The sequence below is a fragment of the Eleutherodactylus coqui genome, chromosome 13, assembly GCF_035609145.1.
Source record: "Eleutherodactylus coqui strain aEleCoq1 chromosome 13, aEleCoq1.hap1, whole genome shotgun sequence".
In the NCBI taxonomy this organism is placed as follows: domain Eukaryota; kingdom Metazoa; phylum Chordata; class Amphibia; order Anura; family Eleutherodactylidae; genus Eleutherodactylus; species Eleutherodactylus coqui.
The window spans coordinates 35,535,026-35,668,426 of NC_089849.1; the positions used below are offsets into that span (position 1 = coordinate 35,535,026).

A 133,401-nucleotide genomic window follows, 5' to 3' on the forward strand; every position below is an offset into this window, starting at 1 on the left:
AGACATTATGATTTAAGGCTGTACAGCTACGATGTTGGAAGACGTCCGTCGGAGTTCTCTTACTGTATATTGCCAGCCTCTCTGCTGTCGGAGCCTATCCAACGTGTCACCTCATGCAGTACTGGCTTTAGCCAGCAGATAGCGCCGATGTATAATGGCAGAAAAAGAGTAAGCCCCCTAGGAAAACCAGAATACAAATTGGATTGGAAAGGGTTAAGGATTTTCTTGGTGATGCCAGTAATAATCGGTCCTTCACTGTGCAATTAGGCATCTTCCAGCCTCCGGTGTGTTGAATCAAAAATTTCCAATTGTTTCAACTTTTTTTCACCCATTTACGGCTACAAGATTTTGTTGCTCATTTCCTTCATAACTCTGACGTTTGCGACTCGTGGAGTCAAACGCTTGTTTGGGGGTTGCGTTGTGGCGTCACCCATGCAGTCCAATCCGTCGAGAGGTGTGATGGTTCAATAGACATAATGGGAGAATTCTGAAACTTTCTAAGGCTCCGTTTACATCATAGCAGATTGTGGTGCATCAAAATGCATGTCAAAATTCACACTATTTGCTGTTGATTTGGATGCAGATCGCAGCACATCTCCCCCTTTCCATTGAAGGGGTGAAGTCTGGCGCGTATTTTGACAGAGACTTTTTGGCATTGATTATGGTGCAGATATTCTGCTGTTGATTGTTCAAAATCGCTCGTGTGAATAAAGACACTGAATCTGTTAACACATGCAGGTTCTGTCCTTATCGCTATTGGAGGGAACTCACATGTGAAACTCGCCCGTGAGAATACAACCTTGGATCTCCTGTATACGGCAGAGCCGGATTCCGCATGCCCGCAGTGGCGTCCGCGCGTACCTGCTCTGTAGCTGGAGAATCTTCACTGCGGATGGACCTGGCCGCTCGCCGTTGTACATGCGCAGTACAGATTTTATTTTTCAGGGTTTTTATTTTCATCTTTGTTCCTGCAGATTCCCTCGTGTGGAGGCTGACCATGGATTCCACAGCAAATATCTGCCCGTGAGCAGGAGCCCTTAAGGCCCATTTGCACCAGCCGATGATCGCTCAAACGACAGTTTGGGTGACAACTTTGAGCGATCATTTTGCATAAACTATTAAGTAGCTACTCAGCTATTTAATAGCTTATTAGTGTGCAAATGAAGCCTTTGCTGAAAGCAGTTAATAGCCGGAGGCTATTATCTGCACTTAGATCCTTTGTTCTCCACGGGGAAACAATGTTATCAGCACTCCCCGTGGAGAACTGCTGATAAGAGTGAATGATGATTTTTAGGTTGGACTGAACTTACGGATCAGCTAGCAGTGCAGGAGAAGCGCACGATGGGCGCACATTTAGACACAGTGATCATCGCTAAAACGATCGTCGATTAGCGATTTTTTTTAGCGACCATCGGCTGGTGTAAATGGGCCTTTAGACAGTTTTCATAAATCTGCTGCATAACCTTTGCCCAGCTCGGTTTTCATGGGGAAGCAGACAAGAGTTACTGGTTACTGAGGAATGTTTGGGTTTCCTGGTGAGAGAATCTCCCTTTCAACGGACTATAATTTGGGGCCGAAGAATAATAAAAACACTTCATGCTGCTGCGTTATGATATTTTTAACGATTAAAGTCAGTAGAGCGAAAAATGCGCAATAAAATGTCAAGGAGAGTTTATGATGCGGAAACCTGCAGCTGTGATCAGATGGCGCAGATTCCTGCGTGGGCCGAACATCTCGTGTCATGTCTTATGCCGGATCATTAAAGGCCATTTGATAAGATCCCTCCTGGCGCTCTATATCAGACAATGAAGTGTCCAACCGTGAGCCGTTCCTGGACTTTGTGATGCCGCAGATGCATAAGTGCGATATCGGCCCGTACTGCGTTTGCCAATGTGCGTTAAAGGGCTTATTGACAAGATCCATGATTTTGGCACGCAATGCATGGCTGCTTGACACACGGTGAATGGAGTCAGTGAAAGTACATGGACTTTCATTGATCCGTTTACTTTAGCGTGTAAACACGTGCGAGAAAAAGATGGCAGCATGCTCTATTTCTCACTGTACCGCGAGTCCTATTTTGTATGGGTAACATATGCAAACGCCATCCATACGTAACACATTGCATATGGGTGACAATACATACACAACCCCGCTATGAGACAGTGGGGACTTTGTAAAAAAAGACAAATATGACACGGCGCATGACTGTGCGTGAGATACGTGGTCATACACGGTGCACTCGCTGCCGTACATGACGTTAGCCGTCTCACACAGGCTGGTAAACGCTGCATGATCCCCGCAGCATTTTACCCATACGGTCATGTGACTGCGCCATCACATGCCGATGCTTTTCATTCAAAAACATCACTTCTGTGAAATCGCGATACTCAGGCGTGTTCCGTGCTTCGCTAGAGGATTGCAAGCGTTTCCCATTGGAGATTCCATTGTGAAACATCACATCGCACGGCAGCGAGGGGAAAAATAAAATAAAAATCGCTCATCAAAAGAATGGAGTTTATATTTGTGCACGTTTTGTGCGCTTCGAAAACGCACAAAACTTTGCATGAGATTCTCATTTGTATGCGTGCAGCCTGAGTGCGATGCAGCTATGTCTGTTTGTGCACTACTGCACCCTGTGATTGGCTTGTAGAGTGCGGCAAACGTAAATCGGGGCGCTTTCAGCAACGCCTGTGTGAGGGAGGGCTTAGCGATGTTTTCACTCATGCAATGTTGAGTGAGAAAAAAAAATCGCGGCACGCTCTCTTTTTGCGTTTTGTGGTTTGATTTATCTCTCATGTTTTCCTATGGAGCCTACTTTTTATCGCATCGCAGCGCAACAAACTTGCGATGCGAATTTAACATTAGCAAGTCCTATCGACATTCGCATTTTAAAAAACGCACAATTTTAACTCGAGCGGTAGCAATGCGAGATTTAAAAAAAAAACACTTGCTCACGCTCAAAAATCACAGGAACAAAGGTGCGATTTTGCTGTGATTTTCACACGGCAAAATCGCGAGCACCCGCGTGAAACTAGGTTCATTTTTTATCGGCTGTGAGGTAACAAGTCAGAGCCGCCCATGTGAGGGCATACTCGAACAGGATGAATTTGTCGCAGAATGTCTGCAGCGGATGCGCTACTAAAGTCTGCATCAAAACCCACAGCGTTTGGTGCGAAAAATGCGTGGTAAATGGGCCCATGTGAACGAGCCCTTACAGCGAGTTATTGGCGGAGTTCGCTCTCTAGTGGCAAGAATAAAGGTTTTATTACAACTTTGATATCTAACACTGTCTGGCTGCGGTTCCACATGTGGTGCGTGCCGACACCAGGCTCACGCACGAGATATAAAAAGCTGTGTGCGTAGAGCGTCCAGTAAGTAGAAGAATCTGCGCAGCGCCTCCAGCAAACAAGGAGGCACTGGGGTACTGAACAAGTCCCTCTGGCACAGCACGAAGACACGTTCTAGTACCCGGGCCAGGCCTCCTGCAGTACCAGGCAGTCTACCCGTGAGAATTCCCCTCTGATTATGAGAATGGAGCCAAGATTGTGCTTCTACAGCGACCCAGTGTGCGCTGCATCATGTGCCCAGCCGCTGCTGCATCATCCATCCTTGATTACCGGAGGCTGCGAGTTTGAGTACCTCTTCGCGGAAAAAACGGACTATTGTTTTCTGCACCAAACATGCCCTTGTGCGTCATACACCGACACCCAACAACTGCCGCAGCAGATGTCGTGAAGGGGTAAAGAGAATGAGAGGGACCTGCAATACCAGGCACAGCCCATGGACAAGAGAGGCGCTGCATGCAGCTTGCATTTTTTTTACAACCGCTTTCAAACCCCTTTGACAGCCCCACCACTTCCATACATATACATCACTATGTAATAATATTTATTTATATAGCGCCCTTTTATTCTGCAGCGCTTTCAAGGCACATGGGAAAGACCAACAATACGAAAATTTACAGAAATTACAAGAGTTACATGTGGTGTTCAATTATTTGGAAAACAAAGGGGGTGGGGTGATAACAGAAGGGAAACGGGGTTGAGTATGGGGGGGAACACAGCAATGCGACGATAACATGTGATATACAGTTTTTAGGACACAAGCGGGGTGGGGTAGCACAGGAGGTGTGGGGCAGGAAGTGTACATGATGGGCAAAAGTGGAAAGCCATAGGGAGGGGCAGGGGGCATATTGTAGGGATGGGGGACTAGATCAAGAGGTTTGGTATGCGTCTTTGAAGCGTCTAAGGCGCATCTGAAGTTCCGCATGTCGGGGATTGTCTGGATGTTTTGGGGTAGAGCGTTCCAGAGGATCGGTGCTTCTCTAGAGAAGCCCTGGACGAGAGCAAGTGAGGTTTGTATTAGAGGGGTGCTTAGTCTGAGGGTGCTAGCAGAGTGGAGCGCAGGCTGGGTGATGTATGGACAAAAGGGAAGCGATGTACGATGGCGTGGCTCCATGGTCAGCATTGTGGGTGAGGAATTTGAATTGAGTTCTGTAGTGCAGTGTTCCCCAACTCCAGTCCTCAGGGACCGCCAACAGGTCATGTTTTCAGGATTTCCTCAGTGTTGTACAGGTGATGTAATTATTGTCAGTGCCTCAGACATTGCCACAGGTGTTCTTACCATAGGATATCCTGACAACATGACCTGTTGGTGGTCCCTGAGGACTGGAGTTGGGGACCCCTGCTGTAGTAGATGGGCAGCCAATGCAGTGACTGGCATAGTGCAGAGGCATCTGAGAGGCGCTGAATAGAAAGAGGAGTCTAGCTGTCGCATTTAGTATAAATTGGAGAGGGGAGAGTCTGGTGCAGGGAAGGCATATGAACAACGAGTTGCAGTAGTCAAGTTGGGAATGCATGAGGGTGACAAGTGTCTTTAGCATGTCCGTGGTTGGAAACTGATGGATTTTAGATATTCCTCAGGTGGAGGTAGCATGTTCAGGCCAGAGAATGGCTATGGGGGTAAGTCCTGTTTCATACGGGCTACAAAAATCGCTCGATTTTGTAGTGATGTGACGTCGCTACAAACGCATGAATGTGAAGCCTATGCTTTCCTATGGGTTCTCTCAGGCTACAAAACATCTCTCGTGAAAGAACCCATTGGAAACCATTGGCTTCTCATACATGCATTTTGTAGCCCACGTAAAAGAGACTTAAATGAGAGGTCCGAATCCAGTGTGATCCCAAGACAGCAGGCATGCTGTCTGGGGGTTATGGTGGCGCCAGATACTGATATGGAGGTGTTAGGGGAATGTCAACTGGCTGAGGGCGGAAAGATGAGGTGGTCAGTTTCTGAGAGGTTACGTTTGAGAAAAAGGGAGGACATAGTGTTCGAGACAGCACAAACAGTCGATAATGTTTTGGAGATCTCACGGGAAGAGGTGTATAACTGGATGCTGTTAGTGTAGAGATGGTGTTGGAAGCCAAATCTGTGGATGGTTTTTCCAATTGGGGCTGTGTGGATAGAGAAAAGGAGGGGGCCGAGGACCGAGCCCTGAGGGACCCCAACAGCGAGGGGGAGTGGAAAGGAGAAAGATCCAGTGAAGAAGATGCCAAAAGAGCAGTCAGAGAGGTAGGAGGAGGAGGACCAGGAGAGAGCAGTGTCCTTTAGGCCAATGGAGTGAAGCATACTGGGAAAGGAGACCATGGTCGACAGTGTCCAATGCAGCAGAGAGGTCAAGGAGGATTAGTAGGGAGTAGCCGCCCCTCGATTTAGCTGTCCTCAGTCCATTTAAAACTTTTGTGAGGGCTGTTGCGGTTGAATGTAGGGGCAGACTGAAGAGGGGCGAGGAAAGCGTTTGAAGTGTGTGGATAACAGCCCAACATAAAAGCAGTATCAGCAATTTATGCTAAAACGAACCTCAGATGACTTCCCCAATTCCAACCCACCCTCCATCCTCATTAGGCCTTTTAAGTTAACTTTTCAACACCCAACAAACTATCACTAGTTTAATGCAGGTTACCCCAAAAGAAGGCACCTTTTATTGCTCAATGAAGTCTTCACATATCAGTGTGTATGAATAGTATTCCCGTGATCATCAGTGTCTGGGTGAAGACGACGAGTCAGGGACCCCGAAATCTAGTGCTCACGTGGACTGATATATGGGCATACAGGAAACGTCCTGTCCCATTGACAAACAGTGCTACAGCACCCCCTGCGGGCAAATGACATCACTGCCACTAGTATGTAACTTTGCCAGCACAAGTCGGAAAGACAGAAGGACACGTATGTCTTACATAATGGGCAAACATGGCATGTATAAGCGATGCAGCATATCAAGCTGTACATTTATCATGGAAGTCAATCAGCTATTAACCTGTCACCTCTGTACAACTTACAGCTCCGGGGGGCAGCAGGTAATTACATCCGCCAGGAAGTGATGAATGCGAATATGGGGAATTTATTTACTGACAGTTTTGTGTCAAGCTGCCAACACAGCAACAAGTCTCTGAAGGTCTAATATGTCAGGAATTGACTTCTCTTACATCTATCATTAACCCTGATTATTCCTGCCTGTAGATGCATGAACCTCGCAATATACAGGGGGATTCAAAAGTCAGGACCACCCAGAATATCACCTCAATGAAAAGTAGGAAACTTTGTAGAACACTTAGATTGGTGGTGCCTGTTGGCCATCTTGGATTCAGCCCAAGAAATTTCAATGAAAAGAGGGGCAGGGGATTCATGATTTAAGGGTAGAATGTCACCAGATATTGATAGGTATTGTCATTTTTCAGTACCTGCAACCATTTTTAACCTCTTAAGGACATGGCCCCTTTTTTTTTTCCTTCCCAGTTTTGTTTTTCCTCCCCCCCTCCTTTTAAATAAATCGTAATCATTTAATTTATTCATTAACAGATGTATGAGGGCTTGTTTTTTGTGAAATGAGTTCAATGGTACCATTTAATGTACTGAAAAACTTAAAATAAAATTCTAAGTAGAGTAAAATGAAAAAAAACAAAAACTAAATTCCGCCATCTTTTTTCTACGGTGCACCAAACGCAACCAAAGATGTATCCGCCTACAAATACGTGATGCAACCACAATTGAATTGCAGATTTCTCGCTTCTATAGAGATCAATGGAGCCCATCCACGCGGAATCAATCGTAAAATGGAGCACGCAGCAATTTCATTTCTGCACAAAAAATCTGCAAAACAAATCCGCATGGAGGTGCAGATACTCCGTGATTTCCTATGGGCGGCTTGAACTGTGGATCTCCTGCGTGGATGCCAACCGCGGATTCCACCAATCAAATCCGCCCGTGGACACGAGGGCTTACTGTGGACTCTTCGTGAAAACAGCTAGCATAGCTGTCGACACCTAGTGATCAGAAGAAACGCTTGGAGGACCAGCTCTCGGTTTGTCCTGGACACGTCCAGTTTCCCTGAACTTCTGAATCAGTTTCCTGACAGTCTGCGCGCTCGCTGACATCTTCCTGGGTGTTCTTGATTGAACACCTCGGCCACCTCAAGTGAACTTTTTACCAACCATCAGGATAATCTCAATTGTCCTGGATTAATAATGTCATCTGGTACCTGAAAACGTCATGCGATAATAGTTTTCCATCCCGCATAATTCAACGTAACTTTATTAAAGGGGTTGTCCAGTTACTGAATAACCCCTTTACAACAGGAATCCCAAGGCACTGAGCCTCTATAAGTGAATAGGGTCCAGCGGGGATCGAGCGCTGCGAGGAGGGAAGCTGTCTGCAACATAGAAGGGCTTCCCTTCACAGTGCCTGGCATATGAGCTGGGAGAGCAATACTGGAGCTGGTGGGATACAGGGCTAATAAAATACATTTAATTCAGACACATTAATAAACTGTAATATGGGAACAGAACAAGTTGCATGTGAAGATATTCTAGAGATAATCAGGGCAGACACACCTAGATTGAGACGTAGTTCTCAGCCCAGTCCTCCTCTAGCTGAAGAAGGGGTTTGTAAGAAAACTGTACAGAATAGGATTATAAAACCTACTACAAAAATACTTAGAATCGCCTATCCTGTACATTTATGCTGGGGAGTAGCTGACTGTAGTGTTCTTCAGTGGTATTACCGACAGGAAATACAGAAATACTCAAATATCTTCTTTATGATCACTAGTTTCTCTCACTTATCTCCAGTTCTGGCAAGCTTTGAAAGAGTTTTCATACTTCTTACATGTGAAACTGTGATGCAAATGTGAGCAGAGCCCAATGGAACCCACTGACTGACAGGGTGGCTCAGTGGTTAGTACTGTTTGTCTTATAGTACTGGGGTCCTGGATTCAAATCTGACCAAGGGCAACATCTGCAGGATAGAAAAAAAATCAAGTGATGTAAAGAACTGTGTGAAATGTGCGGTATAAAAGGTGATTATTAGGAAAATACAAACTCCATGCAGATGTTGTCTTCGTCCAGGACCCCAGCTGCACAGCAAAAGTATTAACTAGAGATGAGCGAGCATACTCGCTAAGGGCAATTGCTCGAGCGAGCATTGCCCTTACCGAGTACCTGCCCGCTCGAGAGACAAGGTTCGGGTGCCGGCGCAGGGGAGCGGTGAGTTGCGGCGATGAGCAGGGGTGAGCGGGAAGAGAGGGAGAGAGAGATCTCCCCTCCGTTCCTCCCCGCAAATCCCTGCCCGCCGCCGGCACCTGAACCTTTTCCCTCGAGCGGGCAGGTACTCGCTAAGGGCAATGCTCGCTCGAGCAATTGCCCGTAGCGAGTATGCTCGCTCGTCACTAGTATTAACCACTGGACCACCCCCACTGATGTTGCACACTAATTTTAGGGATATTAGTGAAGTTTTGGTTTGATCTAATTCAGACTAAATTGAAATTCAACAAACTGGACGAACTTTTCAAAAGTTCACTCAAGGCTAGTACCGACCAAAAGTGGTCCAAGGAGGGACAGCTGAGGAAGCACTGATGTCTAAGGCTCATTAATGCACGTGGAGAGTGAAAACTAGTCCGGCTGGATAGCGGCTGTAACACAAACTGCTCAAAAAGTTTCTCCTGGCTATGATTCAAAGGTGTCAGATCACACAGGAGATCACAGTGTGTAGTCAGAGACTGGTTAGACAACCCCTGTCCACAGCTGAAAGCTCACAAGCATCAAAAATGGACCATGGAGCAATGGAAGGAGGAGACCTGGTCTGATGAATCACGGTTGTGTGTGCAAATCATTTACCTGGGGGATGGGCTAGCGCCAGGATGCACTGTGGGAGGATTCCCCGGAGGCGGCACTGTGATGCTCTGGGCAATGTTCGACTGGGAACTTTAGGTCCTGGCATTCATGTGGTTGTGACATGTACCACCTATCAAAAGATTGTACAGACGAAATACTCCCCTCCACGGCAGCAACCTCTACATATAGGCATACCCACAGTCTTGGGAATTAGCCACTCCAGAAACATTAGAAGAGCTTAAAACTTTTAGAACTTCGGTTTGAGCCAAAGTAACCAAGAACTGAAGAGCCAATTTCCAGGTTGTCATAAATTAAGGGTTTAATATCACAAGTAGGGAGACTTCATTTACCGATTCACAGCAGCAGCAACAACAGAATCACATCATAGGAATCTGACAGCAAACTGAGGAATCACAGATGTAAACACATAATGGGACAGTGAGTCGTCGGCAACGATGGTCAGGACCTTCGTACCTGAAAAGTAAAAGTGTACACACGACCTCCACAAGGTGGCGATAGAGCTCCTATAACAAATGCATCATGTACTGCACACAACTCCTCAGCGGTGTCGCCGGCGAATAGTCGTACAGAATACATGCTTGCTGACTATCTCTAGAGAGTGCGGACACGGTCAACCATTTTAACAACCTTCTATAAAAGTGGAGAGGGCCTTTTAAAACTTCACGTATAAAGGGGAACGGCCACCAGCTCCATAGTACAGCTCCTTTAGGTGTTTAAAAACTTTTTTATTTCTCCCAATAGATTACCTCTGTGCTGACTTGTAGCAGGTTGCCATTCACATCTCTTATTAGCAACTTTACCTGCGCACCTGTGACAACCCTTCCTGTCTCTATGCTCAATTCAGTGTCATCTTAGACTTATGGAGTCCATATTACAAGCAGAGGCCAATTTGCTCCGCTTTTTTGTATTTGTTGCAAGAAAATTAAACCGATTAGCCAGCATTAAAAAAGTACATATCTTATTGAATTAATAGCGCTAATAGACAGCATTTACTAAAGGGTTCTCCAATTTGAAACAGCCCCATTTTGTCGCTCTGGAAACGGCTCATGTGACCCTTCTGCTACGATTTACTCCCGAGATCCATAATGTTTTGTATTCAGGTCATGTGTGCCGTTTCAGTTCTTGCTCCGCCCAGAATACGGAACGCCATTGATCATGTGACAAATTCTTCCCTGCTCTGCATGGTCACCAAAGGCAAAAGGGGAATGGAGGACGGGACAAGAAGCAGAACAGGGACATCCTGGAGCGCACTAGGCTATGCACTCCAGGGATTGCTCTGATACAAAGAAGGACGCTGACATGGGGCTGCAATTTGTGCAGCCCCATTTCTTCTATAAAAAGATGCCAACAAGCAGGGACAGCCTTTGCGTTTGTGTGTAATTATACCCAATTAACAGTGCGGGGCGGAGAGAAGTCTTTGTCACATGATCAATGGCGTCCTGCATTCTGGGTGGAGTGAGAGGGCTAGAAAATGAAACATCACTGATGTCGGCCGTGGAACCAAGGTCACATGACTAGTTTTCAGAGCAACAAAACAGGACGCATTCAAAAAGGAAAACACATTCTTAAAGGGAGCGTTCAGAATTTTCTATATGCATTAAACATATATGTTTTTAGGTAGTTAGAAGTATAAAAATGTATAATGTATACATAACTTTTATAATCTACGTTTCACAAGTTCTTCTCAGCACGCTGTAGCGTAGTTGACTACATTGTTGTGTCCCGCAAATAAACGTGCACGTTCATTTATGCTTTTTTTCTTTCTTTCTATGTATGTTCTCCTATAGTCTGACCTATTGTACATTGCAGAATACATTTCTCTCTCAAGAATACGTATCCGATTTAATAACAGATAGGCTACTTTCACGCTAGTCTTCCGTCTAGCTGTTTCACTGAGAGCAGCAAAAAAGTAAAAAAGCGGAAATGAACAACGGAAGCCAATGGATCGCTTTCCACTAGCTTCCGTTTTCCATTAAAGGGGGTTTTCCAGTGAAATACTATTGATGACCTATCATCAGGATAGGTCATTAATAGTTGATCGGCCGGAGTCCACCACTCGGAACCCAGGCCAATCAGCTGTGCCGTCAGCGTCGTAATAACACAGAGTGGAAGCCTCCGCATCGATCTCCGTGTAGTGGCCGGCGCCTGTAACTGCAGGCACGGCTCTCAATGGAGCAGTCACAAGTACCGGCCACTACACAGAGATCGGTGCGGAGGCTTTCTGAAGAGCTGCTCCTATGACACTTAGGCAGAGAAAGATCAACAAACTCCAAGAGTCTCCTCTTCTTCAGAAAAGTGTATACTTTTTGTAAAAATCTATATAAACGTATCGGTTTAACGGTTCCTTTAAAAAAAAAAAAAAAAAAGAAAACATAATAGTGTAAATGAGGTCTAGGTTTGCATTTGGCTTTTTATCATTTTAACAGCATCAAAAACTATATGTTTAATGCATGTAAAAAAAAAAAAAAAAGTGTGACCGCCCCCTAAAAGCCTTATGTTAGTGTTAGGCCTTCAACAAGATTTTTTTTTACAGCTGGATAGCCCCTTTATAAGTAAAGCGCTGCTGGGTTCAGTAAATCTAGGGATCTGTAATAACACTGATCTGAGAGAACACAGGGAGAGATGTCAGGAGGGTACAAGTAGAGACCGCCTCGCTGGAAACTTGTGACTTCAGCCTCTGGAATAAGATATTACAAATCTTGTTTAAGACATGGAGTAGATCTTTTAGGGTTCCCCTTAAAAAAAAGCCTCTGTCACCTACTTTTATCCTTAACAGCTGACTCTGAATGCATTGGGGGGTTCTGCAATGTAATCCGCCCATTATAAAATTAGGACAGGGGGACTACTTAGCAGCGTCATGTGGCTTCCAAAGGCTACTTGTGGCTTCCAAAGCTGACACTCAGAGGAGGTAAGCATAATACATATATCCCCGGATTCCACAAGTCACCTATTTTAGCCCATAAGCTTAGCCGAAAGGGATGAAAGTAGGTGACGGACTCCCTTTAAAAGCGCTGTTACGATACCACATCGCACATTTCAATGGGGTCTTGTATATCTGGTATTAACCAAAGCAGATAAGGATAGGAGAAGCTGATACATAACTATCTGGAAACTCCGATGGAAATTGCAGATCGTAATATCGACCCCCGCAGACTTGTAGATTGATGATGTTGCCGCAAGATTTGAGTATAGTAATAATCATTGTGAAAGCATATACAGAAAATTTAGAACTTGTTCACTGTGGTGATTAAGGGGTTAATTGTTTGAGTCCATGCAATTTACTTAATTTTTTTTGAACCATCATTGATCCGAGGGTCCATGTCTGAGGAGAGGGAAGTTTCTGTCAACAGTGTGGCACCCTCCAAGGATGAGCTATGAGGACTTATCTCTGGACTAAGTGCTACAAAAGTTCCCAAAAAGGGTTGTGTCCGTTAGCTTCGGAAACCCTAAGATTTATAGCATACGAAAAAAAAATACATTTATTCCTACTGAGCAAAATAATGAGGTAGAGGACGGTGAGGAGAACGCGATGTGCACATGTTCTGTATTTTCAAGCTACATTTCCAGACATGGAGTGACTTGGGTGACCCCTAGTGGTCAAGGCTGTTACTTCTCCACTTCTGGAAGGCCGTTAACGGGATATTTGGGCTCCTGTGCAACACACCGACTATGGACCATCTAGGACTACTCTGACCCTAGGAAGCGTGAAGAACAGGCAAGGGTTCAACATCAATTCACCACGGCAGGAGAGGACGACGGGGAGGCAGAGGAGGAGTACACTCTGGATGGGCAATTTTAGTCATCGAATTTGCCCTCTCTGATGGTCTCAAATGAGAATGGCATGAACTTAAACCCTGTTCCGACATAGAACTTGTTCTGAAATTCCACCCTGAAAGAGAGAAAGAAAGAGAACCAAAGTCAATAATGTTACTTAATGTTAGGCATTGATTTTGCTGCAATGAGACAAATAGTGGTTAGTTACCTTGCAACCAAGGACAATGTTACATGTGCCCTACTTCACCCTATCTAACTTTTTGGAACAAGAAAAAAAAATGATGCGAGACAATCGGCTATAAAAAAATTAAATGAAGTATGTTACTTTGTCAGACGATGTAATAGAAGACTTTTTCCCCCAAACTGGTCACCTTCCACTACTTATGTCAGACTATGAGAGGGAAGGGAGAATCCCCCCCCCCCCCCGTACACATGGAGTTAGGGCCCTTCACACCGGTGTATTTTCTATGTTCACTGTGTATTTTTTATATTTGTGCTTTTTTTATTTTTATGCAGATCAATGTTGTGCATAAGAGGAAAAAAAAACTGGGGACAGTAAGGCAGGATTTAGGCACTCACCCCGAGGTCTCGAGACATGAACACGGCGGTCCTCAGTGCCCAAACTAAACCTGGATTCTTGGCTGAAGACAACCTGGTTCCACTCTGTGGTGTCCAGTTTTGTCATTCATGACACCACTGCAAACGGAGGCGACGGTGGATGTCATAATAGGTACTGTGAGACCAAAGGTCCTTCAGCCAAGTACCTGGAAATTGTTCTGACAGACACAGGGGTGTAACGATGGCACCCTCTGTCTCTAGATGGTGGACAACAAAACAATTGGAGCTGCTCATGCTTATAAGATGATCGCCTCTACTGGTGGTCTGTCGGGGGTCCTGAGCCCGGTCACCTCGTGTGGCCTCACACATCCACTGGCCCCAACACCTCCTAACAGTCTGGTCAGATGCTCCTCTCTACTGGTGGTCTGTCGGGGGTCCTGAGCCCGGTCACCTTGTATTCCCTTACACATCCACTGGTCCCAACACCTCCTAACAGTCTGGTCAGACGCTCCTCTCTACTGGTGGTCTGTAGACAGCGTCCTGAGCCCGGTCACCTTGTGTGCCCTCACACATCCACTGGACCCAACACCTCCTAACAGTCTGGTCAGACGCTCCTCTCTATTGGTGGTCTGTCAGGGGTCCTGAGCCCGGTCACCTCGTGTGCCCTCACACATCCACTGGTCACAACACCTCCTAACAGTCTGGTCAGAACAGCCGGGTGGGGGACAATTCATTTATATGACTATTTAACTTCTTGAATCCCATAAATGCGCCCCTCTCAGACTCTGGTAACGGGTGAAATCTCTTCTCTGCGTCGTAGAGACGTCTAGTGGCCAACAAGCTCTACACGAGGAGAAGAGGAGGTTATTACACACAAGGAGCCTCTGAGAGCCTTTAGTAGGCCAAGGGGGCGGGGAGGGGAACCACTTTTAGGCTGGGGTCACACAGGGCGGATTTGCCGCGGATTGCCGTTGCATATCCGCACTGCAGCAAAACCGCTGCGTTTGCAGTGCAATGCAGCACAAATGAGATTTGCCAAAAAGCTGTTCTCACAGGATGGATTTTTTCCGCACAGCCGCAGTGCGGAAATGCAACTGCATCGCGGTTTTAAAAGATGCAGCATGTTCATTCTTTGGTCTTTTCCGCAGCACTTTTTTGTCCATAGACCTCTATGGACGCAGCCAAAACCGCACCAAATACGCGACAAAAGTAAAAAACCGCTTGCGAAAATCCGCGGCAAAATCCGCAAGCCCAAATTAACCTTTGAAGCGGTTTTGCCACAGAAGCAGTTCTTCTGCGTCAAAACCGCAATGGAAAAACCGCAGCAAAACTGCAACAAATCCGCCCTGTGTGACCCTAGCCTTAGGGTCTCAGGTGACAAGACAGTTCCTCTAATCACCACAGCTCTAATCATTTGCATATCCGCCTGAGATGGAACTGCATGCCAAGTTTTGCAGCAAAATGACAACTTTGTTGCAAAAGTCAGAGATCTGCAGAGAGCACAGGAAAGTAAGAAGAAATAATAATTCCCCCTTAGCTGCTGCAGATCCTCTTTGAACCCTAGTTAACTGGTTAACAAGCATCATTCCATGAGAGTGACTGTCAGAAAATTCTCCTGTCTAAGATGACGTTACAGTTTTATAACCCAATATTAAAAGTGACGTCCGTTATTCCTTTACTCCACACTAGGGGGCACATTATCCCTTGTATACAGCTATCAACTGCATCCCGCTGTTAACATCTTCTGGCATGCTTATCGATTTAAATGGGCAGCGCCTTGAAGAAAATCATATATTCAATATAGAAAACCATAAACTTAACTCACCTGGTGCTAAGCAGGTCTCCTACAAGGCAGAAGCCTGCTTGCACCAATGATCCTGGTAGGCTTATCAAGGTTTCTTTAGAGGTCCCCCATAATCCATATAATATGTAGAGCCGCCGTCCGAAGGAGCCCCAAATTGATATACAAAGCGGGGAAAAGAAAGTTCCAAAATAAACTAAGAGCTAAAGTTGTGCGACGCGTTTCGGCGTATAAAACCCCTTTCTACATAATACAACTATATATAGTGAGACATACATACCATGTGTCCGTATAGGGAGAGGCCGCCATCCTAACGCTGGGTGCACCAGGAGCAGCTGTGACACATCGCGTTGAGACGTCGCAATGGAACGCGATATGCATTCCAAAAGCTGGCAATCATTGCGCTCTGGGTAGTATGCCACATCACTAGCATCACAGCTGCGCCTGGTGTGCCCGGCATTAGAATGGCGGCCTCTCCCTATACGGACAAATGGTATGGATGTCTCACTATATATAGTTATATTATGTAGACAGGGGTTTTATGCTTGATAAGGGCGTTTTATAAGCCGAAACGCGTTGCTCAACTTTCGCTTTTTATCCTGACATTGGGACAGAAGCATTAAAGGGGTTGTCCCGCGCCGAAACGGGTTTTTTTTTTTTCAATAGCCCCCCCGTTTGGCGCGAGACAAACCCGTTGCAGGGGTTTAAAAAATAAAAACGGATAGTACTTACCCGAATCCCCGCGCTCCGGTGACTTCTTACTTACCTTGCGAAGATGGCCGCCGGGATCTTCACCCACGGTGGACCGCAGGTCTTCTCCCATGGTGCACCGTGGGCTCTGTGCGTTCCATTGCCGATTCCAGCCTCCTGATTGGCTGGAATCGGCACACGTGACGGGGCGGAGCTACGAGGAGCAGCTCTCCGGCACGAGCGGCCCCATTCAGAAGGGAGAAGACCGGACTGCGCAAGCGCGTCTAATCGGGCGTTTAGACGCTGAAATTGGACGGCACCATGGAGACGAGGACGCTAGCAACGGAACAGGTAAGTGAATAACTTCTGTATGGCTCATAATTAATGCACAATGTACATTACAAAGTGCATTAATATGGCCATACAGAAGTGCTGAACCCCACTTGCTTTCGCGGGACAACCCCTTTAAGTGCTTTTATCTGGACTTTTTTTTGACAAATACCATTGGATTGGACTTGGTCTTCCTTTCTTTATCTACATGAGGTAGAACCACATGAGCGCAGGAAGCTTTTAGTCTATTTTGGAACTGGTATGCTTATGAGACTTTTCACAAAGTGGTGGCAATTTGCATACAGTATTAGAAACATTTTTTGGACCAAGTAAGTACTAAAATCCCCCTTGTAGCCGTCATTAGTACATCCCGCGTTCTAGATGATTACCATATCAATCTATGAGGATTTACGGATATTGCTCTGATCCGATACGGCTTGGGTCAGGAAGGGCATTGCTTCTCCTTGGAGTGCATTCACACAGGCAAGCGCAATATCGGTCTGAGAAACTCGGACGGATATCACATTGTAAAACTGATTCTGGATGAGAGTACAATGCGTTGTTGCATAAAAATATATGCATCCCCTCGCATCTGTGAAGAAGGTCTGACATTGACTTGCAGGAGTGCTGATTTCCAATAGGTGGCGCTATGGAGGCATTGTTCCATCGTCCTATTTGCGGAAATGCCTTGAAACGCGTGATTTGATTAAAATTTAGATAGAATACCCCACCCGCCCAACAAATGTGATTCTTCTGGGCAGATGGCATGGATTCAACTGGTTTTAGTGGCATCCACCGCTGAGGTTATGAACATAGGGACCTGTTGAATAACCTCGTGTCCACTTGGGAAAGCAGATTGATAATGTAGGTTTATTAAATAGTTCGGATGTGGTCACACGAGGTAGATGCGCTGCGTATTTTCAGCCATGAATTTGCATGCAGAAAATCAAGGAGGATGAGATTTCAAGATGTTCACACGCTGTGGAAGAGACCGGCGGGATACACTGACCTGTGGTGCGCTTCTTAAAGCCACAGCATGTTGATATCGCGCTTTGATATCCTCAGGATAGGTCATCAATACTTGATTGGCAAAGGTCCACCGTTAAGAATTCCCGGCGGATTGTCAGTCTGGGCAGTGCTGGAAGCAGATAGCATTGTCTGTATTGCAGTGGTCCACATTGATACCGCAGGCACAGCTACCATCGAATTCACTGGGAGTTGTGCCTGCAGTACCAAACCGGGCCACTGCTTTGTTGACAGCACTGTCTGCCTCCACAGCTGTTCGTAATGACAGTGGGCCTAGTCAGAGCTGTAACTTGAAGCTTCTGGGTCTGAATGCAAAGTCTGTAACAGGGCCCCTAATAATGCTTTATTCAAAGTACCGGGCTTCTTATATGGAGAAGAGAAGCCTTACGGGCCCCCTAAGGCTCCTGGGCCTGGGTGCAACCGCATCCCCTATAGCTACACCCCTGACCGCCCAGTAATCTGTGGGATCTGCCACTTGAGATCCCTGCAGATCAACTATTGATGACCGATCCTGAGGAAAGCTCATCAATAGTATCACTAGACATCACTTATTTCATACAGCATATTCGGCCTCCGTTGTAGGCGAGGGCTTTACAGATCCCACAAATTTCATCTCCAAACTCAAAGCTCTGCCTGAGGACATTTCTGCTACTAGTTTCTCCAGCATCCGAGGCAGGAATGCTGGAGATCTGCCATGGCTTCCACAAGCTCTATCCAAATAAGGGAAAAAAATCCATTTGTCTTCAGCTAGGATGAGCAGAAGAGAGTCCCGTATATGGGACATGCTGTAACTGCAGGCTGGATGCAGACACATGATCAGCGGCCCGACTTTTCTTTTTTGCATTTCTCTTGAATCCAGATAAATAATATTTAGTCCGTGGGAAACTTCCAAATATGTAACGTTAACAATACCCACAGGAGTCCATCCATGAAGTGTTTCAGAAGTGCATACTGCGCTAGAGATGGGTATGCATGGTGATAACTTGGTTCTAATGCAATACAGTGTGCATTAAACAATTAGTAGGGCTGCACGGCTACTTCTGGTCTTGCAGCGTTTCCCCGAAAATAAGACACTGTCCTATATTAATTTTTGCTCCAAAAGAGGCAGGGTGTCTTATTTTTGGGGGGAGTCATACACACCTGGCCCGTGGCACCTGAGACCTTGGTGCTGGTCTCTGGCAGGCTTTCGTGTCCTCTGCGCTGACATATCACTCTTTCTGGTGACGGGCTTTGAATACCCCCCCTCCACAAGTACTGTGATTGGACCACAAGTGCCGCTGGCTCAGCCAATCAGAGCCAGCACTGGATGAACCAATCACAGCCATTCAGTGATGTCACTCACTGAATGGCTGTGAATGATCGAGCGCCGACTCTGATTGGCTGGCGCTTGTGATCCAATCACAGCACTCGCTTGCTGGAGGCGGGACATTCAAAGCCCCGTCACCAGAAAGAGAGCGATATATCAGTGCAGAGGCCACAGTAGCCTGCCGCAGTGCCGGAGAGCAGGGCGAGGGACTCAGACGCCACAGGCCAAGTGAGTATTGATGGGTTTTTTTTCGGGTAGTTTATTAAGGGCTTATTTTCAGGGGAAGGCTTACATTTCAAACCTCCCCCAAAAATCAGGGTAGAGCTTATTATCCGAGAAATACGGTACAACCTCAATGTAACCTTATGCAAGCAGACATTGTGCAACAATTGCAAGTTGGCAGCAATGTTTTCTTCCATGGAGTAACAATGACAGTAAACACTATCACTAATATTCTGAAATAAGCCACTGATGGGAGGGTACGGAAAGACACAGGTAACACATTGAGGCAACTCGAAGGCGTCCCTCACACATGAATGCGGCAAAGGGCTGCAATTTAAATCACAGTGCTTTGCCACGTTTTACTTTAGTTTTCAGCCGCAGCATCGCTTTTAGCACTCATCATCATTGATGAAGTGCGTTAAACGCCCAAAAATAGAACAGACTGGAAAGCGCCACGATTGAGCGGCTGTCTGAGAGGCTCCATTGAAAACAGAGTTTGGCATTGTGCTGAAAGCGTATCGCTAAACGCTGAAAAAAAACATCTGAGGGAGGCCTAAGACATCTCAAGAGACGAGTACAGGTATTAAAATGGGGCGTTCTGGGCATTTACTATTGGCAATCTGTGCTCAGGATAGGTCATTAAATAGTTGATTGGTGGAGGCCTGCCGCTCGGGATCTCTGCCGATCAGCTGATCCTCCAGTCCAAAGCCAGTGTAGAGGGGTCAGATGTCCACATCAGTTGTCAGGTTCAGCAGTGTAATAGACAGCTTCACTCCTATTAAGATCAAATGGAGCAATGCCTTCCATTACACTTTCGGCTTTGACCACAATGAAGAACAGGAAGTGTAATGGAAGGCAAGGCTCTCATTGATTTCAAAGCCATCTATTACACTTCTGGCCCTGACCACCCATGCAGACATCCGGCCTCGCTGCATGGATAGCCGTCCGGAGAATCAGCTAAATAGGTGGGTATCCCGAGCAGCGGCCCCTCGCTGATCAACTATTGATGACTTATCCTGAGAACAGGTCATAAAAAGTAAATGACTGGAAGACCCCTTTAAATAAAAGGCACTTCAGATGTAATATGGTTGCCTTTGCAAAAGCACCACCCACTTTGCTCCCTGTATCTCTCTATATGCAATGTCAAACCAGGTGGGAGAATGCAATTATGTTGTCCTACTGTAAATGATCAATTTGATAAAATCTGCAGTGAGAGTTGCATGCTGGCTGTATGGGGATAGTTGCATGGAAATCCCCCCCCCCCCCCGCCAACATGTAGTACCTGCCTAGCATTGGTACGATGGTTCTATCATATCATGTATACTGTTAAGTCTTCTGTTGCTGAACATACCACCACATGATTTGGTATAGTAGTACCATCTGTCTGCTAAGGTGTCCATCCATGGAGCAAGCGACTCCTAAAAAATGTGGCAGCAACTTCTAACCGTAAGTTATATGCAGAGTGTGATGATTATACAAGGCAGCGGTGCAGGCGTGTTCTTTCCATGTGGGAGAGGTATGACAGGTATGTCTTGCATGCACAGAAGTGACAAGAGTCAGGTTTCCTTGAGATTCCAAGCCCAAATTAGAGCCGCTCTAGAACGGAGCACTCATGCCATCATGGAGCACTCGATGTGAACCCCTTCTATGTGAGCAGCCTAACAGTTCATGTCTCTATGCTGTAGATACATGGCTCTCACTGAATCACTACCATGAGGGGAAGGTGGTAGCACTTCCTAGACCGGTGGCCTCCAACTTGTGGATCACTAGCTATTAAAAACTCCTACGCCCAGCATGTCCTGACAATCCAAGGCCGACAGATCATGCTGGGAGTTGTAGTTTTAAAATAGTTGGAGAGCCAAAAGTTTTAGACAATGATCCTGTCACACCACAATCATCAAAATGAGAAAAGTTATCAGGATTTCACAACTATTCAAATGTTCATTAATAGACTTTTACCATGTATAGATCAATTAAAAAAATAAAAATTAAAAATTAAAAAAAAAATTAAAAAAAACACACACACAAAAAAAAAACTTACACACACAACCTGCAAAATGATTTACCTTTACAATTACGATAAATAGAAACCAGTGAAGCATATATACACTGAATGGCCACTTTATTACAGACAGCAGCCCTTTCACAATTCTAGCTTTCATATATTAGACCGGTGACCCTGCAGTGCAGCAAAAAATCATGTGAGTAAATTTTAAATTGGATCAATTTCACTGTTAATCCACTTTAGATAGTAGTCGCTCAGATGCCTGGGTTTTACCAACAAAGCCTGGTCATCAGTATTAGACTAGCCGGGGCCAAGATTTCATACAGTGCCAACGTCGTAGGGTTCTCTCATGCTGCGGTGTGGAGAGTATACAGAGAATGGTGTGATCGAGGAAAAACATCCAGTGAAAGAGGATCTTGTGGACATAAACAATTTGTCTGCAGAAGGGGTCTAAGGAGAATGTCAAGAATCATTCTGACATCCTGGTGCCAGGTTAAGCAAGCTGCAGCCAAATACAACACAAGGGCTCTACCATATCCGAAAGCAAAACTCACTGTTCCTTAACAGAAGATCTAGTGGGCAAAAGAAACCCAAAAATTGTATCAATGAGCAATGGAAAAACATGATCTAAACATCTGATTAGATAAATCCAGGTTTCTGTTGCACTATACGGATGGGAAGGTCAAAATTTAGTGCAAGCAGCATGAATCGATGAACCCTTCCTGTCAAGTGTTAATAATTCAGGCTGGTGGAGGTGGAGTAATGATGTGGGGAATGATTTCTTGGCACATACTGGGTCTTCTCATACCTGCATATGGACATCATGATGAATTGCTGCGGTTTGGAAGGCCAACGTGCTACTAGATGTGTATCTCTAATAAAAGTGGCCATTGTGTGTAGGTTCTTTGCAGAAATGAACAGGGATTGGGTTTTACTACTCACCAGTGCAGACGGAGGGCATGCAAGAAAGCAGACAAACCCTCCATGATGAGCAGGATGGCAATGGTGAGGGTTGCAAATGCTGCAAACACCAAGACCAGAAGAATGCCACCCCCAAGATTCTTCACATTCAGACCCACATGCATCACCATCGTCCACAGGACCTCAGAAAGCTCTGCAGGATAATTAGAACCAAGATTATTTTCTTATACTTTACACAAACGAAGTAAAAAACATCTTTAAGAATCTGTTGACATTGTGTTAAAGGCGGATACCATCAACAGGCCCCATTATAAGTGAACGGTGTCCATCACATCTACAATCTCACTTTTCTGCTCTTATTAAGGAACAGAACAAAAATTCAAAAGCAAATATGAACAGAGCCTTATTATGGTTTCCATATTCAGTAGTTATGCTCATTTCTATCCATCATTACAAGAATACATGAATGAGGCTGGATACCTCCTCACCTATTGTACACTATCCTACCGAAAGAAGATAGACTCCTTAGCAAGAATCAAAAGTAGTATTTATTTCCATATGCTAAATACTTAAGTGTTATGGCAAAAATATATGGCCGTTTAGGGAAAGCTGAGTGTACTGTGACCTCCTCTGGCCCTAATGACATTGGATACTCTCCATGGCATACTTTCTACTAACAGCTGATATGCTTCAGCTGGTATTTCCCTCCATTCATCCTGCAAGCATCTGACGAGTTCTTTGAAAGAAGCGGGACGCTGTTCATATTTCCTGACCCGATCTTCCAGTTTGTTCCAAAGATGTTCAGTAGGGTTTAGGTCGGGACTCTGTAGGTTTGTCCAATCGTGGAACATCCATAGTCTCAAGCCAACGCAAAGCAGCGTTGGATTTGTGACAAGGTGTGTTGACTTGTTAGAAGTATTGTTGACCATTCCCAGTGTATTACTACATTGCCGGCAGCACGTTGTCGTCTAGAATGCCAAGGTACACCTCTGTTCGTGTTCATGGTTCTTGCCACTACAACCAACCAAGACCATGCGATGTAAAACATTCCCAGACTTAACTGTTGTCACAGCACACTCAGCAAAAGGCATTCTCCAGGCTCCTCCACAGCCAGGTACGTCCATCTGATTTGAAGATGGAGTAGCACAATTCGTCACTCCATAGAACTTTCTTCCATTGCTCAACTGCCTAATGATGACACTCCTTGCACTATTGTAGATGGGGTGATGCATTGTACTTCATTATAGACGGCTTGTGTACAACGGCATAACCCGTATATCCAACAATATGCAGCACCCGTCACAAACTATGGCTGACACCTCAATGGGCCAGCATCTAATGTAGCGTGGTCTATGACACGTCACATGCCAATAAGACACAATCCATTCTACTGATGGTAAAAAGGTAAAGTTCCCTGGTGCAAGCACTGAGTCATGACTGACTCCTCGCGTGACATCACATCATGACATTCCCTTGGCAGTCTGTTTTTGCAGGGTGGTTTGCCATTGCCTTCCCGAGTCCTCTTTTTACCCCCCAACAAGCTGGGTTTTCATTTTACAGACCTTGGAAGGATGGAGGGCCGAGTCACCCTTGAGCCAGGTACCTGAACCAAGCGGGGATTGAATCTGCAACCTTCAGGTCGTGAGCGAGAGCTTAGGACAGCATTTCTGCTGCCTTAACACTCTGCACCACACGAGGCTTTCCATTCTACCGATAGGGGTGTCCAAATACTTTTGGTACAAAAGTGTATTAATATACACTCATAGGTGATTCAATGAGCCTTTATCGTCTTTTGAAACGTAAAAGGCGCACACCAGGCAAAAGTAATACACGCGGTTATGTCTAGTGCAGAGCCCAAGGGGTTTAAAAAACCACCAAAGAGAATTCTTTATTCATGCATTGGCCCATAGAGTCCATTCTAGTCATAATTACTCATATCATCTAAAGCTAACCTACGGATTAATGTTAACTAGATACTTACGGGCATGTGCCAGACTCAAGGCCCAGAGTCGGAGATATGAGGCTGTATTAGAAATGCACCCCAAACAGTATTCGATGGTATGAATGGCCTGGTGGACCACAACATCTCCAAAATTAAACTGCAAACATAAGAACAGAGGACAGCTGGTTACAAGGCAGGTATCAGTTGATCATGGTTCTGATGTGGAGATGTGGTGGAGGATGCTTCAGCAGATGCGTGTTCGCCAGTGATCAAACTCATCATAGCCATACAACCCAATACCGTGTCTGACCAAGAATAGGTGGTAACATCATACAATCGCTAAAAGCTGGCCTATACGTTGTTACAGTGCCTGATGAAAGAACTCACCCGTGGGAACACATTAGTAATGGTGGGTCCCTCCTGGCTATTGTACAAAGCCAGCTTTGTACTTACAGATTCGAGTGTGACAAAAGGAACTTCCCTTTCCTCCTCATCTACCTCCGTAGAACAAATCACTATAAAGTCTTGATAGTAGAAATGGGTAGTAAGCTGAGGAATGGAGGGGTGACATCAGAGACAGGTGGGAATATGGGATTGCAATCCAGAACCAGGAAGTATGAGGTCAATGAAGAGGTAAGTGTGTTGTCTATTGGTACAGCCTGTAGCCTATATATACATTCTGGTGCATTAAATTTTAAAGGGAAGCTGTAAACACTTGACAGAACAGTTCTATATTACATGTAAGAAGTCATTCTCAATCTAGATAAGAGTTTTAGCTATTCTGAAAGATAAAAAAAGTCTGACGCCAAATGCTATGATAGAACCATATCCACCAAATACAAGGCTTACACTTACGATAGTTGTTGGTCGAACACATGCTTGAGCAATAAGCTCTTCCTTCTGATACTCCCATACACATGCACGCTCATCTCCTCTGAATGTGCATGTGTTCTCAATGGGGAGAGGGAAGCAAATTAGTGCCAGATACCTCCATCTAGCAGTGGTTTATCTCCCCTGAGAACAAAAGGATTGGACATGCTAAAGTCCAACAGCTTGATCCTTTTTTGTCCCCACACATCTGCTGTTGGGGAAGCGTCTGTAGGCCCCCATGCATAACAGATCTGTTGATCATGATCACCCGGTCCTGTCAAAAATCGGTGGATTTGGCTAGAGTATGGAGAGCTTAAGAGGATTTTCTAGGACATAAAAAAAAAAATAAAGTTATAAAAAGGGCTTACAATGAAGGAAAAAACCTTAATACTCATCTATCCCAGTGGCTCCCCGTCCAGCACTACAGCCCTGGTACACAGATCCCAAAACAAGCAGCGGGTGGTGACATGCCGTTCATAGTGCACCCGACCACTCAGCCAGTCACAAGCTTCAGCGGCGATTCTTCTATGGCTGCTGAAGCGTGTAACTGGCTAAGTGGTCATATGCACAATGAACGGCACGTGCCCACCCGCCGCTTCTTCAGGGGTCCGTGCAGCGAGGCCGTAGTGCTGGGAGCCACCGGGATAGGAGAGTTTAGTTGTTGTTTTTTTTTCATTTAAACCCTTATAAATTTTTTTTACATATCCCGAAAAAAACCTTTTTAGATGTCACATTGTATGATACAATTAGGCATACATACTCATCAGTAGTGTTTTTGGGAACCCTCTCTTAGGTCAGTGAAGCATGGGAATATTCCAGCCGTAATAAGGATGAGTGTGTCGGCCTGTCTGGGGTCTTCTGACCGGAACCCCAAGCATCATAGATTCCTAGTTGGGGTTCAGGTCAGGAGACCCCAGTCAGGCAGAGATGCTCATCCATATTACAGCTGCTTAAATGAGGTTGAAAATGGCTCATGTGTCACCAGCCTAATTGCAACTACAAGTCAGCGGTCAATTACAATTTCAAACCTGACATTTAGCCCCTTATAGAACAATTAAGTTAAAAGCCCCACCGAGAACAAGTAAAAGGTTGGTGCTATGTAGAATTTCGAAAAGAAAAGCAAAAAGGTCTTATTAGCATAGTTAAACCACTAAGGCTTGTTTAACACAACTGTAATATGGACATATTTTAAAACCATATTAGAAATACATCAGCTAGACTCTCCTGCCCATAGATCTATGGTGAAACTGTGTGTGTGTGGGGGGGGGGGGGTCAATGAGTTACAGCCTTATTACTGACTCTAAAATGTGTTCATATTACTACTTGTTGAACTGGCCTAATACGCATGAAATAACCGCTGGGTCCAATTCCAGGTCCATCATCAGTATAGTACCCCAGTCTTTCCTTTTCATTCACTCCCTCACCACAAAACCAATTATTTTTTCATCCATACGACGATAATATACTGAAAGGGAGGTAGTGTAAGTATCGGCACACTTGTTTAGGGGTGATGATACTATATAGCACTGCTGCAGGATGTACCAACATGGCACAATACCTATATCTTGGGCAGTGAGAAACGCTACCTCAACACTGCCAATGAACAAGAGCCAAGACTCACAATGGTTACCATCTCAGGATAGGGGATTACAACATTACACAGACTACTCTATAAGACAAGTCAAAGGAGAGACCAGCAAAGTTCTGTCTTCTTCAAAAATGCTACTTTGGTGTTAAAGTAACCCTGCGGTTTAGGGACAAAATTCTGTCTCAGGACTAGAGGTAGAGGGGTTATATTACCTGCAGTTAAACTTCTATGTTGCCCCTCCGATCCACGGGTTTTAACCGTCCAACATGGCCACCACAACTTTCTAACTAGAAAAGTTACATAGTACACTGCTCTGACTGGCCAGCACTGTTCACATGAGCAGCCCTGGCCAATCAGAGAGCATGTCAAGTGCATTGGTAGTCTAATACTACCAATGCACTATGGGGACTAGGTAGTCTAAAGATTGCATCGGCCATTTTGAACAGCTGAAAACGGGATGAAGAAACTGCAGTCAGAGGGCTGGCAGAGAACAACTGACTAATATAATTCCCTTCCTCTCCAGTCTCAGGACAGAATTTTATCCTGAAACTGAAGCGTTGCTTTAACTCATTGTATCCGGAGAAAGAGGGGACCATATATTTATCCAAACTAAGGCTGCTCACAACAAGTCTCTGTAATAAAACTATCATACATTACAGATTTGCCAGAGCAATAAGTCATTTTTCAATCTACCCCAAGTTGAGTCATACAAAAACTATAACCAAAAGGGTACAAAATTATATCCGAGACATCACTAGATATTAATACAAAGATTCACCACATGTCAATCCACACACATTAGGCCTACGTCACTGGTAGACTCCACGCAATGCATTGCAGCAAAAATAAGCGAGTAACTCAAATAGACTAACTACACACACTTAAAACCAACGTATTCTACATAGCACAAGTACAAATCGCTTAGCTATATATGTATATGATTACCTATACATATATAAAAGGCAGATCATATTATACTCTCTCATATATTATACTCGACACAGTCGTGTTAAAAGTGCAGTTTCTTGAGATTCTTTGCTCGGTCTTCATTTACGCAGTATTTTTGGATGATCTTAATCAAAAGCTATGTGGTCCTGTAGTAATACAATAAACCACAATACTAGAAGTGCCAATATAATAGAATACAAAAAAAAATGCATATAATACATAAAAACATAAAAATCTTTAAAAATACAAAATTTGGGAAGAAAACTGCACTTTTAAGTCCATCAGAAAAGCAAAGCAGCTGAGCAGCAGGATGGGATATGAAGATGACATGTTAGCAGCTGATGGATGATTCCTGGAGCCCCTGGCAAAGCCCACCAAGCATATAAAAGAAAAATCACAATTAAAACATCAGCCCTGTAAAATGGATAAATTAATATGACGATGAAATGGAATGAAAATTCCAGGACTTCCTTGGCTGATTGAGGGCATGCAGAACGGACGGCAGTCTTACCACTTCCTCCACGGCAGGCTTGGAATAATATAAATCCAGATTTAATACAGGATTGAAAGAGAGAAATACAGGTTAACCATTAAATATCACTTTAAAACTTCAGTCCCGCTAAAAAAAAATAAAAAAGTCCTAAAAATGAAGTTAAAGGCAAAAGTAACAGTAATCATAGGAATATAGGGATGACACATGCAGAAGGTTAATTTGGTTAACAGTGGTTAAGGAGTCATAGACGATGTCTCATGTCATTGTTCAGACGGGTTATATAATGGAAAATAATCAGTGTTTGAAAAGGCTAATTGTAATAAATGTAACTCCACACAGTCCAGGCAGCCTGTAGTCCAATAGCAAGCCATATAAAAAAAGATTGCAAAATTGTTAATTTCATGGGAGAGCGCATGCATTTTCCTCCGAAAGTTGGAACTTATTGTAACAGCTTGCGCCAATACTTCTGAAGTCAGATATTGTAGTGAATTCAATCCATCCTGCTCTGGACCCCCTGCTATAACCCAGAACGGAGAGCTGCTCAAAAAGAGCAGCTCTCAACTCTGATGCATCCCATTCCTCTATTTGCCAGACAGCCATTCCTTTGAATGGTCAGCATGTAATGCTACATCTCCCTTACAGCAGCCGCTGCAGTGGACATGTACTGCCAGACACGACTTCGCCAAGTGATTTCCACGGACAGTGGACATTGTATGTCCTATCCTCATTTGTGACGCGGACCAGAATAGGGCTTTTTATTTTTTTTTGGCACACAGACTATCACAAAAGATGTGAATAGCCTCAAACTATAATGGGTCTGTGTGCTGCCCGTGTAATACACAGACAGCACATGGACGAGAAATACGCCTGAATTGAATTGGCGCAATTTCAGATACTTAAATAGGCCGATTTCACTACAAGTGTATGAACTTTACATCAGTTTTTGCAGTTTCTAAAGCACCAGTGTTATTCTAGTGCGAGTAGATTTTGCATGTTTGTCAGTTTCAAACTCAGACAGAACTCTGTGTGAACAAGCCCTTATATTTATGGCCAGCTTAAAGGGAACAGGTCATCGGGTTGTTCATAATGCAATAGAACGTAATGTTGAAGTAGTGATGATGCAATACAATAGCACTAAACAATGTAGTTGAACTTTATAATCTTCATTTGAAGTGTTCCCACCCGGGATGCAAATGAGGGGGGGGGGGGGTCTGATTTTTGGAGAAAAGTCAGTGGCAGGAATGCCTTCCCAATTGATGGACAGACATGCAAATTTTCTTCAGTCTCCATAAATCTTGCGCAGGCGCAGTGACAAGGATGGCTGCGCCTGCATACTATCGTTCTCCTGGGCCTGCGCTGACTTCCTGAGCTTAATCATTGTGAATCCCCCCAAAAACGTTTTCAATTTGGATGTGGACTACTTTGTCAGAAACCAGACTCAAATGTCTACGCCACGCAGCATATGCCAGGTCATATTAAGCCTACATTGAAGAGATATCCAGAGGAACAAAAAGTCTCAAATGCAAATTTTTTATTTAGTCGTGCTTTCAAAAATTTTGCAAGAATCGGATATACATTTTAACCCTTTGCAATCCAATTTTGGATTCAGAGTTTTCTAGGGGGCTTTCTCTTTCTGCCATTATACAATGACATCATCTGCTAGCTAGAGCCAGTACTGCGGTATGGGACATGCTGGAGAGGCCCCCCCAACAACAAAGCGGCCAGTAATATACAGTAAGAATACCCTGCCGGACGTCTTCCGACATCGGAGCTGTACAGCCTTCAATTAGAATGGCTGAAGACATCAGACAGTGGATTAGAAAGGGTTAATGTCACAATTTCATTGTTCCAATTATCCCATTGTAGGGAGGTGTGTCTGTCAGCAAACACACGCCCATGCAGAGCGGTCGCATTTTATTTTTTACTTTTTTTTTTTAGAAGGTGGGGATGCTGGAAAACTTGTAGCCATTCCCATTCTGACTCAAACCAATTTTCCGCTCCCCTAATCCATGCCCCTTTCATACACTTTTTTTTCCATTAACCAAGACAATTCCGACGCCTCTTCTGAAGTGATGACGTTAAATGATGACGCATTTTTGAAAACCATTAGGCAGATTTTCAAAAAAGGAGAAGGGAAAACGGCCGTACGTTTCCTCAGTCTATGCACATTAGTTGGTGAGAAAGCAGCACGGTATACAAGGGACTGACATTTCAAAGCAATGTTCCGAGGATGACACACATATGCAAGAATTAACCCTTCAGTGCCAGCTCCGCTTGCAACGCTTAACTCATTCAAGCATAGCAAGTCTCCACTAGCAGCAAAGGAGAAAAATAACAATATAAAACAAGTTACCTCTTCGCCTTCCTCCGAGTGCATGGACAGCTGATCGTGCTGAATAATTTCGGCATCTTCTTCCGTCGGACCGTTACCAACGCGGATACCTCCGAAGTTATGCGTACCCTGGATTAGTGGGTGCGGGGAGGGGCATTTATAAATCAGGGTCAGGGCTCTCAGCCAATCAGCATGCTCTATTTCCTCCTTGCAAAAATCCCAACCCCATTTGTATCGTAAGAAAGCCATTTGCACCCATCTACTTGGATTAGTTTAGCCAGCTTCTAGACAGTTCCCCAAACGACTAGTTATTGTAGGCATTTACATTAAAAAGATGTGAATAGTCTGATCCCAGATTAGTAGCAGTTTTTGAAAGAGAAACCCTGATTTATAATTTAATAGCGTTAATGCTACCCGTCATTTATGCGATAAGAGGGGGTCTGCCGCACACGCCATGGTAAAGCGGTGTCTGCGTCTCTTATCCCGTAATATGGCGGTGGCATTAACCTTATTAACTTATAAAACACACCAGGAAAAACTAACCCACCCTCTAGGAAAGAGAACATGCTGGAATGTATCTAGACAGTACAAATAGTAAATAGAACAGGGGAGTTTAAAACAGAGGTTACATACAATTATCGCTAATACCTGGATTGTTGACAACGAACATAACTTTTGGGAGGTCGGGTTTAAAGCCTGATCCCGCCCCCCTTTACAAGTCTAATAAACACCTCTCTCTCTCTCTCAATGCACATTACCACCGCTGTTCTAGTCTATGCCCTAGTGCAAGCCTTTACATTTGCGGGCTATTTACACCTTTGCACTTTTTTTTTTCTTTTAAATCAATGTGTTTTTTGAAATTAAGACTTTTTGTAATTGGCTTTCATTAAAAAGTTCTGATTGTTTGATTTCTATGCTTGTATTTTTTTCCAGGGCGCTGCAGACTGGAGGACTCAAATCTTAGAAACTTCTGCCAGTCAACTGACAGCTCCTCCACTAGCCTGCCCCCCTATTAGATAGTAACATAGTATGTAAGGCTGAAAAAAGACATATGCCCATCCAGTTCAGCCTATTCCCCCCAATTTTGATCCAGAGGAAGGGAAAAAACAAAAACACAATGAGGTAGAAGCCAGTTTACCCATTTAGGGGAAAAAATCCTCCCTGACTCCAATTTGGCAAATTAGAAAAATCCCTGGAACAACAACCATTTTGAAGTTACTAATGATTATAACATATAATATTGTATAGATTAAGAAACGCATCCAGGTCTCTCTTGAACTCTTTAATCCATTTTGCCATCACCACATCCTCAGGCAGAGAGTTCCATAGTCTCACTGCTCTTACAGTAAAGAACCCCCTTCTATGTCGGTGTAGAAACCTTCTTTTCTCTAGATGCAGGTGATGATGCATTCACTGCCTTTCCAACGAGCGATTACAGAGGGCTGTAGGATAGTGCCAAGGGATAGTGGAGATCAGAAGAACAGTGAGCAGAGAAAGCTACTATTACAGAGGGCTGTAATTCATTTTCATTCCATGTGAATTATCTGCTCTCATCAGCAGTGATGCTCAGAGAGAAGATGAGAAATGGCTGTGTAGTATTGAGTGGGTGTGATTATGCTACACAGCCTCAGAAAGATGAGAGGGGAGGGCTGATCAGTTATGGGAATGCCCCCCAGCCAGATACTTGAATCAAAGAGAAGCTATAAACCAAGTATAATGCTTTTTAAATGCTTGAAAAGAAAAACGCAATGCAAAAGGCAGATAAGTGCATTGGGTTTTTTTTGCAGGGACTTAAAAAAAAAAAAAATCAATAGAAATATATTTTACTATGCCCCAAGGTTTCCACAGTCTGTATGCCAAGGCTGGCAACTATTTTCCAAAACTTCGGGCTTCAAGGGTCCTGCCTTGTTCTTTCCTAGGCCCCTATTTGAATTGTTATCTGTGACCACTACTATTGACTGTGTAAAAAGTTGAAATTTCATGGTTCCCGAGATATAAAGTTATGCAATTGGATTGAAAAGCTTTTGGTTTGCCAGTGCATCAATGGATAAAACTAGACGTTACAACGGGACTCTGGTTTCTTGCCACTCCAGTAAAAAAAGCAGTTCTATATTTTTATAAAAGCAAAGGAGAAGACAAACCAGGCAGAGCATCCTTAAGTGCGAAAGCTCGAAGTAAGGGGTGCTACATAGATGTGCTGCATTTAAATTGTCAGTGCAGAACAGGTGCTGCCTGCCTAGTACGCTAGTCGACCAAGGGTCATATGTCTAAGCGAGCGAAGGCTCTGATGCAACCTCTTAGCAGGCGATTTCAAAGAGAATGTAGCTGATGGGGTTGATAAAAATTCTAAAAAAAATTAAAATCTGTACTGCGCATGTGCGACGGCGAGCCCCTGGGTCCATCCGCAGTACAGATTCAACGGCAGCAGAGCAGGTACGTGCGGACCCACTGCTGGCAGAGTCAGATTCTGCATGTGGAATCTGGCTCTGCAGTGTCCAAGGGGCCTTATGATGGAAAAGTGGGAGTAATTTCAGTTTTATCCTGCTATTTAGAAGCAGCTACAGAAATGATTATCAGGCACACTTCCGCACCATAATGGGTTTTCTACATGATGGACGGTGCACTTTAAGTCAACAAACTCAGTATTATAAAACACTATTCAAACATAGTATATAAAATGTAACTCCCATTTTAAACTCAAAAGTGATAAGAAATAAAGGTAGAGATATATACGTGCACACACATCACCGATACTTAAAATCAAAGAGGAGGAAATACAATTTACCCTATTTCAGCCTGACTGATGGAAATATTTCCTTTGCCCGTCAGGCTTCGGTGATAGATCATAGATCAGCTTTAGCGTCAGGTGTGATGGTGCATGTATACATTTTGGAAAGACAGGAGTTCTTACCACTCGCACAGTCTCTCTATTGTTGCATATAAGCAGACCCCATGAGACGGAGCAGTGGTAAGGTATCACACAGCAAACAGAGGATTTATTTGGGCCTGGTACTCACCAAGTGCTTCCTCCTGAGGTACTGCTGGCGAAGCATTAAAGGTTTAAGAACCAGCATCCAAGGCACACAGAGGATAGCACATACAACCAGGAAACACTGCAGTCCTATCTGGAAGATAAGATTACAACAAGAAGTAAAAATCTGTATTGAGATAACAGGGCGGCAGCAATTAACCCTTTGCAATCCTATTTTGGATTTAGGGTTTCCTAGGGGGCTTACTCTTTCTGCCATTATACAATGGCGCCATCTGCTGGCTAGAGCCAGTACTGCGGTATGGGACATGCTGAAGAGGCCCCCAACAGAGCGACCAGTAATACCCTGCCGGACGTCTTCCGACATCGGAGCTGTACAGCCTTCAATCAGAATGTCTTTAGACGTCAGATAGTGGATTGGAAAGGGTTGAAGCTCTTTGATCAGATAACTAATCCCAGCAATGCGTCAACTGGAGAGTGACAAGTTTGTGCACACATCTGAAATTTCATGCTGCTACACATGGCCCTCTTCATCAGTCCTTGCTTTTAAACGGGTTTCCATGACTTACATTGATGACATATTTGTTGTCACCGCGCGCCTTTAGTTCTTGTTAGGCATCAATGGCCCAAACGGATGCCTCAGATGAGCAGCAGAAGGTAGCCTGTTAGCTTCTGTAATTGGTGGAGGTCCCGTGAAAAAACTATACATACTCATGGCCTCATGTGGCACAGAGTATTAATGAAGCAGAAATGCAGTGCTAAGCGCTCACTCACAACCTGACGGTTGCAGGTTCAATTCCCGCATGGTTCTGGAAGCCGGCTCAAGGTTGACTTAGCCTTCCATCCTTCCCAGGTCGGTAAAATGAATACCCAGCCTTACCTTAAAGCACTGTAAAATTAGTTGTCGCTATACAAACAAGTCTCTTCCCCCATTCCATCAATATGCCTTATATGTAGGGATAGGAAAAATACCCTAAGGGTATCTTCCCAAGAGCAGATTTGTTATGGATTTTCCATGCAGACTGTTGACACAGAAAATCCATACGATTTATAATAGTGAAAAGATTTTCTAAAGGTTTCACATACTGCAGAAGAAAATCCACCCAACATTTGTGCAGAAATTGACCAGTGAAGTGGATTTTGGATTAAAATACAAGTTATACTAAGGCCTCATGTCCACTAGCAAAATTGAATTGCGGATTTCCGCATTCAAATTTTGCCCATAGTGATCCATTGGCCATCCGCAGGCAATTAAATTGAAATTTGCACCCGCGGATGGCATTTTAATGGAATTGCGTTTTCTCCCGCACGTGTGAGAAAACACAGCATACTCCATTTTCTGTGGGTCTCCCATGTGGACGGCTCCCGCAGGCTTCCATAGAAGCCTATGGAAGCTGTCTGGTCCCGCGGTAGACCCGCAGCTGAATTTCTGCTCTCCGGGGCCGGAGAGCGGGAGAGCAGGAGTTCAAAAAGAAAAAAAAAAAGTGCACAGCACATGCGCGCGGCACGCTGCTGGCGTGCCGAGTGCATCCGCCGGGCAGAGAGAAAAAAGATCCGGCCACGACGGACGGGAACCCGCAGCGTCTGGACAGGTGAGAAAAATCTATTTTCAGACCTCATGTCCCCGGGAAAGGAGGGTCCCGCTGCAGGATTCTGCATGGACAATCCGCGCGGGCTTGAATTTCCTAGTGGACATGAGGCCTAAATCTTCTGGGCATCACTGGGACGCACTGCCGGGCATCGTTTGCCTGACAGCTTGTCCCATCTAAATAGGGCATTAGACTAACAATGTATACGAATGCACAGCATGCATAAGTTAGAGAAGCAATTTGGCCATCTTTGTTTGTGCAGGCCTGGAGGGTCATTTTAAAGGCCCATTTACACGGAACGATGATCGCTCAAAATTCGCTCAAACGATAGTTTGAGTAACAGTTTTGAGCAATCATCTTTGCATAACGCTAATTAGCTAATTAGCTACTTAAGAGTTAATGCAGGCGTAGCAGGATACTGCTGCAATAGCTCACAGAACAAAGCAGCTGTTTTGTATGTGTAAACAGCTGCATTGTTCTCGAAGCTTTCAGCTGGTGTCCCGCTGAGAACTGCCAGTGGGATACCAGCTAAAAGAATACTATCAGCGCCGCCCACTAAGAAAATTAGCGTACGGCGCTGATAAGAGTCATGGGTGATTTCTAGCTTGCTAGAAATCACTGATGTACGAATAGTGCATGAACAGTGCACGATGGTTGCCCGTTTAGAATCAACGATTATCGCTTAAATGATAGCTTTTGGGCGATAATCGCTGTGTCTAAATGGGTCTTTAGTGTGCCCACTAATCATTATCCAAACTGATCAGGATGCTGCCAAGTCAAACATTCATAGGTGATGAAGTGTAAAGAAGTACATCTCTCCTAGCTTCTCAAAACTGAGCCCTACTTAAATAATGAGAGGGTTTTGGGGAGATTAGAAAAAAAAATGGTCTGCCTTTTTCCCAGAAATAACACTATTTTTGTAAGAGACTTACGATCTAAGAGGTGTCCTATTTGCTTAATATTTTGTATATTTCTTCAAATGGAAACAATATTTACAACCCCAAATATCCACTTCAATGCTCCTACCTGCCCGCCATAAAGCATAGGGAAACTTGGATCGCTGTAGTTGAAGAGGAACATGTTAATGAAGTGAATGAGGAGGCTTGGCGCACTCTTCGAGGTGGCGGCATCATAGGCACACCACTTGTAAAGTATAAGAATAACCAAGTAACCGAACAGGGATGTCATGAAGATCATCTCTGGTATAAACCCAAGGTAAATGTTCAAAGGCTTCTTGAAATATCTAGAAAAAGAAATGAAAATACAATAAGGTCTTGCTTCTGGCCCAAAATAGTTGTTTAATAATAAGGAAAGTTATGCGTATTTGTAGATCCGGTTGATTTGAGACATATTTAGCTGATATGAGACATATAAAAAAAAGAGAGAGTGTACAGTACATGAATCTGTTCGCAGTGATTATCTGCTCTGGCTAATACAGAGGAACCTGAGCGCAGTATGATGAGACCGCCCCTTTAATATATGTACTTACATGTGGTTTAATAAACTGAGCGTGACTCCAAAAAGCATATGTATGATGCCAAGTACAACTGACATTTTCATCTTGAAGGAGTTCAGGAAGGTCAACTTGTTAGTTGCTATGCTCCAAATCTGTTAAGAGGAAATAACAGTTACCAGCAACCAGTAGATAAATTATTATACACGCTTTGTAAAAACAAAACCAAGCAGCTAGAAGAAGTTGTCAATTTGCAGCAAAACTGGGCAAGCAGTTACATCTCAGACAGATATGTAAATTATTAGAGTTGTGGTGTGATTAGATGAACGGTCTTGTCATTTGAGGTCCTAAAAGATTTCACCCTTGGCCTACAAAAAGGCTCTCGGAGGCTCCTTGTGTGTAGTGACCTCTTCTTCAGCTTGTGTAGAGCTTGTTGACCACTAGACGCCTCTATGGCACAATCGAGGAGATTTCACCCAGTTTGAGAGGGGCGCATTATTGTAATGTGAGAAGCTGGATGGTCTTAAATCGATAAATCGCGTTGTCTTCAGCGAGGAGTCCAGGTTTAGTTTGGGCACTGACTGACGGTGTTCTTGTTGTGCGCCCCAATCCTGCCTCTGCTGTAAAGCGTTTAACTGCCCTCACTGCTAGTGTGATGGTCTGGCGGCCATCGCATACAACAGTCAGTCACCTCTAGTAGTGGTATGAGGGAAAATGACAGCTCAGCGATATGTTCAGGACATCCTGCAGTCACATGTGTTCCTCTCATAGTGGCTTCCAAGAGGCAGCAGGATAATGCTCGGCCGCACACACAAGGGCGTCACATTCATGTGTTGTTTGCACGGCAAGATTGCATTGTTACAGGAATTGGAAATAGAGAATAGTACTTAGCAAAAGTATATATCTTACATTCTTCCTTATCTTCTGTTACACTGTTCAAAGGTCAGTGTGCAAAAGTGTCCAGTAAAGACAATGTCTTAGGCCGGCTGTCCACAGGCGATGCGGTATCCCGCGGCGAAGCTCCGCCACAGAAGTCAGCGAATAAACTGTCGTGGACAGGGGGCCTAAATATTTAACTGCTATCTATGTAAAAGCACATGACTGGCTGAAATGTACACATATTGACAATAGTCTACTCTCCTTTAAAAATACTATATAAAGAAAGATGTTTTGTAATAAAGGTAGATTGCTTTTAGACACGGTCATGTCTGTGTCCATTGCATTCTCACGGCGGCCACCATAACCACCTATAATTTGGAGCCTCACAGCATATTGACGGAACGATTGAATTTCCCTAACACCACAAAGAATAGAGCAGAGGAGAAAGAGATACAGCAAGAAATGACTCTAGCCACAAAGAACTGCGTAGTAAGTGCGCAGAGTCCTCTTGAATGGAGAAAAAAGTGCTGTTGTGAAGAAGAAAAGAAGAGTGCTGGTTGTGGGGGATTCACTATTGCGAGGAACAGAGGCCGCTGTCTGCAGACCTGACACCTCACGAGAGGTGTGCTGTCTTCCAAATGCACAAATCAAAGAGGTGTCTGATAGGTTGTAAAGACTCTTCAGTCCTACAAAACACAACCCATTCTTACTAATACATGAAGGGACAAATGACACTGCAAAAAAAGGACCTTGCAACTATCTGCAGAGACTTTGAAGACCTTGGAAAGAAGGTGAAGGAACTAGGAGCACAGGTGGTCTTCTCATCCATCCTCCCAGTGGATGGCCTTGGAATAAGATGGAACAGGATTCTAGAGGTGAACAACTGGCTATGTCGATGGTGCCGTCAGCAAAGATTTAGATTTCTAGGCTATGGAGTGAATTACCTATATGATGGACTGCTTGCTAGAGACGAGTTGCACCTTACAAAAACAGGTAAGCATATTTTTGGTGGGCACCTTGCTTCACTCATTAGGAGAGCTTTAAACTAGAACAATATGGGAAGGGAAGTGAAAGGCCAGGTAAAAATATATAGCTAATTAATACATTTGAGAACCTTGCTATTAGAAGTGGAAAGAAAGAACATAGACAAAAAATTCAGAAGGAAAGTAGAAGAGCAAGAGACACCAATCACAAACTAAAATGTTTCTATACAAATGCACAGAGTATGGGAAACAAACAAGGGGAATTGGAGCTCCTAACACTAAAAGAGAAATATGAGGTCATAGGCATCACGGAAACTTGGTGGAATGATACACATGATTGGAATACAAGGCTTGAAAGATACAACTTATTTATAAGAAACAGACCTAATAAAAGGGGAGGAGGTATTGTGTTGTATGTTAGGAAAACATTCAGCTCCACAGATTCAAGCGTCCGAGCATGGAAGTTCTGTAGAAACTGTTTGGGTAAGAATACAAGCAGAGAACAACAGAAAGGACACCATTGTAGGCATTTACTATAGGCCACATGGACAAGAAGAAGATATTGATGAACTCTTTCTACATCAAATGGCCAAGCTCTCAAAAAAGCATGACATAGTGATTATGGGAGGTTTTAACTATCCAGACATATGTTGGGAATCTCTCGGGTAAAAGTAATGGATTCAACAAATTCTTATCCGCTTTTGCTGACAACTTTATCTTCCAAAATGGTTGAAGAGTAAACAAGGGGATCTGCTATCTTGGATCCAATTCTTACCAACCCGGGAGGGAATAGTTGAGGAAGTAAGGGTGGCTGGCACCTTAAGAGGCAGTGATCATGCTATCCTTGAATTTTGGATAAAAGGGGAGGAAGACCTGAGAAAACTCAGACTTCAAGGTTTGATTTTAGAAAGGCAGATTTTAATGAACTCAGAAAGAGGATAGGAAAAATCCAATGACTGGATGTTCTTAAGGACAGAAATGTCCAAGAAGGTTGGGAAATATTGCAAAATGAGATTCTCAAAGCACAATCGTTAACAATCCCTAAAAGAAGAAAGAATTGGAAGCATTTAAAGATACCTGGATGGATGAACACAGAACTTCCACACATGTTAAAAAGGAAGAAAAATATGTTTATCAAATGGAAAGAGGGGGGATATCTAAAGAAGAATATAATGCGGTCTGCAGAAACTGTAGGCAAGTGTCAGAAAAGCTAAAGCTAATAATGAATTGAGGCTTGCAACAGAGGCCAAAAGCAATAGAAAAGGATTTTGGGGGTATGTCAAAAGCAAAAGAAAAGTCAAAGAGGCTATTGGATGCTTACAAGATGAAAATGGGGAATTTGTTAAGAATGATGTTGAGAAGGCCGAACTTTTAAATTCCTATTTTGTATGTGTTTTCTCTTAGAAAGTAGATGGAACACCAACTGATCTTCCCTGTGCTATTGGGGGAATAAAACAACACAGGCTATCTATAAGCAGGGAGATGGTGAGGGAACACTTAGCTAACTTAAATGAATTCAAGTCTCAAGGTCCAGATGAATTACATCCTAGGATACTAAAGGAAGTAGCGAAGGTCATTGCTGAACCCCTTGCCATAATCTTTGAAAATTCCTGGAGAACAGGAGAAGTCCCAGAAGATTGGAAAAGGGCAAATTTGTCCCCATCTTTAAAAAAGGGAAGGTGGTGGATCCAGGAAACTACAGGCCTGTGAGCCTGTTTTCTATACTGGGAAAGATCTTTGAATAAATCATTAAAACAGCATGTATGCAAGTACTTGGATAAAATTGGAGTAATTAAACAAAGCCAGCATGGGTTTGTAACAAACAACTCATGCCAGACGAATATAATTTCCTTCTATGACAGAATCACTGACTGGGTTGATCATGGAAATGCGGTGGATATAGTATATCTTGACTTTAGTAAAGCATTTGACAAAGTATCTCATACTTTACGTATACATACTCGTACTTAATGAAAAAATTGACCAAATATGGGATTGACAAGGCAACTGTTAGGGGGATTCACAACTGGCTGAGTGATCATACTCAAAGAGTGGTCATAAATGGCTGCACATCCAAGTGGAAGAATGTATCTACTGGGGTACCACAAGGCTCTGTCCTAGGCCCAGTGTTGTTCAACCTTTTTATAAATGATCTGGAGGAGGGAATTGATGGGAAACTGATCAAATTTGCCGACGACACAAAGCTAGGAGGGATAGCCAACACTAAGGAAGAGAGTATTCAAAAAGATCTAGAAAAGCTTGAACAGTGGGCAGCGACTAACAGAATGGTATTTAACAAGGAGAAATGCAAAGTCCTACATTTGGGCAAGAAAAATGAAAAAAGCACAAACAGACTGGGAGGAGTTGGGCTAAGCAGCAGCACATGTGAAAAAGACTTGGGTATAGTAATAGATCACAGACTGAACAGGAGTTAATGTGATTCAGCAGCCAAAAAGACAAAACACAATTCTGGGGTGTATTAACAGAAGCATAGAGTCTAGATCACGTGAGGTCATTATCCCCCTCTACTTTTCCTTAGTCAGACCTCATCTGGAATACCGTGTCTAGTTCTGGGCACCCGACTTTAAAAAAAAGAAATCGACAAACTGGAGCAATTTCAGAAAAGAGTTACCAGGATGGTGAGCGGCCTGCAAATCATATCGTATAAGGAACGGTTAAAGGATCTGGGAATGTTTAGCTTGCAAAAAAGAAGGCTGAGAGGAGACTTAACAGCGGTCTACAAATATCTGAAGGGCTGTCACAGTGCAGAGGGGTCAGCCCTATTCTCATTTGCACAAGGAAAGACTAGAAGTAATGGGATGAAACTGAAAGGGAGGACAGACAGATTAGAAAAAAAAACAACTTTCTGACAGTGAGGGTGATCAATGAGTGGAACAGGTTACCACGGGAGGTGGCGAGATCTCCTTCAATGAAAGACTTCAAACAAAGGCTGGACAATTATCTGTCTGGGATGGTTTAGTGAATCCTCCACTGAGCAATGCTGTTGGACCAGATGACCCTGGAGGTCCCTTCCAACTCTACCATTCTATGATTTAATGTATCACATTTTGCATCCAAGCTAGAGGCAACCTAACAAGGTACTAGAGCCTCCATATGCCTGCCTGTATCATATCTTGTATCCAAGCTAGAGACGGTACAACAGGGTACTAGAGCCTGCATGCCCGCATCACATCTTGTATCCAAGAGGAGGATACAACAGGGTACTAGAGCCTCCCTTCAAGTGTTCAGTTTTCTGCAATATACTATCTCTTTGCTCCGATATTGTAATCGCTTACTTATATAAACGTTACAATCACACATGGAAAGTTCAATTCGATTCTGACATGTCTTTGATGCTTGATCCTTTTTTTTTTTTTACAATGAGTGTACATATCATTAGGTCATGTGAAGCTGCATCCAACAAAAGAAGCAAACACTTATTCAAGGGTTAATCACATCTTTTGTACAGCCAAAAAAAATAAAAAAATTGTTGTCGTAGTCGGCAGCACATCTTCCCATACGAACAGGAGATGTACTGCCCACAATAACGTAATTGTAAATCAATCATCCCCTGCACATTTTGAGTCAGCCTGTGGCAAGGTCAGGTAATCAAGTACCGATCTTGCTGACCCGATCCATCTTGAACCATGTAAAAAAAGAGCCTTAAATCATTTACCGGATCAATTCCAAACGGATATGGTCCATTGAATACGCCATTGATAGCTGGATCCAGCTGCAGTACATGCTCTGTTTTAAGAAGTTCTTCTCTATAAAACAAAAAAGAAAAACATTAAGAACCACTACAGGGTCACCAATTGACTATATCAAACATTTTGGGGGAATTGTTTTGATTTTCCAGGTACCATTGGAAATGGGATATTTTGGATGTTGTAGGGGGCATCTAGATTTTTCCAACCCCTGCCTGTCTTCCCCCATTTTCCCTGACATTAGGAATTAATATGGAGATTAGAGTTTAGGTTCCAGGCAGAGTCGTCCTTGTCAGGACGGGAACCCTGCATATTTCATCAGTAGGTTAGCATCTAGGAGACAGAATAGGTCATAAATTATTTTGAATGATTGAAATAAAAGGAAGGTTTTATACTACATATAGCACAATACTTCTGCGAATTCTCTATACAATATTTTGTGCAAGACTGAAAGGTTCTAGCTGGAGACCAATATTTCTAGCAGTTCTGTGATATAAAAGTGAATGTGACCAAATAAACATGTAAACTTGCCATCTACTATGTGATACTCACGTCCAATTGGCCTTTGTGCTGATAAACATTGGCCTAACGCTCCAGGAAGAGCCAAAGAGGTTGAGAGCTTTAGAAAAGCAATCATTGTAGATTAGGCCAGTGTAGACAGAGAAGACCCCCATCAGAAGAATGATGTATCGACCACTAAACACCATGTTGAAGAGCTGTGAAGAAATAAGATAGTTACGAAAATCTACAATATGTACCATAAATTGCTTTTTACAATGTCCCTTAAGTATTGAGAAAGGTGTCTTCCAAGAAAGGAACCCATTTTCCTGACAACAAAATCAAAGCATGAAAGGATAAAAGTAATTGGACCTCGGAGCATGAATCAAAAGTAGAATTTATTTACATATAATACTTAGTTGGACTCCTTTGGCCCTAAGGACATTAGATATTCTCCATTACATACTTTCCACTAACATCTGATACACTTCAACTGGTATTTCCCCTCCATTCATCCTGCAAATGTCTGATGAATTCTTTCAAAGAAGATGCAATGGCCAGTCTACAATGGTCCAAGGAGCATAGTCGTTGGACAGTTCAGCAATGCAAGAATGATCTGTCAAGTGATGATTCTCGCTAATCCACCTTCAAATCAGATGGACATTCTCTGACAATCAGTGCAGTCCATATCTTCAATGGTTTTGTTATTTCAGTAAAGGGTCCCCTTTCCTCTGGGACACCAGTATTGATATTAATACTTCCATCAAGAAAATGCACCTTATCCTCAAGCCAACGTAAAACATTGTTGAATTTGTGACATGGAGGTTTCAGGATTGTACTGGCCTGCATAGCGTCTCAATCTTTGGGATGAACTGAAACGTCGGGTCAGGAAATACGAACAGCATTCCCCTTCTTTCAGAAGATGCACCAGCAGCTTTTCTTGTATGATAATGTCCCAATGGGGACATTTTTTCACTTTACCCTTCTCTATATACCCTGAAAATTCGCCCAGTGGTTTCTTCACTAGCCAAGAGTTAGCAGCAGCCGTATATTCTAAATATACTGAAAACATACTTTTCTAGAGTTGCACATGACATTTACACCACAGTCATGTAAACACAATACTTAGTATGGTACCGACTCCACCACCCTATGGAGAGGCAGGTCTTTTTTTCTAATTTTACAGAGCCCACATTGCACTGACAGACTACTGCGAAGCCTTGAATAATTAAATACCTGGAGCGTTTCCAATATGTTTGAGCAACGATAATGCCAAATTACAATATGGTTTTGTCCTTACCAGTCATTGCCTAAAGTTCTGTAAGAACAACTTTCTTTAGGGGTCATATCCTACGAGTACGAAAACTAAATTTATGGGCTCAAGGACAGGGGCTGCCAAGTCCAGGCATGTGCCTCTTATACTCCCTTGCTTCCCCGTTCTCTCACAGTCCGCCTGGTACGTACATTGCTCTGGTCTCTGCATTCAGTAGGTGTGCACACACAGAGGAGTCCAATGCACGGACCAAGTAGCGGCTTCCCATGTGGACAACAAAGGGACAGGGAAATTAGGAGTATAAAAAGCAGATTTCTAGACTCAGCGCCCCTCCTTCCTGTCCTACGAGCCCATAAACTTGGTTTATGATGCTCATAGGACCTGACTGGTTCCTTTTTAAGCCTTCACACTAATCTCAATGAGTGGAACAGGTTGCCATGGGAGGTGGCGAGATCTCCTTCAATGGAAGTCTTCAAACAAAGGCTGGACAAATATCTGTCTGGGATGATTTAGTGAATCCTGCCCTGAGCAGGGGGGTTGGACCCGATGACCCTGGAGGTCCCTTCCAACTCTACCATTCTAGGATTAATCTATGCAATAACACAGTGTTCCCCAACTCCAGTCCTCAGGGACCACCAACAGGTCATGTTTTCAGGATTTCCTCAGTGTTGCACAGGTGATGTAATTATTGTCAGTGCCTCAGACATTGCCACAGGTGTTCTTACCATAGGATATTCTGAAAACATGACCTGTTGGTGGTCCCTGAGGACTGGAATTGGGGACCCCTGCAATAACAGACTGCATACCTCATTTTCAGTTTTTTGTGACAGAATCCGGCTTTCTCTTACGACCATCCAAACTGCAAACAGTGTCATCAGGATTCCATGGCCAAAGTCACCGAACATTACAGCAAACAGGAAAGGGAAGGTGATAATCGTATATGGAGCTGTAAAGAAAAAAAAAAGGATGAAAATGTAATGGGAATGGTTTAGTAGGGTGGAACCTTGGAACTTGTTCCCTTTAATACAGCAGCTTCTAAAAAAGGTGGTTGGGATTACCTGGATTTATTTCCCGGTAACTGCCAATACCATAGGCATCAACAAGGTTTTGGAAACCATACGTGAACTTGTTGGTCTTGTTGTAAGTTGGAGGGGTCTGGTTAGTTTGCATCCTGTTTAGGATGGAAGGGACAGTAGATCCGCTATGTTCCTGAAAGACACATGAACTTACAAACATAAATATACATAAGAGGCTAAGATTAGAGTCAATTTCATGAAATCATAATGCATTGTCTGTCTAGCTAGGTGAACATTAAGAATAGAGAATGTTGATGCAAACCAGTGACAAAGTCTTCAACAAACAGCACTCACCGTGCCTCTCCTGAGAGCAAACTGGATGGAATCCAAATCAGCCACCGGGCACCAGACCTCTGCAATCAGACACTTCTGGGTGACATCAATGTTGCACAGGTTTAGTGTATGGTAAATGGCCTTCATTTTTCTGACCTTAATAAACCAGACTCGGATTGTTTTAGCAGCAGCTTGCAGGACCCGCTGGCGATGGTCTTCTGTTTGGTTAAGAACCTGAAATTGAAAAGGGGTATTCACATCTCAGACTTTCATGGCATAACCACAGGATATGCCATAAAGTCAGATAGGCATGGGTCTCCCACCTTTGGGTCCTGTACCTATCTTCTGTTCTGCCACCCTGAATGTGGTGGCCAGTGGTAGCAACAAGGATGGAAACAGTATGTTATTAACTCCCAGAGAAGTCAATGAGCATTACACAGAGTAGCATGACAAGCTATACTTTTTCCCCAATTTGAAAACTACAGAAACAGCAAAGCTTTCTGTACTACGCCGTTTGCCTAACTCCCATCGGAGTTAAAGGGGTTGTCTCGCGAAAGCAAGTGGGGTTAAGCCTCCTGATTGGCTGGAATCGGCACACGTGACGAGGCGGAGCTACGCGATGACGCGTAGAAGGGGCGGAGCCAGAACGCCGCTCGTGCCAGATCGAGCCGAAGGCAGAAGACCCTTCTGCGCAAGCGCGTCTAATCGGGCGATTAGACGCTGAAGTTAGACGGAGCCATGGAGACGGGGACGCTAGCAACGGAGCAGGTAAGTGAATAACTTCTGTATGGCTCATATTTAATGCACGATGTATATTACAAAGTGCATTAATATGGCCATACAGAAGTGCTTAACCCCACTTGCTTTCGCGAGACAATCCCTTTAAGGAAACAGCATGGCTCGGCTGTTTCCTTCAGCCTAGCCACCGCTTATGCAGCAGCATTCCCATCTGAGCCATGTTTAGCCAAGATGGGAACACCCCTTTAAAAAAAAACTGACCATGATGGGGTTTATATTTTATGGAAATTTATGTAATGCCCATCCAGAGCTAATCAAAACTAAGTGAACCCTGTGTGTGCAATGTACTGTATACAATTCCATTATCCACCAGTGAGGTCAAAAAGCTAACGGAGCAGTCAAGGACATAGAGTTGTTTTACTGAATGGAAAGAAGTGGTTTACTTAATTTTACCAACCAATATTTATTCCTTATATTGGAGATATCTACAGGGGGTGGACAAAAATATGGAAACAGCGTACGAAATGCTTGCCTTAAAAATGGTATTTGCAGGCCTTACTGAAATAGGATTTGTAATTCCATGTAACTTAAGTGGAGGTAATAGGACACAGATGCTGCCAGGCAGACGTCAACATCTGCCCAAGCAACAAGGTGCCATTGGTCAGGGGTTTGAGTCACTCAGCTGCTCTTCCCAGCCGGCTCCCCCAAACCTCCCAGAGCAGGGCAAGAGATGAAGTCAACACAAATTTGGTGGGAAAGCTCCCGGCCAAGCAGAGGTCAAAAGGGCAGCTCAGTGCTAATGATTAAAATCCTATGCATTTTGTACAGCGTTTCTACATTTTTGTCCACCCCCTGTATTTCAACAGACAACCCGTTTAAAAATTTTACCATCTGCAAATCATCTATCCTCGTGTTTACTCCTGCAGCCATCTCTTTGCGCTCTTGTGGCGTTTCAGGACACGGGTAAAGAGAAGCTCGAAATCTGTAATGCAAAAGAAAAATTACTTATTTATTTGTAAGATTCTATCTATCTATCCATCTACACACCAACAGTAAAGCAAACCAAACAGAGAGAACATAGCCAAGGTTTTTGGTATGACATCCCCCTTCTTGGTATGGAGCTGGCCTGGTGATCGCCATGGGTCATGCTCCTGAAATCCCTAGCTTTAGTCACTAGAGGAAACGGCAGGCAGTCTGTTGAATGGTCATCCATGTAATAAGCCGATGCGCTGAGATGAATATTCAACAGCTCTCCCTGCTTTGGATCACTGTGAGTCAGGGTTATGACAAGTAGCGTTAGAAACTACTGCAGGGATTTAGAGTAATACATAAGTTCATACAATCAGAGCACCTTTCATTACATCATGCAGCCCACTGTAGTAGTCACCAAGTGATCTTACTGACAGCTTACCTTGGGGCTCGTACCCGCTGGCAATAGATTTTTCTGCGATGGGAGAGTGAGTGAAAACGCATGCTAATGAAACCAATGATTTTCAATGGTTTCTTTCTCATTTGCGATGTTTTCAAAAAGCCTTGCACGGCTAAGAAAAATCTGTGATATCGCCTATTGTTTTTAATGGGGCCAGCAGCAGCTCCAATGGGAATGCCCGGTCACAGTTGTGGCAGAGGTCCGCGATGGTATCCCATTGCTTTCAATGGGACCGGCGCTGCTGCAGCCCCACTGAAAGCAATGGAATGAAGACCACCACCCCGGTGATGATTTTTGGGGAAGGGCTTGAAATATAAGTGCTCAGCTGTCATTCAATGACTGCTGGGTGCTGCCTCTGATTGGTTACAGAGCTCAGCCAATCAGAGGCATCACTTTCTGGGGGCAGGAATTGTTCAATCTAGAAGACAGAAGACGACTACAGCGACCGGAGAGAAGAGCCGGACGGTTCTTCTAGGTGAGTTATTTTATTTATTTATTTTACAGCTAGGGACGATTTTCAGGGAAGGGCTTATATTTCAAACCCGGTCCTTGCAGGGATGAAGGAATCCCCTGCCATAGTTGTGGCATATCCCAAAGTGTGGGCAGTGGAGGACACGCAGGTGCACCTCTTCACTTTAATACAACTGCAAGACAGAATTAGAGTGCTCAGCTATCTCCATTCACTGCTTCAGTCACTAGAGGGACTCACAAGCAAATCCCCAGTAATCATACATGTATTCACCTATCTTGCAGATCCTATTCCTTAACCCCTTGGTAACCACCGATACACCTTTTGATGGCCTGCATCAGCGGTCAATGTATGAAGAGAGATCAGGCGGGCGCCGGCTGTTTCTTACAGACAAAACCCGCTCGCAACAGCTCCGATAAGCTACGCGGCTCATTGGAGCCGCTAAACCCTTAAAATGCTGTCAATTTTGCAAGCAGCATTTAAACCATACAGCACCCTCACGATGAGATCGCGGGTTGTCATGCGGATGTCATGGCAGCTGGGGGCCTTCTAAAAGGCCCCATAGCTGTCATGGCCGAATGCCTATCAAGCCTTGCCTGTGGGGTGGCTTGATAGACTGCCTGTCCGATCACAGTATGATGTAATGCTATGGCATGAATTTGTCTATCTAGCGGTATCAGTTTATTCTTTTTTTTTTTTTTAATTCATTCAACAATTGTCTCCTACCCCTCACAAATCTTCTTCACTCTGTTCTTCAACTGGTCTCCTTGGAAGAATATGATGAATACAGACTTGTGGACACTGTCACCCTGTAAAGAGTAAACCCATGAATTAAGGTGAAGAAAACTTAGGACATCTGTCACCCGATTCTAGAACTATTTCTACCTTATGATGTGGGGCATAGTGGTGCAACCAACTGCACCTTTATTTTGTTGACCAGGTTCTCCATTGCAGAAATATCTTACTTTCAGCGCTTATCTCGTGCATTATGCAAATTACTGGAAAACCATCTGATGGCAGTTCACTGCACAGAGGATGCTGCATGCGCAGCAGCGTCCTTTAATCCATTCCCATCATACATGATGTTATAAGCATGCACCGTCCTCCGTGTGGTGCAGAAGATCTAGAACACAGAGCGTCTCCGGTTGCCTGAACTAGAGACGTCAATCAAGATGATTGGTATTTATTGAAAGAAGGGGAAAGCGATCCCAGAGGAGTAGAAGTAAGCTGTCTTCACATCTGCACTAGAACCTCCAGTTGGACGTTCCGTCGCAGGTCCGGCACAAGATACCGGAAGAAATAGCGCTGCACGCTACAGTTTTCCTTCCGGTAAAATGCCAGGCAGCTGAGCAGAATATAAAACGTACCCCATTATCGCCAATAGGGTCCATTCTTTTCAGTTTGGTTCCGTCATAAGATGGACCCGTTCAGCCAGGAGATTCCCCTTTCTGCTCCCCAAAAGGAGCAGGAAAGCAGAACCCTGGACACAGATGTGAAGGCAACCTAGCCCACCCATTGGACGGTTTACTAGTAGGGCTAGTGAGAGATGTGCGCATTCCGTCTGCATCAATATGTCGCTAATACGCACAAGTATCCCAGCCGGACTGCGGATATCCTGAGCTAAATTCTATGTTGCAGATCTGAACAACATAATAAAAAAGGTAGTTATTTGCACCACGTCTTATGGTAGAAGTAGTTTATTCTTAGAATCGGATGACAGACTTCTATTAACACAAGTTACAGCGAATACAAATCATGGCGTTGTCGCATGAAAACGGTTACTAGCGTTGCTACCATCTTTGGAAAATAGTTCATAAATGTCTCAAAAAGGTATATATATGACTGCAAGACAAAAAAAAGCTAAAACTTAATAAGTGCCAAACACTGTCCACAAGAGAAAAGTGAAGCTCCTCACACAAGTGTAGCACCATTATGCGTAAACCCCGAGGAATTTCTGCAACGGCATTGCATGTAGCAAATCATCAGCGTTTATAGCAACACCATAGTGGATGAGATTTAAAGGGGTTGTCTCGCGCCGAAATGTTTTTTTTTTTCCATAGGCCCCCCGTTCGGCGCAGGACAACCCCAAGGGAGGTGTTAAAAAAAAAAAAAAAAAAAACATATTACTTACCCGAATCCCCGCTCTGCGACGTCTTCCTTCTTCCTTCACCAAGATGGCCACCGGGATCTTCACCCACGATGCACCGCGGGTCCTTTCCCATGGTGCACCGTGGGCTCTGTGCGGTCCATTGCCGATTCCAGCCTCCTGATTGGCTGGAATCGGCACACATGACGGGGTGGAGCTACGATGACCAGCTCTCCGGCACGAGCGGCCCCATTCATTAGGGAGAAGACCGCACAGCGCAAGCGCGTCTAAAAAAGCAAGACGACATCAGAATTAGATGGCACCATGGAGACGAGGACGCTAGCAACGGAGCAGGTAAGTGAATAACTTCTGTATGGCTCATATTTAATGCACGATGTATATTACAAAGTGCATTAATATGGCCATACAGAAGTGTATAACCCCACTTGCTGGCGCGAGACAACCCCTTCAACCCTTTCCAATCCACTGTCTGACGTCTAAAGACATTCCGATTTAAGGCTGTACAGCTCCAATGTCAGAAGACGTCCGGCAGGGTATTCTTACTGTAGTACACTGTCTGCTCTGTTGATGGAGAGGCCCCCCAGACATGTCCCACACCGCAGTACTGGATCTAGCCAGCAGATGGCGCCATTGTATGATGGCAGAAAGAGAGAGCCCCCTAGGAAACCCTGAATGCAAAATTGGATTGCAAAGGGTTAATGCATTTCATTTACATGCTGTGGGGAAAAAAATACATCTGTCAGAAGTGTAAATTGTGTAGATAAAAATGCGGCTGAGGGGCGACCTAACAACTACGTGAAAATATATCAGGGGACAATACAGAGATCTCCCATCATCTATTTATACCCAGGACTGTAACAAGGGGGGGGCCCTCTACGTCTAAAAAAAATAAAGAAAAAAGGTCTTTACACCGACATAGGACGGGGTTCTTTACTGTAAGAGCAGTGAGACTATGGAACTCTCTGCCTGAGGACATGGTTATGGCAAATTCTATAAAGGGGTTCAAGAGGGGCCTGGACGCCTTTCTTAAGCGATGAAATATTATATGTTATAATCATTAAACAACGTCAGAAGGGTCGGTGATCCGGGGATTACTTTGATTGCCAGATTGGAGTCGGGAAGGAATTTTTTAATACTAAAATGAAAAAAAATTGTTTTCTGCCTTATTGGGGGTTAATGTAAATTTTACATAAATGTGGTTAGGATTTCATAGGAAATCTATAATGAGCCCAGCAAGGACTCTACTAGGGGGTTCTGCAAAATTTCAGTCCTGCATTCTGTTAGGTAGTCTCACACTGCCCATACCGACCTACATAAAGACCATTAGATTATATCAGCATACATGAGAATATACTAGCTAAGCAAGGTACCTTGGCATATTGCCACTGACCATCTTATTTTCAGTGGGAGGAAGTCCAATGCGCTTTGATCTGGCACTGCCCATCAAATGTTCTCTGCAGATAAGCAGTGTAATTACAATGACTCATGCAGAGAACATTTGTCTTCCTTGGCAGTCCAAGAGGTTCACCGCTTTAACACTGACTGCACTACGGTCGAAAGTACAACAGACGTGCAAGATTAAAGCTGGGGATACACATTGTATGGAAGTCAACCGGTTTTGGCCAATAATGTCATGTGAACGGGGGCCTCCCAACTGTCCACTGATGGCAGACATTGGATTAAAAGGAGGATTGAGCATGCTGCATCTCAACATTCCTGATCTCTCCCCTGAGAAATACGCCACCGTCCGTACCGGTCCTGTACTTTGGCTTTTGGTCTTTCTCATCCCCGCCCATTGCCCAATGATTGGCAGATTCCTTCTCCTTTTATGCCATCACAAACAGAAGTGAGCTGTCAGTCATTGTGCAATGGACAGGGCTGACGAAGACTAACAGCAGAAGCACAGGATCAGTCTGAACAGAGAAGAACGCCCATCGGACAGTCATGGGTTCATTTGTATATTGCATGTGCGGTAGAAGAATGAAGATTTCTCTAAGATGTTAGTGCTAGAATCACACATAAAGGCATCTTACCACTGCCTATTTTAGTGCCCATCTCATGGTGCCAATAGCACAATTCTACTGACAGACTTTCATTAACACAGTTCTGCAAGCTTATTATAAGATTTCTCCTGCTTCTTGATTCTAGTAGTCATTTAGTTCCAATATGCAATTTCCTTCCAGACTCGTTCAGCTGAACAAAGGATTGGGCAGATTGAAATCCAACTGCCTGATCCTTCTTTCCCCTCAACCTCTGCCCACCTTCAGGAGAAAGTCAACATTCCCGCCTACACACATTAGACAGCAGGCCGGTCTGCTGATATCAGCAGATTCGGCTTACATCCACATCGAATGTGTATAGCCACCTTTCCCAACATGAAGTAAACATTTTAAAGCCTAAAGCCCCTCCGAAAATTAGAAAATCCAGATAACACACCCAATTCCATTCCAGCATGTGACATACAGACCCTGGAAGCTACGATATGGTGGACTATTCGACAGGAATGTAAGACTAGAGAATTGGTGGTCTCTGGAGATGTTCTTTCCTTGACCTTGCATCTCTTTGGCCTCGAGTGTGTAGATTTTTCCAAGTTTTACTGTTATCAGTCCTCTCACCAGTAGAGGGGGTACAAACCAAGTACAATGTTTATGTACTGGGCAATATGTAGCAAACATGCAAAACAATTACTTTCCAATCAGAGCTAATAACGAGTTGTCTGGACTGGTCACACGAGTGTAGGGAACACTCCAGCACAGCTGTCTTAATGCAGATAGACTAGAGACCTTCCTGTGTTTGTATACTGGATACAGAGATATGGATAAGGAAGTCAATCTGTTAATCAGTAGGGACTGAGCTCATGCTGAAGGCACTTCCTTGGCAGTACAATGCACAGTATGAAATGAACACAGAAAGGCTGCCAAGTCATAAATGTACCCTACACCAAGGCCCAGGATGGTATAATGAGTAGTCCGAGAAGACGGGGGTGAAGCAAGCTTCAAGAGGCAAGCAGGTTAAATTTGTTGGGAAAGAAAAACTTAGATGCACGCACACGTGTATACATATAATATATTTACCCATATCTACACACACTTGTCTTTTCTCTTCCCAAGGTGGTTCAAGGGTAATTCTTAACAGGTGTAGCTAACCCAATGATAGTCTTTGCCGAAAGACTCAGGATAGGTCATTAATAGTTGATCGGTCGGGGTCCCGAGCGGTGGACCCCAGCAGATCAACTGAGCGGGCTCATGTTGACAGCAACGCAATAACACAAAGGTCGGCGCGGAAGCCTTCGTCCCAAACTCTGTGTAGTGACCGGAGCTTGTTACTGCAGGCACGGCTCTCATTGATTTCAATGGAAGCCATGCCTGCAGTTGCAAGCACCAGCCACTACATGGAGGTCGTCATGGAAGCTTTCGCTCTGACCTCTGTATTTGGAGCGGAAGTCTCCGCACCAACCTTCCATGTAGAGGCCGACGCTTGTAACTGCAGGCACGGCTCTCATAGAAATCAATGAGAGTCCTGCCTGCAGTTACAAGCGCCAGCCACTACACAGAGGTCAGTGTGGAGGCTTCCCCTCCAACCTCTGTTATTGCGGCGCTGACAGCATGCGCCCACACAGCTGATCCGGCGGGGTCCCGAGGAGCGGCAGACTCCGGCCGATCAACAATTGATGACCTATCCTGACGATAGGTCATTGATAGTATTTTACTGGAAAACCCCTTTAACTACTGGCCAAGGAAGCATATTTCTTACCGTCACTGGATCTTCCAAGGGGTTTTCAATTTCTGCCTGTCGCAGGAACACATTGCCACGGCAAACCCGCCACAACATCCTTTCAAAGGTGGGAATCCTCTCACGGTTGATCACACCAGCCACAAAGCTGAAAACATACCAGGTTGTATAATAGATCAGGATAGGTCATTAATAGTTGATTGGCAGGGATCCGGTGCTCGTGATCCCTACCGATCAAGCTGTCTGCTGGACCAGCTGTCACAGCAGACAGTGCTGGAAGCAGATGGGCACAGATCTCATTGAATTTAGTGGAAGCAGTGGCAAACCAGGTAGTTGCAATACGGACATCGCTAACTGCTTCCAGTGCTGTGGCCCAACAGACAGCGGATTAGTGGGGATCCTATGCCAGACTCCCACCGATCAACTAATGATGACCTAGTCTCAGTGTCTTGGACAACCCCTGTTGGAAGTTAAGTGTTTTTACATACATATAATGCATTTAGAGAGAAATGGAGGTATCATGCCATTTGTATTTTAGGAGAAGAGGAAAAGAAAAAAAAATTATGAAGTCTAAGTATTCCGGTTAGGCTTGGTACATCATACGTCGTAAAGGATATGTATGGGAAAACTCCTTTCAGTTGCCCACATCCATGTATGAAATTATTACACTAGATACAAAGGTGGTGTAGTTGTCGGACATACCCGAGTCTCAGTGGCGCTCCTCTTCCCATCTCGCTTGGGTCCAGCAGCGAAGAGGATTCTTCCAGTAGATCAGGATCCGCCATCTGCTGATGATGATGGAATTGAGCCTGAATTCACAAACCAATTAATAACTAATCAAACCAGTTAGTGGCATGCAGGGGGGCCATGTGGGGCAGGCATGATGCCAGGTGGAGGGGGGATACACAGAGGTCAAGTGCTCAAGTCTATGTATCAAGGCGGTGGCTCCATTTCACTGATGGAGATGTACAAGTCTAACATATAATGGAAAGAGTTTGTGCTTGTAGCACCTACTAGAATACGCAGAGAAGGTTCATCATTTTCCCTACAAAACATTTTGGAAAATTATTTTCAGAGTTGAACCCTAAAATGAATGAAAACAGCAATCGGCATTAATACATAGACCTTGGAAGGAAAACGTCTTAGAAACATCCAGCAGTTAGGGGACTGCAGAATAGGGCTAAGTGTATGAGCGAAGGATTTGGGGTAAAGGGAGAACTATACCCATGAATGTAAGATACATTTAGTCAGCTTGACCTAAAACCAGTCAGACACTGCTGGCTTTATTCCTTCCTTTACTGAAAGGCTTCGTATTCTACAGTTCTAGTTACCTTTAGATCGCGGTAAGAAAGAAACGAGGGCCGAAGAGAGCAAAAGCACTCTAAAAAATAAAAATCGAACCCCTAGAAGTTGTTGTCATTTTGCTGCAAAACTCGGCATGCCATTCCATCTCAGGCAGATATGCAAATGATTAAAGTTGAGGTGTGATTAGATGAGCGGTCTTGGCACCTGATGCCCTAAAGCTGGTTTCACCCTTGGCCTACAAAAACTGTCAGAAGCTACTTATGTGTAGTCGGCCACTTTTATCACTTGTGTAGAACTTGTTGACCACTAGACGTCTCTACGATGCAATCCAAGAGATTTCGGCCAGTTAAGAGAGTCTGAGAGGGGCGGATTATTGCAATGTGAGAATTGATGGTGGTATTGATGAATTACCGCCACCTGGGGCATTCTGGCCAAAATGCTAGGAGGTCTCGGGACCAGTGGATATGTGAGGGCACACACACAAGCATGGCGACCGGGCTCAGGACGCCCTCGACAGACCACCAGTAGTGAAGATCGTTTGACAAGCAAGAGCAGCTCCAACTGATTCCTTGTCCACTATCCAGAGACTGGTGGCACAATCGTTACAGACCGCTGTGTCGGTCACAACCATTTCCAGGCTGAAGGACATTTGATCTCATGGCACCCATTACTTGACACCCACCGTCATGTTGTGAATGATGAAACTAGACTACTGTGGAGTGGAACCGGGTTGTCTACAGCGACAAAACTAGGTTTAGTTTGGGCATTGAGAAACGTCTGTGTTCATGTCCGGAGACCTCGGGGTGAGAGTCTGAATCCTGCCTTTGCTGTGGAGCGGCACACTACCCCCTGCTGGTGTGATGGTCTGGGGGCATCGCAATGACAGTTGAGCAACAAGTTCAGGACATCCTGCAGCCACATGTGTTCCTCTCATGGCAGGGCTTAGTCCCAAGAGAGGAGCATTCTTATAGGTAGGTACTCATCTTTCTCAGGTTAAGATTAAACCACCTGGTATTAGCATTATGACCCATCTGAAAGCATGGTCACCTGGACGTTGGTAGATGGGCCAATATGATTTGACGAAATCATAAACCAAGAACCTTGCATTCATTAATGTGGTTAGAGTATTTATTATAGGTATGTATACTTCTGATAATGAATGTATTTTGCATGCTGTTGCCACTCTTTGGTTTCTGCTTCTATTGCATGTTGCAGCCATGGTTTAACCTGTACCTATAGATTTCTATTGGAAAGTGCTGAACTATTTTACATCTTGTAGCCAAGCTAGAGGCGGTATAACAGGGTACTAGAACCTCCATGCCCTCCCGCATCACATCTTGTAGCCAAGCTAGAGGTGGTATAACAGGGTACTAGAGCCTCCATGCCCTCCCGCATCACATCTTGTAGCCAAGCTAGAGGTGGTATAACAGGGTACTAGAACCTCCATGCCCGCCCGTATTACATCTTGTAGCCAAGCTAGAGGTGGTATAACAGGGTACTAGAACCTCCATGCCCGCCCGTATTACATCTTGTATCCAAGCTAGAGGTGGTACAACAGGGTACTAGAGCCTCCATGCCCTCCCGCACCACACTTGTATCCAAGCTAGAGGCGGTATAAGAGTACTAAAATCTCCGTGCCTGCTCATATCACATCTTGTATCCAAGCTAGAGGTAGTACAACAGGGTACTAGAGCCTCCATGCCTGCCCATATTACATCTTGTATCCAAGCTAGAGGTGGTACAACAGGGTACTAGATCCTCCATGCCCGCCTGTATCACATCTTTATCCAAGCTAGAGGTGGTACAACAGGGTACTAGAGCCTCCATGCCTGCCTGTATCACATGTTGTATCCAAGCTAGAGGCGGTACAACCGGGTACTAGAACCTCCATGCCTGCCTGTACCACATCTTATATCCAAGCTAGAGGCCGTACAACAGGTTACTAGAGCCTCCCTACAAGGGGTCAGTTTTCCGCACTAAATTATCCTTTTGCTCTGATATTGTAATTACTTATATCAACGTTACAAACAAACGTATTAAGTTTCATTTATTTCCAACAACTCCTTCTAGGTGCTTGATTTACTTATTATTTTACGAAGTGTCATTTTCCAGCCCGTCTGACATATTGTGTTGAGATGCTGATGTATACAGAGGTGACAATTAGAATAGGACATATGTAAGAGAGAGAAACAGACAGACGGGAGACATTAGTGACTTCAGCAGACCGCACCTTGCACCATAGCTGAACTGGAAAGAAGCAGCAAAGCCTTTGTTCACATTTGCATTGGAGGATCCCGTGCAGATTTGGCACAAAGGCAAAGACAAAAAAACTGCAGCATACTACACTAAAAGGAAAGAAGAGGGTCCACTGGGCGCTCTCTGTGCCCTTCATGTGCTGGATCCAGCGCTTCCGTTACTCTTATTGTTTGACTCCTCTGACGGAGCAAAAGAAATGCTAAAGCAGGTATGATTCCAGCCTTAGCAGGAGAATAAACTGAAGTCCATTACCCAAAGGGGCCATTTAGAGTTGATACATCTTAGATCAGCTTACATTCTGGGTATAGCTTCCTATCAAAGACACCGGGGGCCTCATTTATCGAAGCTGTCCAACCGATAATCTGGGCTTGTTGTCCCCAGTAACCAATCACAGCGCATCTTTCAATTCAATTCTGTAACCACTCCAGAAAGATGAGAGTTGCAAAGTGACAGTTTGCTGTGCACAACAAGCCAGTTCTTACCCGTCTTGATAAATGAGGCGCAGTGCTCCCCTAAATCCTTTATGCAGTAAAAACCTATTTTGCAGCAGCAATTGGCCTTTTTTTTTTTTCAAAAGCAACAACATCAACACGACACTGCGGAGAGTACTTTATAGGGGGCCGAAACAAATGGGACACGGATAGATCATAAACCAGACCGAATAAAAGAAAGCAAGAACCAATATGGGGGAAAGACATCGAATAACAGGATGGAGCGGACAAAAATGAACACAAACAACACTAAAGCAAAAAGTATTAAGGGATCCAGGATGTCATTGGCTATAGTGGTGTCTAGTAACATAAGAGGACAGTATGTCTCCAGCTTCATATATCCAGCCTAGTGCAAGTATAGCATCACGCTGCAAGCAAGATGAGGGAGAGAGAGAACATGAAAACCTTCAAGCTCAGAATTTGGTTTCCGCTAAGTCTATAGGTAATATACGTCCACGCTTGCTTAGGCCAACCCTCCCAATAATGTATAGGGATAAGGTAAATACCTGCCGCACTTGACGTTAAGACTAAAAAGCCAAAATTATGAATCTGCATGAAATGGAGTTATAAAAGTTGGAACAATGTGCCTGGAAACCTTAATATTAAATGCTTGCTAGACAAAAGGGTGGGGCTGTATGAAGAGTAAAGCGACATCGATGGAAGGAAAATTGGGCATTTTAGAGCTGTATCCCGACTCTGGCCATCTGATGATGGAAACTGGCATAATAGGTCACTACTTAAGATGGCAAAGGATTTTCTACTTTCCTTTTGTTTTTTTTCTAAAGGCCGTGTGCCTATACGGAACTCTTCAGATTGCATTTATAGCCTTCATTAGAGATGAGCGAGCGTACTCGTCCGAGCTTGATACTCGTTCGAGTATTAGGGTGTTCGAGATGCTCGTTACTCGAGACGAGCACCACGCGATGTTCGGGTTACGTTCACTTTCATCTCTGAGACGTTAGCGCGCTTTTCTGGCCAATAGAAAGACAGGGAAGGCATTACAACTTCCCCCTGCGACGTTCAAGCCCTATACCACCCCCTGCAGTGAGTGGCTGGCGAGATCAGGTGTCACCCGAGTATATAAATCGGCCCCTCCCGCGGCTCGCCACAGATGCATTCTGACATAGTTCAGGGAAAGTGCTGTTGATGCCGGAGCTGCTATAGGGAGACCGTTAGGAGTGATTTTAGGCTTCAAGAACCCCAACGGTCCTTCTTAGGCCATAGAAATCGCAGATCGCACCTATCTGCGATCTGCGATTCCTGTTCTCTTCTCTATATGCGCTCAACGGGGCCGGCGGTAGCAGCGCCGACCTCATTGAGAACATATAGAAGACAAATCATTCTTCTCTTAAATATATAAGCCCTTCCCTGCAATTCATCCAGAAATGTGTTGAAATAAAAATAAATTTTTATATATATATATATATATATATATATATATACACACACACACACACACACACACACACACATACATATACACACACACACACGTACATACACATACATACATACACACACATATACTTACCTTGTCCCGGCAGACGGAGTTCAGCCGCGGCGGCCGGCAGTGGGTGTGAAGGGGGTGTGAGTCAGACTCAGCGCTGAGCCAATCAGGGGGCAGGTCTGACTCACACCCCCTTCACACCCACTGTAGGCCGGCCGCGCTGAACTCCGTCTGCCGGGACAAGGTGAGTATATACCGGCGTATAAGGCGACGGGGCGTATAAGACGACCCCCCAACTGTCACCTTATACGCCGGGAACACAGCGGAGCAAAAAATAAAAATCATTACTCACTTCCCCCGGCGTTCTGCGGCGTTGCTGCAGGCTGTCGCTCCCTCCTGGTCCCTGGCAGAGCATTGCTTTCTGGACGCAGGGCTTGAAATCCCCGCCTCCAGAAAGCTACTGTGATTAGCTAACACACGCCGTCAGCCAATCACAGCCATTCAATGACATCATTGTCATTGGCTGTGATTGGCTGAAGGCACGTGTGTTTTCTGGAGGCGGGGATTTCAAGCCCTGCGTCCAGAAAGCAATGCTCTGCCGGGGGCCAGGAGGGAGCGACATCCTGCAGCAGCGCTGCAGAACGCCGGGGGAAGTGAGTAATGATTTTTATTTTTTGCTCCGCTGTATTCCCGGCGTATAAGGTGACAGTTGGGGGGTCGTCTTATACGCCCCGTCGCCTTATACGCTGGTATATACGGTATTTTTTTTTAATTTTTACACATTTCTGGATGAATTGCAGGGAAGGGCTTCTATATTTAAGCCCTTCCCAACAATTCATCCCGCGCACGCCGGCAGCCCATTGCTTTCAGTGGAACCTGCTGTATTGCCGGCTCCATTGAATTCAATGGGCTAACATCGTTCTTCTCTGCCACAGCTGTTACAGCTATGGCAGAGGAGAACGATCTTTATGCTGACAGTGCGGGGGGGGCCCACTCTTGCCGCTATTGTGGCTTAATAGTGGGACCTGGGAACTTGAGATGCAGCCCAACATGTAGCCCCTCGCCTGCCCTATCCGTTGCTGTGTCGTTCCCCATCACTTTCTTGAATTGCCCCGATTTTCACAAATGAAAACCTTAGCGAGCATCGGCGAAATACAAAAATGCTCGGGTCGCCCATTGACTTCAATGGGGTTCGTTACTCGAAACGAACCTTCGAGCATCACGATAATTTCGTCCCGAGTAACGAGCACCCGAGCATTTTGGTGCTCGCTCATCTCTAGCCTTCATCTCAAGTACATACAGGGGAAAGCTCCACATGTATAGGTTAAATGGCAGCTGTACCCAACAGTAGCACCCATCACCCAGAGACTGGGATCAGCTTTCCATGACGTATCAGTTAAAAGGATGACATTCTATCCTATGGGTGACGGACGCCACTGTTTATCACCTACAGGCTATAATGGCATCAGGTTAATGGATACATCAAGAAAAACTCATGACGTATCTAACCCTTCAAGCAGAGGCATAACTCAAAGCTCCTGGGCCCCAATGCAAAATCTGTAGCAGGGCCCTAAATTATAATGCTTTATTCATAGTACTGGGCTCCCTATATGGAAAGGAAAGGCTTTATGAGCCCGGGTGCAACCGCATCCCTTGCATCCCCTATAGTTACGCCCCTGCCTTCAAGGATGCAGCCTAGTTTTGTACTCAAGCGCACAATGATTTTTAGGGAGATTTTTATCTCCACTCTTAAACACCCATAACCTTCTTTTTCCATCGCTGCAGTCGTTTTTTGAGGTCTTTTCGTTTCATGGTGAAGTGTGGTTTTTATTTGTACCATTTCGGGGTACCCATAATGTACGATTTAACATAATTTTTGATTTTTTGGGGGGGAGAAGGGTGTGGGGAAAAAAAAAAAAAAACACATTAAAAGCTGTTTTTATGGCATTCACTGTGTGGGTCAGTACAGCTATATAAAAAGTACATATTTTTTTAACTTTTGCACAATAAAGACCTTTTTTGGAAAATAATTTGTTTTTAGGATTGTTGCATTTAAAGAAACAAATTAAGTAAGAGTGCACAAGTAATTTTTTTGTATGTGGATCTAACTTTTTTTTTTTTTTTAAGTGTCGCCAAAAAAGTAAGAACCTGCAATCCTATGATTGCTCAAATAATACACTGCAGTATCTCACAGAAAACTAGGGGCTGAGCTCGGACATCAGTTTCGCTGTCAAAAACATGCCTCGAGTCTGCAAAAAAGAGGTCCAAGTCTAAGACGGTAGCAGCGTGTTGTGTTACTGGGGATTAGGTATAATGGAAGGGGGGGGGTGCTATTAAGAATTTCTGGTTTTCAGGGGAGAAAATCCAGAGTAGAAGAGAGCTCCATTTTAATTACTAATGGTGATACAGCCTAGGAAATACAAGAGTAGCTACATTTAAGCAAAAAAAAATTAAAACAACAAGAATACGATGTATTATATGAGAAGGCTGCATCCTTTAAGCTTCTAGCTATACTATGAGCACAGCCAGTCATATCCAGGAACTAGAGGAAAAGTATAGTCTCCAGCAAATGCAGGATCCCATCTGTATGCATGAAAAAGCCTTGTAGTCTTTCCTATTTTAGGAGACACATTTATATAAAAAGTTGTGCATTAAGTAATGAGCCATTAGGATGCAGCCTCCCTATTAACTTAAGCAGTTTAGACAGTGCACAGAAAACAGAAATGGTGGAAAGGAGGGTGATGCCAGGAAACCACCTGCATGCCAATAACTACCACTATTTTGATTGGTAAAGCCCGAGCACCAACCATAATAGCCATCTGCCCGTTGCCAATCTTACCATTGTATACTAGCATTTACCTGTGACACATGAATAAAGCATTACCCTAGCATTAAGCAGCATTCAGGTGAGCTAATACAAGGCAAAAAAAGGATGGGAGGGGGAAATCGGTGGGTGTTCATTCTGCACTTACCTCCCATGTACACCCACCATGTTTAAACCTCCCCATAACTCAACTAAGTATAGAAACTGCTGCTCAGAAATTGGTTACTCCCTGTTATGTCAAAGCAAAAAAGGGTTAAATCCCTGCACTGAATTTAAGAGCTCCTTGTATTAAAAATGTCAGACAGCGATGACGAGCAAATCCAATGTGAAAGCTATAAAGTGAATATTAGTAGGAAGACAAAATGAGCAGGAGCCGGGTGCACAGAAGGAAAGCGGGAGCAGGCAGAAGAGAGGTGGAGGCAACTGGTAGACATTACTAAGATCCGCCAGACTGCTCTTCCAAGCTGAGTAAAGCTCTTAAACGCTTAGCGCACATCAGAAGTGCCAGTAGGCCACATGGATCTGGCATACGCCAAGAGAGCGTGTTTTTGGCATATGCTGGCCATTATGTATTGCCAAGCATATAGAAGTCAATGGCCGATATCTGCCACAGAGGCATACGTCATTAATACAATCAACGTATATCTCCAACGGTGTAACAAGATGTGAACAGATCCAAGCAGATGGCAGAAGAGGGGTAAACAGCCTGAAGAGGATCTGCTATGTGTTCTATCAAAGGAAAGGGGCTGCATACATATAACCACATCTGCACCGATTCCATCAGCAATTTTTGTATTATGCCCCCCTTTGCCCTTATTATATTCAGAGCACAATAGTAGTCCACTATCAAGTAAGTGGTCTCCATTACCCAGTGTCAATCCAAAGTCACGTCAGCCACCAACATTGGGTGGTGTAGTCTGCCCATTTGCCTGGTACAGAGGCACTGAAAGGGACAGGAGCCATTGTTGTCAAAGGGGGAAGGAGAGGGCAAAAACAAAAATAAAAACCAGCAGTGAATTCAACAAGGATGTGGCTATAGACCGTAAACTGTAGACCATTGCCCTTGTTGGGACGGGTCCTCTTTAAGAACACAGCAAGTAAAAGGATAAAGTGTAAGCAAGCGACAGGAAAGCAAAAACAGTGTATAATCAACACAAAGGGGAAAAAAAACTAAATTCAAAGTGGGAGAAAAACTATAGGAAAATGATAATCAGTGGGGTGAATATGAAAGGAAGGGGTCTGCAAGAAAGGAATGATACAACAGAAGACAAGGACATGAGGAGTTGCATCAGGTACTGCAAGACAAGGGGTCAGGTGATGAAAGGGAGCCGAATCAGCAAACTAATTGTGCAAGCAGAGTAAACGGATTGCAGAACAGGGGTGACTTCTACTAGAAAGACAGTAGCAAGAAAAAAGAAGAGCATATATTCCAGCAGAGTTTACAGAGAGCACATAACATAATAAAGGCAACATTGTATCCAACACCCTATACTTCACCTTCTCTCAATACAATCACACGCAACAGTATATAACTTTATAACAATCAGTATATAGAAAATGATGAGCGTTTCAGATCTTTTGTATGGAAGACGATTGGTAAAAAGCTTAGACTTTGTTCCCATCTGCATTGGCGGCTCCGTTCGGGGTCTCTGGAACCAATCGGTCCAAAAATCCCAGACAAAGTAGCGCAGCATGCTGTACCATTAAATCTGGGAGCATGCTGGAGCGCAGAACAGAAGCTGGGCGGACTCCTTTATAGTCAGTGGGGGCCGTCTGGTGCTTTTTGGTTCCGTTATAGGATGATGTGTTCACTATAGATTCTGAATGCAGATGTGCTCATAGCTTTAGGTGGATTGGTTTTAAAAAGAAGCAAATCCACCTCTACTATAAATAAAACCGCCATTATCAGTGTAATAACTACACTGCCAATTCAGCGGTACAAAGGTTAATTACTCAGTATTATCCAGGAAGGGGAAAACTCAATTCGCGACTGTAGGGCACAAGCCTATCCTTGTGTTATTAACCAAAAGTCTGAAATCAGAAGACAAAGAAACGCTGACCTCGTCAAAAAATTGTTGGGTTTTGCGCAGGATAAATTTTAATTCTGTCAGCTCCAGAAAGTTCCTCTTCAGAGCTTCCTGGTTGGTGTTGATCTCTTTCAATTCATTCTCAATCTTCTCAAAATTGGCCTGTTAGTAAGAGACATTATAGAAATGGTAAAAGCAAGAAGGCAACTTACACCGAGAACAAGTCGTAAGAACAGAGCTGCTGAAAAATGAAAGGCTGATTTACATGCAACAATTAGCGCTCAAGATTTGTTCCAACGATGGCCTTTGAGTGATAATCGTTGCATGTACATCCTACCATCGTTTGCTTTTCTGCCAAAAGATGGATTTCATGTGAGCATGAAATCCATCGTTCGTGACAGCAGGGACCGCATGCGGAGTTCTCCACTGATAACATTGTTTTCAGCTGCAGTCCCGCGGCCGAACAAAGGGGCTGTATGCAGATCACAGACCACCTGCTGTTATCTGCATACAGTGAAGGGGACCTCATTTACATGCAAATGAAGTTGATAGGCTACTAATTGGCATAATGGACATCAAACTATCTTTTAACCGAATTTTGAGCGATCATGTTTGCGTGTAAATGGGGCTTAAAATCGCCCACCACACCTCAACCAAAATGTTTGAGAGCCGTAGAGCACTGCTGTAGAACAGCCCTCTAAATAGGCCAGTAGATAGCCACTGTCAGTCTCCCAACCCCATATTCTAACTGTGGGCATGCAAAAAACAAAACAAAAAGTTATTTACCTGTTTTTTTCAGTACTGGGGAGCTTGAATCGCAGCTCATAAATAATAGATAGTTAACTATGGTTTTTAACATTTAGTTCTGGAATATCAGTGCGTCTGTCTATGGCTAGTCCTATAGAGCCATTACTGACCCATTAAATGCTTAAAGGGGTTGTGCCACGTTTTGCATTAGTCCCCTATATATGAGATAGGGATAAGTGCCCAACTGACCACTAGGACTCCTGCTCCATTCATATGAGGTGGGCTTAGAATTCCTGTTCTCACAATAGATAGAAGTAGATCACACGTGCCGTCAATCCATTCATCTCTATTGGACTGCTGTAGACTGCAGAGCACTGATTTATCCATCTCCAGCAGTCCCGTAGAGAGGACTAGACCAGCAGTGCGCATGTTGGACTGCTGCTCCATTCATACTTGGGGACACGGTATACCAACAGTCCAACTGATCAGACAGTTTTTCCCCATATTCTAGTAGGGTATAAGTGTAAAATTGGCAGAACTCCTTTAAACATATTCAAATGTTGGCTATTATCACCAGTACTATCCCGTAATGGGAATTCCCAATGCTGGACATATTTTGCTGCTTGCCTCAACAGATCCTACCTATGTGGCAGCTTTAAAAAAGGAGCAAGCTTTCAAGAAGGATGGATGGATAAAAAGGACCAATAAATGAAGAGTAATAGAGATGAGCGAGTATACTCGCTAAAGGCAATTGCTCGAGCGAGCATTGCCTTTATCGAGTATCGCCCCGCTCGAGACGGAAGGTTCGGGTGTTGGCAGCGGGCAGGGAGCTGCGGGGAAGAGCGGGGCGGAACAGAGGGGAGATCTCTCTCTCCCTCCTGCTGACAGCCGCTACTCACCGCTCCCCCGCGCCGGCACCCGAACCTTCCGTCTCGAGCGGGGAGATACTTGCTAAAGGCAATGCTCGCTCGAGCAATTGCCTTTAGTGAGTATACTCGCTCGTCTCTAAAGAGTAACCATCAGTCTCACCTCCAGATCAATCATGTCCCTAGGAAAGGGGACTTCCGGATTCTCTCCTGTGTCCAGAATTGGGATACTTGCTTTTTTAATTTCCTTCTCCACGAATCCTATAAGTAAAAAAAACACCACATTTGCCTTTAAAAATACAAGATTTTATAAAAAATAATAAGCTAGTCATACAACCAACTTAAGAAGACAAGAGTAAGAAACTTCTACAAAGCTTTTTTTGCTTTAAATTTGGTGGATTTCATTGGTGCCATCAGACGTCCGCACATTGCATCTGGCCAGTCTTGATACCTTCTTGATATTGTGGTTAGAACAGCCAACAAGTGTAACGGTTTCCAAAAGAGTGACACCACACCTCTGGGCACCAACAATCTGCCTGCGGACAAATTCACTCTGGTCTCCGCATTTACCCATGACAGCCAAATCTGCTGCGCAGAGAAGAGGTCAGCCCATTATCTGAGAGCAGATCGTGCAACGCCCATCATGTGGTACCACATAATGGTCCTTTTACACAGAACGAGATACCGGGTAAGGGATGCCCGACAGTTGTCCCAGTAATGCTACACAGGAGCGAGTATCGTTGGCATCGCTCACAGCGGGCCACGGAGCCTTCTCTCCCCACCCGCCTCCATTCAAAGTAGACAGTCGTTGATAAGTGAACTACTGCTTTTTACACTGAACACCACGTTGTTTAGTTCTCTGCATGCAGAAGGTGAATGACTGAATGATTGCATTTACACGGGACAATTGTCGTTCAGATTCCTGTGGAATCTCAACGATTCTGAATAATCGTCCAGTGTAAAAGGCCCATTACTGATCACAAGATGCCATGCACCAGCTGTTCTTAAAGCAGTGATCATTCAGTATATAAGTCAGGTATAAGTCCCTTCCCTACAGATAGAAGGCTCTGGGAGAGGCTGCTACTATGCAGTGCTGCATCTAATGAAGCAGAGACCTACTTAGAGGGGGTTGTCCTATGATAAATATCGCTCATCGCTAAATCCAGCTGCTAATTAAGAACATTTTTTTGTATTTACGCTTATTTAAAAAGTGTTTGTACCCTCAAATATTCTAGGTCTAATGTTAGAATAGCGCCACCTGCTGTCTCTATTCTGTGTCTATCTCAGGAATTGTTCTCAGGTGGTCACACATGCTCAGTGTTCCTCCCTTCTCTGATCCTCTAGATATCTTGAGGGGATCCCTGGTGTGATGAAGTATCTGATATTAGAAGAGAGCTGAGCAAGTGATGAGGGTGAGACTGCATTATTGCAATTGCTCAGCATCTCCTGACAAGCAGAAAACACGCTGGAGCTTCATAAGCAGCAAACCTTCTAGACCAGAGATCTCTCCCCATACCTTGTGATAAGAGAGAGAAGCAAGACTGAGCAGGTGTGATCACCTTGGAGTATTAATTGAGATGGACAAAGAAAGGCTGCTTCTATTAAAGAGCAAGTGGCGTTACAAAGCCCGTCACAGGAAGAAATCCATGGCAAGGCTAGAGGCCTTCACAATGCTCCAGGCTAGAGTGGCAACCAACAGGCACCACACAAGCTCATCGCAGGGACCATTTGGGGGACAGATGGAGCCCTTGCCCTTCAAGCCATTTAAAGAACGTGGTCAGAGGTAATTGCTGTATCTGCATTGTTAATGTCCAGGATCGGTTTCACCTCTAATCCCAGCCTCTGCAGCTGAATGTCAGTGGTCTTTGACAGCCATCACATGCCACATATATAGCAGGCTACCCTCCCGAGCCTGCACATCAGGCGTACATGTATGGCAGATGACTTTATGGGGTTGAATTAGATCGCCATGAAGTGGGCTTTTAGAGTTTGATCAAAGTGTGTAGCATACATTTTCCTTAGCTACAACAGATCTATAGATACAACGTAGATGTGCAATCAATGTCTCTTTTTATGCAATTCTGACATGAAGTATAAACTTACGCAGTTTACGGTCCATTTCCTCACACCTTCTGACCTCATTGACAAACTTCCTCTGGAAAACGTTGACATCAGGATTTAACTGGGGGAGAAAAAAAATAAGAACAAAAAAAAATAATAATCAGTGATTGATGCACATAGTAAGCTGGATACCAGTAACTCATTTCATCTATACAGTATATTTAATGTATACACTATATACAACAAATCAGGTGTAAGGACTCACGTCTACGGGCACACATTGATTCTGCATGGGGAATCCCACATGGAATCTGCCCATCCCCGAGGCCGGCGCCCTGCGTACCTGTCTCTTCAGGTCATTTTTGTTTTGTTTTTTAACTCCTGCTCTCAATGTAAGCCGTCCATGTGGGAACTGCAGTAAAATGTAAAATGCTGCAATTTTTCATCCGTGAGTGGAAACTGCAGTTGGTTTCCTCTCGTGTGCATGAAAAATCTTTTTTCCATAGCATGCTATGGAGGGTTATTGCTGCGGAATGCCTAACACTGAGGATGAGCCTATACATAGCATACAAAGTCCCATAACTTGTATTTTTCCATGGAAAAAGGTCTGTGAGGGCTTGCTTTTTTTCTGTGTGACAAACTGTAGTTTTATTGGTACCAATTTGGGGTACATACAGCTTTTTAAGATGCAAAAATGAACAAAATAAGCATTTTTGCCATGCAGGATAAATAGTGCACTCAATTTATTGTACAGGTCGTTACAGATACAATGATACCAAACACATGGGTATTTTAAAAATGTAATTTTTTAAAAATACAAAAACAGGGGAAAGTGCACATAAAAGGGTTTGTTTTTTTAAACACTTAATTTTCTTCGCTATGATCACTAAGATAATGCATTGCAGTACTTCTGTACTACAGTGCATTATCGTGCACAGTAGTGATCACAGACCATGGCAGTCCCGGTCACCGGTGTTTGGTATTTGGTTGCAGTATATATTGATCACAGCATGCAAGGGGTTAAGAGCGGGGTTAGATGTTCTCCGTTGCAGCAGGTCGTCGGCTATCAGTCACAGCTGACTTCTGCTGCAGGATGGTGTGGGCTGACTTTTGAGCCACCTTCCACAGGACGTACATGTTGCGTTGAGTACCCACCCGCCAGGATAAACTAGTGTCCTGTTGCGATAAAGACTTAACAGTCCATTTGAAAACCACAATGATTGCAGTGAAACTAAATGTTGGTTCAGTTTTTGGCTGCACTGCGTCTACTAAGTGTGGACTCATCCCTCAACCACTGGATTATGTAATCTGCAGCATCTGCTCATTTCCTTTCTACATGCAACACATGCTAATTTTATGATCCATGAGAAATGTATGTTAAATTCCAGAATATACACATTAGTATTTCAAGATGGGTTATCTCTTAGTCCACCCACATGCATATATTCCGACAAGTTGTCCTGATGATACCCAGCAAAGTAACAGGAAACAGCTTCCCCTTGTGATTTCCTGATATTGTCTATTCTGAAGAACTAGGCTGTGATTCAGCAGACCAAACCTCCTTCCTTAGAAGTGCCAGAGCCTGATCTCACTACTTTCTATGCAGAGACATCCACATGAGCCTGGCAGCATGACTTATACGTCACACCTTCTCCAGTCTTATCCAACTAAAGCTTATTTATGTGTCATAAGAAAAGTTCTGCAACTTTTTAATGTACTTTGCATCAATATCTCACCAGCTCCGCCCCACCCCCCCTTCACATCTATGCTTGCAGTCAGTGAATGGAAAGGTTATATTACAACTGGATAATGAGCAATTCTTGAGGAAGAATAACACAAAAATTGAACATGCAGCGATTTTTCAAACTTGAACTATCTGTTCAAGAGAAAAATTACTTGCGTGAAATAACCAATTCAAATGAATGGAGAAAACTCCCAAGGGAATCGGAGAGAACTGCCACGGGGGGGAAAAAAAAACATGCCCATATGAATTCAGCCTGAGGGCACCTTTACCCTGGGGAGCGATATCGCAGTGAGAAAATTGTGGCAAAATTGCAACTTTTTTCATGAGATGATTGAGCGGCAGCGATGCTTTTTCTCGCGAAAGACAATAAGAGTTTCTAATGTTAAAAACGCATCGGGTACTGGTGCATCTTGTCTCCACCAGAGTAATGGATGCAGACCTGGTTTGGCAGTTGTGAGTACGATGAAACGCCCAGTGGCTGATTGGCTGCCGCAGACGTACCCTCCTGAGCTCGGCTTCCTGCTTCATCCTCCCTGCCCCCAGGAACACATGCCGCTGCTGGCCGCTGACCTTCTCAAGTAACCCTCCCGGCCCCCACCAGTAAATGCTGCTTAAACTGGCACCGCCCTTAAGGCAGTGGACGTTACTGCTGATGCTGGCCGCCCACCTCCTCCAGCATCCCCCCAATCCTCCCGCCCCTCACCCAACACATGACACTGTAACCGCCGTAGGCACTAAGGGCAGCTGTCACTACTGCTGCTGGGTGGCCAGCTCCAACTTACTAGAATCTCAGGCCGCTACTACTGCTGCTGCTGGCTGCAGAGCAGCTGCCAGTCCTCGCCACAGCCACCCAGCACAGCGCAAGACGGGGTGGTGACTCACACATCCGTCCCCCGCAGCGTCTGTCTTCTGCGCTGTGTGCCGGGCTGTCAGCAGTCATTGCTGCCGCTGCTGTCTTGGTGATGGGGACGGAACAGCACTAACCAATTGGCAGCTAGAGGTGTGACCAGGGTGTACCCTCCAGCTAAAAGTGCTAAAGTCAGTCAAGCGTAATTATGGTGTAGTAATAAAGTAGGAGATATAAGACGCAGTAATGTAATACACACTAAAAGGTTCGGCCATCATAACATGCAGAAATCAACGTTTCACAAACTTACATCGCGGAACTGGACTTTTCCCAGTTCTCCCAGTTCACTGACACAGCAGTAAGCAGCTTCAGACTGGAGAAAGAGCTGCGCCAATGTCATCTCCTCACTGCGGAAGAGCTCCCCCATCCTTGCGAATCTGCTGGATGCTTATCCTAATAAAACTAAAAACAGAAAAACAAGAAAGGTTAGAAGCCGATAACCAGAACCTCTAATAGGATACTCAGAGAGACCTTCATCTTCATTAGAAAACGGAGATCAAGTGACGCAAAACTAATAAAACTCGTACCGAGACCTCCGGAATAAAAGCACACAGTCTTCAGTATAAGATACTTTCGTCTAATTCTGGAAGTCTGTTAAAAGGGTTGTCTTCATGAGCAGAAGCGGACACGGAGACAAAGTTCAGGTCGCTGGGTAAAGCGGATTAACTATTTATCTTATTTTGCGCTGCCCTTCGCCTGGAGTGAAACTGCGACAAATTGAGACTTCTTAGAAGAAATCACAATTCATAAGTCTAGAATCTACTCAAACCTCGTCTCTTTTTCTTATGGCTTTTGGAAAGTGGAGTAAGAAACACAAGAACAGCAAAAACCTATATGTGTTTTTGTGCAAAGTTACACTGGCAACTTTTTCATAGCAAGCGATCCCATCGCCCTGGGGAAATACCACCGTCGGGTTTACAGCGTTCACCATTCAGTTAAAATAAAGTGATAACGCTCTTATCTAGATCAGCATGATCACTGTGATACAAAGTTGGTGAATTTTTGTTTTTTCATTTTTACTACTTTTGCACAATAAAAAGAAATATATATATATATTTTTTTTTTTAATGGACACAATTGACCCTCATCGCATTCAAATACCCAAAAAACATTTTTCTGGTAACGGAGCTATGCAAGGGCTTGTTTGGGTTTTTTTGGGCAGGAAGATCTGTAGGTTTTATTGGTACCATTTTGAGGTACATGTGATATTTGGATTGCTTTTGAGTTTTTTTATTTATTTTTTTGGAGGCGAACAAAAGAAAAAAAGGCAAATCTGGCATCACTTCTTTATTCACATGCAAGATAAATAAATAATGGGTCATTACGAGCAAAGCACTACCTATTGGTTGTTTTTAGTTGTTTTTTTTTTGGGGGGGGGGGGGTGTTCTATCCAATTTAAAAATGGGAATTTTTATACAGAAAAAATGTGCATTTTTTAAACAGGATTTTTTTTTCTTTAAAATTAAACTTTTTTGAATTTTTTTGACACTTTTTAGTCCCTGAAGATGCAATTGCATTGCATCACTTATATAGTATATTCTACAATGGCACCTTATTAGACTCTGTGGAAGGCAGGATCTAATAGGCTGAGTTAAAGCCCATTTACACGCAACGATTATCGCTCAAAGTAGGAATTTGCGCGATAATCGTTATATGTAAATGCAAAGCCAAACTTTGCATATGTAATACGCAGCGCAAATGCGTTCATGTGAATAAGCCCTTGGTCTAAGTAGAGAGCAGCATGTCTTGCTCAGGAAGATCTGGCATTACACCAACAGCTCATTCATTGAACCCTTTTAGTGGCACGCCCAGAAAATCTCTGGGGCTTGCTGCATTGAGCATGCAGTTAAACCCCAGAAGATTTCGGAGGAGAGCTCTAGTGCTGAAATGTGCAGAGCAGCGAGCTGTCATCTGAAATCTTCCAGGGTTTTAATTGCATTGTTGACTCATTTAAAAAAAACCTGCCCTTCGAGGAGTTAATGGGGTATTCCAGAGACTGGACTTTTTTCCAAGTTTTCACCCATCCACTGCATAGATGGAAACTGATCGATTGGGGAGGGTCCAAATGTTGGAACACTCACCGATCCCAAGAAAGAAGGTCCAGTTTCTTCATTCCTCCTCGCTGCAACCACCCGCAGTGAGGAGGAGGCTGAATTGAAAAGGCAGTTGCACATGAGCAGGGCGGCACCATTCATTTTCAATGGGACTACCAGAGATAAACCGGTACAAAGCACTCAGCTACTTTCGTCAACCCCGTTGAAGTGAATAGAATGGCGGCCGCGGGTGTTCAGTCCTCCGTTCAATCCGACATCCCTGGGGTGGAAGAAGCCAAATGGAAGTGAGGAGGAATGAGGAAACAGGACCTCTATTCTCACGATTGGTGGGGGGCCCAACCACTGGGACCCCCACCAATCTATCAGTGGATGGGTGAAAAACATGGCCAGTCTCTGGAATAGCCCTTTAATTTGAACTGTTTAACGGTACAAAATGGACAAACTTTTCACCTTCCTTTTATCAGCAGGAATCTACAAGATGTGACCCCCGTTTTGAAGAAAGAAGGTCCCAAACATATTAGATATCTAAAAGACGATATAAATAAACTCTGTCCTTGTGGGTTGCAGCCAATACACTGGCCATCTGGGATCAAAAGAGAAAAGTAACCTCGCAATGTAAATGAAGACATCTGCTCATACGAGTAATGACATATTACACTTTCCTGGCATTAAATGAAATATCACATTGTACCCATGTAGGACCCCGACGGACTAGGAGACCATCACATGGGACTTTAGCATCCCCCGCCAAGGCTTATTACTTAAAATAAACAGTTTAATAAATTTACATAATTATTAAAAAATGGTATAAACGTAACTCAATATCATTCTGCATCATCCGTCCCTCCACAAACACTACCCGGGTATTAACAGTGCATGGGGCCAGTCGTTACAAGGTCAATGGAAATCATGATATCCTGGTTATAAAGACTCATTAACCACATATGTTACTTGATAACCTGTTTTTACACAACTGGCTTAGTGGTTTACAATCATTTCTTTCTAATGGAAATCAGATTGCCATGCATTAATTTTCAGCCTGGCTTATTGTGTGTCCATCTAAAAAAAGCGTGTAAATGGGCCTTTACACTACAGCTGTGCAACAATTATCGCTCAAAATGCGTTAAAACTACTGCAAATGAGCGATAATTGTTTGAGTGTAAACGTGGCCAATCCATCATAAACTTTTGTCTGAAGGATGATTTTAAAGGTAACCTAAAAATCCATCTTTCAGCAGCAGAGAGATAAAGTATGTCTCAACAGACCGCATGCTGTGTTCTCCGTGAGAGCAGGGAGATTACATTGTATTCTGCCAGCAGCCCTGACGAGAACAATGAAGCTGTGTGCAGAGCCCAGCCCACATGCTGGGCTCTTCAAACAGCTCCAGGAGGACCTTTTACGTGCAAATGAAGATGATAAAGTGTTAATGGACATTAGTGTCCATTAACACTTTATGCAAAGTAATTGCTAAAATTTTCAATCTTTCAGTCATTTGAAAGATTATCTTGCGTGTAAATGGGCCTTAAAGGGGTTGCGTCATTTAAAAAAAAAAAAAAATTCTATATTCACCTATTTCTTCCCCATCAGTCTACTTATCACATCTTTTCCTGGCTGAGCTTCTGCAGTGCCCCGGGGTCACTCCACCACACGCTTGCCGGCTTGTTATGAAAGCTGCATTCCTCGCATTCTCTTCCGGCTGGGTTAGTGAAGGTCACATCCCTGTGCTGTAGCGTTCACTGCCTAGGAAGGAATTCTGATCTACTGCAGAGAGAGCTCTCATGAGCAGTCTCTGCAGTAGATCAGCAGTCCCCCTGCTGGCCTGTGACTTAACGTACATTGGCTGGCAGGAAGAGGACTACCTATGAAATGTACATAACCTCACAGGAAGGAGAGGAATCAGCCAGGAGAAAATAGGTGAGGTGACGATCTGGTAGACTGACAGGGTAGGAATAGGCAAGTATAGAGTTTTTTTTTTCTCTAATGACAGAACCCCTTTAAGGCCATATTCACACAGCCATATGCCTAGGATTCTTGGGTGCAACATGCATCAGACAGCAAACAAATACCCACCCAAGTACTTGTCCTAGCTGCTCAGACCCCGCCCAATGCGTGTACTAATCTGACCCGTGAAATGGACAAAGTAGGACATAAGACTTCTTTCACAGACTATCAGTCCATGTGGGAGATTGAACTTCTAGAAAGGCTATAATGGGTCCCTGTGCTGTCTGTGAAGTCCATGAACAGGACACTGACCCATCTTAAGCCCATCTGATCAGCACGTTGAGCACTACATCGGCATGTAGCCACTGCAGTTTTTAAATGGATTGTTAAGTACTTGCATCATTTTGCCAGATAACATCTGTTCACCCTCAAAATTGTGCAGCCAATTGCAATGGTCGCACGGCTTTGCAGGCAAACCAGCTCTTTTACTGATAAATCATGTAACCACTTAATCAATTTAAAAGGAATGCATCACGTAGATTTAATTTTTACTAATCAAAACCAGCTGGATTAGAAATGTAGAATATTAGACTTTTTTTTTTAAATTTCTGATTGTAGGTTTTATTTTTACTTGATTGTCTGTACATAACTATGGGGGTGGCCATCTGGCATGAGCCACAGTTGGCAGCATCTAGAGATGTGCTCTACAGCAGCCTCATGGGCCATAGACAGTGGACAGCAGTCGACCCACTGACTTCTATGATTGTTGTGAGCATGCTCTGTGCAGAGGTCATTATGCACAAGTAGAAGGAGGTGAGCTGTGACCATCATCTGTTTGCAAATGGTGGATTTAACATTCTTTATATATAGGTGTCACCTCTCATTGTAACCCTGTCTGTGATAATAAAAACGACTGCTGAAAAGTTCTCTCTAGAAAACAAGTCAGACCATTAAGCTTAGTGGTCAGTATGAATACTGCAGGATATTTTTTTTTATATGTCATAACATTGAAAATTAAATCTAAATAAAACTAGAAATTCTTTTTTCCCACCCCTATGGTTAGTATGTGTCTTCCTAAATCTTGTGTCCTCTACCAGACGCCTGTGAGTTTGAGGGTTCTGTGTAGACTCTTGGCTGTCCCTAGTATTGCACTCTTCTGGGTAATGTGCTCGGATGTTGCACCTGGGACTTGTTGGAGCCGTTCCCCTAGCTCAGGAGTTACAGCCCCAAGTGCTCCTCCCACTACTTGACTACTTTGGCCTTCACTTCCCGCATCCTCTAGTTCTTTTTTGAGGCTCTGGCACTTCTCGAGCTTCTCATACTTCTTCCTGATGTTGCTGTCACTTGGTACCACTATATCTCACCACCGCCGTCTTCTGGTCCTCATCGATTACCACCATGTCTAGTTGGTTGGCCAGTCAGTACCTGTCTGTCTGTCTCTGGAAGTCCCACAGGATTGTAGCCCGGTTACTCTCCACAACTTTCTGTGGAGTCTCCCATCAGGATTTGAGAGGATTTAGCTCATACACTGTGCAGATGTTCCTGTACACAATGGCCACTACTGGCTTGTGCCGTTCAGAGTAGGCCGTTCTATGCACCTTGGATCCTGTCTTGTGTGGTAGATCCCTGCTTCTATGGATCTGGTACTTAGCATCTGTTCTTCCCACCACTAGTAGGATTCCCCAATGTCAACTATTTCAGCTGTTGATGGTACATCCCATGCAGACGCTTATCTTGCCATGGTCCCTCTTCCAGTTCTTCCTTCCATGTCTGCTGCTGTAGCCTCAGCCATTCTCCAGCAGTTCATCTTTGGTAGTCATCTTGTTGATGTACTCCTGGATTCTCCAAATTTCATTTAGGATGGTAGCTTTGACTCCCCCATTAGACCCTATTGACACACACACACACACACACACACACACACACACACACACTAATAAAAATATATATCTTCAAAAATTCTTTAAAATGTGTGTTTAACATAAAAACTTGACTTTCACATGTGCACCATGAGCACCATGTGCACCCAGAGCTCCCTAGATTTTCCGTTGTTCAGAACCGTTGAATCCAGTTGGCGCCAGAAGGATCCCATTAACGATAATAGGGTTCATTAGGCTCCCAGCATGCCGAGCAAAATTTACCTCCAACAAAAAATAGTGCACCATACTGGATTTGCACTGGAGCTCCAAAAGGAACATCTGGCGCAGATGTGCAAGAAGCCGTATACAGAAGGCCACCGTGACCCAAACACAAAAGTATCTGCCAAATAAAAGACTAAGGACTGCATTTTCGGAACGCATTACACTCGCGATGCACGGCTGCGTGACACGCTGAATTGAGTCAATAAAAGCAAATGGACTTTCATTGATCCATTCACATTAGCGTGTAAAGACTGCATGAGAAAAAGATGGCAGCATGCTCCATTTCACTGTGTATCACGTAGCGTGAGCCCTATACCTTTGTATGGGAAGCATATGCAACGCTGTCCATACACAAATTACGCATAGGCAGCGATTCATACAAACCCCGCTAAGAGACTGAGCGGGGAATTAAAAAAAAAAAAAAAACTTAAAAAATTACCAAGCAAACGTCACATTGAGCATGACGGCATTCGCAAGATACTCATGCACAGTACACTCGCTGCCATAGGCGGTCTCTGACGATTCTCTGCATCTGCCATCACACAGATGTCCCGCAGCTATTTACATATACGGCTGTGTGAATGAGACCTAAGTGTTACCAAAACATATAGATTTACAGTAAGGATTTCAAAAGACAGGAGAGCTACAAACTACAGCCGATCCATGGAGAGGAATGTGATGATGGCGAATCGCTCTACTTGGGTCAGGCTGACACAAGCGTAATATGATCATGTATTACACGCGATATATGCGCACATAATATGCAGTGAATGGATCCAATGAAAGTACACTGATTTTCCTTGATCCATTCACATTTGCGTATATACATTGTGCCTAGTACGCGTGTAAAAAAAGAACACAGCATGTTCTATCTTACCGAGTATTATGCGCGATAGAGCCCCGTTTTCTATAGGTGCGTAATAAACGCTGTACATACGCAATTACATGTATAGTCACTAAATGACAGAGTGGAAAATTAAAAAGAAAGAAAAAAAGAAAACAAGTAAGATTGCACATACGAAATACGCTGTCATGCGCAGTCCAAGATTGCAGCTGTATGGCAGCAAAACGCTGCGTTATACACATACGCTCGTAGCCCCGCCCTTACCGCCAATTCTGCCAGTATTAGGACATTCCAAAGAATGTACCCCCAAACTTCTGTAGTGATTGGGTGTTGGCCTTTTTACAAGGGTGTAGAATCTCCCGATTCTTATTTGCCGGAACGAGCTGGCGACGAGCCCGGCCAGCCTGCTTATAGACTGTAGGATTCTCGTTGAGAATTGTGCAAATCTTGTGCACTAATTGTTCAGTGTTTCCCGATAATAAGACCCTGACATATATTAATTTTTGCCCCAAAAGAGGCACTAGGTCTTATTTTGAGGGGAAGCCTTATTATATTTACCTAGCAGGCGCCGCATAGGTCCCTCCCGCTGCTCTACGTAGCTCCACCGCTCTTGCTTACAGTCCTCAGCCACCGACAGAAGATCGCTTGCTGGTAAGGGACTTTGTAAACCCTGCCTCCAGCAAGCGATAGCTCCGATTAGTTCTTCAAGCGCTGTAGCTCAGCCAATCAGAGCCATCACATTAGTTCATCGAGCGCTGCATTGCTTGGTTCTCAATCAGAGCCAGCACTTGATGGAGGCGGGCTTTTCAATCCCCGTTACTAGCAAGTGATCTTCTGTTGGGGGCTGAGGATTGCAAACAAGTGCGCCGTAGCTCCGGAGATCAGCGGTTGGGACCTGGATGGCACCTACTAGATTTTTTTTTGTTATGTAGGGTTTATTTTCGAGGTAAGGCTTATATTTCAACCCCCCAGCCCGAACATCAAGGTAGGGATTATTTTAGGGGTAGGCCTTATTTTCGGGGAAGCACTGTATGTGATATACTGAACGATCAGTGTTTAACCTACACGAGAAGTGATCGAGATGGCTCTGATTTTTAAGCCTGCTGAAACTGAACGACGAATGAGAAGCGCACACTGCTCGTGCATTGGTCACTCGTGTTTAAAGGATAATGATCCGTGTAAGCGCAGGACTCGGGGCTGCACGACCTTCAGTAAGAGCTGTGTAAATACTACATGTAACAAGGGCGGTTTTGAATACAATAGGAAAGTTTATATTTCATGTCAGTTCAGAACAATGTGACTACCGAAAATGGACAGAGCAAGTCAGATGGCTCCCGGGCGGAGGGAGACTTCACATGGGGAGCAGCTGATTTATGAGACATTAACTGATTAATTGCCTCTGAAGATTAAAGTTCAACCGTCTTTATTACAGCAAATTATCCTACAGATCTGCAAGTGGCTTTTATGACTTCAACGAAGGCAGCCATACACATAAGACTCGGGCGGCATTACTAGTGATCAATCAGCCATACAAATAATCCCACCGGCACCATGCCAGATTTGGGGCTCACACACACCAGCGGATCAGCATAGCCTATAATGGGTGCATTTTTTTGTCCGCGTAATATGCAGTGAATAGAACCTCTTGGTATGCGACCGAGTAAAAAAACTGCTGTCAGGCAGAAAAACGTGAGGCTACAACGCATTTCCACCCGTGAATACGCTGTGTATTCATAGAGCAAAAAATGCATACACCTGCGTGAATGAACCAATAACCCCTTTAGTGGCACGCCCGGAAAATCTCCTAAAAATCATTGTTCAAATGTGCTGAAGACTACCTAAACCTGCCACTGAAGGGGTTAAATTGCCAGCGAAGGACAAAAAGTATAAAAACACCGCAGTGGACTTACACAAAGTAGCTACTATTGGCCGATATGTATGCGCTACTAAGAAAATACTGTATAACCTACAGCGCTGTACAGTCCTCACTCAAGATTGGTCCCTGCCCCATCGAGGATTAACCCATCAGCAGGAGTATTTTTTGGAGTGTCGACAGAAACGATAGAACCTGGAAGAAACCCGGGCAGTACAAACTCCATGCTGGTGTTGTCCTTGTTCAGATTTGTACCCAGGACCCCTAAAGGCAATGGTGCTCACAGCAAACACTTATTTTCAGGCAATCCCATTTTTTGGTAGACTATCTGCTGTTGGCCATTGCTCTCATCCCCCCCCCCCCCATCATAACTAATGGTTGTCCAAAAATTGGCCACTTCAGACAATTCAGCTGGAGTAAGGTCAACTTTGAACAAATGTAACAGAGTGGTTTTACATGGTGGAACTACCATCACCTTCCTAAGATAGATGGGTTCCTACATAATTCTTGCCAATACAGCTGTAGCCAAGTCCCTATGGCCCCAAATTACCATAGGCACTTCATGTACTACCACTGTGTGATGTGCATGCAATTGCGTTGAAAATCACAAGCGATCCTCTGACGCACGTGAAACACGCGCCTGAAGATCGCAATTTTGCAGGAGTGATGCGAGGTGTTTTGGAATGAAAAACGGCTTGCATTGGTGTAAAAAAAACAAAACAACATGTTGGCAAGCGAATACCGGGCCAAGTTCTTCGGACCGATATCGCACTCGCATGTATAAATGTAATCTTACAAAAAAATACCCACACAACAGAAAGCAGTCACATGCCATAATGACTTTAACATGTTAATATGGAGACCACATGGTTTAAAAAAAGAGAGCCAGGGCTTTTACGGTCTTTTTTTTTCAAAAAAAAATAAAAAGTCACAAAGCAGGCATAAAAAACAAACAAAAACACACTGGTCAATATGAATACAGCCTAAACTTTCTCAAGCTTGAGGAAGGGCACACGGTGGGTGAAACGTTGCCTTCAATAGTATCTACAATATATATAACTTCATGGAGAAAATAAATAAGTCAGCATTTTACTTTTACTAGCAGACTGGTGCAGTGGATTATATTGCTAGTTATTCACTGGCGATAATGGAGCCAAGGGCTATATACTGTATACACAGCTATGCTATATTTACTTATGCTGAGGACCGATTTAAGTTTTTTTTTTCCTTCCAGTAGTCATGCGACAAGTACGAAGTTGCTCATGGCTAGAACTACTGTCATTCACAGCTGCGTAGGTTATAAGAGGATGTGAGATTGCATAGTTGGGTCTGACCATATAGCTCATTCATATAGTGAAAAAAAAGTGCTATTCGCTACCAAGGATGTATTTTAGCATCTGAACATCAGATGCAGAGACCAGTTCTACAGCGGCTCCACTACATGTAAATCACAGGGTCTATGAAGATCCAGATTCAGTTCAGTGGAACTAGCAGGGAAGTCTGGTTGTTTCGACTGTATTATGACCATATCTCCCAAATGTGTCAACTGGCGTGGTATTGTCACACTAAACAGATAAAGTAGGTGGAGCTTATACTAACTTGCACAAAGTTGGTGTCCCGTTGACATTTCCATGAAAAATTAGTAGTGTCACATTCGGGGATATAAATGTTGGGAGGTACAAGTGTGGACTGGCCTTAGACATTGGCTTACAGAATAGCCACGACAACACTATTTTCCAGGCAGTTGTGCCAAAAGTTCCTTTATTTTCTCCGATTCTACATAAGCCGAATGAGTTTTCCAATGAATAAGTTCCAGATATAAAAGTTGCGTTGTACGATTTATTTTCCGTAATTGCACACTGGTTGTTAGTGAGAACCTATGGAGACTCGCGGGATGTAATTTTCTTATTTAATAAGCACATAATAAGAATCAGATACGGTTCATGAAGTCGAAGACTTTTAAAGGGCCCATTATAGACATTGCCTCACAGAGAAAACAGCAGGAAGATCTTGTTGCGGCATTACATTTTCGGGGTATGTTCTGATAAATAAGTTAGAGAGAATCTGAACTAAGTTATGGCGTTGTTAGGGGACTTGGCAGGGAGGTGCGTCTTGTATTTCTCTTATACTCTTCTGCGTTCTAGCACAATCCACACAGCGTACGAAAAGACGACTCTTCAGATTGCCGTGCATGCGCTCTCCCATAGACTTGTAAGGAGGAACATGGAAAAGTCAAGATTTTCTTGCACCGCACGGACTTCACCGGACAGCAGCAGAAGACTTAAAAAAATACAAGACTGCTCCCTGTCACGTCCCCTAAAGGCATTATAGCCTAAGTTTAAGGTGCTGTGGGACGTGACAGGTTTCAAACGGATGCAATTTTGGGTCAGTGATGTGATCTAGATGTGATAAAACGCAAAAACCACAGACTGTGAAGCTGGCTTTGAAGGCATCATCAAGCCCTCAGAAATTGACTTATGTCATTTTTTTGTGTCTACATAGAGACATCTTCACTAGAGTTGAGCGAACATACTGTGCTGAGCTTGATGCTCATTCGAGTATTAGCGTACTCGATGGTGCTTGTTACCCGAACGAGCATCAAGCCATGGTCGACCGGCAAATTTTTTGGCTGGCTGGCTGGCGGGAGAGAGAGCAAGAGCGAGAGCCTAGGGAAAAAGAAAAAAAAGCTCGGCACCCAGCGTCCAACATACAAAAATGCTCGAGTCTCCCATTGTAGTCAATGGGGTTCGTTACTTGAGTAGAGCTCTCAAAAAGCTCGACTCGAATAACGCGGACCTGAGCATTTGAGTGCTCGCTCATCTCTAATCTTCACGCCTTAATCTTTAAGACGTGTTGAACGTCATATCATCAAATGAATGAGTTTACTAAAAGGTCCCATCATAAGGCTACCTTACAGCTGGTTGGTCTTTGTGTCATAAAGCAGCAAAAACTCAACAGGATGCCACAAACCATGGGTCGAATTTGGAGATAGCCAGCAGAACAAAACGTGCATCATTATGGTGGGACTGGGGTACTGAGAGGAACGTCGCAACTCATGGATTACCGCATTCAGAGTCGAGCACTTGCATCTCCACAATGCTCCACCAGCGACATTCTGTAGAATGTATGGCCGGATTTGAATGCTTCAATATCAACAGTGACAGTGTTGCATAGATTTTCTAAGGCAGGCTTGTGGCCAAGTCATCTGCTATGAAGACTGCCACTCAGACTGTGTCAGGAAGGCTTGCATTGACGCCGTTCTAGAGCTACATGGCGTAGTGCGTTGTCCAGTGATGAAATGAGATTCTGTTCCAGCAATGAAGATCACTAAGTGATGGTCTGAAGGCGATGTGGCAATTGCGTTGATCCTTAAGCCATTGTGAAGTGCACCACAGCTTGTCAATGTGGCATCATGGTTTGGGGTGCCATGAGCATCAACAACCCATGACCTACAGTACCCATGACCTCTAGGAGCCCATTGATGGCAGGCCATTACGTTGATGAGATGCTGCTGCCCATCGCAGTCCAATAGCTTCAGCGTATACCCAATGTCACTTTACAAGGTGTCCAAGTAATCTTTGGCCAGTAGCATCCACCGATCGCTCTCCTATTGAAAATCTGTGAGACACGATTGGACGTCAAGTAAATGTTCTCCTACAGCCTGGTAATAAAGATGAACTGTGGACTATGGTCAATATCACATGGTCAGCACCACCCCAGGACATTATTCAAGCACTCATTGAATCAATGCCATGGCACGTTAATTACTAGATCACCGAACATGGGCATTTTCTCTGCAACATAGCTTACAAAGATACTCTACCATAACATTCATGATGAAGGCCTATGCAACCAGTTATCAGATAGGCGGATTAGTCCTCTAGTAGGTATAATTTACCTGCCTCATGACTTCCCCAAAAGAACAAACACTATCTGAAATATGTCATTAAGTCAGGAAACAATAAGAGCATTCTAGATACACCACTTCCTTTGTTAGTGGTCAACACTCATTGTGATGTGGCTTTTGTTAAAAGTCTTCAATAGCAACCATAAGAACATAACCCATGGTATTTATTAAAGATGGTTTCCAGACCCCTATAGGCATCGAACATTCGAAGAAAAGTTTATAATTTAGTTAGGGGCTGTTTAGACCTGCCGATTTCTCGTTTCAATGAGTGAGCGATGGCAGAGTTTGCCCGTTTGCTCTCAGGCAGCCTGTTTATACAGGCAGATACAGCGCAGGCTCCATCAAACGAGAAATCGCTCAGCCGTTCACAATCATTGTATAAGTAAACGAGAATGACTGAATGATCAGTAATTAAAACGAACGATTAGTGAACAAGCAAACGATCGTTCAATAGTTGGCTGTGTTTACACTGAACGATTATCGCCTTTAAGCCCCATTTACACCAACGATTATCGCTCAAAATTCGTTCAAACGATTGCTTTTGAGTGATGATCGTTGCGTGTAAATTCTTCCATCCTTCACTCTTCGGCTGAACGATGATTTTTTAAGTGAGCATAAAATCCATCCTTTAGCCAGAGAGAGACAGCAGGGACGGGCACACTGTGTTCTCCACTGGAGCAGCTGATTGCATGGTATTCAGCTGAGAGCCCGCAGCAGCCTGTGCGAAGGCAAGGCAGCTGAGTGCAAAGTCCAGACCACATGCTGGGATTTGCAAACAGCTGCTGGATGCTCATTTACATGCAAATGAAGCTGATAAAGTGCTAATTGGCATTAGTGCAAAATGATCACTAGAACTGTCAATCTTTCAATCGTTTAAAAGATTGTCTTTGCGTGTAAATGAGCCTTTACTTTTGTTGCTAAAGTCATCCCGCTGGTTACCAGATACCCGTCACATCTTGTTGACATGGTTGTTCCAATATTGTGATGAGATAGCCCAAATTTGGCTATTGTGGCCATGTGACATTTGCGACCTGTGTGCACGAAGACACAACAGCACTGAAATAAGCCACCAGGGCACATGCATTAAGGCATGATTGTTTTATACATAGGGATAGACAGTACTATTGTACCTTGTCACCACCGGAAGCTATTGGCTGAATTCTCTCCTCTGTGCTCCCTCAGTTACCACTCGGCCACGGGGCTTTCCCCTGCTGTAGCAGCGAGATCAGTCCGGCAACCACACTGTCCCCCATCCTGCTGTAGCAGTGAGATGCGGCTGCTGAGGGCTATTCCGCTCCTCATCCGCCTCTCAGCAGCGGCGCCAGTGACAGCTGCTGAAGGGAGAGGAGGCAAGGGGGAGCGGAGTAGCCATCAGCGGCCGCATCCCCTGAAAGTGCGGACAGCATTGGAACGGCCTCATCCACTGTACCCGGTGGAGTGGAGAGTCAAGTGGGGACAGCATAGGCAATGAGACTGTATTGATTTTTGCCTGCCCTGGAGGTTTAGGGTTTGTTTTCGTGTTAGGCTTACAGTATTAGCTCTACATGCTTCCATGGTAACACACCTGTAACATGGAAGCATGTAGAGCTAATAATTTAAGCCTAACCGTAAAACTAACCCTAAGCCTGGGGTCACACGGGGTGGATTTGCCACGAGAATTTCCCTGCAGCAAATCCACCTGCGGCTGCTAATCCCGGGGTTAGCCAGCCGCGTGGATGAGATTTCTCAAAAATCTCGTCCACACGGGGCGGCTAATCCCGGGGCGGCAAATCCAGATTCCCGGGACACAACATGTCCATTCTTTTTTTTTTTTATTTCTGCTGTGGCCGAGCTCTCCTCTATGGGAAAACTGGCCACACAAGAAAAGCATGCGGCGAAGCCGCTCCAAAACCCACAATGAAGTGCTGCGGGTTTTGAAGCTGCACTTTCCCGAGGGAAATCTCACAGTTTTTCGCTGTGGCAAAAACCACGAGATTTCCGCCGAGAATACAACCTGTGTGACCCCAGCCTAAGCCAGCAGCCCAGCCAAAAATCACTACAGATGCTGCTAAGACCTTCAACAATTCAGCCATTCAGGAGCTAGCGGCATGACAGGGGCGTTCCTCCATGCAAGCCCTGTCAAACCCCTAGTTTCCGGTGGTGACAAGGTATCACAGTACCGGGGTAGATGTCCTATGACTGGCGTTTCATACAATAGTCTTAGTGCAATGCCCACCACCGTAAGATGCAACAAATTAATAGGTGCATACATCTTTGGGCATTCCATGCACCAAAAAGCCAAACTTATACCAGCTATGAGCTGGTGTACATTATGTATTATGAGACCTGTTGCTGATCTTTCACCATTGGTATCATTCTGCCAGCAGTCCAGCCATTTCTCTTGTACATGATCACCATGATCATGGTGCGTATTGACTAATTGTATGTGCCATGCTGCTGTATTATGGAGCATACAGATTGCTACGTGCCTCAAGTTATATATAGAGGTTAGTTTTTTTTAAATTAAAAAATGCAAGTTTTGAGAAAAGAAAATGACATTCCAAAACATGCTGTATCATGGAGGCCTATCCTAGAAGTGTTGCTGCCACATGGCTTAAAGGGGCTGTCCAGGACTTTTACTATTGATGACCCAGCCTCAGAATAGGTCATCAATAGTTGATCGTGGGAGAAATCAATGGGTCCTGTGCCAGTAGTACCAACCCTGGGTACAGCAATGCTGAGAGCACCATCTGCTTCTAATGCTATCGGCACTGGCAATGGACTCTGAAGCCCAAGAGGCACACCCCTACGGATTGACTATTGCTGATCTATCCTGAAGGTCCCAGACAATCCCTTTATTATTAGTATGTATTGTCTCCATGCACCATTTCCACAGCTAAGAAACAGACAGCAAATAGCAGGTTTGCATTGCTCAAATTGAGAGAAAAGTCCAAAAAGATACAAAAAGTTAGCGTGCACCCTTGAAGACCGAATATCAGATCAAGAGGTCTTCCTGTTTGAGGTCTTATCAAGAAATCAATAACGGTTTGAAGCACACGAGCGATGAGATGGACAGCCGCATCCTACAGTAGTGAATCATTATATGGAGGGTACATACGGCTTGTAAGGTTATTTAACTCAAACTGGAGAATTTTGTTAATCATTCTTGATATTAAATGTGTTTTCGCAAGGAGACTAACACGGACTGTAACCACATACAAAAGGTCTGACTGCAGGAGAAGTCTACTTTGACCTAAACGCAGAAGGGCCGGTTGACACTACGGCAGAAGTGACCTGTCCTACAAGGACTGAATGATTGACAAAGCTGAAGAAGGGAACAATAGAAACAGAACTGTGCGCTCTACCACTGCTGTCAACTAATACAGCAAAGAAATTATTCATGAGCCTCGAAGCTGAAGAACTGCAGGCTGATGCTTCACAATGGGCACCCGATATGGCCAACTTACATAAACCTCACCCTACTCATAGCCATAGAAGCCTATACTCTACCATGCTGCACTCTCTCATAATGGGTTACTATTACTACAGAGTCTATCATTAGCTGACAGAGCCTTTATGTTCTCCAATAAGACAGATGGAGCCAAATGCTGTCCATGACAACCTACTAGGGGTGGACAAAAATATGGAAACACCATCCGAAATGTATGCCCTAAATTTGGTCTCTCCATGTCTCATTGAAAAAGAATTTATAATCCCATGTAACTTAGTGGAGGTAATAGGATACAAATGCTGCCAGGTAGAACTGAACATCTGCCCGAGAAACAAGCTTCCATTGGTCAGGGGTTTAAGCCACTCAGATGCTGTTACCAGATGGTTTCCAAAACCACCTAGAGCAGGGCAAGAGGTGAAGTAAACACAAATGTGGTGGGAAAGCTCTCAGCTAAGCAGGGGTCAAAAGGGCAGCTCAGCGCTAATGATTAAAATCCCATGCTTTTCGTACGGCGTTTCCATTTTTTTGTCCACCCCATACATTTAAAGCTATTCATCAGTAGGTGTGCAAGAAAAAGAAACACATGTGAGTGATGCCAAAGATGTTTGGCTTAATCTTCTATGAGACAATTCGAACAACCCATTTTGATAGTTGGGACTCCCCAGGAAAAGTAGCTGCCATTTCTCTGATCTACATACTCTCAGTAGATCAATAGGCCATTGATGCAATCCAACGACACATGATGTGCTCCAACGCAAGGAGAGAAAAAAAACTGTGTAGGAGCTCTTCAACCAAGGAACCGTGTGTAAGGGCTCCTGCCCACGGACAGATATTTGCTGCAGAATCCGTGGCAGGCGCCCGCATTGCGGATCTGCAGCAAATGGCGCCCATAGCATGCTATGGGAAATCGATTCTTCCTGCACACTTGTTGATACCAATTGCGGTTTCTGCAAGCAGAGGAGAAGAAAAAAATTACAGCATGCTCCATTTTTTTGCGGATTCTGCGTGGACAGCTTCCATTGAGGTCAATGGAAGCTGTCCGATATCGCGTCCCTTCCGCAATCACATTGCGGAAAGGTCGCAGATTCCACATCATTGCTAAGGCAATGATGCGGGGAAAGCAGACGGTTAGAGGGGAAAAAAAACTTCTGTACTGCGCATGTCCGACGGCCGTGCGAACCATCTGCAGTGCAGAAGAAAAAGAAACTAAACAGGTACGTGCAGACGCCGCTGCTGGCAGAGCCAGTTTCCGCCTGTGGAATCCGGTTCATGCCTACAGCCGGATCGGATTCCGCCTGTGAAATATCGCAGCGGAATCAGACTCGGCGCCCCCCAGAGACCCTAAACTCACCTGTCTGGATCCGCCGCGAGTGTCGCAGTGGAGCACATAATGCGTCGGCGCTGGGTGGAGACGTGCATTCCCGCAATACCTCTGCTGTGCTCACAGAGGAAGTATCGTGGGATGGATGGCTTCCATTGACTGCAATAGAAGCCGTCCGGGCGTTTTTCCGCACAGAATAGAACATGCTGCGATTCTCCCCCGCGAGTGAAAGAGTAAAAACAAAAAGTTGATTTCCGCTCGTGGGCAGGGGAGAATCATTTAACATAGCACAACTATGGACGGACATTGCTGCAGAATTCGCGGTGGGTGTCTGGCCGCAATTTCCGCAGCAATAACCCATCCATGGGCATTAGCCCTTTGGGTGATGATTTAAAAAAAAACAAAAAAAAAAAAAAAACACAGGTCTATCTGGTTCAGCCTATTATTCTGCAACGTTGATCCAGAAAAATGCAAAAAACCTTGCTCGGTAGAAGCCAATTTTCCTTTATGTTAGGGTAATATGGATGAGCACGTGCAATTGGGGCTCCGTTTATTTCAATGGTGCTGATGGAAATACCGAAGGGGGGCAGTAAGCCCGCAGTAAGGAAAGGGGACAGAGGACTCCTATTCTCATGATCAGGTGAGACCCCAGCAATCAGCAAGTTATCTGCAACCACCCCCTTAAAACATCCAAATGCACTATAACCGATGATTTATACATTCGCCATCTTTGGTGGTAAATTGCTATCTTTGCGGCTGTTAACTGACCGCGGTGCTGAGTTCGTTCCCGTTTTTTGCATCGGTATATGAAGTTATCTTGCATTCTTCATCAGTCTGCCGGGAGGAACTCATAATGGAAATGATAGGTTTCCCCAAAAATCGGACTTTACTGAAGTGTAACCTTTGCTTTTATACACGTTAATGTATTAAACCGCTGCATTACATTGTAATCAACAATACACAGCTTTTCCACATCTGGAGAGCTGCTTTCGGTCTACAAATAGCCCTCCACTGTGGGGGGGGGGGGGGGGGGGCCTGATGACGTCCACAATCCCTAATGGGACATTGGGAAAGAGGGGAGCTTCAGCCCCTGTAAAGTGGCGTCACGTCCCGATCCCACCAATAACACCCACCCGATCAGAATAAATATCGCTGCAACCAAATTTTAGAAAATCATTAGAAAATTTGTAATTTGGGTGAAATGCAGAAAAAAAAAGGGCATAAAATGCAGAATATGAAGCTGCCCGAGCCACGGTGAGCAGGTTAGAATATACTGTGTCAATGGAGACAGATACATAATGACACTAGGCAACCATTACATTGTAGCTCATAGCAAGGAAGGCGTGACCGTGCTGTAGACACAACCATACACTACACCCCATATATACAGCAGCTTCCATATAACATCACTCAGCCTAGATCTCCCCTTACAGCCACTATTTTCTTCCATTTACTCCCATTTACTCCATAATGCCCGTACCTTGTAGATGAGCGCTCAGCATCAGTTGCTCCTTCCTCCTCCTCAGTCTGGAGCACAACCCCGTGACGTCACTGCTCGTCACCGCCAGGAGCGCTCAGGGAATGAGCCGGATCCATACAGTCTCCTCTGGTTAACAAGATGATAGAAGAACACATATGTATGCAAGAGCTTTATTTAACACAGGTCCAAGCGCCCATAGTTATGACTTTATTGGTTTGTGGTCAGGAAGACTGTGCTGCCCACAAAAAACATGGCCGCTGAGGGCATCTGCTGCCTGTCACGTGACACGTTATCCTGGAGGATTGGGTGGGGGAAGGGAATATGCCGCAGTGAGGAAGGCGGGGTCACATGACTCACACTGTGCTCGTGACGTAGCCTCGCCTGCCGTCATGTAGACGGGCGCTGTGTGTTGTGAGGAGAAATATGTGTCATGGTGTACGACAGGGAGGAAAGAGAGAAATAAAATAAGGATAGGGACAGTATTAGGATCATTTACATGAGGGTCCATGTCTTATCCCAAAAGCAGGCCCAGCGAGTCGGTATAGCGTATTCCGCACACGTATTTTGCGCGCGGAATGCGCCGTACCAGTCTAACATAGGCGGCCATGTTACCACATGCGCAAGAAAATAACAGCATGTTGTATCTGGGTGCTTATTACACGCCAAGATAGTACATGGCAATGGGCGGCCATCTTTGTCGTTGTGTACTGACTGCCTGCGGCACGCATATATCTTGCAGCTGGCGCACTGCGAGGTACGGCGGCCTCCGGCGGCCCTCACACAGTTTTTTTGGGCCTTTTTAGAGGCTTGTGAATGAATAACACCCATGAATTTCATGGGTTTTTAATAAGCCTTTTCAAGTATTTTTTTTATATTCACGTAGTTTCTTTTTTTTTCTTCAATTGACTTTATTTATATAGACGTCTATGGAAAAGCACTTAAAAAAAGGCCGTGCTTAGGCCGGACTAACAAGACTATACGCGAATTTGCACGCATGAGCGCAGAGATGGCTAAAAAAGGCAAAAAAAATGCCAATTGAAAAGAGTTCTCTTTTTACTGCGCAATTACGAAGCGCTTCACGTATCTCCTACATGATTTTGCCCGCACTGACTCTATGGGGGTTTTTTGGTGCGCAAATGCACAAGAAAATAGAGCCCGCTGTGCTTATGGAGTTTTTTTGTGCGCAACCGAAATACGGATCGATCTTCATGTATTAAATGAGTCATGGCTAAAAGTAATCTATTCACAAGTACCCTGTCAATCCATGGGGGCCATACTGTGCGGATTGCGTTCACAAATACATGCGCAAATACAGCCACTTGCGTCCGAGCTTAGAAAATGCTGCTTTTGAAAAAAATGCAATGGACCCAAAAAAAATGCGGCCAAAGTGAGAAAAAATGGCACAAAAAGATAACGTTTTCACTGCGCTACATAATCCCACCGCTGACATCAGGACGTGGCGCTTCTTTCCCACAGAATGGCAGATAATGCTGGGAAATACTCCGCATTTTTATTAAAAACACTAAAAGGGAGATCAGATTTTTCCGACATCTAGAAAAAGCCAGCTTGCGCAAAACTTTTACGACTTTTTGAAACGCATGCTACTCTGCACCACTTTCCTGAAAAGGAGGCATGGCCGGAGGGGGTATAGCGGCCTCGAGAAATTGCCGATTATAGCAGAATTTTCTCCAGCTCTTAGCTGCCGTAGATTTCTGCGTGGGTTCGCGGAGGAACCCAGATGCGCCAAATATACGGAAGAGCGCGCGCCTCTTTATATATTGGGTGTATTGTGTACCGCTGAGGATAATATTAACACGGGCGGATGAAGCATCACTCTTCATAAATCTTCCCTCAGGCCTGGGTCACACGGGTGTATGTTTTTTTGGGCCACGTATCTGCACAATTGCCGTTGCGTTTATGTGTGTGCGCATCTGCGTGTTTTGCTGTAATTATTGCGCGCAATTTGCGTGCACAAAAGAGAACGCAACCGTGATATTAGTGATTGCAAAGGGCAGTAAGTCTAATTACTTCAACGTGTTCTTTCCCTGCAGAAATACGCAGGAAAATAAAGCATGGTGCGTATTGTTCTGTGTGACCAAAATGCGTGGGAAAGTACGCTTATGTGAAAGAAGCCGACGGCCTCCATTTACTGCGGACTGTAATACGCTACGCAAATATGTTTGTGTGAATCCGGCATTAGTGTGAAACCACCCAATGCAGGTTCTTAAAGGGGTTGTAAAGACATTGGAGTCGTGTGGATGACTACAATGGCCATCCGTGCACCATAATTGTGTCACAAATTACTACAAAAATGGACTACATGGCGTATGCCACATCGATCATGTTTAGAGATGAGCGAGCACCCAAATGCTCGGGACCTCGTTATTAGACTCGAGCATTTTTGTATGGAGTCTCTCGCTCTTTCCAAAAAAATTGACATTGGCGTGCGCAGTGTCGCGGCAGGGAGGGGCCAAAACTGACACGTCACAGCGGAGAGGGGCAAAAAACTGGGGCAGGGTCGAACACAGCATGATGCTCGCTTAAGTAGCGAGCACCATCGAGTATGCTAATACTCGAACGATCATCAAGCTCAGAAGAGTACATTCGCTCAGAGTACGGTCTAGAAAATGAGGTGTAGCCAGGGGGGATTGTGCAATGAGCCGCATGTATTAAACGGCGCAACATTTTTTAAAGCAAAAAGCAGAATATATAGCATTATCTAAACGCTGTAAAAAGCGGTGTGTGAGAAGAGGCCTAGGGAGGTCATTTTTGCAATCCTGGCACCTGCAGTGTGTGACGGGCATTGTCGTGCAACACGAGGACACCTTTGGGGAGCTTTCCTCAAAGTTTTTCCTTAATATTTTGCCTCAGCTTTGTCAATAACGAACAGTAATGTGTTGCATTCATGGTTGAACCCTTTGGGAGGCAGTCCATGAGCAGATCTCACTTCTTAGAACCCTATAATGGTAGAGTTGGAAGGGACCTCCAGGGTCATCGGGTCCAACTCCCTGCTCAGTGCAGGATTCACTAAATCATCCCAGACAGATGTCTGTCCAGCCTCTGTTTGAACACTTCCATTGAAGGAGAACTCACCACCCCCTGTGCTAACCTGTTCCAGTCATTGATCACCCTCCCTGTCTAATATCTAATCTGTGTCTCCTCCCTTTCAATTTCATCCCATTGCTTCTAGTCTTTCCTTGTGCAAATGAGAATAGGGCTGATCCCTCTGCACTGTGACAGATATTTGTAGACAGCTATTAAGTCTCTTCTCAGCCTTCTGCTTCTGCACTGACCTTTGCACACGGACGTCTTTTGCCTGGGGAAACCACTGTGCCTCCATTCCTTAGACTGTTCCTTTGTAGATCCATGTCTCATCACCAGTTACCAGTTTGTCCCGGAAATATGACTCATTTCTTGCTAAATTCTCCAAGACAGCCACCAATGTCTCCACACGTCTCCTCTTCTGTTCAGTTTTCAAAAGTTTTGGGATCCACTTGGCTGTAAGCTTTCTCGTTCCCAAGACGTTGTGGATAATGGTACCAACTCTCTCCCGTGATATCCCCAGATATGTAACAATACTTTTGGCTGATATTTGGCGGTCCTCCATGATCAGGTCATAGATGGCTTTCAAATTTGCAGGCAAGGAGACAGAGACCGGCCTCCCATTCGGTATCTCACTTTCTACACCGAAAGGGCCAGTTTGAAAATTTACAACCTAACGTTTCACTGTTGCATATGAAGGGCCACTGTCACCCAAAAATGTGACATTTCATCATGGATCTGCTTTGCAGCTGTCCCTTGGAGAAACAGGAACTTAATTATAGTCCTATGCTCTTCCACACTGAATGTCTTTGGAGATGCTGCCTTGTTCACTTAAGTTAAAATCATAGGTAGGTAATTTTTGCATCATTGAATATAGACAAGTACAATTTACAGCTTCCTGGCTCAATTTTTTTCTGGGTAAGGCTCAATACTTATCAGCACCACCTCCTATATATATATATATATATATATATACAGTATTTGAATGCCAGCCATGAGGTGGCATAAGTAGGAGAAACGAGACTAACATGTCCTGCAAGTTAATTGTTATGCAGTGTAAAATATAATATAGTCAATGACATCATCACATATGACTCACTAAAGGACCTGTGATGACGGTTGTGTCAGGACCAGCGGCTCACGGGTCCTCCGTGCCCTCGCCACCGGTCCAGCAGCAGGTGGCTTAGAATTCTGTGCAGCCCCCTCCCGTTCTTGGTACTGTGTCTGAACCACGGGCAACACCTCCAGACTTCTTTTCCACGGAGAGGTCAGTTTTTTGCATTCAGGGAAGGCTGCAAGCTCTATTTTGACCTACAACCCCACAACTCTGGCACGGAATACCAGAAAGTGGGTTTCGTGGTAACTTTTCTGAGGGGAGAACCCCAAAATTGGGCCTTCTCCTTACTCTCCCACCCGAAAGTCACTTGACACCTTTTTTGCTGCCTTGGGTCAACTATATGACGAACCTGACCATGCTGCCTTCGCAGTTTCTAAACTCCTGGCCTTACGCCAGGGTCGGAGGGTAGCTGAGGACTATTGTACTCAATTTCACCAAGACTGCACAGAGTCTGGGTGGAACGACGCTGCCTTGAAGGAACTGTTTTTGGCCAGCCTATCGGGGGGCCTCAAGGACCTCTTGGTGGCGCACCCGGAACCTAAGACCTTGGAGCAAGCCATGTCCCTGGCCATCTGGTCCGACCGACGCTTGAGGGCCAGACGCTCGACTCGGACCAGTCCTGTCCGTACATCCACATCTTCGGTAGTTCCGACCTTAACACCTCCCACAGCAAAACCCATGGAGGAACCTCTGTGTCTACTGTGGGGAGCCGGGTCATCGCATTATGACCTGCGAGAAGAAGCCGCGTCAGGGAAACTTCTGCTCCCAGGCAGTTGACGGGAGGACTGTCTAGGAGCTAAGGTACTCCCTAAGAGGTCTAAAATGTTGTTGCCCTGCACCTTAGAATTTCACTCTTTCTACTGTGCCGGGCAAGTGCTTCTTGATTCTGGAGCTGCTGTTAATTTTGTTAACTTCGATTTTGTGACTAAACTGCCTGGGTTATTTCTTTGTCTAGATTCTGGTCTCTGGTGTCAACTCTACTCCCTTGCAGGCTGGTTTTGTAAGCCTGGTTACCCCAGAGTTACGGTTCACTATAGGGGCCCTACATTCTAAGTCCTGTACTTTTCTGGTGATGAACAACCTATCTGTGGACGTTGGGTTAGGGCTACCCTGACTAAGGGAACACAACCCCGTAATTAATTGGGACACGTTGGAACTGGTCAAGTGGAGTTCTCGCTGTGCCAACCATGTGCGGCCGTTGGAGGTGAATATCTCCACCTGCGAGGGGATTGAGCTACCTGACTACCTCTCTGAGTTTTCGGACGTCTTGCCTTAACAGCTATCTGAAGCCTTGCCTCCCTATAGAGAATGGGGTCGTAAGATAGATCACATTCTGGGGGCCAAACTTCCTAAAGGCCGCATCTACAATGTTATGGTTCCGGAGAGGGAGTCTATGAAGGATTATATCCAGAATAGTTTGGCCAGGGGGCACATCTGGCCCTCCGAGTCTCTAGTAGGTGCTGGGGTTTTCTTTGTGGAGAAGAAGGACGGGGGTCTTAGGGAGCTAAACAAGATCACTGTCAGAAATCAATACGCCCTTCCGCTCACCCCCGACCTCCTCAACCAGGTCATTGATGCCCAGTGGTTCTCTAAACTCGACCTAAGGGGAGTTTACAACCTCATTCGTATTTGGGAGGGGGATGAGTAAAAGACGGTATTCAATACGCCTCTCGGTCACTTTGAGTACCTTGTCATGCCTTTTGGGTTGTGTAACGCCCCTGCTATTTTTCAAGGGTTAATGAACTCCGTTTTTCAGGACATCATGGTTGTGTTCGTCGTAGTGTACCTAGACAATATTCAGATTTTTTTCCCCTGACTGTGAGACACACCAGGTACATGTTCAAACCGTCCTAACTCGACTCAGGGCTAACCAGTTATTTGCTAAGATTAAATAGTGTGTTTTTGGGGTGCAGAAAATATCATTTTTAGGGTATGTCATCACTCCATGGGATATCCAGATGGATCCGGGGAAGGTAAAAGCTATCACAGAGTGGGCCCAACCAGTCGCTCTAAAGGCCCTACAGTGCTTCTTGGGGTTCGCTTATTATTATCGCAAGTTCATTAAGAATTTAATGATCTCACCAGTAAAGGGGCGGTTGTGAGTGCCTGCTCCCCTGATGCTCTGGTGGCCTTCGCTACCCTGTAGGCTGCCTTTTCTTACGCGCCCGTTCTTGTCCAACCAGACCTGTCTTGCCCGTTTGTGGTGGAGGTGGATGCCTCCAAGCTTGAAGTAGGGGCGGTACTTTCTCAGGGACCGTCTACACTAACGTATTTTAGACCGTGCACTTACTTTTCTAGAAAATTTTCCTCTGCAGAACGGAATTACGATGTAGGCAATCATGAGTTACTGGCTATTAAATGGGCATTTGAGGAGCGGTGGCATTTTTTGGAGGGAGCATACGCCATCAGATCATGGTGCTCGCAGACCATAAGAACCTTATATATTTAGATTCAGCTAAGAGGTTGAATGGTCGACAAGCCCGTTGGGCTCTATTCTTTTCTCGTTTTAACTTTCTAGTTACATACCGTCCTATGCAGGCGGGCACGGGCGGAAATTCTGCTGGAAATCCTGCCACAGAATTTCTGCCCATGTTCAGGGGGCCTAACATAGTATGTTATTCATATATTCCAGTATTTTCTGGAAGCCAATATCCTTCCACAGCCACTCTGCAATGTGAGCTCCCAGCATACCGCAAGCCACATCTCAGCATTGCCCTAATTTCTCTAAACCATCAGGAGATCTGGCTTTCAGTACCATCTCTATGCTGACAGCACCCCGTTATACACCTCTTCTAGTGACATCACAGCACCAGTCTTCCAGAACGCCACTGACTGTCTGTCCGCTGTCTCTAAGACTATGTCCTCTCTCTACCTAAAACTAAACCTTTCAAAAACTGACCTACTGGTGTTTCTGCCCTCCACTAACCGACCTCATCCTGACATCTCCATCTCAGTGTGTGGCACCACCATAGCTTCTAGACAGCTGTCTTGGGGTTATAGTCAACTCCAATCTTTCCTTTACCCCCTACATTCAATCTCTTGCCCGAACATGTCACCTGCACCTCAAGAACATTGCAGAAATCTGCCACTTTCTCACCATGGACGGGCTAAAAATGCTTATTGTTGCCCTCACCCACTCTCAACTCGATTACTCCAACTCGCTGCTGATCGGCCTCCCCGGCTCCCGACTCAACTCTCTCCAGTCCATCCTGAATGTTTCAGCCAGGCTCATCTTCCTGTCCAGCCGCTACTCAGATGCCTCTGCCCTGTGCCAGTCACTGCACTGGCTACCTGTCAAATACAGAATTCAATTTAAACTCATCACCGTCATCCACAAAGCTCTCCATAGCACATTGCTTCCCTCATCTCAATCCACCACCCCGCCCGCGCCCTGTGCTCTGCTAACAAAATCAGATTAAACGCCCCTTTTAACCCAAACCTCTCATTCCCGCCTCCAAGACTTCTCCAGAGCAGCACCAGTCCTCTGGAACACGCTACCCAAAACTATCCGGACAATCTCTGACACACCAAATTTCAGGTGTGCTCTAAAAACGTACCTCTTCAGGGAGGCATACCATATCTCCTAAACCAAACCCCTCTTTACTCCACCTGATAACATGCTCACTGTCATACCAACTGCAATCCCTGCTAGCCATAGTCAGCCGGTCCCTGAAGTCATACCGATTGAGCCACCAAACAGCTTATGTCTGACCATTGTCTATGTGTATAGCATCCCTCACTCCCCACCTCGCCATACCGTGCACATCTCCAGCCCTTTACCTTCTGTATCACCCCATTATCTGTAGTATGTAAGCTCGTTGGAGCAGGACCCTCACCCCTACTGTATCCATCAATTGATTACTACATGTAAATGTGGTTTTGTTTCTGTTCCCGCTCTCTTGTAATCACTGCGGAATATGTTGGCGCTATATAAATAAAGATTATTATTACCTGGCAAGGGCTACTTATGTACCTCAACTGAAAAAATAAAGGAAAAATAAACTTTTTGCTTGATTAGAGGAGTGATTGTCATGAGTCCAATTTTGTATCTGACCTTTAAAAGATTCGATACATTTCAAACAGTAAGAAGAAAAACTATGTAGCTGTCAAGTCAAACCACAACTCTGGTGGCAGTCACTGAAACTAGAAAAATGACTGGTGAGAGGAACATACAGGACTTTCCATTCAAACCTCAAACCATCAGTATACAATTATGACAAATTATAAAACACTAGGCGAAAGAAAAACTCAGGCCACATTTATCAAAATTGTCTAATAAGTAAAATTGTCTTTGTTGCCCATAGCAAGTAATCACAGCTCAGCTTTAATTTTCGCATACATCGTTATAAAGTGCAAATTATCCCACAATTGAAGCCAGACAATATGCCATGCAGACAGGAATTTGCTACCACGATGCTTGATCATAGCAACACCAACAGTCACTTTCTTGGAAACCTCTTGTTCTCAGACGAGGCCACATTTCATCTGTCAGGGTACGTCAAATCGACAGAACATGGGAACCTTAAATCCTCGTGTCTACAGAGAACATGTCTGAGATAGCTTGAATGTTTGGTGTGGTGTAATGAAGGGCAGGAATATTGGTCCCTATTCTGGCTCCATATACCTTGACATGTTGGTACAGTTCCTGTAACCCCAAGTAGCGTGTCTATAACCTAACATCACCTTCCAGCAATATGGGGCTCCCTCACTTTAAATGGATATACAGAGTTCCTCAATACCAGCTTTCCAGATCGCTGAATTGGAGAAATTTGGTGGTTGCGCCATTCATCAGATCTTACTCCGCTGGATTTCTTCTTTTGGCGTTACATTGAAGGACTGTGTTAGAGATGAGCGAGCATACTCGCTAAGGGCAATTACTCGATCGAGCATTGCCCTTAGCAAGTACCTGCCCGCTCGGAAGAAAAGGTTCGGCTGCCGGCGGCGGTCAGGAAGCGGCAGGGGAGAGCGGGGAGGAACGGAGGGGAGATCTCTCTCTCCCTCTCTCCCCCCACTCCCCCCTACTCACTGCCGCAACTCACCTGTCACCAGCGTTGGCAGCCGAACCTTTTCTTCCAAGCGGGGAGATACGCGCTAAGGACAATGCTCGATCGAGTAATTGTCCTTAGCGAGTATGCTCTCTCATCTCTAGACTGTGTATTCACGACAACAGTGAATAATCTTGCAGTTCTGTGAGCCTGCATCCATGATAACATGGTAAAAGTGGACTATTTGTAGCGAATGTGTCAAGAAACTGAGTACAGACTGGAAATTGTTCATGCTGTCAATGGGGCACATGTAGAGGATTATTGGTTTGTGCCAAAAAAAGTTTAAGTTGTTCTTACATTTCCTGTAGATTCATTTTCCTACCATTCATACTTACTGCTCTGCGAACTGATAAGAGGTGAAAATGGAACATCCTGTATTTTCAGACATATTAAAGTTACTGTAAGCGGAAATGTAGACAAATAATTTTTCACCATTTAGTTCTATCCATCACAAAACAAAAAGCAATCTATCTCCTTATGTTTATTTTTATTTTTTTAACTTTGTTTTATTCAAAGATGTTGCAATGTTAGTACAAGATACATAATTGTATGCAGATTTTACAGCGTTCATTCTGTCTTTGTACACAAAAGAGCAATACAAAATATGGCATTATAAAGACAGTACAAAATTTCTTCAGATTTTTTTCTCCTTTTTTTTCTTTGCTTCTTCTTATAAACAGAAATGACTCAGAATTTGTTACTTTATATTTTCAATAAACAAACTTATTGGCCTCCATGTGTGTTTTTTTTCTAGCTCCTTATTTATTATAGAATTGGTCATTTTTTTCTTCTTCGTTTCTTGTGTCTCTTTAGTCTCCCCTACTGGCAGACTGTATGTAGTGCATGTGGCAGTCGTACAGTCTGCGCCTGAAAAAGACAATGTCAAGCAGCAATTACATAGAAAAATAACACGTGTGCTGTTTCCGTGTTTTCTTATTCTCTTCCACAGCAGCTGTTGTGTTCATGAACATTCTGTAAATAATGCTAATTTAATCAATTAGTTAAAGGGGCATTCTGGGTTTTTGCTATGACCTGTCTTCAGGATAGGTCAAGAATAGTTGATCAGCGGGGGTTCCAATGCTTGTGACTTCCACAGATTAGCTGATCCTCCGGCCCGCTGGACATCTGCATTGGTGGTCAAAGCCGGAGGTGTAATGGGAAGCTTCACTCCCATTTAAATAAATGGGAGCTATACTTTCTATAGCATTTCTGGCTCTGATCCCAATGTGGACAGAGCTGTCAACACCTGGCTTGTCCCTGAGGATAGTTCATCAGTACTGCAATGGGTCAAATGCATGCAATACCCCTTTAAAGTTGCAGTAAAGGGATATTAACACATGAACTCTTGAAGCTATTATTGCTTGTTTAGTTTAGTCTTTAAGCCCCTGAGTGGAATGTGACACTTCTCTTCTACATACTGTATGGGTCCACAAGTGTCACTCCTAAGGCCTCATGTCCACGGGGAAAATCAGGCCCCCTACGGATTCTCCATGGAGAATCCGTAGCGGGTCTCTCCTGCCCCGCGGACATGAGCGCTGAAAATAAGAATAAACTTACCCGCAGAGGACCAGGCAGGTCTTCTCTTCTTCACGGCCGGATCTTCTTTTTTGCCGGCGGATGTACTCAGCACGCCGGCAGCGTGCCGCGCGCATGCGCAGGGCACATCCGCCGGGCCGAAGAAAGAAGATCCGGCCGTGAAGAAGAGAAGACCTGCCCGGTCCGCTGCGGGTAAGTTATTCTTATTTTAGGTCTCCCGCGGATCCGGACGGCTTCCATAGGCTTCAATAGAAGCCTGCGTCGACCTGCACGAAAATGGAGCATGTCACGTTTTTTTTCATGCTCCATTTTTTAAAATTCACTTTTATTGACCATCCGCAGGTATTTATCTACCCGCGGGTGGTCAATGCATCCCTATGGGATGCGGATCCGCATGCGGGTGATCCGCTGCGGATTTAAAATCATATTTTGCCCGTGGACATGAGGCCTAACAGTTGATGTGCAGTTCTTTTGTCTTTTATAATCATTCAAAACATGTATCAACATGGTTGAAATCTAGAACTCATTATATTTTTACCCAGCGCTGTGTCCCTTGTGACATGCAGCAGAGGACACATCAGATGTTGGCTTCCTGGTGCCCATAGGGTACACAGGCTGGCAGCGCTTTTAAATGACCAGCGGGCACACCCAGCTTTTTCATTGTCCAATACAGAGAAAATCCTGTCTAATTAAAGCACCCTCCCCCACTACAGTGTGCCTGAGCAATTAGTTCTGCTGGGTATGCAAAAGTCTTCACTAGTTCTAGCTTGACCCGTGCTGGCATTACTCAGCTTTACCATCTTCTTCATTGCTGACCTCAGCTTGCTTCTGGACCATGCGATATCTGTCTGCTGCCTGGCCTGACCCTTGGCCAGCAAAATTATATATCATTACACAATAATTCTGCTGTCCTGATCTTGGCGCTGTTACACAGCCATGTCTCTGCTCTTTCAGTACCATGCTATCGTTACTCTGACCAGTTTATATTAGCTGCCACAACACTACTTTTTGGGTAACAGTGCAGTGAAGACTAGATCCCAACTGATGGGGTTAAAGGGTAAATACAGGGAACCCCAGGTGCTTCCCTCAAGAATTGTCCCAAACCAAAATGGTTTGTAGCATGGCAGGTCTACATTTGCTGTTCCGACAAAAATTAATTCCCCACCTCCACAATTAGGGTCCTAAGATGAAAGGTTATGAACACCTTTGGGTGGGGATGTTTCCACTTAAATGCATATATTTAGGCTGAAAATTATTTTTGCAATAGAATTCAATTAAAGATTCTGCACCGTTTATCGTCTGCAGTTTCTACATATCTCTGTATATAGAAACTGCAACCTAAGGCTTTATTCATACGAGCGTATATCGGCCACACTTTCATGCCCAGCCGATATACGCTGCCAATCTCATGCACTGGTTTACAATGCATAAGTTCAGATGGTCGAATTTTCACACGTAAAAGCGCCCGGCCAGCCAAGATGGCAGATACGGTGCGCATTTCGGCTGGGTGCTTTTACGTCGGCCAGGAAAGATAGTTCAGGAACTATCTTCCTGGCTGGAATATGGTGATGGCTCCCATAGATTCCTATGGGAGCCTATGGTAACTGCCAGAGAAGGTTAGGCGGGAGGGCGTTTAGCAGCATGTTCTTCTCTCCGTCCCTTGCCAGCTGTTTGCAATTGGAGAGGGCAGGAGCCAGTTGTTAAGCTCCCACCCCGTCTTGCCCTTCACATTGCTGGCAGCTGAGAGGGGGTGGGAGCTTAGCCAACTAGCTCCTGCCCCCTTCCCTTGCCAACAGCCAGCGAGGGGGAGGAAAGGGGAAGGCAGTTTAGCGGAGCTAAACTGTCTCCACCCCCCTGATGGCAATCCGCGCTCGGCGTACATGCGCCGGACCTAGGCCATCTGAACGGTCACACAAACGGCAGATTTGTGCGCCAGTGCACACGATTTTCTTTCGCGCTGTGGCCCTGACACTGCTGACCAAAAATAGCTACGCTCATTTGAATGAGCCCTAAGTTTCCATAGGAGATCCGTCAGTGAGGCTGACTGACTGCTTGGTTTTCATTCGGGCAGAAAATATTAACCAGGAGGTGAATGAGTACAGCAGAGCAATCAACGGGTGTGTATGCGCTCCCATCAGGTGACATGTTATATAACAGAAGATGCTGAAGAGGTTGAAATACAGTTGTAGGCTTCATTCACGCGACCATCTGAGGCATTGGTTTCCAATGCATTTGTTCACACGGACCAATATACGGCGCGTAAATATCTTTTACCCGACATACGGCGGCGGCTCCCATAAACTCCTATGCAAGCTCGAAAAAAAGGACATTTTAGCAGCGTCCAAAACTGCGAAAAGTTTACAGGTGCCCCTATGTAGGCATTGGAAGGCATCCCGAGGACTTTTGCAAAGTGAGGGTTTTCCAGGGTGCGACGTATTTTTCACTAAAACATCACTCCCGATCATGTGAATGGGCGAGAAAACATCCGGTCATGCAATATTACAGCACAGCCGAGAGAACACAATAACGCATACGCTCATGTGAAAGAGCCCTTATGGGAATAGATTGAAGGCAACTTGTAATTTTATTGATTGCCACTCTAGGCTACTGAGTCGGGGTAGTGTGGCAGGGGGCTCACTCAGGGGCGTAACTATAGGGGATGCAGGGGATGCAGTTGCACCCGGGCCCAGGAGCCTTAGGGGGCCCATAAGGCCTCTCTTCTCCATATAGGGAGCCCAGTACTATGAATAAAGCATTATAGTTGGGGGTCCTTTTACAGGTTTTGCATTGGGGCCCGGGAGCTTCAAATTACGCCTCTGGGCTCACTTAATGACTGACAGCTAGCGCTATGTTTCCAGTGGAGAGAAAGTGACAGATCAGCTTCAACAAACACTTATGTAGTCTGTAATCGGTAATTAAACAGTATGACTCCTGCCGAGAAGGGTTACCAGCCCTGCTCTATTTTCAACACATTTACATAATAAGAGCAATTGTGTTATAACAACATATTAGGAAGTTGCTGTTTATGCAGTTCCTTCTTATGTTAAGTACCTCCTGACCAGAGATAGCCTACAAAGCCTTTCCCTTTTTTGAACACTAAGCATCAAGAGGCATAAATTCCAGCTATCCTGTGAAGAATGTGATTTGACTTTCCATTCACATCTCAGTCCCTGCAGCCAAGATTTCACAGTTCTTCTATTTAAAAGTCAAGTTCACTGTGTTTTATAGTGAACATCTTTAGCTTGTTTATTAAAGTTTTCATTAAAAATAAATGAAATCTGACCAATCATACATACCTGGTATGGCGAAACAACCTTTTCTGGCTACAATACCAGCAGTACTTCAAGGATTTGGGTGGACTGTTTTGTTTTTTTTCAATAAAAGTTCATATCCTAGACATGTACTAAACACAGATTCACAAAGTAATCCAGAAAAGGGAATAAAGGTGCTTGTGGGTATATTCTCACTGGATTCTATGGACCCAAGGGGGGTTAGTCATCTGGTACGTTACAATTTGGGACTCTGAGATCTGTTAACTCTTTCCAATTCACTGTCTGCCCTCTGAAGACATTATGATTTAAAGCTGTAGAGCTGCGATGTTGGAAGACGTCCGTCGGGGTTCTCTTACTGTATATTGCCAGCCTCTTTGCTGTCGGAGCCTATCCGTGTCACTTCATGCAGTACTGGCTTTAGCCAGCAGATAGCGCCATTGTATAATGGCAGAAGAAGGGTAAGCCCCCCCTCCCCTAGGAAAACCAAGATACAGATTGGATAGGAAAGGGTTAATATATTGTTTGGGATTGGACTTGCATGAAACCCTTCCAGATCTGGCAGATGTAGTTTCTGAGCGGTGCCAGACAGATCCCATTGTCTGTAATGGGGTCCATACAGCTTCAGACATGCCGACCTAAACCTTCCTGGGTAAAGTAGTGCATCATACTGCACTATATTGTCCAGGATTTAGTTCTGAATCTATGTCTCCAGTACAGATGTAACTGAAGCCTATGGTGGAGTATGGCGGTTACTGTCATAAATATGCCAGAGATTATTGTTAGAGATGAGCGAGCGTACATAGAAAAGCACTACTCGCTCGAGTAATTTACTTTATCCGAGTATCGCTGTGCTCGTCCCTGAAGATTCGGGTGCCGGCACGGAGCGGGGAGCTGCAGGGGAGAGCGGGGAGGAACGGAGGGGAGATCTTTCTCTCCCTCTCTCCCGCCCGCTCTCCCCTGCTCCTCGCTGCGACTCACCTGTCAGCCGCAGCGGCACCCGAATCTTCAGGGACGAGCACAGTGATACTCGGATAAAGCAAATTACTCGAGCGAGTAGTGCTTTTCCGAGTACGCTCGCTCATCTCTAATTATTGTACATACTAAATAGTGATATTTCCAATGGGATTATCTAACTTTTATTAACTTTACCACAACTGTTGGTTTATAAATAATAAATTATGCACCGAAGTACAAAAAATCAAGCACCTAGAAGAAGTTATCGATTGGAATGAAACTTTCTGTGTGTGATTATAACGCTGATATAAGTAAGTCATTACAATATCAGAGCAAAAGGAGAATTTATTCCGGAAAACTGACCACTTAAAGGGAGGCTCTACTATCGTGTTGTACCGCCTCTAGCTTGGATATAAGATGTGATACAGGCGGGCATAGAGACATACAGGTTCCATATGGTATCCTGCTGCATATCGGTCCACATTTGCAGTAACTAGGTCTCTAGATCGTGCAAACTCGTAGGCTGTTGAAGTTGGCATCCTCGATGGTCCCATACATGTTCTTTCGATGATAAATCTGGTAACATGGCCTGTTACGGGAGTGTTGCGATGTTGTGGAGACATTCCTGTGACCCCCTTGTGTGTGCGACCGAGCATTATCCAGCTGGGAAATGCCTCTTGGAGGCCGCCATGAGAGGAACACATGTGGCTGCAGGATTTCCTGAACATATCACTGAGCTGTCATTGTCACTCATACCACCACTAGGGGTGACCGACTGTTGTATGTGATGGCTCCCATCCCATCACACCAACAGGGGGCAGTGTGCCACTCCACAGCAAAGGCAGGATTAAGTCCCTATGACTCCAACCATGAACATGGCTGTCATCAGTGCCCAAACTAAATCTGAATTTGTTGCTGAAGACAACCTGGTTCTACTCTGTAACAGTTCACCACTGCAAACATGGTGGTGTCAAAGGCAATACATGTAATGGGCACTGTGAGACCAAATTTCATTCAGCCAAGTACCTGGAAATGTTTCCGACAGACACAGAAGCCTGTAATGATGGTGCCACCTTTCTCTAGATAGTGGACAACAAAACAGTTGGAGCTGCTCAAGCTTATCAAAGACCTATTAGGTCAAAACTTAGCTGTGTATTCATTGGCATGGGAGAATACATTTTTTTACGATTTTTGCACCTATCTATGCTGCCACTTTGCTTCTTTTTGGAGCTGCTCGTCCTTGTTCTACGATCATATGATCCTCTCTATTGGTGGGCTGTCATGGTATCCTGTGCCCGGTGGCATGTGGGCATACCCTTACAAATCCACTGCTCATAACACCTCCTAACAGTTTTGTCAGAACGCCCCAGGTGATGGGTAATTCGTCAATACAACCATCAAGCTTCTTCCAATAATATAACTCTGTTAACTGGGCAAAATCTCTTCGATTGCGTCATAGAGGCATCTAGTCGTTAGCAAGCTCTACACAAGCGGAAAAAGGGGTCACTGCACACAAGGAGCCTCTGAGAGCCTTTTATAGGCCAAGGGTGGAACTACTTGAAGGTCTTCAGGTGGCAAGACCGCTCATCTAATCACGCCACAAGTCAAATGATTTGCATATCTGCCTGAGATGTAGCTGCATGCCGAGTTTTGCAGCAAAACAACAACTTGTAGATAATTGATTTTTATGTTACGCAGAGTGTATTTGCCTAGGCAGACAGAACCTGCTGTATTTGAGATTTGCCTTTATAATAGTTGAAACTAAGATTCCAAGAATCATACCCTTCCCACTTAAATAAGCAGTAGTGCTTGAGATTGTGTTAAAATGGGATATTTCTAAAGGTACAGATCCCAGCATGACCTCAGTCTAAGATATCATGAACAGGACAAGAGAGGATATTTCAGAGAACAGCCATTCGGTCACCAGGAACCAAAGCCGACCTGACAATACTTAACAGTAATCACAGATGTTAAAACCTGTACTAATGGGAGATGCTGGTGATATATTTTTAAATAGAAGATGCAGGAAGTTCGAGCCATTTGATTTATGATCAAGATCACAATCCCTGGTAATGACATTCTTGCAGTTCCTTTGACAGCTCACACAATGACTTTAATGATTGTTCTGTAAAGCAGCTTTTCCCCCAAAGGGCCATTCTGTTTATACATCGAAAAACTGAAAATATATTAACCCTGCTGTGAGCTCTACAACATGTGCGCAAATACATTTATCAGGGGCGTAGATAGAACTCACATAGCCCCACAGCAAATACGATATACAGTGTGTGTGTATATATATATATATATATATATATATATATATTTCACAGTTGCCATCTGACCGAGCCAAGGTGTATGCATGTGTATATATATATATATATGTGTATATATATATATATATACATATATATACATATATATATATATATATATATATATATATATATATACACATACATATACACACCCATTATCCAAAAAACAATCAAACACCTAGAAGGTGTGGTCAGGATGGAATGAAACTTCATATGTGTGATTATAAGGCCTCACGCCCCTGGCCGGATCGGATTCCGACTGCGATATATCGCAGCGGAATCAGACCCGGCGCCCCCCAGAGACCCTATACTCACCTCTCCAAGCTGCCGCGAGTGTCTCACCCGGCGCGCATGCGCAGTGCAGTGCAGGACACGCCGGGCTGTGACATGGATTCTCGCGGTACTTCTGTGGTGATCACAGCGGAAGTATCAAGGGACAGATGGCAATTTTCCGCACAAAATAGAACATGCTGAGATTCTTCCCTGCGAGTGGAAAATCGCAGTTGATTTCTGCTTGTGGGCAGGGGAGAATCGTTTAACATGGCATTTCTATAGACAGACATTTCTGCGGTGGGTGTCTAACCATGAATTCCACGGCGATAATCCGTCCATGGGCATTCGGCCTAACGTTGGTATAAGTAAATGATTATAATGTCAGAGCAAAAGGATAAGAAATATAATTTATTGCGGAAAACTGAACCCTTGAAGGGAGGCTGTAGTACCCCATTAGGCTGCCTCTAGCTTGGGATGTGAGATGCAATATGATGGGCATGAAAGCATACAGGTTATGTATGGTAACCTGCGGCAAATTGGTCTATATTTGCTGTAACTGAGCCACTAGATTAGGCAAACTCATAGACTGTAGAAGTTGGCATCCCAAATGGTCCCATACTTGTTCTATTGGTGATACATCAGTCAACTGGACGGGCCATGAAGGTGTGACAATATTATAGGGCCACTCCTGTGGCCCCCTTCCCTTCCCTTTTGTGTGCAGCTGAGCAGTATCCTGCTGGAAGCCTCTTGGAAGCCACCATGAGAGGAACACATGTGGCTGCAGGATGTCCAAAACATAACTGAGCGGTCATTGTCCCTCGTACTATTAGGGGCAACAGACTGTCGTTTGCGATGGCCCCTGAGATCATCACCCCAGCAGGGGGCAGTGTGCCCCTCCACAGCAAAAGCAGGATTGAGGCGCTCACCCCCAAGTCTCCCGACTCAAACATGGCTGTCATCAGTGCCCAAACTAAATCTAGATTCCTTACTGAAGCAGTCCAGTCCCGTCATTCAAGACACCACTGCAAATGGAGGTGATGACGAGTGGGTGTTAAAGGCAGCGCAAGTAGTCCTCTCTACTGGTGGTCTGTTGAGGGCGTCCTGAGTCCAGTCGCCTTGTGTGCATGTCTTCACTCATCCACTGGTCCCAACATCTACTAATAGTCTGGTCAGAATGGCCCAGGTGGTGGACAATTTATCGATACGACCATCTCGCTTCTCTCATTCCAATAATGATCTCAAACTCTGTTAACTTGGCGTAATGTCTTCGATTGCATCCTAGAGGCAAGCTCTATACAAAAAAAGGTCCACTATAGACAAGTAGCCTCTGAGAGTATTTTTATAGGCCAAAGGTGGAATGACTTTTAGGCCCTCAGGTGGCAAGTCCGTTCATCTAATCAGGCCTTCAGCTCTTTCAAGGTGCTTGATTTTTTTTAACAAAGAGTATATGTATGTACATAGATAGATTTTTTAAATTTCATCTCTATCAGAGCCTGGACCGCCATGGAGACTTCTTTCAGCCATAACTCGTCTCTGCACACTCTCCCCATCCTGCTGCTACCCCCCAGTTGAACCTCCCATAGTATTAGATCTGCCTTTGTGGCTTAACAAAGTAATAATACTCCCCCTGTGGCCAGACAAAGTAATTGTGCCCCTTTTGTTGTTGTACAAAGTAATAGGGCTCCCTTTGTGGCCCCACAAAATAATAATGCATCATCTTTGTCTTTCAAGGCAAAAGTGTCCTTTTTTTGGCTCAGAAAAACTAATGCCCCATATGGTTTCAAAAAATAATGATACTCTCTCTGTGTCCCTTGAAAGTAATAGTGCCCCACCATAGTGTACAACAGCTGCCCCCGAAACCTCAGCCAGCAGTAGCAGAACAATCTTTACAACTCACACTACTGCCTGATGTGATGCAGTCCTCCCCCCATCTCCTGTTCTCAGTACAGTATGGGTCATTGAGTTTGACAGGAGTGGGGCCATTTGGTCCTGGATCCCACTGCTCCATACACCCCATTGCAGCTCCATGGTCTACTGCCACTGGCCTTTATCCAAAAACATATTTTCTTTTTTTTACCTATGTGAACCTTTTACCTGTGTGAATTTTCTTCTTAAATTACCTCCATTGATATTCATATCTGGTGTACACAGGGAGGATTGTACAATGTACTGTAGTTAGCAATCTTTTTTTTGGCAGAATGTGAATCAGGACACTCTAGAGTTTCCATGATGGAAGGGACTGAAGAGAAGTAGAAAATCGTGGATTGAAGGCGCAACACTTATAATAAAAAAAGGATATTGAAATGAGTGATTAACCCAGTTCTTCTTTATTAGATAGATTAAAAACAGTCAATATTAACGCGTTTCGGGGACGCAGCCCCTTCTTCAGAAACAGCAGTGAGAAAGGGCGGAGTCTGTGGGGAGAGAGGTTTCCTGCTGCACTAGAAAGAAAAACCGCAACCCATTTTGGTGGACCATGGCTAGTCAAAAACCCCAACCCTTTAAGACTGGGAATACTCAGACAACACAGCATGTGGATAAACTTAAAAAGGGCAGGTTTGGTGATATTGCAAAGCTAACTTTTATCAATGTGAAAGGTGCTATTCAGTCCCCTTAAAAATGTTTAAACCTGCCCAATGTGGAGGAAAAACATAAAGGAAATCATACTTGCCTCTCCCGTCCCCCTCCACTCCTGTTCCCCACTCCACTTCCTGCAGCAGTAATGACGTCGCCAACACCAGACATTTGTGACCTCTGCAGCCAATCATGGGCTCACTTCAGACAGTGATTAGCTGCAGTCATCATGTGTCTTTTTGTCAGGATATTATAGCTGCTGCAGCAGGAAATGGAAAGCAGCAGGGGAATGGACGCTGTCAGAATGGGAGCGGTGGTGGATATGACAGGGAGGGTATGGCTTATTTTCCGTTTTTTTCTGTTCAAAAGCATTTTATTCAAAATATTTCCAAAACATACATTTGTATATATATGACACAATTGAAGAGCAATGAAATGTAATCGATCTCTACGAGCTCAAACACGCTCTGTATCAGTTTAACTGTTCAGCAACAAAAGATTCAGACAAGTAGACGAAGACAAGGACATCACTGGAGAACAACAAAACATATGGCAAGTAGGGTGTGGTGGTGGTGGGGGGGGGGGCAGGGCAGCGGGCTCTGATGTCATAACGAGTCCCAAGAGAGAGCAATACCCAATCTGGAGCTCCCACGAGGCAGCCCGCGGTATTTCTCAAAGCCAACCGGAGTCTACCCAACTTTTGAATCTCTCAGAGGACCAGAGGGAGATCCAAACCTGCCAAGCATTATAAAACTCCTCCTCGCCGTCACTGTCTCCCGCCCTCAGTTCGTCATAAGTTCATTCAGCTCCTCCACCCACATCATCCTTGATGGAGGCGTTGTGGACTTCCAGAGTCTAGGAATAATTCTCCTAGTAGAGACTATAAAATATCGCAAAATTCCTTATTAGCTGCTTTAGGCCTCATGTCCACGGGGAAAATCGGGCCCGCTAGGGATTCTCCATGGAGAATCCGCAACGGGTCCCTCCTGCCCCGCAGACATGAGGGCTGAAAATAACAATTACTCACCTCTCCGCACGCTCCGGATCTTCCCTTCTTCACGGCTTGATCTTCTCTCTGTCGTGGCCGGATCTTCTTTCTTCGGCCCGGCGGATGTGCTCGGCACGCCGGCTGCGTGCCGCGCACATGCGCCGGGCACATCCACCGGCCCGAAGAAAGAAGAACCGGCCGCGACGGAGAGAAGATCAAGCCGCGAAGAAGGGAAGATCCGGAGCAGGTGAGTTTATTCTGGTGCAGGTCTCCCGCGGATCCGGACGGCTTCCATAGGCTTCAATAGAAGCCTGCGGGATACCCGCACTAAAATGGAGCATGACCCGCGCCTGCAGGGAAAAATGACATCCGCAGGTATTTAACTACTTGCGGGTGTCTAATGCATCCCTATGGGGCGCGGATCCACGTGCGGGAAAAACGCTGCGGATTGTAAATGTTAATTTGCCCGTGGACATCAGACCTTAATGGGTCCTGAGAGGATTGAGAGCAGAGCCATCTCTATTGTTAGTTTCATCTGTGTCATACAGATGCAATTAAATACCTCCATTACTTCCCTCCACAGGGCCGCCACAGCAGGGCAACTCCACCAGATGTGGGACATGTTCCCCCAGTCTGAGTTACAGCACCAACAAGTGGTGGAAGTCTGAGGAAAAATTTTGTGTAGCTGGTCTGGCGCCTTTTCTGTTTTTCTACTATGCTTCTGGGGTTTAAAAAAAATTGGAGGTTGGAGGACCCCTTTAAGGGTTCTGAGGGGGTTGCTTCAATTTTTGTAGGGTTTTCATACTTACAGTATAAACCTATAGACTTTTACTAATCAGAGCATGAACTTCTCTGGTGATGTTTTCAGATCTTTGTAATGCAAGGCAGCCTGTGATTATCCAAGGGGTATTATTCAAAGTTGAATTTGTATTCACATCCAGAGGGCTGTGGCTTGTTTCCCAATTTTGCAGAAACAATATAAAGGAAATGGAACGACTGAATCACGGGCTCTTGTTGATGCCAAGCATAATTTCTTTTACCATTGGACATACAGTAGGAACACTATTATTCTCCAATATTTAGTGTTTTACATCATTTCCAACCACTGAGAAATTCCTTTAATTCAGCATCAAATAATCTAAAAAATCTAATAATCCTTACTGATGCAGAACTGCAACATAATGTATCACTTCAAAAGACCAGCAATAAAGGCCTGAAATCAGCAATAAGGAAATCCATATGATGGAAAGTTATACAGCATTACCACTTTATTTTATTTAGACTTTTTCTGTGATTGTTCTTCATCCTAATGTAAGGGTGGGGTGGGGTACAATGATTCTTATTGTTTTATTGTGTATTTGCTCTATTTGATAGATTAGAGTATTGTCGTTATCTGTGTCTTTAAGAGAGGGCAGAGCCAAGGAGCGAGGTTCTGGTCGGGAAAGGACAGGAAGTGGGCGGAGTAAGTATCTACACTGTGAGAGGAGGGGCTAAGGAGAATCTCCTGGATACCAATGCAGGGAAGCAGGAACTGCCCTATACGGACTCCTCTAGTAGATGGGACATTGCCCAATTTATACCTCAAAAACTTCGGCCTTCCCATGCATCTTGCCTCGTCCAGTTTATTTCCGGAGGTCTGAAAAAGAGGATTCTGCCCTAACCCCAAAAAACGATTGTACACTTTGCTTAATCCCAAATAACGGGTGCTAACTCCAAAGGCACGCTTCACTAAAGTGGCTTCTGGTCTACCTCAGTTGCTTTATACTTGTCTGGCCGGGTTCAGTTAGTTCAACTGTTTGTTCTTCAATAAAAGTTAAGATTACACCCTACATTCAACTACATTCGGCTTTTCCCAGAGGCTCCGTGCTCCAGCCACCAATAGGACATATTTTCACACTTGGTCCTCTTCTGAACTGGTCTGGACAGAACTAGGGAAGGAATTGCTACTACTGTAGTGCCCTTGCCTTAGTGTGTGCATAAGGGTACAATGGTAATTTTAAAAGAACTGGGCCTAGAACTCCAGGCTACAGAGGTTGTACTGCTCACTATGCCACAGGTCACATCACCAGGGCCTGTAGAAGAAAGGGAAGACCCCAAGCCTGAACCCTGTACCCCAGTAAAATTGATTTGGGGGGCTCACGGAACAGTTATATGGAAATATTACCTCTGTAAGATGCAGTACATTGCCTATCTCTATGTAGCACAGTAGTGTACTGAGCTGTTTGGAGAACTTGGAGCCAACATCTAGCTCAGAGCCTATCAGGGAACTTACTTGTTCCCCTGTGGGCTAGTCCGATATATATATAAGTCCATTTTTAATTATAAACATGTCCCTCTTACAATTCTATATAAAGTCACATCCACTAATTAATTGGCTGAGTGTCTGATCCTTCACTGAAGCTCTCCTTTGGAGCCACTTAAATTATATTAGGTAGCCTCATAAATAGCAGTTTCCTAATGTAATACTTTTAATCAGAAACATTCTCTACAGGCATATTTAGCATGTAGTCAGCAGTGCATTCAGCATCTGTTGCCTTAGGCCGCTCTCACACAGTTGTATCGTCATTGCATGTCGCATGCACAATTTTGCTGCATGCGACACGTGATGCCAATAGCCCATAGTTTTCTATTGGGCCACTCACACCAGTGTTTTTTTTGTGCAAGTATTACTCAGAGTAAGCTGCCCTGTACCTACATGAGGAATAACACTATTTCTGCCCAATATATGAATTGTATATGGCATTTTTCACAAATTTGCCTCTCTACAGGCTCCATCTTTAATTCTCAAATTTCCTAGAGTGCATGTAGACTAGCTGCTATGATGTCTCCCATACACTGCACATATAGAGAAGATGACATCCTGCTCCACTATTTCTATCTCTCAGAAACACAAAAGCAGCAGCAGCATGGAGGACATTATACAGCAGTACTGAGCAGTGTAGTTGTGAATCCAGCACTGGAGTGTGATAAAACACTTACTAGAAGCTGTAGCCAAGTCTCTGTGAGTCATCTGTGAACAAGCTAGCTTTATGCACCAGCTCCTTTACTTCAGTACCACGAGTCTAATCCTGTCAGTGAGCAAAAAACAGCTCTTTTAGCTTGTCTTCATGGGGTTGAATGGCTGTTTGCTCAGACTGTTCTGCCCTCCTCTCATCTTTGCACTCTAATTTGACTCTGCAGAGATGAGAGCAAGGCAGAAAAGCAGACAGGCAGCTTTGACAAGAAGCAGTGAACAGGAAGTTAGAAGGAAGGGAGACTCCTTAGTGGCTAGCACGTTTAGGCTGGTTTTACACGGGGTCGATTCTCGACGGAAATCTCGCGGTTTGGCCGCAGCAAAAAAATGCGAGATTTCCGCTGGGAGAACCGCTGCTTCAAAACCCGCAGCTGTTTTGAAGTGGCCCGGCCACTTGCTCTTCCACTGCGGCCGGCGCTCCCATAGAGGACAGCGCGGCCGCAGCGGAAGACAAAAATGAACACTGCGGCCATCCCTAAGAAATCTCGTCCACATGGCTGGCTAATCCCGGGATTAGCGGCCGCATGCGGAATTTCCACGGCAAATCCGCCCCGTGTGAACCCAGCCTTAGTGATTTTTCAGCACAAAAATGTCATTTTAAGTCACACATGTCAAACACAAGGCCCGTGGCCCGAATCTCTTGCACCACGTCATTTTATGTGGCCTGAGTTGTACATCAAATTAACAGGAATTCTGCTCATCCCGCATGCAGCTTTAGTCCAGCGGGGACAGGTAGAGCCTGTGACCATTGAACTCTCCTTCCCCGAGGTCTGGATGCGCCGTCCTGTGCACAGCACAGACGCCAAAGTGAGAGGACAGCGATCACTGACTTAGCCTCTGCTGCCGGACAAGAGCTGCAGGCTGGGTAAGTGAAAAGCCTGTAGGGATGCTGACCAACCAGAGGTCAATAGGGGGATTGCTATTACTACTGGAACTACTATGGGGGACACTATTACTACTCGGGGCCAATATAGGGGACACTATTATTACTGGGGCCAATAAAAGGGACACTGTTACTATTGGGGCCACTATTAGGATCACTATTACTACAGAGGGCACTATGGGGGGCACTGTTACTCCTGCGGTTGCTATTGGGATTAGATTACTGCTGGAGCCACCATTATGGGGGTCAATGTTACTACTGTGGCCACTATGGAGGGCACTATTACTACTATGGCCACTATGGGGGCACTTTTAGTGTTTGTTCACACAGGCATAAGCGCATTTCGGTCGTGCAAATATGCTGTGTATTGGCGCAACCAAAAATAGCTTACCCTCACCTTTTTTTTTACACTGCGTATTTGCACATGCTTAAAAGAGTGCAGAATGGCTAATTGCAATGGTGCACAAATACAGTGAATATACAGGTACATTGCGCACATAATATGCAATGAAATTACACTGCTATGAGCTCGGTCTTAAAGGGGTTGTCTCGAGGAAGCAGTGAAATTTTTTTTTTGCCCAGTCCCCCTAATTAAGCATACATTACTAAGCCCCCCTGTAAATGACTTTTCTAGCTGGTTTGTACTTACAGTTCCAGCGTTTCAGCAACTTATAAAAAGTTTCCCCAAGATGGCTGCCGGCTCTTTTCCCGTCGCTTGCTGTAGCCCGACGTGCGTGCTCCCGAGACGTTACCAGCTGTGTCTCCCTGACAACCAGATGCCCCGTAGCCGCCGACCGGACCCTGGGATTGAACGCGGCCGACCAGTCACCCACCGCCAGGCAGCAGGTAACCGGCACTAGCCCCCGGCTCCCCCGCGCTAGGCCCCGGCTCCCCCGCGCTAGCCCCCGGCTCCCCCGCGCTAGCCCCCGGCTCCCCCGCGCTAGCCCCCGGCTCCCCCGCGCTAGCCCCCGGCTTCCCCGCGCTAGCCCCCGGCTTCCCCGCGCTAGCCCCCGGCTCCCCAGCGGTAGGCCCCGGCTCCCCAGCGGTAGGCCCCGGCTCCCCAGCGGTAGGCCCCGGGGCCCAGCGGTAGGCTCCGGGGCCACAGCGGCAGTCAGTCCGTCACCCATCACTTACCTGGGCGGCTCGGCTGGGCGGCTTCTTGGCTGGGCTTCTCGGCTGGGCGGCTTCTCGGCTGGACGGCTCCAGTTTCTGCACCTTCCTCTAACAGAGGATGGTAGCAGAATGGCCACTCCAGCGCTCCCAAGAAGATACAGCTCGTCTGCGCATGCGCAGAAGAGCTGTAGCGGCGAGCACACTGAAGCGGCTCGTGCTCAAAGCAGAAGACCGGACTGCGCAAGCGCGTCTAAAAAAGCAAGCCGCCAGCGAATTTAGACGGAACCATGGAGACGAGGACGCTAGCAACGGAGCAGGTAAGTGAATAACTTCTGTATGGCTCATAATTAATGCACGATGTATATTACAAAGTGCATTAATATGGCCATACAGAAGTGTATAACCCCACTTGATTTCGCGAGACAACCCCTTTAATCTCATCCGTGGTCTGCTTAGCTATTGTAAAGTCTAATTAGTCAATCATTCCTGGCTTTCATTGGACAATAGCAAAACATTGTCTGTATCACTGTCGTTTCATATCACTTTGTCATAGGTGTGGTCGTTTGATCCGATCCCTTGTTACAGCGGGTTCTAGTCACCTCTGTGATATGCCAGGTGGCCAGCCAGTATCCTCATCTGCTAGTAGGTCCTGCCTTATAAACCCATATGGTACACTTTAAAGGGAATCTATCACCACCTATGAGCACCATAAACTGAGTTATGGTGCTCATAGGGCAGTCCTGAGGAGTCCGGGGATGTACTTTTTAGACTTATTTAAAGGGGGATCATAAGTATTGTTATTGTTCATTCTCTTTCTACCTTATATATATAATGAGTTAGATTTCCCTTTAAGGGTCAGGGGTTGTGTGGACTTGTCTTGCAATTATGTGCGATGCCAGTGTGAAGGAGAGAGGGTCGTTAATACTAATCTCTAGCTCTGTGCAAGTGAGCAACAGAAAGCAGAGTTAGAGTTTGCTCTGGTTTCGTCCCAAGTATGCCCAATTCTATAAAGACAGCCAATGAAATCTCTGGTCCGCTTATCTCACGGGTGAGAAACCTAAGAAGCTGTTAGTTGGAACTTTTTGCATACAAAAACCTTCGAACTTTGCGTTAATATTTTTCTTGTTTTGAAGTTCAGTAAAGTTACTGTTCTGCAGCGCTCCTTACATGTCAGAGGAAGTGAGAAGCGGGCAGGTAAGACGCCGATACTGCAGGCTGAGACACCAGACCTGGTATTACACCTAAAACCACACTTTATTCTGCATTGCTGTGATAAGCAGAAGTGGTGACCCATGCTCAGTGGCGTAGGAAGGGGGGGTACGGCAGGTGCGGGCCACGCCAGGTGCTATCACTGAAGGAGCAACAAAAACTTTTTTTGCACCGGATACTATCTGACTTTGCTATGTCACTGCTCAGCATCACGTGACTTCTGGCTCCTCCTCTAGCCGCACAGCCATGGAGTAGACTAGAGCTCTTCTCATCCTTCTACTGCTGGAAGTCCCTATCCCCCGGTGAGCACTGCTGCCAGTCCTCCTCTCCTTCCCATCGGACTGTCCTACAGCCTCCTCACAGTATAGAGTGCTACACAGTCTGCTGCTCCCGGAGAACATGATGCATGTGGTGAGCGGCTCTGCAGCCCTGCAGTTCATACTGCGCTCGACTGACGGAAGATTCGTCCTGCTGTATTTATGGTATATGTAGTCTGTTCAAATAGTGTGTACATATGTCTGTATACTACACTATACAGTTTGTGTGTACACATAGTATGGTGGGTATATATGGCTGTATAGTGTGTGTATATATTGTATACAATGTGCACGTATGTCTGTATACTACACTGTACACAGTGGTGTAGGAAGGAGGGTGCAGCAGGTGCAGGCCGCCTCGGGTGCTATCACTTAGGGAGGTGACAAAAAGATTTTTCACACAGGTACCATCTGACCTTACTACGCCACTGCCCCTGCGTACCAAATACACAGGGTGGAAACCCCTGCCTCACACGAGCCCTGATTACTCTTACCCTAACTTGTTCTTGCATTATCACCCATGGAAGTTGGTGCACGGACAGTGCAGTAGAGTCATCTCTGCAGGCTGCCTGCGCCTGTACACTCCCATAAAAAACAATGTAGGAGTGCATGCACAGGTGGCAGAGATGAGTCCGCTACATTGTAAGCCCACTGACTTCCACAGGAGACAGCTCGGTAACAGGGGACCAGTTAGTATAAATAGTACAACACTATACTCCTCTGGACCTGCCCTATGAGCACCATAACTTAATTTATGGTGCTCATAGCTGGTGATCTGTTTCCTTTAATAGATCAATGCAAAAACATATAATACACAACTACTAAAATAATTCATAATGTGCTCTTTCACACCACGGATACAGTACATAGCCCGGGTGTATACTTATGCGCTTTATACTTATTTTCACAAAACATATAGAACTCTTGAATACATTAATGAACAAGCCAGTTGAGTAGGAGCAAAATCGACATAACTTTTTCCATGGCTGGAATGTGTGATCTCCCACTTGAAGCTCTCCCATTGCACACACTCTCCTAAATACCTTATCTCCACCTAAGAGAAACATTAGTCACAGGGGCCAGACCTGCTCTGGGATTCCGATTCACAAGGTAGGGTTCAGGAATAAACACATTCATTGCTTCAGCCTTTCCATTTTCCTTATGTTGTTGTTGGAAACCCGCTGTTTCCGGGAGTACAGCCAAGAGGGAATGCCTTCATACAGATTTAACCCTTTAGATCCCCCTATCCTTTCTAAAACAGATGTTATCGCACCGCTCTCCATTTTTCATTTTCTCAAACAGATTTGAAGTCGTTCCTAGCACTGCGAATCACAGAATGCACTTGTTATGACCTAACTATCATAGATACTTCATTAGACTTAGATCTATGTATCTGAGGGGTCTACATAATCCCTGCCTGTGCCACAAAATGCAAGCTGATTCTCTGAACTGTTAGAGGGGTTGTCTGGGAGTTATACAATTTTTGGTAAATGGACACAAATCTGTGTGTGCCGGCCTGCCGCGTTCGAATCTCCTGTGCATGGGCACACAGCAAGGACTACGTCTCGTTGCGTGCCGCCAATTCCCATGCACTATTTATGTATTATGCGCCAATAGAGAACATGCTGTGATTTTTTTTTTTACGCGCGATGTGAGTGGCCCAATACAAATCAATGGGCTATTGGCATCACATGTCGTGTGTGGGAAAATTGCGTGCACGACGTACAGTGACAATACGCCATGTGAGTGCAGCCTAAAAAAATCTGCAGTACTTATCCATCCTCTCCCCTGGCGATACAGCGCTCCTGATCTTTGTTTAGTAGAGACTACTACATGATCGCTGCAGCCAAAGGCCGCAGCAGTCAGGTGCCGTTCTCCTGGCATAACCACTCAAGTGCTTGGAACCATGATGCTTGGAGAATGGCGGCTGCGTCCTCAGAGTGGCTGCCATGGTCCACTGTGGAATTCCGCTTGCAGAGCCCATCACGGCCATGGGCACTAGGCCTTAGGCCTCATGTTCATGGGCCGGTCGGATTACGCATGCGGGAGCCCGCAGCGGAATCCGACCTTGCCCATGGCCGAGGACCCTGCTTATCTGTCCAGGTCTTCTATTTTCTGTACTGCAGATGTGTGTGGAAGCGCCAGCCAGCGAATCAATGTCAGACCCTTTATACAAGTCTTAATAACAGATTTTTATTATCACACCTCTATATAGTTTTGGGGCACAGAAAGGTCCCTGGTACTAGTTGAGGCCACTGAGGATCCTGTTAGTAATTGGGGCACACTGTTAATTGGAGTCACTATTACTAATTTCGGTCACAGAGGGAGATCTATTATTAATTGGGTCACAGAGGGTCATATTACTAAGTGGAGCACATAGTTACTGGGGGGGGGGGTGCTGAAAACTTGATATGGGGTAACAGAAGCAGGATGTGAATAGTGTGGAGAGATAAGCCATATCTGGAAGAAATCTCAGTTGTGGTCTGGGCCAGAGAGAAGAAAACCAAATAGTGCTTACCTCTAAACAAAGAATACATCACCCGTGACCATTGGAGGTAAGCACTATTCGGGTACTTTCACACATAGCAGAAATTGGTGCAGACTTTACACTGTGGGAAATCCTCATCAGTTCTGCATCAAAATCTGCACCATTGCTGTAGATCCACAGCTGATCTGCACCAAAATCCGCACCAGTGCTCTTTGATGTGCAATCAACATGGATTTTGGTGCAGACTTTCTGCTGTGGAAAATCCACACCAATTTTCACTATGTGTAAACATATCGTTGTTGTGTAGAGCTGGTATTTAAGTGCATTGTATGGTATCTAATATCAACCCCTTAACACTACAGGGCATAAGTCTAAGTCCTGGCTGCAGGGTACTTAATGCAACAGGACGTAAGCTTACGTTCTGTGAATGGCACGGGTTCAGAAGTCAGCCCGCTCTTTTCATCAGCAGAAGCCGGCTGTTAGTGATAGTCGTCCTCCCACTGCAACAGCAGGGGCACATGAGGACAGCGAGCCCTGCTGTTAACCCCCTACATGCCGCGATCTATGTAGGGAGGGCGCTCCCTTTGCGACATCATCAGACCCCTGCGATGTAATCGCAGAGGGCCGACGGGTTGCCATAGATTGTGGCGTCGGGCGGATTTTTGCTGCAGAATCCGGGGCATGCAATGGAAAAAATGATTCTTCATGCACATAAGCGGATGAAAAATCGCAGCATTCCACATTTTCCTGCGGTTTCCGCACAGACGCCTTCCATTGAAATCAATCGAAGCCATCTGACCTGCGGCCCATCCACATTCGACATTGACATTGCGGACGGGTTGCGGATTCTGCGGGAAAAGCAGGAGTTCAAAAAAAGTACTGCGCATGTCTGATGGTGAACCGCGTGGAACATTTGCAGTACAGAGAAACCAGAAGAAGACAGGTCCATGCAGATGATGACAGGTACGCAGGGTTACCCGCCGCTGTCATGGTCGGATTCCACAGCCAGAATCGGGACTTGCTGTGTAAGCCAAAAAACAAGCCCTCACAAAGCTCTGTCCATGGAAAAATAAAGTTATGTGACTATGAATGCATTGATGTAAAAAATGACCATAAAATTTTTGGTATCGTTGTAATCGTACTGACCCCAGAAAAAATGAATTGTGTGCTTTATGCTGTATGATTGATGCTGAAAAAAAAAAAAATAAACAATGGCAGAACTGATGCGTTTCCTCTCCCTGCTCTCAAAAAAAATAATAATAAGAGTTTTACAATACATTATTTGCACCCAAAAATGATACCAATAAAAACTACAGTTCGCCACGCAAAAAAACAAGCCTCATACGGCCATGTCCATGGAACAATAAAAAAAACGTACGGCTTTTGAATAGTGGTGATGAAAATCCCCCCAAAATTGTTGCATCCTGAAGGCTAAAATAGGCCGTGTCCTTAAGGGGTTAAAGAGGTATATTAAAGCTGAGCTGCTGTATCTAAGCCCACTGCATTATAAAGAGTGTCTTATAGAATATATACATGTGGGAGGTGGGGGGGGGGTGGCAGATTCATGCATGGCAGACTTGCTGTGGATGTTCTGAAGCAAAATAAATCTGCACCGAAATCCACACCAATTGGTGCAAATTTTAACATGGTAATGGTAGGGATCCGCACAAAAATCCACACCAAATGGTTATTGTTGTGGGTGTTTATAGTTTTAACAGAGAATATCCTATTGGGCAGCATTGTTGTGTGTTTGAAGGGGCCCAAATTGTGTGAATGAAACAGTGGTGGATTAAGGTGACCACTACTGCGCACCAAACACCAGTTTTCTGGTCGTGCTGTGCTGTTTCATCAGTCAGGTGACGATTTTCAGTAGATCTGTACCTCATAAATGTGACTTTACGTGGCCTGATAAATGAAATCACGCTTCATACAGGGGCCTTCATACTTGCGATCGCGATATCGCTGCGCTTTTTTAATGCGGATGTCAATAGGACTTTCTAATGTTAAAAACGCATCGCACAAAAATCACAAGTTTGTGCTTTGTGATTTTTGTGCAATGTGTTTTAACATTAGAAAGTCCTACTAACATTCGTGTTAAAAAAAAAACGCAGTGATATCACAATCCCCCCTTATAAAGAACAGCAATCATAGTCAGCAACCACATCGAGTCATTTGCATGTTTGGCTTTGTTGAGCTTTTTCAGTTCCTTCAGTCTTGTTGAGGTGACAGCAGTGCAGCCACACTGGGTGTTACTTCTTGTTTCACTTAGCTTCAAACTTGACTTCAAACTTAATGCTTCTATGGCAAGGAGAAGAGTTTACTTTGGCCTGCACACTGCCCAGCGCTTAAAGGGAACATGTCACATGCCACAGGCACTTTTTACTACGATTAGTGCGGCACTTTCAGCACTGCGCTAATCATGGTACAACGCTCCCGTTTTTAATGGGACCGCTCAGACAGCCGCTCGATCACGATGCTTTCTAGCGCCCTGTGATTTGCGAGCGGTGCATGTTCTATTTTGGGGCGTTTAACGCTCCTCATCAATGATGACGAGTGTTAAATGCTGTGGCCGAGAATGAAAGTAAGACGTGGCAAAGCGCCGTGATTTAAATCGCGGCACTTTCAGCAACGACAGTGTGAGGGAGGCCTAAAGCACCTTACTTAAGGCCCCTGTCCACGGGTGTTGCGGAATACCGCGGCGGATCTCCGCCGCGGGAGCTGGCACATGGTTCTCCGCAGGTCAGCCTATCTGACAGATAGGCTGGCCGTGGAGAATGGGAGCAATTCGCAGCAATTCGCAATGATTCTCCACTTGTGGACAGGGGCCGGCGCTTTCCATAGCAGCACTATGGAAAGCTCAAGCCTGCGTGATTGGCCGGCGATTTACCGCCGGCGAATTCACAGCCGTGGACAGGGGGCCTTATGGTGCTTTAAGGACAAGTGACATGGAGCCAGGTGCTGTATTTTTCATATTTATCCACTTCCCGGTTCCTGCAGTGCCCGCCTGTGAAGTCTGTGCACCACCCGAAAATCTGAGTCAGATTTTCGGCCGGCATGCAAGACTTCATAAATAAGTGGGAATATGGAAAAATTACCTCCACTATACTACCTATTGTTAGGTATTGTTAGGTGTCCAACCTTTTAACCTTTTATTTCCTATGCAGGTTCCTGATCTGTACTCCGATCCCTTGGATTTTGCCTGTTATGTGTTAAAGTGACCAGTGAAAAGATCACATTGAGTTCAGCACTGATGTGGATTTCTGATCGGAAATGACACCTGCTGCCTGCATCCGGAGTGAATGAGCATGCAGGCGTGCTGCTTCACTTGCCTGTAGGAAGACACCCATAGATCCCCTGATGGATGGGGACCATATAGCTGACACATTTGGGAGCTGGCAGTCTGGATTTTTAACTTTTGCCCAGATTGTCAATTTAACTAACATGTTAAAGGTAAATTTTTAATGGGCACTAACTTTCCACCCCACTTATGCTCATCTAACAGCCTATGTGTTGTGTCCGTGCTGGGCATGCTGCGTAAACACCACCACACCCAGCGCGTACGCAAGGCAATGTCACACAGGACAAATGAGCACCAGTAGGTCCCACGTAAAAACACCAAAAAAACACCAGCCAAAAAAGGGGAAATCTAGCCCTAACAGCCAATAGAGGGAAAAAACCCTGCCTAAAGTGGGGAAATCGCCTCAACAAAGAACAGCCCCGCACTGCAGCCTAGAGGCCACCCGCACATACCCTAGGTGTAAATAGGGAATATCTCAGAACAGGTGATAATAACTATAGGCAGCAGGGGCGATGGCAGAAGCAACTCCAATATACAAATAATACATTAGCTACTTAACTAAATCAGGATGACGACACCAAGGGCAATGTGGACCAGACCAAGTTCACCATAAGGGATGAATAATCAGCGGGGAATCTCAACAGACTACTCCCAATGACCTTTTAGCAACGATGGGGGGAAGCCGAAAGGAATATAGATATACGAACAAAGAAATTGTCATAGTTCTGCAGTGCTGCCGATCCCATTGAAATCAATGGTTTCAGCCAAGCCCCGCAGAATGATTATCGGGGAAGGGCTTGAAATATAAGCCCTTCCCCGATAATCTGCCAAAAGTGTGAAAAAAAATTTAAAAAATCATACTCACCTCAGCCAATCACACATAGCTCTTAGCTATTCATTCATGAATAGCTAAGATATAGCGATTCATGAATGAATAGCTAAGGGCTATGTGTGATTGGCTGAGCGCTCAGCGAATAGCTAAGCAGTAGCTGCTATTGGTTGAGCCCTGAGCCAATCTGCACAGCTCTTTCAGGAGGCGGGGATTTTTAAATCCCCGACTGCTGAAAGAGCTTCATAGCAGTGCCGGGGAGCCAGCAGGAGGACATGGCTGAGCGTAGGAGAGGTGAGTATGATTTTTAAAAAAATTTTTTCACACTTTTGGCAGATTATCGGGGAAGGGCTTATATTTCAAGCCCTTTCCCGATAATCATTCCACATGGCTTGCAGAAAGCAGTGCTTTCAATGGGATCGGCAGCAGTGCCGATCCCATTGAAAGCAATGGAATAGAATGCCGGGGACTTCTGCCACAGCTGTCACAGCTGTTACAGCTGTGGCAGAAGTCCCCGGCATTCTGCTTCCCTTTTCAATGGGGCTAGCGCTGCTGCCGCTGGCCCCATTGAAAAGACTGGTGATATGTCGGCGTGATGCCGATATCCCGGCGTCATGCCGATTTTTTTCTCACACTGCGATGCGAGACCTTAACTTTAGAATCGCATCGCAGTGGAGAAAATATCGCCAGTGGGTGGGAGCCCTTACCCTGAGAGAAAACTGCTCCCACTTCAACCTCAGAAGCATCCACCTCCACAAAAAATGGCTAAGGCCTCATGTCCACGGGGAAAATCAGGCCCGCTACGGATTCTACATGGAGAATCTGCAGCGGGTCCCTCCTGCCCCGCGGACATGAGCGCTGAAAATAGGAATTTAAAAGAATTTACCCATCCGGAGCGGTTCGGGAAAGTCTTCTCTTCCTCACGGCCGGATCTTCTTTTTCGGCCGGCGGATGAACTCGTCATGGCTGCGGCACGTCACCGTGCCGCGCACATGCGCCGGGCACATCCGCCGAGCCGAAGCAAGAAAGATGCGGCCGTGAGGAAGAGAAGACCTTCCCGGTCCGCTCCGGATGGGTAAATTCTTTTAAATTCCTATTTTAGGTCTCCCGCGGATCCGGACGGCTTCCATAGGCTTCAATAGAAGCCCGCGGGAGCCGTCCCCGCGGGAGACCCGCATGCAAATGGAGCATGGTCCAGATTTTTTCATGCTCCATTTTTTTAAAAATACCTTTTATTGACCATCCGCAGGTATTTATCTACCCGCGGGTGGTCAATGCATCCCTATGGGGTGCGGATCCGCGGGCAGGAGAAGAGTTAAAATCTGCTGCGGAATTTAATTCTTCTTTTGCCCGTGGACATGAGGCCTTAGAGGAATCTGGCTGTATAAGAATGGGAGTGGTGGAAAAACATTATTTCACAGTATTAAAAGCTATCAACGTTTCAGGGGACCATTTTGATGGAAAAGCATCCTTCTTGGTCATGTCAGTCAAATGTTTAACTATCTCCAAATATCGATGTATATATTTGTGGTAATAATTAGCAGACACTAGAGACCTCTGAAGTGCCTTAAGATTTTTCGGCTCTACCAGACTTTATCTGGATCCATCTTGAAACCCAAAGGAGTTATGACATGACCGAGAAACATGACCTCTTAAAGAGCAAACATACACTTATTGTCAGGGAACTGGGGTCTGGGTAACTGGGAGTCCCTGAAAACGTCCCACAACCCTGTCCCTACCTAATTGCCCCCCTAGGCTAAGCCCTAGGGCAACAACTGGGCGACAGTCCCTAGACTCCCTAGGGATGCGGGGCAGAGTCAGACTAACAGACAAATACAAGAAACAAACAAACACAAAGGCAGGTCAGGCAATCTGGGTCAGCAACGGGAGAGAACGCGGTACAAGGGGTCAGGCAAAGTCCAGTCCAAAGCAGGTAAGTCAAAGCAGGAGATCAATACAAAGGAACGTGGGTGTAGCTGGAGACCAAACATACACTGGCAATTACTGACAGGAACTGAGACGTTTAAATGCTGTCAGAACTACCGCCCCAGCAGCTGATTGAACCGGACGCTGGAAGAAACAGCCCCTGGTGCCTGCTAAAGACAGGCAGGCGCGCCCAGGAGTCATGGCAACAGAAACGCGGTGTGGGGCGGCACCCGCCGTGTCTCCAGCAACCCGGATAACTAGGCGCATCCCCCCCTGCACACAGGAGCACGCACCAGGAACCGGCGTACCGGGTCATGGCGGCCAGGAGAGGTCACAAAGACCGGGGCTCCCCCCTGCGCCACAGCTTAGGTACTAGGACCGGTAGTGCTGGCATGGAGACCCCCAGAGCCGCCGGAACTGACACTTCTCTCTATTGGAAAACAAGTCATTATCACAAAGTGCTTGGAACACCTGTCGAACATGTGATACATGAGAAGCATAATCAGGGTAATAAATAAAGATATCATCCAGATATACCAACTCAAAATGTCCAATGAACCTTTGAAGCACCTCATTGATAAAGGCCTAAAACACCGCAGGAGCATTGGTCAAGCCAAAAGGTATCACCGGATTTTCAAAGTGTCCTCCAAGAAATTGAAAGCCGTTTTACACTCATCCCCCTCTTTGAATCGTATTAAATTAAATGCCCTATGCTAATATAATTTAGAAAACTAGCTGGCTTCAGTTAACCTGTTATGCAAGTTGGGAATAAGTGGTAATGCATTGGGGTTGCACCTGGTAACTTATTGAGTTCTCTAAAATCAAGACAAGGTTGTAGACCCCCATCCAATCTGGTGGCTACAGGTGAATTAGATTCGACAATATACTCTTTGAGAGCTTGTCTCTCCAGACCAGACAAGTTATACATGTGACTGTTAGGTAATTTGTAACCTGGAATAAGATCAATGGCGCAATCACCTACTCTGTGCGGCGGCAGTTGCTCCCCTCCTTATTAATGACTACATCTGAGAAATCCTTGATAAACTCTTGTAATTCTTCACTTGTACTGTAGCTACATTTACAAACATACAACTATGCCTACAGGCAGGATTCCATTTATCAATACCCCTCCCCCCTCTCCGAGTCAACTACAGGATTGTGTAACCTCAACCATGCCATCCCCAACACCACCTGAGTAGGGAGCGTCTCCAAAACAAACATTATAATTTCTTCAGAATAGAACATTCCACTTTTCAGATGAACATCAGGAACATGAAATTCTAAATACCTTTGAAAGAGAAGAGCGGAATCAATAGCTGAAACAGGAATTGAATGATCTAAAGGCTTTTAGAACAATCCCAACTGTTTTGCCACATCTTGGCGAATCAAATTAATCCCAGCACCACTATCCAGAAACACAGTCAATGGAAAATTGCCTGTAATCAGATTTATCTCAGGAGGAAGAACCACTCCAGAAGATGACATCCAGGCTATTCGTGAACCCAGAGGGCTCTCCCCCTTAACCCACAAGCCAGTTCGTTTCTGAGAGTTCCGAAATGGGCATACCTGAACAAAATGACCTGTCCAGTCGCAGTAAAAGCAGCAGTTCACGGACGACCGTTTCCCCCACCGTTTATTCTTCCTGGACAGTGCACCCATTTGCATGGGTTCTTCTGAATCAGAGGTCATCATAGAAGTGACCTCTAAACGTTCACTATTTCTGTGTCTCACTAGACGACCAATACGAATGGCCAAAGTCATAGATTTATCAAGACTAGGGAATGGGATACTGAATCAGTAAGGCCAAATGCACATGGGCGTATTTGCACTGCGGGATTCGGAGCTCCAGAACAGCTGGAAATAACTATAGGCAGCAGGGGCGATGGTAGAAGCAACTCCAATATACAAATAATACATCAGCTACTTAACTGAATCAGGATGACAACACCAAGGGAAATGTGGACCAGACCAAGTTCACCAAAAGGGATGAATAATCAGTGAGGAATCTCAACATACGACTCCCAATAACCTTTTAGCAATGACGGGGAAAGCCTGAAGGAATATAGACATACGATCAAATAAAGTGTCATAGTGCCGCTGTGGATGTTCTGCCATGACCCTGTCTTAGCCATTGAGCCGTGACACTTTGTATCATCAATCTTGTAATATGCTTACATTAAAAAAGTTTTTGTATTGCCACTGAAAATCACGTTTGAGGTGCCTGCCACTAGGGGTCTCCCTTCCTGCACATTTGCATTCCAGTACCTGTTATTAGGCATTTGGCTTCTCTAGTAACAGGGCCATGGGGACACTGCAAAATGCAGCAGAGGGGCGGGCATTCAGATGCTGCCTTGCAGCTGAAGGTCTGTGCAGGCCAACATGGGAAGTAGAGGAGAGGAAGTTCTGTCCAGTACAGTACTAGCAGGATGGCTGGTTTAGGCCATCTGCACACGGGCGGATTTGCATTGCAGAATCCGGAGCAGGTATCTGCCCCCGGATTCCGCTGCAAATGCCGCCCATAACATACTATTGAAAAACGCTTTTTCCTCTACACGAGCGGAAATTGATTGCGAGAGAAGATAAAAGAAAGGCCGGTACACGCGGATGCCGACTGGGCACAGGGTCGGATTCCGCTGCAGGAATCTGACACTCCCGTGTGCAGCCGGCCTTAGGATGTGTCTCCCACCTGTAAGTGGATTACAAACTGCAGGGCGGCCGAAAAATAGGAAAATCTACATGGAAAACTGAATTGTCAGTGCTCAAACTGAGTGCAAACAGCAGCAGCTAAAAAGACCTGGGCTGTTTTTCAAAATTTTTGAAAACTCAGGTCCGCTTAAAGTTTGTGTATATATGAAACCCTACGATGGAACACCACTGCTGCATGCCAATATATCCTACATGAACCTGAAAAGATTTCTGTTGCCCAAGTTTATCTTATCTTTAGCGCCCCACCTGCTAGAAGAGTTCATGTCATTTCATTCTATTCACTCCTGTATAAAGTTCTTCTGATTCTTCATATATCTCAGTTAATCTGCTGACAATAGCCCAGCATAAAGCCTCCCTCCAACGTCTCTGAGCTGAACTTTTGGTGTTGATCTGGAGGAGTGCTTTTCACAGCTATGCCCGGAATGTGGCTATCACCCCTCTTGCCCTTACGTAACTGGCACCTTCTTTGTCAGGTACCTGGAGAGTGTTGAGCAGGACTAGAGCGTAAAACATTCCTTTCCCTCCTAGCATTCCAAGTAAGATCAGTCACCATGGAAATCTCCTAAAATCTGCCTGGGAGAGGCTGCTTGGGTCTGAACTCCAGAGGCTTCTCAAACATTCGGACTGCCTTGTGAAGAGGAGGGAGATCGCGTACCAACCAGCAGACCCAGATTCCTGTTGCTGGGCAGGGCATATGTAGCTTTTCCAAATAGGGTAGAGAAGCAGTGTTATCTTGTTGGACAAAAAGTAAAGTTGCTGCAATGTGTCTCTTTACCCCATTTTTTCCATATTTAATATCTTTATACATTTTTAAACATTTATTCCAATTAATTTACAATATCTTTAGAGAATTGAAGGAGTTGTCTTTTCAGGACTTATTAGAGCAGTAGTCCCTAACTCGTGGCTTGTGACACTTTGCTGTGTGATCACTACAATATTTATGCTAGGACTACGCAGCGACCTTGTGTTGCATAGCCAAAGCGTGCACTGTAGCCCTGCTATATTGAATCCAAATATAAGTGAATTCCTGCTGTGACTCACAAGTTGCTACAATCTGACTCTTAAAAAAACTTCATCAGAGTTGGATTTCTTGCGCTTGTCGGGTTGCAACAATATAACTCCATTCACTCTCCTCCATCTTTGAGTTGAATGTGGCTCAGAAGGTCCTAAGGCTTCATGTCCACGGGGAAAATCAGGACCACTACCCTACGGATTCTCCATGCAGAATCCGTAGCGGGTCCCTCCTGCCCTACGGACATGAGGCATTAAAATAAGAATAAACTCACCTGCTGCGGGCCGTGCATGTCTTCCCTTCTTCGCGGCCGGATCTTCTTTCTTTGGCCTGGCGGACGTGCCGCGCGCGTGCGTCGGGCGCATCCGCCGGGCCGAAGAAAGAAGATCCTGCCGCGAAGGAAGGAAGATCTGCATCGCCCGGAGCAGGTGAGTTTATATCAGGCGCGGGTCTCCTGCGGATCCGGACGGCTTCCATAGGCTTCAATAGAAGCCTGCAGGAGCCGTCCCCGCGGGAGACCCACACCTAAATGGAGCATGTCCATTTTTTTCATGTTCCAGAATTTTTTTAATTGACTTTTATTGACCATACGCGGGTATTTATCTACCCGCGGGTGGTCAATGCATTTCTATGGGGCGCGGATACCCGTGCGGGTGATCCGCTGCAGGTTTTAATTCTTCTTTTCCCCATGGACATGAAGCCTAAATGTTATGGATCTATGTATACTATCCTACCAAAAGTAATTAGACACCTGAGCAAGATTCAAAAGTAGTATTTATTTATATATGTTAATACTTAGTGGGGCTCCTTTGGCCCTAATGACATTAGATACTCTCTGTGGTATACTTTCTACTAAGTCTTATACACTTCAGCTAGTATTTCCCTCCATTCATCCTGCATGTTGGTTTCAGGATATTGATGTTTCATGATTGCACTGGCCTGCATAGAGTCCTGACCTGAACCCTACTGAACATCTCTAGGATGAATTGGAACATTGGATCAGGAAATAAGAACAGGGCCCATGTTCTCTGAGAGAACTCAACAGATATTTGCAGTATGAATCAAGTGAAATACCAGCTGAAGTGTATCAGATGTTAGCAGAAAGTATGCCATAGAGAGTATCCAATGTCATTAATGCCAAAGGAGCCCCACTAAGTATTAACATATGGAAATAAATACTACTTCTGATTCTTACTCAGGTGTCTAATCTCCTTTGTTAAGCATTAGAGCACATGGACTACACTGAGCATACTGAGAGTGATGTATTACATGGATGCAAATTAATTTCAGTAGACACTCTCATTTATTTTGCCCATTCATCTCAAAAGAGGCTACCTCTTACTTCTGGGCACCTGTGCAGGTGAAAGATAAGGGTTGTTAGGCTGGGTTCACACAGGGCGGAATCCCACCAAAAATCTCGCAGTTTTGCCACAGCGAGAAACCGCAAGATTTCTGCCGAGAAAGCACAGCTTCAAAACCTGCATCACTTAGCTGCGGGTTTTGGAGCGGTTTGGCCGCATGCTTTTCCGCTGCGGCCAGCTCTCTCATAGAGAGGAGCGTGGCTGCAACAGGAAAAAAAATAGACAATCTGCGCCGCAGCACCAGCTTCTGCCGGCTTTGCCGCGACAGATTGCCCGTCCTGTGTGGACAAGATTTTTAATAAATCTCGTACATAGAATTTATTCATGGGATCCTATGTGTTAACAAAAATAATAATAATCTTTATTTATATAGCCCCAACATATTCCGCAGCGCTTACAAGACAGGGGAATAAAAACAAGATCACGGTTACATAGTAATCAATTGATGAAAACAATAGGGGTGAGGGTCCTGCTCCAACGAGCTTACATACTACAAATAATGGGGTGATACAGAAGGTAGCGGGTCTGGAGATGTGCACAGTATGGCGAGGTGGAGAGTGAGGGGTGCTATACACATAGACAGTGGTCAAATTGGCCCGTATAGTGGCTGAATCAGTAAGACTGCAGTGGGCGATTGATTACGGCTAGCAGGGATTGCAGTCAGTAAGATAGGGAGGATGTTATCAGGTGAGTACAGATGGGTTTGGTTTAGGGGATATGGTGTGCCTACCTGAAGAGGCGCGCTCTTAGAGCACACCTGAAGTTTTGTGTGTCAGTGATTGCCTGGATAGTTTGGGGTAGGACCGGTGCTGCTCTGGAGAAGTCTTTGAGGCAGGAATGAGAGGCTCGAATTAAAGGGGCACTTAATCTGATTTTGTTAGCAGAGAGGGGGGCGCGGGCTGGGTGGTAGATTGAGATGAGGGATGCAATGTAAGCCACGGTGCTATGGCGAGCTTTATGGATGAGGGTGATGGGTTTAAATTGAATTCTGTATTTGACGGGCAGCCAGTGCAGTGACTTGCACATGGCAGAGGCATCCGAGTAGCGGCTGGACAGAATACCCTTGGTTGAAATAAGGCACCAGACACCGATTTTGGTGAATAAAGACCGCAGTATTTTATTAAAGGGTTCCCAAAGGGGAGTTTTTCTTTCAATACCATTCACTCTAAACCAAATATGACCATAAACCAAATATCAATCTCCAAGTAATAACACAAACCAAGACTTGGTCTTCCAGACCCAAGAAACCATGTAATAATTTAAATGAAGACTTAGTCTTTCAAACTTGAGTCCATATACCAACCCAAAAATTAAGACACCAAGTCCAACCACATTAGCGAGCGCTGTCCCACTTAATCGAATACCATGACAGCATAAATCAAAAGAGGAGGTAGGGTGGGGGAACTTTGACTTGAATTCTTCAACTGCTGATGAATCACTGAACTCCAACCTTCTTATAGCTCTACTCCTTCCCGCCTTTTCACCACCGTCCAATCAGACCTTGTTGCTAGGCCAATGTTCCTCTCCTCTTTTTCCCGCCTCTTTCACACTGACCAATCTGACCCTGTTGTCAAGCCAGCTCTTACTGGGGCAGATATTCAGGAATCTTCCATGGATAATCTCATATGACCCTGAAATGAACTCAATCACAAGGGGAGATACATAAAACCCTCATTACTGGTTGTACATCTTAACCATCAGACGCTCAGATTCCATGCCGCTTTTCTGCCTAATCATCATTCAGGCTTACATTTACGTTGTCCTTTATCCCCAATAGGTCTGACATAAATACATGTAAAGGCCAGTCTCATAGCTGACCAAGTAGCCCTAGAGCATGATGTGTTTTGTTTTTGCAGAGCAAGCTGCAGTTTTCTTGGTACCATTTTGGGGAACATATTTTTTGATCATTTTTATTCCATTTATTTTTTTTACTTTTTACATAATAAAGCATTTTTTGTACGTTTCTCAATATTTTGGGACAATTTTTTTTACACTTATTCTTTATTCCCTCTAGGGTAATTGAACATTTGGGGACTTGAACGCTCATAAAATGTACTGCAATACTTCTGTATTGCAGTGTATTTTGTCTATCAGCATATCACAGACAGGCATCCTTTAATTTTGACATGCCATATAATTAGAGATGAGCGAGCATACTCGCTAATGACAATTACTCGATTGAGCATTGTCCTTAGTGAGTATCTCCCCGCTCGGGAGAAAAGGTTTGGCTGCCGGCGCGGGGCAGCGGTGAGTTGCGGCAGTCAGCAGGGGGGAGCGGGGGGAAGAGAGGGAGAGAAAGATCTCCCCTCCGTTCCTCCCCGCTCTCCCCTGCAGCTCCCTGCCCGCCGCCAACAGCCGAATCTTTGCTCCCGAGCGGGCAGGTACTCGCTAAGGCCAATGCTCGATCGAGCACTTGCCCTTAGCTAGTATGCTCGCTCATCACTACATATAATGTGTACAAATATGGCAGACTTCAGGGCTTTCAATTAGGTCTTCACTGCCACCCATCAGTACCCAACATTTGCGCCATGGATAGATTGGTGAGATGACAGAGATAGCCCCTCCCTCTATCAAACCATTTAAATACTGCAGTCGTTATTTACTGTGGCAACTAAGTGGTTAAAAAACTGGGATTATGTTAAATTCTGGCCACTACATCAGGGTGTTTGCTTTATGTCATATGTACAGCTGCTTGCGGGATGTACTTCCGAACAGTAACATATAAGTTTGGTGATGTTGGGAAGGGGTCAAAGAGGATTCACTTCTTTTGGATAATCTCCTTTCTTAGGGCTCGCTCACATGGGCGTATGTGGTCCACGTGTAACATACATATTTTTTTTACCCATGTAATATGTGGCACTAAAAAAACATTGATTTCTATTGGGCCACTCACACCTGCGCAGCATGTCCTATTTTCTCGCAGGGATATCGTGTCGCCGTGTGAAGGAGGCCTTAAAGGGATTTTCCAAGCTCAGAAATACATAGCTGCTTTCTTCCAAATACAACACCAATCTTGTCCATAGGGTTGTGTGTGGTATTGGAGCTCATCTGAGCTACAATACCAGACATAACCCACAGACAAAGGTAGTGCGGTGTTTGGAAGAAAGCAGCCATGTTCTCTTAACCCTGGACAACCCCTTTAAATCAGGATTCCCTAATAGAGGGTTTACAAATAGGTTTTCTAAACCACAATCCCCCGTTTTGCTGTTTTAGTTACAGTCCATATAAACAAATGTATCGATATGGGCAGAGGCACACTGCATAGTATCCTCCCA

The 133,401-nt window shown here is 44.9% G+C and overlaps 1 protein-coding gene across 4 annotated transcripts; it reads right to left on the reverse strand.

Annotated features, from left to right (window-relative positions):
- Positions 1-9,460: 9,460 nt before the first annotated feature.
- ATP6V0A1 (ATPase H+ transporting V0 subunit a1) lies at positions 9,461-89,035 on the reverse strand. 4 transcript variants are annotated; one of them, XM_066585883.1, is made up of 22 exons: positions 88,856-89,035; positions 70,115-70,266; positions 67,256-67,334; positions 65,316-65,413; positions 63,573-63,701; positions 53,892-53,998; positions 53,211-53,337; positions 48,077-48,159; positions 46,341-46,434; positions 44,736-44,948; positions 44,424-44,574; positions 44,172-44,311; positions 42,147-42,310; positions 41,564-41,654; positions 36,062-36,180; positions 35,599-35,815; positions 33,012-33,119; positions 30,016-30,123; positions 27,681-27,698; positions 23,803-23,920; positions 21,843-22,014; positions 9,461-13,077 (listed from the first exon to the last, which is right to left on the reverse strand). In XM_066585883.1, the coding sequence occupies exons 2-22, from the start codon at positions 70,229-70,231 to the stop codon at positions 12,984-12,986; spliced, it is 2,547 nt and encodes an 848-aa protein (XP_066441980.1). In that variant the 5' UTR covers positions 70,232-70,266; positions 88,856-89,035; the 3' UTR covers positions 9,461-12,983. The 4 variants fall into 4 exon arrangements, with proteins under 4 accessions (XP_066441980.1, XP_066441982.1, XP_066441981.1 ...); XM_066585885.1 differs by having other exon boundaries at positions 53,892-53,974; positions 88,856-89,032; XM_066585884.1 differs by lacking the exon at positions 27,681-27,698 and having other exon boundaries at positions 88,856-89,033.
- Positions 89,036-133,401: the final 44,366 nt, after the last annotated feature.

What these genes read in the sequence shown, in the direction of transcription:
- ATP6V0A1 (XM_066585883.1), bottom strand. Translation starts at nt 70,231, where the DNA reads ATGGGGGAGCTCTTCCGCAGTGAGGAGATGACATTGGCGCAGCTCTTT. An exon ending in CCTTGGAAGATCCAGTGACG is followed by an intron (nt 48,160 to 53,210) that starts GTAAGAAATATG and finishes TACTCTTTACAG; the next exon opens with GGTGACAGTGTCCACAAGTC. An exon ending in CATGCCCTCCGTCTGCACTG is followed by an intron (nt 13,078 to 21,842) that starts GTGAGTAGTAAA and finishes TCTCTCTTTCAG; the next exon opens with GGTGGAATTTCAGAACAAGT.